Source organism: Ixodes scapularis, unplaced genomic scaffold, assembly GCF_016920785.2.
Source record: "Ixodes scapularis isolate PalLabHiFi unplaced genomic scaffold, ASM1692078v2 PGA_scaffold9__187_contigs__length_104089568, whole genome shotgun sequence".
NCBI lineage: Eukaryota > Metazoa > Arthropoda > Arachnida > Ixodida > Ixodidae > Ixodes > Ixodes scapularis.
In genome coordinates, this window is record NW_024609884.1 from 85933243 (window position 1) to 86059301 (window position 126059).

Genomic DNA, 126059 nt, shown 5'->3' on the forward strand with positions numbered 1-126059 from the left:
ACATAGTCGACGTCGTTTCGTCTTTCTAGGACGGCAAAGGGACCTTTCCATGTCAAGATAAGTTTGTTAGCGTCAGAGGGAAGGAGTAGAAGAACCTTGTCTCCGACAGAGAGTTGGCGCACTCTTGCCTTTTTGTCATAGTATCTCTTCTGTACGGCCTTCGCTTTCGTGAGATGTTCTTGGGCCATCCGGCATGTTTCCTCTAACCGCTGGCGCAGGTCAATCATGTAGCCATATGAGGTCTTCGTCTCGTCGTCTATACGTTCCCCTGTCCAGAGCTCTTTCAAGATGGCCATGGGTCCTCTGACGTATCTGCCGTACAGTAAGCCGAAGGGCGCAAACCCGAGGCTAGTCTGTGGAAGTTCGCGATACGCGAATAACAAAGGCGCTAAGTACCTTTCCCAGCTTTTAGGGCACTCCTGACACATCCGGCGTACCATTTGCTTCAACGTACCATTAAAGCGTTCTACAAGGCCATTGGCCTTAGGATGGTACGGTGTGGTCGGCAGCTGTCTGAACGAGAGCAGACGACTGAACTCCTTCATGAGTCCAGACAGGAACGATCTGCCACGATCGCTAATGATTTCGCGTGGAAACCCCACGCGTGAGAACATTTCGAGGAGAGCTTCGGCTACATTCTCGGTCTCAATGCTTGGCAGAGCAATGGCGTCAGGGTAACGTGTCGCGAAGTCCACCATGGTGAGGACATAGCGGTTTCCCTTCTCTGAGATTGGTGCTAGTGGGCCCACGATATCGATGGCTACCCGCTGAAAAGGTGTAGCAATGACTAGCATGTTTTCGAGAGGCACACGGCCTACTAAGTGCTTTGGCACAGTTCGCTGGCAGATGTCACACGACTTTACGAACCGAGTGACATCTCCCTGCACACCCGGCCAGTAAAGCTCCTCGAGCACCCGATCTGTTGTGCGCTTAATTCCCTGGTGTCCAGAGAGAATCCCCTCGTGCGCCATTTTCAGCACGAAGCTTCGAAGGTTGCTTGGAACGACGAGCTGTTCCATTTGCTTGGCCGATGGTAACCTGTAGTGACGGAAAAGAATTCCATTTGTCAACACGAACTTAACATCAGCTGCCCGTGACACCACCTCGCGTCCAACAGCTTCAAAGCAGCCGTTTAGCGAAGGGTCTTCTCTTTGCTTGGTTCGCAGCTCCTCTGGATGAATGTCCACTGGATTGACCGTTGCCACAGGGAGCCGGCCAGCTGCACCCTCAAGCTGCTTGTCCTTCGGATCCATAGCAACCAAGAAAGAGGGCGTCTTTGTACCAGTTGGTTGACTCGTCAGACTACTGTGGCTTTCATTCGAGGTCTCTGGTGCAGGCTCTTCTTTATGGGTTGGAGCATACTGCTCTGCTTTCCAGTTGATAACAGGAGCCGAAACATCCCGTACGCCAACAACGTTTCCTAATACGACGTCGTACAGCGGATGTTCCATGCACGTTGCAGACACTCTGCCCCTGAAATAAGGAGAATCAATGTCCACCTCCGCTTCAGGTAGACACCTGACTGTCCGGTCCAGCAGGTAGATCATTCGGCTTTTTCCTGTCAGTTTGCCATCAGGAACTAATGACCGCTTTACTATTACGGAGTTACATCCGGAATCCCGGAGAACAGTGACAGGGTGTCCCTCAAGCAGTCCTGTAGCCGTCGGCATATCTTCTGCTTGAACCTCGGTCCCCTTTGTCCTTGCCGTTCCCACCGGATATTGCTTCGACAAACAGGCGTCGGAGCCCAAGTCCTCAGGACGATTGCAGTGCATCACTGAGCACGACGCTTTACCGCCAACGTCTGACTTTTTGTTAGGACAAGCCTCGGCTTTATGCCCATTATCGCGGCATTTCCAGCAGAAATTCGCATTTTGTTTAGGTCCTTTTGAGTTGGACCAGCAGTCTGTGGCCCGATGGCCCAGTATGTTACAGAGGAAGCACTGCGGCTTCCTCTTTTCATCTCGGTGGGCGGGAATTCTAGCTAACCCCGAAGGCTTGCTAGAATCTTTTTCTTCTTTATTTTTTCCAAGGTTGGTCAACCCTTGGGCCTCGAGGTAGTGGTCTGTAGCCTCCGCTAGCTTAGCGAGGCCCTGGCAGCCCCTTTCCTTTAAAAAGATCACGAGCTTCTCATGGCATTGTTTCAGGAACTGTTCGGACACTATTTTATCTCGAAGTGCGTCGTAAGTGTGTTCCGTTTTTGCCATCTTTTGCCAGTGGTCAAAATACCCTAAAAGGCGGCCGGAAAATTGCCTACCCGTCTCCGCGTCCTCCGGTCTCGCGCTCCGAAACTTAGTGTGGTACCCTTCCTTGGTGTACCGAAAACGTTGAAGGAGTGTCTGCTTCAACTTATAGTCCATGGCGTCGTCAGGAGCCATGCGTCCGACCACACTTAGCGCCTCTCCTGTCAGGCATAGGCTGAGGGACAAGGCCCATTTATCCGGGGGCCACTCTTGACTAGTTGCCACCCGCTCAAATCTTTGGATATACGCATCAAGTTCGTCGCGCCTCTCGTTAAATGCCGGTATTAGCTTGTGCGGGCTCCGATGTCCATGTACAGCGCCAGTTGACGTACCCTCGCCAGCCGCATCTGGAACTACCGCTCCTACGATCCCCTGTCGCTCCTGTAAGCGTAACTTCAGCTCTAGTACTGCGCGTTCTGCATCTAATCGAGCGCGAGCATTGGCTTCCGATTCTTTGACAGCCTCGCGCTCTGCCACACGCTGATCTCGATCGCGAGCACGTTCATCGTCCATCCACTGTTTTAGTTCTGGCCCCGAAAGCCCCAACTCTTTGCCAACCTTCATTAACTTCTCGAGATCCATTCTCGGTCGTCACACACACACCAGCGAGGTGAAGCTCTTTAGAGTGGAAAACAAGAGCAAAGTCCTGTCGCGGACGCCAGATATCTGGTGGACTAGTTCACGCTCGCAGGTGTGTGACACAGAGAGACGGAACACGAAGACAATGTGGTTGGATACGATAAATATGATTAAAGATTTAAGGCATTATATACAGATTATTACAAAAACCGCACAAACGAATGTCACTGACAGTATGGAATAAGACTGTTACAGGCCTTGCCGGGGAGCGATGCGACAGTGTTCGAAGCCTGGTGAGCGTTGCAGCGATGGCTTGGTTGGATGTCTCAACCCGTCTGTTGACGTGTGGCTAGGGGGCGGCGTCTTCGTAGTCGGGTCTTGCGTGTAGCTGCAAGACTCTGTCGACCTGTCGACGGACGACCTTGCGTAAAGTTGCAAGGCACAGCCCGCCGGCCTGATGCTGTCCCGTCGAGTTCCATACTTCTTCTTCTTCGACCTCCTTCTTTTTCTTCTCCCTCAGTGAAGGCTTTCTTTCTTGCCCGTGGAAATCACCACGCTCACCCCAAATCACCACACTGAGGAAGTCGTACTTTTGGATCATGACGATCGGAGTTGCGTTTGCTCTGAACAAGACCCAAAATGGCGGCGCCCAAAACAATTTTGGGGAACGGAGTGCCGATACTTTAAAGCTCATTTAGTGACTCTAGGCGTGAAGTGAACTCGGGAGCATAATTTTCCTCTTCGTCTTTATTGTTTATTGATTTCAATCATATCGAATACTTAGCACATTATATCACGCTACGCGTGTGTAATTATTTGTCTTAGATTTATTAACCTGACCCACTACTTAAACCATTCATTTATCGATAGTAAATCTTCCAAAATATTTTTTTTAAATGTGAAGGTAAAAAGACACGGAGATTGATGATGATACAGACGCCAACGCCGCCCTCGGAAATGTTTTGAACACTAGAAATCAGCAGTTTGTCTGCCATCCGCCAGGTAGCGCAACAAAACACCCAAACAGTTTTTAATTGTTTTTAAAATTAGCTAAGCTCTACACCTATTAAGAAACCAAAGCAAGATCACTGTGAAAATTTAATACATCACAATGTATATCTATTCCAAACAATAAATGTTATTAGATGCCAATAAATTTGTTTGATGCCCAAAAAAGATATGCGTCAAAAACAGGTAAGTTTGAAGGGCTCCTGGAGCGTTATGACTTTGAAAATGAAAAAAAAGCCATCGTACACCTCTTGGGCAACCATTGTAGCTCTAAATGTTATAAAAGATTTTATCATTGTTTAAATATTTCCTCAGCGGCATTTGAAGTACCATGACTCGAAGCACAAAAAAGTGCTACGTTTGATATAAAATATCTAAACAAAAAAATTTTATACAACATTAAATTTTTTTCTGCATATTACCAATTATAAGCACTACATCTGTAGCTAATTTCATTGCCCTAGCGCTTGTCATTAAAAACATATTTGTGCTGAAAAATGTCAATTTTAGGGCAATATTTGGAGGGATGAAAAAAACAAAGTAGTGCAAATACCAAAAAAGTGTATCGTTACATTCTGCTCCGATATCATCTTAACAAAACTGCTCTATTGGAGTTGTGCTATCTTTAATGGATCGTTCATAAAACATGAACTAGCGGAGCAAGTGAGTGTCCGCACCATCATATTCGCAACGCTACAAACGCGCATGAACAGTAAAAACCAACACATACATAACATCAAATGAAGGAGGATCGCATTGCCTTTCGAATGACATCAATCCCACAAAACAGTATTTAAAAGGAGATGAGTAATGACCTGCCAAAAAGTACCTAAACTGCCACATTCAGTTAACAGCCCCTCTTCCCTATTTTATACAATCTCTATGGTCCATGCGCTTTCACTGTTACCCCCAGAAACATACCATCTCCTTTCTCTAAATCCCAAATCCCATGGCACAAAGTGGAAACCAAAAGAGTGGCTTTTGTCGTGACACGAATGGTACGATGACCTGTTTCCCTGAACCAACCTTGACGAGACAAGCTGTAAGACGCCCTTTTGACAATGGTCCGAGGCTTGAAAGATAATGATGATGTCATTTTCCCAGGACCATTGATCCTGCGCTGCTCAAATTGAAAAAAAAAAAAAAAAAAAAAAACATTTCTTGTTGTTGGGGGGTGGGTGGCATGGACACATAGCAATTCGGAGTTTATCGGATAAATCCGAATTGTCAAAAATTTTACCGGCGGGTGTTTTCCGGGGTTTTTCGGATTTATCCGAAAACACGGAGCCCTAGCATAGCTTAGTGTTCGATCATAAAACAAACAACAGAAAAAAAAAAAAAAAAACTAGTGACAGCGGCTTGTTTGACGAATGAGCCGCTGTCCCTATAGGGGCAGGGGTTCGTTCGTAGAAACACTACTCGTACCGTGACAATTCGCCGCTAGGGCAGCTACAGCCTCGTGTTCGTTCATAAAACAAGCAAAAGAAAAAAAAAAAAAAAAAACTAGAGACAGCGGCTCGTTCGACGAACGAGCCGCTGTCCCGAGTCCAGTGTGCGTTCAAAAAAGAAGTAAAAGAAAAAGAAAAGCGCCTCTTTCATTTCAGAGGCAAAAACAGCGAAGCGAAACTCAACGAAGAATAGAAGACGTGGGCTGCTGACACGGGCAAATCGTTAACGTAGCAGCTTGGGCGAGTTGGTTGCTCGTTTTTACACACACTACAGCGAACTACCGAATTTCCCGAATCACGCGCACCGATCTCCTAGACGCCTAAATGTTTTTTCTCTTTTTCTGTCAGGTGTAAAGATGGTGTACTAATACAGTTTTTTATAATTCCTGGCGATATGTTCAGCTTCGATAATTTCTCTAGTTAATTGGTTACTATTACTACCTAAAATTGTACAGGATGGCAGGTGAACGTCGCACCCACAATCACGGCAGTGTATGCCTAGATGGCCAGAGTTAGCTCTGGTGCTGTTGTTTTTATGTTCACGGAGCCTATCATTAGGCATCGTCCGTAATGATATAGGTTAATGACCATCTTTACACCTGACAGAAAAAGAAAAAAAAAATTTAGGCGTCTAGGAGATCGGTGCGCGTGATTCGGGAAATTCGGCAGTGCAAGAGGTAGAAGAAGACAAAGTATATATAAAAACGAGTTGTTAGTCAGCGCGGTTTGTTTGAATTTTGCTTAATTTTTCGTGTGTAAGGAGTGAGTGTTATTTGCTATAGTGCGCTGTAGTGTGTGTAAAAATGGGCAAATCGTGTTAGTCTTTTAAAAATGGAAAATAAAAACTAAAGAAAAGAAAAAACGGGACGTGTGGTGCAAGGCATTTGACGCGGGGCTTTTGAGGTTGCGGGCTGTCGTGCACTGCCCGACGGCACCCGACGGTTAGAACAGAAAGCTGTGGCGGCAGGTTCGTTCTCCAGCCTTCTCGAGCAAATCAGATATTCATGGCGTCTGGTGGCCTAAAGACGAAGCCGTGAAAGTAGGTTCGGAAACACGAGGTGAAAACCGCCAATAGTAAAGTACGAATATTCAGTACCGCTTCATGGTCCTTTTTAAGCCCTCCGGGTAATTAAGGGCACAGTTGAGTATTCTAGAAATTAAATGCTTTAATTTTGAGCATTATATCCATAGAAGACCTGCATAGACACCAAGAAAACCCCTCTGAGTTGGTTGAAATTTTGCCTTTATTCCAATCTTCGGGAGCCTGTAAAAGGAGGAACAGTTACTTGCTACGCGACGCTCTCTTCAAAGCGGATTTTTTCACGCCAGACTCCCCAGCCCTGTTGCGCTTTCTGGACCTCCTTTTTGCAGCGAGTTTCTTGCTCGCCCTGACTTCCCTGTTCTTCGCTGGGGATGACCGACCAGTTGTGGACTTGTTGCGCCTAGACCTTCGCCTCTTGCTCTTCCCTGCCGTCGCCTTCCTTGACCTGGACCTCCTAGTCGTGGCGCTGGCACCTCTGGTCCTCGAGCGCGATGACAGGCGGCTCCTGGAGCGCCTCGTCGTTCTTCGCTTTGTCGGAGTCGCGGAAGCCCTGTTCCTCTTGCGCCCCCGGGCTCGGGACGGGGACGCCATGGAAGCGCCCTCGCTTACCCCGCTGGTGGATGCGGGTGCCATGAGAAAGGACTCAGTGTGCCCGTCCTAGACTTTCTGTCTGTCGCACGTCTCGGCCTAGTTACAGCGGTCTGGCTTATCAAACCGGGGACGGTCGAAGTCTCTCTGCAAGAATACATTGGAACCACGACAGTTGGTCTCAAGACATGCGAGATGACGTTTGAAACTGTTGGCAGGCTGATGTCCATTAAACCCTTTCAGGCACAAACAAAAATAAAATCCACTTACGTTATCCGGCGCAACATAGAAAATTACTCCTATCAGCTCCCTTCTAAAGTAATAATAGAAGAATTACAACCATAGTTCTAAATTGGTCGAATATTTTCCTTTTTAAGTACCTACGAGTATATTACATGATTGTCGCCGCTCTACATGATATAGGGAGTATTCAATGGCGGCCATAGCTGTGTGCGCGACTGCTCAGCGCGTGCCGATGGCGAGCTTCCAGTTATTTTGCAACGTGCATTCCACACCATCAGGATTGCCGGTCCTAGCAGCCTATAAGTGAGAGTTCAGTCTGAGCATGCGCTGTGAACAGCGGACTCAAATATGGCGTCCAGTGAACACTTCCTATAGATCGAATTCATTGGACGCCAGTTTCTTGTTCGTGGTTCAAGCAAACTATATTCACGAATGGAATGCTCCGCGGAGATAAACAGGGAGAGGAGCATCAGCGATGTCTGAGCGCCGAACTCTGATTGGGAGGATCAGTGGGTAGGTGCAAAGGCCTTTCTCTCTCCCTACTGTCTCCCTTCAATCAGAAAGAACAAGAGCGTCGTCTGCTCCTCGCGGAAGGCCTGGCGTTCGAACGCCGAACACCAGGCCCTGCGTGCTCTCGAACCGGAAATTCGGAAGATCCTCCATTGACACCGAGAAAACCGTCTGAATCGAACAAACCAGACTCGGGCCTGCCTATTATGCCAAGGCCTATGCAATCTTGGCATAAGACCTCGGTTAACTTACGGACAAGGTCCTGCTTGATAGCGGGCCGGAACCTCAAGGGGCAGGCGACGTCGGGCGCCGAATGGGAACGCGGACTCCCCCTGGATCTCGGCAAGGCGCGCCAAGGGCGTCGTAGCCTCCCCTTCGGGACTGCTGGCCGGTTCGTGAGCTGGGGCCCGAGCCTGCGTCCGACTCCTGTGGCTGCCCTCGTTCCGAATGAGACACTGGGCCCGCGGTACACGCGATCTCGCGCTCGCGCTTGTGGCGCCTTCGTCATCTTCGTCTCAGATTCTCGGCGTCTCGCACAGCTTTGATCTGCGCTGCTTTGATCGCTGCTCAAGGTGCGCTCGCGCTAGCGCTCCCGTATATTTTGACACATTTGACTGCATTTACCACAGAAGGATATTGACAATCGCCATCTGGTGATTTTTATGGAATTTCCAAGAGTCAGGATACATTGGGATCCCCGACTTCCCCCTATCCCTTAACCCCAAGATAAACAACAAACGTTTTTACTATAAAAGAACCAATTTCGAGAACCTGCACATTCACGCTCCTTAGCACTGGCAAAACCAAAACAATGACAAGACCAACGCAGGTGCGTCTGCCAAAGTGTGGATCACCGTCGAGACTTGAGCACCCTCATATCCGCCAATAGAAACATCGGTGATCGTCTCACTTTCTTGGCTTGCGATAATTCCTTGAGTAAACTCGTCATAACTGAGCTGCCGAAGACATGGTGATGGCCGGCGCTGTACGGAACGCGCTCTTTTTAGGAGACACAGATGAACGCCGCAATATTCCATCTTCCGAAATTTGGATTTCGCCAACTAAGGCCACAGAAGCGTTGAACGGGAAGCTACGTACTGCAAAACCTCACTCATACGTCAATATCTCAAACGGATGGCCGTATTTTTCGAAAAGGAAGGCGCTATCAAGCGAGGACTCTGACATCACGATCCTCCTGGAAAAGTTGAGAATGAGGGGAAGCGGCGTCACTTCTCTCATCCTCGCTTCGGTTCACCAGCCCCCAACACCCACCAGCTCGACGGGACGAAGGGAGGAGGTGAGAAAATGAGAATCGTGACGTCACACGTCTCGTCGGCCGTGTTCAATCATGCATTTCCTTTCCAAAAATACGGCCATCCGTTAGAGATATCGCTGTATGAGTGGCGTTTTTGTTTTCTGCAGCGTCCCGCCTATCGCCACAGCCCCGTTTTGTGCATTCAAAAAAATAAATGCTTTTTTAAACAGTCTCGTTGGGACACGTATGCAAAAACAAAATTAATTTTATGCGAAAAAAGAGAAAACTTAGAACAATATTGACGGGGCGAGGAGCGATTTAGTCGGTAGTCACCTCCTTTCCACTTGATTTCTCTCTCGGCATTTAGGACGCGTGGAGGAGAGGCGGATCGGCTTGGCCATCACGTTGAGGTGGAGAGAGTGTATGACCATTCCGTGACGTCATGGACTTTGCGCGCAGAATTTCAAATAAATTTCGCGCTGCCAATATTGTTTTAAAAATATTTTTCGCGTGAAAAGTGGCCTATAAGGGCAGAATGACAGTTAAAGGGGCACTGACACCCCAAAGGTCGTATTTATTTTTATTGTCTAAAACGATGCAAGTTGCAGTCATAGACACGCAAAAAAACCGCATCGCGGAAAAAAAATATTTGCCGCGCGCGCGCGCGCCTTTTTATTTTTGGCGTTTGATTTTCCCGCCTCTCGCCTCCTCGCTTCTTTTGATCGGTGACGTCAAGAATCATGAAATTTAAAAGCTTTGTAGGCGACATCTCTATAACATTTAATTACGGCAATCCTAAAACATGTTTTTTAACGCAATTGCGAACGCACTACGGCCCTTCTTTTTGAAATACCAAAAATCGGGAGTTCGTTGTGGTGCCGTCTCCTGGATTTGTATCCTCCAACGGAAAACAGGCGACACCGCTCAAAACCGGTCCGCCGGAACGCCGCCGCTCGCTCCTTTCCCCCTCGCTTTGGGTCGCCGTGGCAACAGCAGGGAGTGGTGAAATAAAGGGGACTCTCTAGAGTGCCTTCATGTGCGCTTCGCATAGAGTGATGCCAACTGCCTGTTTCCCTTTCCCACACCCTCTTCCACCGCCATTTTGTTTCTCTCATTGTTTCCCCGTGCGCCGGAAAGTGGCCTTTGTGTCCATCCGTAATCCCATCCGAGGGGGAAAATGCTAATCCTCCCTCCGTGGGCTCCGAACTTCTGAGATAAGGTGCTTGTTTCCGGGAGGGTTATAAGCCCCACGGATTATCGCCGAGAATCAAAATGGCTGCTGGTTTGTCGGCGAGTGGTATTACAAAGGGTGGCATCACCCTAGCAAAGCGCACATGAAGGCTCCCTAGGGGACTCTCTAGAGTGCCTTCATGTGAAAGCGCACATGAAGGCTCCCTAGGACTCTCAGGTCTCCGCAATTTTTGACGTCAAGGCACCGGCGCCGATCGCGCGGGAACTTCGAATTCGGCATTTGGAAATTGTTTTTTTACTTCACGAATACTGAATTCCCAAATTTCAAATTTTGAGGGTAATGTCCCGGCATCGTTTTCAATCGTTTCGGATAATAAAAAAAAATATGATTTTGATGTAAAGGGCCTCTGACACGGCAAAAATTTTTTTTTCATGCTAGGCGTTGAAATGGCATATCAGGACATTACAAAAAAATTGTTTCCCTATAGAGTTGCGTAGTTTTTTTTTATAAAAAATTGAAATACGAGGCCCAATTCAGAGTTCCCGCCGTGCACTGTGACGTAACAGTGTACCGCAAGGTGTTGGGGCGGTCAGAAGGGAGGCATCAACTACATCACTAAAAGTGGGTTCACCGGAAGTCGCATGAGCTTCACTCCTCGTGCTCTCCGCAACCGTGCGTAAGATTTTTTATATATATATATATATATATATATATATATATATATATATATATATATATATATATATATATATACTGCTCTTTGTACGAGCGATCGTAGAAAACGAAGTTTCAGTTCCACTAGCTCTTTATCGCTGCACCGTTGGTTAGTTTGCGTGCTGTAAAAGTTGAGAACGAAGAGTCAGTGGATCGACGTGATGGAGGTCAATGATGAAAGCGTTGCGAGTACGAGCCAGTGTACGAGTGCATGCCGTCAGCCCGATGATACAGGGCTATACTGGGCAAAAAACAAACTATCAAGTTTTGAAAAAAAAAAAAAAAAAGAGAGCGCTAGCAGAAATTAGGATTGCTAGCGTACGACATGCCCGATCGCATTGCTGAAGGTTCAGACACCGAGGTCGTTGAATCATCGGACACTTTCCAGGCTAAAGATTCTTGCCGTCTAAAGAATACGAACTGGTTTGTGTACCAAGTACAAGTAAACGTCGAGCACAAAGTACGTATTTTGACTGGAACATGAATAGAACTTTTTTACTAGGTGCACATGCGGCCGATGTATGTCTCTCGGAAATACATGCAGTGTGATCTCTTCTTCAGCTGCTGAAATACCGGGACAGTCCCTCACACAGCACCTTCTATGCATTGTAGTTGATCACGTCAGTTCACTGACTTCGCTTCTTCTACCTTTACAGCAACATTAAGCGATGAAAAGCAAATAAAAGAAACCTTGTCTGCTTGGATCGCTCATGGAGGTGCGGAGAATAACAAAAAGATTAAAAAATATATATATATATATATATTACACGCGCTCGCGGTAAGCACGAGGAGGGATACAACTCACGTGACTTCCGGCGATGCCTCCCTTCTGACCGCCCCGACACCTTGCGGTACACTGTTACGTCACAGTGCACGGCGGGAACTTTGAATTAAGCCTCGTATTTCTATTTTTTATAAAAAAAAAAAAAAAAAAAAAAAAAAAAAAAAAAAACAACTACGCAACTCTATAGTGAAACAATTTTTTTGTAATGTCCTAATATGCCATTTCAATGCCTAGCATGAAAAAAAAATTTTTTTTGGCGTGTCAGGGGCTCTTTAAGAGTGCTAGTGTAACTAGGGTATTACATGGTTTGCACGTGACGACGTCGTACTGTATACTGGTGGTCATTACGATTTGTTCTTGGTGAGAAAATCAAATCAGGTTCTGTTGCAACTGAAGAAAGGAGGAGGTTTTCCCCTCTCCAGCGTTCCGTCTGCGTCCCCGGCCTTCCTTTCCCTCGCCCTACCTTCTTGAGTTGGAACGGACTATTGGGGAGGAGATCGAGGAGTGGCGCCCCATAGCGGCTGTGATGTACCGGGTAATTTGGGATAATGCAGAGATATATTTATTTCACTGTTTAGGTTACAATCGGTTGGTGTCATGAGAAGCGTCTTATTTGGTCTGTGACCGCTTCCAGCCTGTGGCTTGCAGGAGTCCCGTGCTTCTCCATGGCTCGCTACCCTCCGTCGGCGTCTCCGACGTTGCATCCGCCGTCGTTGCCTGGGCTCAATGGGTCGTGTTCGCTATACGTGGCGAACACGCACATAATACACGGCAGCGGCCACCTCGGGAACTAACGATGTGTGGCAAACAAACTCTTTGACTGCAGTCATTAGTGCATTCGCTTCCATAGAAGACGACGACGCTAGGCTGGGCAAGATATATGTAAGAATAGACAATTTGGAGCAGCTGTGCATGGGCGCCGCAATAAGGCCCATAACCGACCTTCAGTTTTTGTTTCCTCTGTAATGGTTAGAAGTAATTTTTATTACTTCACAAAGTAATAAGATTACTCTTGTGATTACTGCCTAATAAAAATAATCAACTGATTACAAAATTACTCCAAAAAGTAATCGATTACAATAGTAATTTGATTACTTGTAATGCGTACGGTACAAGTCTGCTCTTATTACATTTACTCCACTTCATCGTTACCACAACATGGCAGGTTATTGCCATTTTAGTTTCAACTGTGTCCTTCTCCACAGCATTGGTCTTTGTGCGGGTTCGTCAACGCCCGCTTTAGTGGCTTGGCATCTGGGAAAGGCAAGAGGAGGACAGCAATGGCGGCTGCAATTTGGCGCGTGTGTAAAGCGGCTATTCTTTTCTCCTAAACGCATCTAGATAAAAGTAATCTATTCCCCTCTTGGGCGTTCAATGTCATTGAAGTCCTATTGGAAGGCAAAACAAGCGCATGTGTGGCTGATTCAAAGTGCGGGGGGGGGGGGGGGGGGGGGGGGGGGGGGGAGGTTGTACTCGCGCACCGCGTGAATACAATGTGGGATTCGACTTGCCTTACTGCACCACGAGGTCGATCCCACTCCGTAGCTCGATGTTGAGGACTGCTACGGCCGGGTCCGTCCGGAGGCTGCCGTGGACTCCGAGGAGAGGATTCACTCCAAAACACAAAGATACTGAAGAAGCAGGTTTATTTGGCTGTTGTGCCACCACGCTGTGCCCGTCGGCCAAACTAATAAAAGAAAAGAACGGAAAAGGGTCGGCGCTGTCGCATTAGACAGATTCACCTGGAGGGGGCCCACGCTGCCGCATTAGGCAGATTCGTGGAATGGGGAAAGCTCCAAAAAGAACGAGGCTCCGTGGCCCAGAGCCTTCCCCGGCGAGAGCCCGGGCCGCCGTTCGCGGCCGCTTATCTAGCCAGCGGAAAGTGGACGCGCCCGGGGTAGGTATAGTGTGGCTTATCCCGCAGATGGGCCGCGTCCACAATCATTTCCGAAGGGTGCGCCGGAGGCACTTTCACCCAAAAGGGCGAGGGAAGACACGCCCTCTTCGAGGAATGCGGCCTTACCCCCGTATCCGGGATGACGTCGCCATAACGCTCCCACGGCCTGCTTGTGCTAGGCCTAGATAGGGAGACGGGAAACTCGTGGTTCCCACAACAACTACAAAACAAAACAAAAACAAAAACTGTCGTGCGTACATTAGGAAAAGGCGCGCAAGAGAAAAGTGGAAAGGAGAACTGACTCTTCAATTATCATTTTTAAGTAATTGTGTTGTTTGTTTGTTTAGACAGCGGGAAGTGAACCAGCCTCGATGGGCGTTTCGTGCCTCGCTGTGGATGAGAGCAAGTGCAGTACGACTGCTAGTATCGTCATGGCGCTCGTTGTCTTTGTTCTATGACCGGCTGAACCAATCACGCACACTGAATGCGCCGCCATCTTTTCTCTGTGCGTGATCGGTTGAACCGGTCATAGCAGAAAGAAGACCGCGGAGATACACTTTGGGCACTTCTTGATTGGCTCAAACAGGTTGTAGCGCAATCTGCGGCCGCACTTGGTCTGAAACAGTCTCGTAGCTAGCGTCACACCTTCCGCGCGCCTGAACAGTGTTGAGCATACGTGGTTGGGAATTTCTGGTCTGTTGGTGTGTAGTGATCAACTGCATAGGAGCATGTGATCCACAAAGTGTGTTCGCGTGTCTGTACGCGTACCGGTGCGGCGGTGTATGGTATTTTGGTGCATACTTGCTCTTTACTGCTTTACGTTTTCCCCTGTCTCACTTTCTTCGTTCGCAAGTTTATATATTTTCTCACATCAAATTAAAAAGAATTTCACTCTAAATCCAGAATGATTTTTTTTTCTTTTGAAACAAATCAAAATATAAATTATAAGCATATGCCATATGATATGTGTAATTAATAAGAAATACCCAAACAAACGTTTGTTTAGAACTTTTCGTGAATGTGGTGCCAGATATTGTATTTCATATTGTCGTCTTCTTTGTTACGCCGGAAGACAAGGTGCGACTACAATTTAGTTACATTGATTGGCCATTTTTTATTTTCTCAGATAACCTGTTATGATAAGTGTTCGCGTCGCAAAAAGAAAGCTTTTACTTTCGATGACGATTCATCGAAACAGTGGAAACTTTTCTGTGATGGCAGATTCTTCTTCAGTCGAATATATATTCGTTATTAAAATTCATTGCGGTATCACAGTATTGATACCGTGACTAACATTTTCTGATGTTGCTTTTTGCTTTATTTTATTTTAGAGTGCAGCTCTTAGGCGCCCGTTTCCGGCTTGAGCGGCGTCGGCGTCGCCGTCACCGCGAGGTCACGTGACCCCCCAAGGTCACGTGACCCCTAAGGTTTTGATTTTGAGCTCTGGAAATTGTTCTAGCCGAGTTGGAACTCGCTAGTTTGGCAGTATACGTCGGCCACAGCGATCTCAGGCTGGCTACAGCTTAATGCTAGCGTCCGGAAAGGGTGCAACTAAGGTGCCTTGGTCAGATGTAATTACCCTAAGCTTTGCTTAGGCTAATGACATCTGACCATTTTGTTTCTTTTTTTTTCCGGAGCGCGTGAAGGCGGGTCTCCCAGCGCAAGCTTTTGACATTGATGGTGCTACCACGTCATTTTTTCCGAGCGCGCGCGCTGTCGGCATTGGGTAATCAAAAGAATGGCATCATCTTAAACAGAGGGACATTGAGGCACCCTAGTGGATCTGCTGGTGGGTTGTGTTCCAACGATGATTTGTAGTGACATAGAAGCTTAATTTAGTAAGACAATGAAGGAACTTATTTTTACCCTGTTCCAGGTTAAGAAAAACAGCACAAGCTTCTCCCCTCAAAACCCTCCACTCTTTTCACTTTAGCGGGCGAACGCTGGAGAAGAGGCGAGTGGACTTGCCTCCTTTTCGTCTCTTCGCTAGCGTTCGCTCATTTTGACGGAACGAGTGATGGGTTTAGCAGGGAGGAGGTTTTGTGCTGCTTTTCTTAGCCTGCAACATGATAAGTAGTCGGTAAGAGCGGATCATCAATTTCATGATCGAGTAATTATAATTCTTTAGTTTTTGAAGCAACAGGCACATGCCTGCTTCCTAGTTGCATCAGTAATAAACAAAACTTACTTCAGGGCATGTTTCCGATTCGACAGTTCATGAACAAGAACACCATTTCTCCGAAGAAAACATTTATTAAATAAGTCACGGTTAAAAATCAGTCTCTAACTTCAAGCACGCAACTAAGTCACCGGAATAAAAAAAAAATGTTTCGCTGTTACTGAGCAGTTGCTGTACACGCTCCAGAACATTGTCGTAATACTTTACATTACTCGCCAGCTTAAAAGTACATTCACCAGTCTGCAACTACTTTGCTTGTTGCCAACAACCCTAAGACACATTGTGAAAAAAAAAAAAAAACACCTTCTGGCGTGATTCTAGTTTAAAAACAACAATGGATGACGCTTGTATGAAGAGTTTTTGTGCGAATATGAACAAGTTTGTTACAGACTTCTCATCCTGAATCAACTACAGCGTGTCTCCCCCCAAAATTTACAGTGTTTTTTCCACCGCCAAAATAAACCATGCATCGCCGACTGCTCATTCTCTACCCAAATGTAGTGCTAGTGGTCCAAACCAGATGCCAAAGTCTCAGCACTAACCGTAATCTTATTAAAAAGTTACGTGATTTTTTTGAAAATTCAACGGGAAAATGGGCCCCATTTTTACCCGTTTTCGGTAACATAGAGCTCCATGTATCAAAGAGCTCTGTCGGTCGCCATTTTCCTATTAAAAATTTAAGAAAATCACTAATAACTTTTGAATAAAATAACACTAGTGCTGAAACTTTGGTGTCTGGTTCGGAACGCTAGCGTTACATTTGGGCAGAGAATGAGCGTTCGGCGAAGCATGTTTTATTTTTGTGGTGAGAAAAACCCTGGGAATTTTTTGGGGGAACACCCTGTAGAATGGGAACAGAGAGGGAAAGAAAGAGATGAGTTTAGTACAAAATAAACAGCAGCACCGATGAGAAAGGAGCAATGAGCCAGACATGCAATGAACTGGTGCTGCGACTAGAAAATGAGATTACACACACGAGCACATTGTAAAATGTGCTGTCTAGGACAAAGGAGATCTCCCAAGGGTTTAGAAATGGCCAAATCCTTTCTTTGCCAGGGGAAACGCTCGAGCCGCGCTGACAGAACTTGATGCCGAGGAAGTGCTCGAACTGCGAGAACGGGCCGAGGTGGGCGAGATACGCTGGATGCCTTCGTCCCCGGTACGGCTGACGGCGCCCTGAGGAGACTCTGAAAGGAAGCCAGGTGCCACCTTTACAGAGAAAGGGGAAATGGTACTTCTAGATCGGCACAAAGCTTAAAGTCGTGCACAACCTTACTTGACACGCATCAGATCGAGCTCGGGGGAAAACGAGCATAACCGGACATTCTTCCTATTTTTTCCATTTAATCCGAGATTTGAAGAAAAAAGGAGACCAAGACCGCATCTATATACTTGGCATACTGAGCTACGCCCGACCTACGTTAAGTTGTGGGTTTAAGCGCTCCCCTCAATTACATTTTCAGGGGAGCCCTCCGAGCACTTTGCCCCATCGATGAGATGAAACTCTCAAGTCCTACCAGTGCTAAAGCCCCACTACACAGCAAAGTAACCCAATTTATATTGTTAAAAATTTTCAACCTAGCCCACTCTTCTAGAGTACAATCCCGATAATTCAGACTCTTGGAACTTGCGGATAATTACAACTAACTCGTGGGTTCTGTCAAAGTCCTATGTATTAGAATGGGAGAAATCTCCTGATAATTTAAACGCATGAAACTGTGCGACGGCTCATCCGAATTTCGCGCCGCCGTTCTTGCGCCATGAGTGCAAGCGAGCTACATGCTGGGGTACCAGAACACCGTGCATATATTTTTGATAAATTTGCTGAATATAAAGTGAACACTGCTTCGAAGCACCTGCTTTTCAAAACTGAGAGTGCCAGCACATTTATGTGCTATGCCAGTGGTTCTCAACTACCCATGTTATGGGGACTCCTTCCGGATCAGCAGAATTGATGGCGGACCCCATCCACTGGGTGGGAGAGGGAGTGTTGGACGATGACAATGACAAAGAGGTAAATGAAGAAAACTACCTAGGTGCATGCAAATGAACTTTGAAGCTCTCAAATAGAGAATAGTTGGCCATGGTTTGGCCAACTATTCTGCCATGGTTTGGTCTATTTAGCTTTGTGTGACAGCCAGCATCAACAAAAGGAAAGTGTTAGTGCTTGGCTTGACTGACGGGCAAAAATGAATATAAAAAAAAGCTCCTCCAAATCACTACATGCACTTGCTGACTGGCTGTTGTCAGCCAGACCATGCTATTTAAACCATATAAGCCAGACTGATTTAGAATGTGTATATGCTTCACAACTGCAGTAACGCTGATTTTGGTCTACAATGTTCTCAAGTGTGATTCACTCGCATACACATACGTAAGAGCCCGAGGAATGCAAATAATGACTGCCATTAACCCATAAATTCCCAACTAGATGCACTAGTAAGCTTGTGCAAAGGTACTGTGCCCCTCAAACTTAATGCTGCCACAAGATGGCATGTTTCAAGAAATTCCAGCACTCATCCAAACAGTACCAATCGAACCACCCGGTGATACTTCAAATCCTCGGTCACCACACAGCCTCAGGAAGGCATCCCAGCCGGTTCAGTGTCCAAATCCTTTCTGAACAACCTGCAACAGTTAAACTTTTGGGAAACCAAGTGGCAGTGTTAAGTTTGGGAGCACAGTACATGAACTGGAAGTAGCAATTATCAGAAGAAAAAAAACATAGCCAATTTAGTTTGCAAACAGGCAACTAAGAACCACATCATGCTATGCCAAGCGTAAGCAGATAACACAACAATGGTGGAACCGAGAAGAGAAGATGACCCTGCCACAATGGAGAGGAGGGATGATATTGCTATGGTGCCTGCAATGTATCTTCGACTGGCATATTATTACAAAATCCCGAGGCACTCTTTAATATGCGATGGTATTCTTTTGCTACTTCACCCGGTTTTCACAATATGGTATCTGGCCTCAAATGTGTTGTGCATAAACTTTTGGGAAACCAAGTGGCAGTGCTAAGTTTGGGAGCACAGTACATGAACTGGAAGTAGCAATTATCAGAAGAAAACAAAACATAGCCAATTTAGTTTGCAAACAGGCAACTAAGAACCACATCATGCTATGCCAAGCGTAAGCAGATAACACAACAATGGTGGAACCGAGAAGAGAAGATGACCCTGCCACAATGGAGAGGAGGGATGATATTGCTATGGTGCCTGCAATGTATCTTCGACTGGCATATTATTACAAAATCCCGAGGCACTCTTTAATATGCGATGGTATTCTTTTGCTACTTCACCCGGTTTTCACAATATGGTATCTGGCCTCAAATGTGTTGTGCATATGCGCCGCACGGTGGAGCGGTGCCTCTGCATATGCAGGACGTCATCTCTGACATTGTCTTCTAGGACATCGTCCTAGACGTAATTCTTGAGGTCATCCTAGAGGTTGTCCTTGAGATCGCCCTAGAGGTCGTTCTAGATGTCGTCTTTCGATGTCATCCTCTAGGACGTCATTCTAGACATCGCCCTTCAAATCGCCCCAGAGGTCTTTCTAGTTGTCATCTTTGACGTCGTCCTTAAGGTCTTCCTAGAGGTAATCCTAGACGTCCTCTAGGATGTCGTCCTAGCAAGCAGATAAACTTACGTTGCACATACATGGAGCGGCAGTAGGCACACATTCACATTTGCACCCAAGCAATGAAGCAATCACTCATGGCTGCGGCACAAGCATATAAACCCGTGTCGTGCATACACGGTGCGCCAGTACGAACGCATTCACATTTGAGCCCAAGCTACGAAGCAATTATCAGTTTGATTTGAGCTAGTTCGTATATGGTCAATGATGGTGATGAAACAGCTTGAACATTTGAACAATTATACAAAGACAGAAGATTAAACGATTACACAGAGATGAAGCAATCATTCAATTTTGAAGTGGCGCACTGCAGTCACGCTGATGTCCATGATTGCATCACCGCAAACCATTAATAAAATAAGGTGTTTACTCAACACCTGCGTCGTCGCATTCAAAGTGAGGTGCGTTGTGAGTATCGTGACAAATGCCATCGCACTTCAAAGCCAACCAACAATAGTGGTTTCTGCAGCCAATTTTTTGTTGCAAGAATGAACACACGCCACGAAAAACCTATTTCCATTCCTGGCTTTATGAATGTGATGGGTTTATCCAGAGCAATAGCAAACACCAAGGGAAATAAGGAAAAAGCAAGAAGCAAACTTTGTGAGCTCCCAAAGCATTGCAAGAGTCTCACCTCTGAGGGACGTCTCGTCATACAGCGAGGTCTGCCGCCCGAAGGTGGGGGCCCGCCGCGGCCCAGGGGACGGGATTTCCATCCGCTTGGACGCCAGGTCCCCCCAGAGCTCTGTGACACGTGGGGAAAAGAGCACGTAGGAGGGGTCACGTGAAGCGGGCACACACCCTCCTAGGTTTTTAGTTGTCGACATTAGGTGCCAAACAAACGGCGGTAAGCGTGAGGAGAAGATGGTTTTGGCGAATTGGCAGAAAAAGGTGGGCACAGAGACTTCCGTCGACTAAGGTATTCGGTGTTTCCTTCTATTTTATTCGCGAAGCAGCTCCTTCGCAAATACGGTGCCGACCGATTTCTTGAACTCGACAGGGATCGCGCAGAAGTTTGGATACTTGATGAGTCCGAAGGAATGATTTGAACCGAAATTTTAAATTTTCATCCAACTTCCGCCTGATACGGTCGAGCCCGGTTATATCAAACTCGGGTACTTCGAAATATTTTTTATATTAAATAGTCCAAACATCCCCTTGAAAATCACATGTGATGCTATAGGAGTGTTGTCTTTCTGTATTGAACTCCCATGGTGGGGGACACTCGATCTAGCGAATGAAGCCTGGCCGCCCATTGCTCTTCCCGCGATCCAATAGCGCTGGTGGAGAGCACATCACTTGCATTGCAGGGCTGGCAGAACGCCAAGCCAGCATGCACTCGGTAAGATACGCAGCGAAAGAGCAGCAGTGGAAAAAAAGAAACAAAGAACCGTAAAAAAAAGAAAAAAGTGGACGATGGCAAAAGCAAGGGCACGTAGGGAGAGCAGGGAGTGCCCGCTGTTGGAATGGTGGCCTGCGCCCTTTCCCTGAACACTGCTGATGCTGTGCAACTCCCTAACCCCAAAATAAAATGAGCAAAAAAAAAAAAAAGTTCTCTGCAAGTCAAGTGTGTCAACAATAACGGGTGCAATCACACTTTAAACGCCTTATTTTGTTTACCTTTTTCTTCTGCCGTTATTGCTTTGCCCGTTTTTTTCTTCTTTTCTTTTTTTCTTGCCTTTCTTTTTTTGCTGCCTGAATTTAGTGAGCTTTTGTTCTTTACTGTTTGCTTAACTTTTTATGATTTTTTTATGCGTCATGCTTTTCCGTTTGTTTTTTCATTTTTTTTATTATTTGCGTGTTTTGTCACTTATGCTGTGTGGAGGTTTCGGCCAGACGCACGTGTAAGCGCGCGGGTGTTTGCAGTCAAAAGTCAAAAGTTCGACGAACTTCGAACTTTTAGGGTAAAAGTTCGACGTTCGTCAAACTTCGAAAGACCGGCGGACGGTTTCATTTGAACTCAAGTAGTGAGGTACGTTTGTAATTTTTTTTCTCAAATTTTTACATGCGGTGCCGCGTTCCTTGCGAAAGACAATGCTGTTTATTTCAATCATCTGGCATGCTTGGTTTTAGAAAAATAGATTCCCGAAGGAGCGAGGAAGGACGACGGGTTTTTGACAATTGTCGTTTGTGCCATATTTGAAGCGCGCTATAGCCGAAGCTATTATGGGAGATGATAAACTTTTTAAGAATGATCTATGTATAGCCTAGGCTAGTGTCGTCTTAAGATGTGATTATTGTTATTCAAGATGAGTTTCGAAGAAATGTCCAAACATGTATCTACGGGCAATTATGCCTTAAACTTGGTATTTTTTTTTTTTCCGTCCAAGTTGTTTGAGGTATTGCATTGAGATTAACACTACAGGCAGTACATATCATTGCCATCGGCAGAATACAAAATAATGTATTGATTGTTTTTTCACATTAAGGAATAAATTAACTCATGGGAGAAGATTTCTAATATTGTTCAAGTTCAGCACGTCATTAAAAAAGAAACTTTTTTTTTTCTTCGCTTTTTTAGGACGTATTTTTTTTAGCCTGTACACATTTTGGTAGGAGAAACTTGTTTTGAAGTTTTAAGCCTCTGAATATGCTAGAATACAACACTTCCAGCGAATTCTTGATAGTTTTTTTTTTTCTCCAGCTTTTTATCCTTTCATTTATTGTTATGTTTTTTTGTTGTGTTTTGATCAATGGCACAGTTATTTAGGTCGAAAAGACATAGCTTCGAACTTCGGAACCACTAAGCATGTGACAAGTAGTGCCTTCTAACGAGTTTCCGACAATGACCATCTACGCAATCTTTTATGCAGTGAAGAGCGACAGTAGCAATACAGTATAGACCACTTACAACGTAACCACTTATAGTGCAGGACCAGGTATAACGCGGCTTTTTTAAACCACCGGTTCGCCTCCCATAGAACTTCATGTAATTACATACCGCTTAAAATGCAGGCGCGCGAAGGGAAATACTGGTTATAGTGCAGTTTCTGGAACAGCCCGCCGACCGCGCCAACCAACCGGCGCAGCGAGCACGCTTCCCTGTGCGACACTAGATAACGGCGCTAGCCGCAAGCGGCACTCGCAGGGCAAGGAGGTAGCTCGAAAAAGCGGGGAGAAGCGATGAGAGAGGCTTCAATTGCCATAGCGACGGAGGGACGCACGCACGTGTCGTTCACGTGCGTGCGTCCCTCCGCTGCGTTGGAAACAACCGCAACGACAAACCAATCGCAAGTCGAGGAGAAGTGTTCGCGCGCGTTGCATGCCGGTCGCGTGCCAGCTTCTTTTATCCGCAAACATGGCGTCGGTTGTGATCGTCGTCGTAGACGGGTGGTGGAAGCTCATTGTTCCGCGTAAAAGCGCTATCCTTGACTGTGAATTTTCGCTGTGTGTCGCTATGATAACCCAGCACGTACTAGAAGGGAAGATCCACCTATTCATGAGGCGATGTCGTGGCGGCACTCTCAAGACGGCAGAAACGCCCGTGCCGTTGTGTATGTTTACTTTTACTACAGTGGTGCTTTCTAAGCATTTGTGAACAAAAGGTAAGGGCGCAAACGAGCTGGTGGTGGTTAAACATTTCGACAAAAACCCCGAGACTGGGACAAAAAGGGGACGGACAAACACTTTGTGTTTGTCCGTCCCTTTTTGTCCCAGTCTCGGGATTTTTGTCGAAATGTTTAAGCATTTGTGTTTTCGAACATTGCCCGAATTTCTTATTTGGAGCATTTCATGCCTGTGCTCAAGTTGAAAGTATTACTGGCGCGTACTGTATAAAGGAAGCAAATTTTCACGCGTTTTCATCACCGGAGAAAAGTGATTAGGGTTAGCAATCCTGAACGCTCGCAACGTCCGTCCGCAACCTGCGACGCCGTTAAAAGGCTGCGCCAGGCAAAAGTCGCTCATTTCTTTCAAAATGTGTGACACACTTGAGAGAGAAGTGTACTAGTCTGGTGAAACAAAGGCTTTCCTCAAACTAAGCTTTATTTTTCATCTAACATAAAATAAATTGTTTTACAAAGGTAAGTTGTCTCATGGCATGTATTTTGGCCTGAAAAATTGATGTTTTCGTTATAGCGCGGTACTGCTTATAGTGCGGATTTTCGCGACTCCCGCGACATACGTTATATGCCGTCTACACTGTATATGCATAAATAATTTCAGATTAAAACAAGTTCGACCACGCCCTCTTTCCCAGTATTGTTTTTTTTAACAGTCCGAATTATCTGGAAGGGGAAAAGGGGGGTGCTCTCCCATTGCGAAATTTCAAAGACTGCCCGCTGCTTACTAGTCACCGCTTTCTATGTTTCATTTGTAAGCTCTCTTTTTCATTTGACTTTCGCGTGCTAATCCGGTTCGTGCAGGAAACGACAACCGCAGCCCAGACGAAAAGGCTGCGCGGTCAGCTAAAATGGTAAAAGATTTTTCTTTTTGTGCGCGCCTGGGTGCTCCGATTCCGTAAACGTCCTCGCAGAATAAACAGTTTGAAAGCTCCTTTTTGTTCCAGCTGTTAGCCCGCCTAAAACGTTGTTGGTTACATTTCCACGGGTCATAAACATTTTTCGCGGCCCGCTGAAGAATGCATTAACGTGCGTTTACCGTGGTGTAAAAAGAAATATTTGTTAATTACGAAGCCTTGGCCTCAAAATTTGCGGTAGACCCGGTTTTCATATAGCAAATTACGGGATATGTCGAGCTAAAATGCGTGTCTGACGGAGTTTGTTATGAACGGGTTCGACTGTATATGACCAACCACCACAATTCAGACATCCGACAGCATGACGCTCCGGGTTTTGCGACGTCATTTGTTGTCACTTGGGGACCGGAAACGGCTTCTATGCAGCATAGCAAAAATGAGTCTGGTCCAAAGTTGAGAGGATGCTCCGCCCTTACCGTGGTCCTTGACGTGCTGCCAGAGGTGGGCCAGCCACTTGGTGTGCTCCGGCTCGGAGTCGGCCATCAGAAGGTGCCCCTTCTCCGACGCGTTCGTAAGTATCCGCAGTGCCTGCTTGGACGCACCTTCCTCTGGCCGTAGCCGCGTGTCCTGGCCGGGCACAAGACAGAGCAGGCGGATTCAGACAAGTGCGCCTGTTCCCCCATGCTCCACACGGGGCGTAGACAAGTGGAGTCATGTACGATCAAGTGAAGGCCACGCACGGAGAAACTTAAAATGCCAAAGAGCGCATTGACTATACCTTCTTTCCCGGAGAGTCACGAATTTCAAAGCTGTGAAATGAGAAAACAACTGCCCTCGGTTTTTTTTTTTTTATTTGAATGACACTATAAAAAGTGACGTCTTGCTGGGGAGAAACTACGGAAGTTGCGGCCCTTTGTTGTTGAATGACAGCCTTCCAACAAAATTTAACTATGGCCCATCTCCTTTTTTTCATAAAAAAAAAGCAGAAATTTCTTACAGAAAATGTAATGGACTCCTTTGGGCACTGGTATATAAGTTTACCCTTTGAGCGATACTGGATATAATCCATAAACCAACATAAACCCCTAGTAGAACACTTAGTTCTGTGGTGTCTTTAGGATGTCCTCATGTTCTGGGAATGTCCTGTGGACATTCAGAGGACATCCCAGAACTTTAGGACATTCTAAGGACATCCTAAGGATACTCCCAGAACTCAGTGTACTACTCCTAAAGAACTTACTAGAAAACGTCCAGTAAAATTTTGTGCTTCATTCGCAAAACATTCCAGTGACAGCATTCCGTTTCCGAATTGTGTACTAGTTTTGTCATTAGCTTACTAAAGCAAAAGCACACGTTCCAAAAATAAAATTCTTATATGACTTATTAAAGGGAAGCTGAAACACTTCTTTTAAAAAATGAAATAGAGGTTGATTCTAGTGTAGTTTTATCCCCTGATACCGAATAGGACAACAATTTGGCTCAAAAGTGTCCCTAAATGCATAAAAACAAAAAATAAAAAACAAGCGCGAATCGCCATTCCATTTTGCAATTGGCGGAATCGGTCATGACGTCACACTAGGAGCTCTCTGCGGTCATCTCGTATCGCTGGGCACACGCATGCTCGGCTTAGGTGGCTGGTTCAGGCCTTTTTGTCCGCCAGAATGACAAGCTCCGAGGGCCAACAGACAAAAAAAGACTCCTTTCGTGACCCCATACGTGTTTCAGCCCCTTGCCGAGCCTCACAAACACGTCCATGGGGCGACTGGGAGTCCAGGGGAACAGCAAGGCTCCGAGCCCCAGGCAAACGGCGCTGCATTTTTGGCCCATGTCGGAACACGGACTGCGTATCCCTGTCTTTCTATGTTGAGTTAGAACTTGTGAGAGCGAGAATTGAGAATGTGAGGCTCCGTTTAATGAAATGGGAGTGGTACTGTGATTTCATTCAGCAACATATGGCACTCGCACGGCAGCACCGTGCGAGCACCACTTTTTACTCCCTGGTGATGGGTAGGTGAGTCTGAAATGTTTTACAATTGTGTGCTCATTGTACTTTTTTTGTTGGGAAAAATATTGGCTATGAAGCCATTGCATGCATTCACTTCTATGGGTCGTGAAAAATTTATCGCACGAATAAATCCGCGTACAATTCACGGCCAATTAATTCGCGTGACCCATTTTATGCGGGCGTCATCGCGGCTGATTTATTCGCGTCATTAACCTTTCTTGAGCGCTTCTGATTTGCATCAGGTTTATGAAGAGCACTCCCAGACTTGGCAGAGCTTTCTTTCACCCAGTCTCAGCTCAGACGCTGGTTTGTGCAAGTCGCCATTCTTCTACGACTGGACTGGAAGGCTATGTTGGGCTTTCCGTTGATTGACTAGAGCCGCCGATGATAACAAATTTAGTTCAAATAAACTAATCTCACATTAGATTCACAATCAGTGGAGAAGGGCAAGCCAGTGCAGCTGGCACGGCGATGGGTGCTCCCAGTGCGACGTCACATTCTCCTCTCACAACTGCTTCCCCTCTCCCTCTTCGCCGAGAGGGTGGGGCTTCCGCGCTATTTTCAAAGCACTGTTACAACAGTGTTACAAATTTAAAAATCAATTCGATACCGTATTTACTCGAGTAATAGTCACACTCTTTATAAAAAAAAACCTGAGGGTTTGCTTTTCCGCGAAGCACACAGATTGCCAATCACCGCAATCGACAGCATGATTCCAGCTTTGTACAGGACAGAGATAACGTCTTTGCTCGAAGATACCATTTGTGAAGATTGCATTTGTATGCAGAATCGCAATCTCGATTTGGTTATTCGCTATCTTATTTATGCGCAACGCGATGATTGGCTGTTTATGTGTTCTGTGGGAAAGTAGACGCAAGGGCCTTGTTCATAAATAGTGTGGCTATTACTCGAGTAAATACGGTATTCATGGTCCCGGGAGTCATAATGAAACAATTCAAGTTTTAGTTGTTTTTTTTTTTTTTCATTACAGAATTACTTTAGTTTTTCTTTAAACAACTGCACTGATATATTGACAGCTCTGAATATATTTTACCTCAACTTCAAAATATCCTACACGAAATCTTCATTGCGAGTAACTAAAAGAATTAAACAGCTGGGTATATTTTTTTATTTCTCGAGGACTGTTCAAGAGGGGAGTGCCCTTATCGAGTTATATAGGAAACGCTCAATCCGAGTCATCCATCACAACTCATCTTTGCAGTTTTTGTGATTCCTGCAAGTGCTGTATTTTTATATTTATCTCAGCTTCGAATAACATTGTGTTTGATATTGTCGAGCGACAGAGTGATAACACCGGCCGAGTTCAGGCGAGAAATTATCCCTTGGGGTTTAATTGTTAATTGACTTATCACAAAGGTGCCACCTCAAAGTATGAAGGTACACCCATATCCTCCCTTCCGCAAAAAGAAAAAAAAAAAGAAGAAGCTCCATTTTTTTTTTATAAATTTTCACAGGTTGAGCTTTCTCGGTTTTTGTACAAAACTTGTACAAAAATACAAATACAGTAGGAGGCTTTTGAACAAAAGCCTCCTACTGCCTTTCAAACAATACTCAATCGACGTGGCACTCCCAGTTGTTAAGCCAAAACGTGCTACTTTTAGGTCCTTTCATCGTATGGCAAGGAAACTATTTGACCAAAGTAAGACGTATTGCCACCCTCCCTCCATGTCTCGTTACGTTTTGTTCCCGAATCCTCCGACAGTTGCACGAGCATTTCAGACTCTCCGAGATTCATCGGTAATTTGGAGCCTCCGCCATGTTTTCCCCGTCGGTCGGCAGCCTGCCCAACTAAGTGTAACGAGCAAGAGCTAAGCAAGGAGGAGTGGCAGTTGCACAGTTCTATTCCAGTTCACCCCTAAGCTCACGGCACAGCGGGAGCTACGTGCTCAATGGACCGATCGACCGCCTCCCTTTCATCACCTGACCCCGTTCTATGTGCTTGGGGGCGGACGGAAGCGCGATCACGTGGTGAAAGGTCAATGTACGGCTGGTCTGACAAGCACGAAGCTCGCCCCGCATTAACAGTTTAGGAGTGAACAAAGTATGGGGTGACTTCACGACTCTCGAAGCAGTAGACGAGGACCAACCGGGCAAGTGAGGGGACGGAGAAAGAAACATCGGCCACTACCTTAGTGATGGGTATGCTCAGCATGGGAGGTAGATGCCTTGAATCCTCTTCACTTCTCCAGAGGCAGAGCTGGAAGTTCTTGAGGATGCACCAGAGTCGCCCGCAACTGCCCGCACCGCTCGGAGTCTGCGAGACAAACGAGCGGGCATGGCTGAGCAAACACGGACGGGGATGTGCAATGGTCCCCCGCCCGTAATTCACTCGCGTACCAGCTGTTTCCACGTCAGATGATGATCCAGTCATATTTTCATATTTATGTAAAAAAGTATATGTGATAGCCACGTTCTTGGGAAGAGCATTCAGCTATATATGAATGCTTTAGCTAATTTTCTCCTAGAGATATGCAATTTCAAAGCTCCAAGCATCGAGATTGCCAAAGTTTCATTATGGCACTTTGCTCAGTTGTTAATTTCACACCAAAGCACGCATGTAGCAATAATTTTTCCTACTTATTTCATTTTATTATTTTATGAAAGGCTTATAACATGTACGCAGAATATGAAAAATTACAAACAAAGGTCTCTCTGCAAAGAAAGCTATGAAACACGTCAAGTAAATACGTTTCAGAGACACATTCACAAATTATTTACCAACAAGCTGCTTCATAACAAATGGCGCAAAATGTATACACCTTTTCCACAAGGGTGCAGCCATCTTGAATGTCGTCACTTCTCGTATGCGGTAAAACATTGTTTTGATCTCTCCACACCACTGGAAAGTGTTTACGAAAAATGTGATTGCAACTAATTCTTGTTTTCCCTCATCTATATTATCTCGCATATTTCAGGTTGAACTGTTTCATCATTTTTTCGTCTCGCATACCAGATACAATATCCACATGACTGAGAACGACTGGAAACAGAAAACGTCTCTAGAACTGTGCATATTTAAATACATTTTACGAATTTATAAAAAGAAAGGTATGCTTTGCCATCATTGTAGTTGTATTATTAATGCAGAAACGCAGTTGATTTCTCTAGATGTGGCAAAATTGCACGTACTATGTTTTTTAAAAACTCCATCTTTTATTTCTTTTCTTAATTCTTCTTAATTTTAACAGTGTCTCAAACTAGCTTGTGATGGCAAAACATTGAGTAATGTACGACCTCCCAAAAAGAAAACCAACGAAAACCTTTACTCAAACAGAGCTGGCTTGTCTTCATTATAGGGTCTTTGCCACACGATGTCGGCTCCAAAGAGACATTTTCTAGAACTGACAAGAGCTGTGCAGAGGTGCTGCTCTATCATAGGGTGTAGAAAGTCGGACATTCCCTAGCTTTATATTTGTGCTTCACTGCGTTGCCAAATGGTACCTGCACGACGCTGAGGTAGCCCGAGAGTCGCTCCTCGTGTACGCAGTCCGGCACGACTGCCAGTTTGCAGCCCAGGTGACCGAAAAGGGGCAGCTGCTGCTGGGGGTTCTCGACGTTCTCCACCACCAGGTCGTGGGTGCGCACCCGATCGTCTGCATCCGCCAACCCCAGGGTGGCGTGCGCTTCCAGCACAAACTTGGGGCCACTGTGCGAGACCACACCACAGTCACTGACCAAAGTGCCCCCCCTTTCGCAGTCGGGCTCCACCCAACCGAGCCATTAAACCCCTACGTGCCCACAACTGCCGCGCATTCAATCCGGAGCTCACGTAAGTATGAAAAAAACGACCCGAACTTATGTAAGTGCGCTTCGATAGGCCCGGATAGCACTCGCTTTAAATATAAATGCTTGCACTTGCGAAACTGCAGTTTTTCACATTAATGTGAGTGTGAAAGCTTACTGTTGCAGAGGGCACCTTCATTCTCAACTTCTCACCACTCATGCCCCAGCCTGAAACCAGGTACCTGATTTGCACAAGAGCACTTCTTTTTTTTTTTTTTTTTCTTTTTCTAAATGACGCGCTTGTAATTACGTGCACATTACAATCGGATCCAAAAATCAAAATTGAAAGAAAGCCTAGAAAACTTGGTGTAAGGAGGACAGCCCCATTGCACACAGACACAATACGCTTTGGAGTTGTGTCTATGTGCTAGGTGGCACAATTGCTACTGCCCAATGCTAGGGCTTCAGCTACAGCGTACTAGAACAAGAAGTAGTGTTGGGAACGGAGCAGCTGGCGTGAGGCTCATGGTGTAAATGGCAAGAGGAATCGCACTGTCACTTTACCGGTAAGGTGTGCACGTGCACGGAGACCACTTGTTTATTCGAGAGAGTTGCCCAAAGATTGAAAATTCTTTTCCCTACCTCTCTCGTGGCACTATCGTTTGGAACGCCGAAAAGAGACGCTGCCTTCTCGCTCTTCATCTGTCTGTAGTTCATTTGGCAGCCAGGCACACAGCACCAAGTCTGTCGGCATTTTACCGGTGCCATTTCGACGCTACACTTCTGCATTGACCATCTGCAGAACTTGCACAACACAACACAATCAAAATATATTCTGAGGGAACATACAGCCCCATAAAACTGAGGGCAGTTCGCCACGAGCGATACAGCGACGTCCGTTCTGCATTGTCAGAACACAGAACAGCAACAACAGCGTTGAGAACTCACAACAAACTTTCTGCAAAACTTGCCGGGCTACTCACAATACATCGATCACATCTCCGCGTGTGTTGTCTATGTGCACCGCCAATCACAAGCTCCCACTGCCAAGCCGCACTGGTCCCAACACTAGTCCATATTTCTAGTACGCCATAGTTCAGCTAGAGTTCCTGTGTAGGTTCCCTACGGGAGCCAGAGTTGCGCGTTCATCCCCATACCACCGTCTTTTCTGCACGGCATGTAGAGCCTGCTCCTCACGTGACTGAATTCGGCGAGTAGCGGCGCCGTACGTTCGAGGCACGCGACGCGCTCAAAAGCAGGGGAACGTAAACCGGGGCACGCGCAACGTCTACTTTCCTGCACGGCATTTGAGTCTGCTCCTCACGTGATCAGATCTCGACGAATAACTGCGCGGCGGCAAGTGGAAAACAGATGCGCAACTCTGGCTTCCGTAGGGAGCCTATACAAGAACTGTAAGTTTAGCTACTGCCATCCATTCGTCGCATGTTTTTCTGTTAACCTTTACTGTTTTCACATCGACTGCCCGTCGCTCAACCCGATCAGCATGTTCTTTGTGTTGGTCTTGAAAACTTGTGGTATTCTTTCGAATGGCTGACATCCGGTATATGCTCTTTGCCTTCCATTGTGCTTTGTTCACATGTGTATGCTCATACAGTGAAACCCATCTAGAACGAACCCACGTACAGCGAATTATTTTCGATATTGAACTCACGGAAAATTTAAGTAAAAATGGATGTAAAAAGTATGTTTTATGACGAACAACATATTGGCTATATCAAACTCTTTCCCCCGGGAAGGCTTCCAAAAATGCACAAGAAATCGCCTTGTAGCCTGTCCCTTCCCCAAGAAAAGAAGTAGAAAAGAAAGAAAATTCAAAAAGCTCAAGTTGCGAACAAAGTTGAGCGAAGAGAAATGGTTCAGAAAAGGGGGGGGAAAGCTAAAAACTACACTCTGCACACAGGCAAAAAAAAATCTTTTTCACCTCAAAGCGTTTTCCCACAAGGAGAAGCGATTCAGAAGGAGAGATAAGCTAAGAAAAAATAAACTGCACAAAAAAAACAACTTTTTAGCGTGCTGTTACAAGGCGGAAGTGAAGAGATGAGAAAGAAAGAGAAGCTCTCTCCTTACAACGAACTCATCGTGGAAGTTCGTTGTAAATGTTTTTTTGCTATATCGAACTGCTTGCTATATCGAACTGATCATAGCGTTTCCTGCTGTTCGTTATAAACGGGTTTAATTGTAGCTCTTTAGATACCCATCTGTTTGCGAAAGTAAGAAGCTCACGATAGAGGTAAGACAACTCAAAGACCTTCCCCTGCCATTCTTTGCTCGCAAGTTGGAAAAAGAAGTTATTTTATTACAGTCAAATCTCGTTAATTCAAACTCAAGGGGGACTGAAAATTTCTTTGAATAAAGCAAACTTTGAATTACCAGGAGTTTCCTCCCATAGAGACGCATAGGATGGGCCCTGCATGTTAGTTTGAATTATCCACAAGTTTGAATTAAGAGAGTTAATGAGAGTCGACTTAAGACTTTCCGACCAAATAAAAAGTAAACTGTATTGTGTCACATGCTTCGGACATTCTAGTCTATGGATGGTGACAAGCTTTTGGGAGACTCCCACGACTTTGTGAATATGCACGCTCAGTGAGCAGAGTCCTACGAACTATGTGGTGGTCAGCTATCATTATTTTACCTGCACGGTAGGACTGCCAGCAAGTCAGTCGTCAGATATTCGCGAGTCAAACGCACCAGAACGTCAGAATTGTGCAAGTACAGCATGTGCTCAGACTTTAAAGCCCGCAATTATTCTGGGTGCTAAAATGGGCACTCAAGAGTGCATATTTGTAGGCATTCCAGGCACACTCGGGTTTTATACTCTGTCTCACTGTAACTTGGCAGACGACAAAGGCTACGGTCCCAGTGAACCAATCAGCGCGTCGGAGGGAGACTTGCAACTATATAACCTATCTTGGGACTTAAAGGGACACTGACAGTGTATTTATGGTGGCCAAGGTTTTTATTTGTACATGACAAATGAAAACCCAACTACCCAAAAAAAAATTTGCGGCTTAAAATTCATTTTTTTTCCACCCGAAGACCGCCAATCAAGAACTGGCCGGTTTGAATCGTGCTCACTCTCTTCTCCGTGGTCACGTGCCATTTTCTATGGTTTAGACACAACCACGAAATATAATCAAAGTCATGAACCATCAAAGGCACACACTCAATACTAAAAATACGTAGACAAAAAAATACTAATCTTTTGTGGCTTCAAATAAGCTGCAAATACGTTGATTGAAAAAAAGAAAAAGTTGCACAGCCACGTGACTTCTGGTAACTCTCTCCACCTCTATATTTCTTCTTCCTACCCAGTCCTCTTTCGGTACCGGTTTCGAGCAGTTGCATATTTTGATTTTATTAAAAATATATGTCACATTGTAGCAAAATACTGATTCGGTAGTCTTTGGACACCATAATAAATTGCCTGGCAAAAAAATTTAAAATAATTTGGAGGATCTCGAGGAGTTCCCATTTGCCAAGACTGAGAGCCGAAGAACCCCTCCTCGTCTTGGCACTGATTCAATAAAGCAGTGCTGAAGCCTACAGACCTTGTCAGTAATGCACATACAAGAAACTATTTGGCTGATAATTAGACACCAGAGTGGCTCAGATCTGCTAAAATACTGACTGGGAAAACGGTTTAATTATGGGCAAAGACAGTTGAGGAAATTTGCGGGCTCGGAGAATCCATGACGGGGAACGTGGGCAACTCACATCCCTAGGAACCCAGTTTGAGAACCTGTGCCCTAGCTCACTAGTTGTGCGCAGTGCTGTTGAAGCCACAGACGCGAGAGAGAGGAAGGTCATTTGTGTGAATTTTGAGTGACAGCTATCTCCAAGACAAGAGCAACGCCTGGAACACACAGAAAAGGGTTTGGGTAAGAGTAAAGTTCCTCCTTCCCCTCTTCTCTAACCGCTTGGGTTACGCCCCTGGACCTTTGGTAAGGGCTGTCACGTGGCTTTGTCTCCGTCGCTCCGATTGGCCCAAGGGGCCGTAGCATTCGCTCTTTGCCAAGTTATAGTGAAACGAAGTATAGGCCGTCTCAAGTTTCAGCCATTTGAAGCAAGTGGAGAAAATACTCACATTTCCCAGGAGTTGAGTTCTTCCCTCTGCCAGCATTCCCGAAGAAGGAAAAGAAAAAAGGGAACTCTGGTAAGTAAATGCAAATCAATCCAGCTCCTCACAACAGTACGAGGGAAGGCAGGGGAACGCACCAATGACGAAGCCAACTTCTTCCCGATGGCCTTGCTGACCGAGTTGGTGATCTTGGTCTTGATCTTCCTCGGGGTGCTGGCCATGCTCAGGTCGTCTTGCAGGACATGACTGTACACTTCCATGCGGAACTCAAAGCCTGCCGGAATGTTGTTGCTGGAACCGGAGAGGCGGGCCAAACACACACTTTCAAAATAAGACTGGACTTCTCACGCCCTCCTTTCGATAAATTAATAAAATGGTACGCAGGTGAGCCAACGAAGATGTAACAACACACATTTTGCATTTGTCCACCGTTTGCGCGACAGTCCCAGGTTCGAGATGTTAGACAACTACGTAACTATATGATTTGCTGGCATATAAGCAGGGTTCTGTGTTTTCTGTAAATACCGTTAAACCTAGAGAATGTATCCCCGAGCCCATTTGATCAAAATCAGGGAAAACCGAAAATGCCCGAGTTGCCTCTGTCGTTGAAGAAGAAATGTTTGAAGAAAAGAAATCTTCAGCCACAGCTTTCTTTTGTGCTGGTCAGGAACATGGCCCCCACCGAATTGTCCATGAGGATGCTCCTTTCTTCAGGAACAACGCCCATTGTCCCAATTCATTCTCTTACCTGTACTGGAACATTTTCCAAGTGGCTATGCACGTGTTCCCCAGAGGTTGGGGAATCATATGCCCGTGTCCTTTATTTTTCAACATAAATCCAGATAAACACCAACCTTTGCCCAGCATCCAAAATCAACACCGGAAAACAGAATCTGAGGCAAAAAATAAACTCGGAGAGAAAAGCCTCTGAAAATGAAGAAAAAAGAAACCCCGAAAACATGTAACCCTACACACAGGCTAGAGACTATATGTTGAAAATGATGTTTACATGGAATACATTTTAGCGCTCAAAAACAAGGACAGAAAGACGAGAATCAGACACCACAGTGCGCTACAAACAACTGATTTTATTACATGAAACGTCACTTATATACCATCCGTGTTTCTCATATCGCCCCATCACTAGCCAACCCGATGCCAGGCTGCGTCATTGAGGAAGGCACAGTCCTTGTCAAGTAGTAGCGCACTGTGGTGTCTGATTCTCGTCTTTGTGTCCTTGCTTTTAAACGCTAAAATGCATTCCAAGTTCCAAAACCAACTAGCCCAACAATCTACTGATGATTACAGTTGACTTTGCATGCTGCATGACAAAGCATTTTGGCCAGCCGTACTAGGTAGGGTAATTCTTTTTTGGTGAAATTCAGAGGGTGTTCTCGAGAGTTTATTTTGGCATTCATCAGACTTTGATTTTGTTAAATTTTCAGTTCTCCAGAATTCGGCAATTATTAAAGTTTAATTAGAATTTAATTTTGTTAAATTTCCAGTTCTCCAGAATTCGGATATTATTAAAGTTAATTATAATTCTCCAAGTTCCAGAATTCTGAATAATAATAAAAAAAATATATATACAGCTTCAGATTTGCTCCCATTTTTGACACACGCCGTGAGATGGCGCAGCATGACAGCAAAGGCCGCAAAGTGCCGTGCCAATGTGTTCACTTTTTCGGGCAAGCAGCCACCGACCCTAGATAGCTTTGTCGGCAAAGTATTCAGCTCACAATCTCAAGGTGGGGTGTTCAATCCTGCAGGGGACTGAAGTCTTTTTATATGGTTCCCAACGGACGTAACGCTTTTCAGTGTCAGTTTCTCGTTACAGCCGCCTGTTAGAGCCTGCCGCTACAGCCAGGAGTTAGAGCCAAACGTTACACAACTCCATGAAAATCGGCTGATAAAACACATCCCGTGTTAAAATATTATCCGCTAACATACGTGTCAAAAAGATCAGAAAGCAACCTCATAATTTTTTGGCAATATTTAAAACGAACACGGCGCTATACACGTCAAAGGCATTAACGCTATTGAAAGCTTGGTGTCGTAAAATCTAGCATACCTGACACGGTTTTAGAAACCGATAAAACTCTCAATGTCTGTGCTAAACACAAGAAGAGATATTAACCTCAGTGTCCAGTGTGAGAGCAAAGGTCACTGGACAGCATGCAGTCTTCCTTCATCCCATTTAACCATTATAAAAACAGCCTCCTTATGTGTTTAAGAAGCTGGAAACTTGAACAGTGGCTTGTAAAAATAGCAAGCCAATGTTGGCAATAAGCCCCTTTTTTAATCATCTGATCTTTAAAATGAGGCTGGAATGGTCTCTTCTCGATACTGCTTGCATGATGCTCAAAGGAAACTAGAAATATGGAGTACTATCCCACCCAGAGGCAAACCTAGCATTTTTCTGACCTGATAAGTCCTCAAAAGTTGCATTGTTTTACATGGAACTATCCGCAAGAAAACATGTGGCAATTTATAACAAGGTCTCTTCACAGCATCTGGGCAGACACTCAGCTTGCTGGCACAGAAAAAACTTGTACAAGGATGTGCCACAAACCTCTAGCCCTTGGCTGCACTTGGATAAACCGAAGCAAAGCAAACATAACTACTCTGCTCAACAACTCCTGAAAGAAAAGTTGTTTTGTAATTAAGAGGGAAGACTCACAAGACAATTACGTCTTCGAAGGACACATCCGTCATGCTCCGGTCAATGTTGCTGACCATGGTTGTGTCGTAGATCTCGGTTCCGATCTTGAGCAAGCAGAAAACAGCAAACCTGCGGTAGTCGCCCTTGTTCTTGAAATGGTCCGTGTCCTTCCAGATCAAGGGCATCCGGATGTCTGAAACGCCCAGTAAGTCAACACCATGAGAGCCTGTCCAAGAGACCACACTCCGAAAAGCCGGGAGTACCTGACACTGCCACACGCGCATTGGATGGCTCCACCGACGGGCTGCCAGTGCTGCAAGACAAACAGGTCCTGGATCAGGTATCGAGAGCACTACCCCCTACTGAAATTAACCCGATTCCCTTTTCACATCTTGTACCCCCATCCCCCACTCCTCTCGCTCTGATGCAGGTGTACGCTTCTTTACTTCACAAGCTTTGCTGTTCTTCTTTTCTCTCTGTTACACAATATTCTCACCTATCCTGCCTTTGCAACCACTTCGTGTCTCTTCTTGCCGCTTTTGGGCTCATTCAATAACAACACCCGAGACTCCAAATTAAAGCAACTTTGGTCCCGAGCTCTGGCAGCGTCTCCTGAACAGCAAACAACTGCAGTTCTCTAGCAGTCGCTCTTTGGAGAAAATTGGAGCAGATGTTGCTAGGTATGATGGCTTTTATTGCACGTCTGTTTCAAACAACTTGCGAGAGGACAGTATTAAAACAGGTATATGTGACTCTATGCACCTGTGTCGTGGCTCAAACTGATCGCACTAGGATTGTGCGAATATTCAAATTTTCAAATAGCAGTTTCGAATAATACACTCTTTAATATTCGCTTCGAGATGAACTGCGATATTTGTACTTTTATAAATGTTGATCACGGCAGGTTTGCCACCTTTGGGCGCGCATCTTGCGGAGCACCAGTGCATTACGGAGAAACAACGCCCGCGGAAGCGAGCTTTGCGGGTGTTGCTTTTCCGGAGTGCACTGGTGCTCGGAAAGAAGCGCGCTCAACGGGGTTAACCCGCCATGAGTGATCAACAATTCGAAAAACACGATTGTTGCAGTTGCGTGCTTAGGAGGAAAGCACACTTGCAAAGCAGGATGGTGCCTGCATGCGCCGGATGTATTTAAAAAGAAACGAAAACTTTGTGAATGTATATATCTACAGTAAACTAAAACTTGCAAAATTAAACTGTGGCTATTATGCAAGAGTAGTGTAGACCGCATATAACGTATGTCGCGGGAGTCGCGAAAATCCGCACTATAAGCGGTACCGCACTATAACCAAAACATCAATTTTTCAGGCCAAAATACATGCCATGAGCCAACTTACACTTGTGCAAAGAATTTATTTTATGTTAGATGAAAAATAAAGCTTAGTTTGAGGAAAGTCTTTATTTCACCTGACTAGTACAGTTCTGTCTCAAGTGTGTTACACATTTTGAAAGAAATGAGCAGCTTTTGCCTGGCGCAGCCTTTTAACGGCGTCGCGGGTTGCGGACGGACGTTGAGAGCGTTCAGGATTGCTAACCCTAATCACTTTTCTCCGGAGATGAAAACGCGTGAAAATTCGCATCCTTCACACGGTACGCGCCAGTAATACCTTGAACTTGAGCGCACGCATGAAATGCGCCAAATAAGAAATCCGGGCGATGTTCGAGGACACAAATGCTTAGAAATCACCACTGTAGTCGAAGTAAGCAAACACGACGACACGGGCGTTTCTGCCGTCTTGAGAGCGCCGCCTTGACATCGCCGCACGAGTAGGTGGATCTTCCCTTCTAGTACGTGCTGGGTTATCATAGCGACACACAACGAAAATTCACAGTCAAGGATAGCGCTTTTACGCGGAACGATGAGATGAACGCCGTCTACGACGACGATCACACACGACGCCGTTGACGCCGTGTTTGCGGATAGAAGCAGCCGGCCCGCGACCGGCATGTAACGCGCGCAACACTTCTCCTCGACCTGCGATTGGTCTGTCGCTGCGGTTGTTTGCTTCCAACGCAGCGGAGGGACGCACGCACGTGAACGACACGTGCGTGCGTCTCTCCGTCGCTAGGGCAACTGAAGCCTCTCTCTTCGCTTCTCCCGCTTCTTCGAGCACCCTCCTTGCCCCGCGAGTGCCGCTTGCGCAACGCTTGCGGCTCGCGCCGTCAGCGCCCTTATCTAGTGTCGCACAGGGAAGCGCGCTCGCTGCTCCGGTCGTCGGCGTGGCCGGCGGGCTGTGCCAGAAACCGCACTATAACCGGTATTTCCCTTCGCGCACCTGCATTTTAAGCGGTATGTAATTACATGGAGTTCTATGGGAGACGAACCGGTGGTTTAAAAAAACCGCGTTATACCCGGTCCTGCACTATAAGCGGTTACGTTGTAAGTGGTCTATACTGTATATGTTAGGCAGAGATGTCCTGACAACCTGTGTTCATCATTCATGATTCTTTTTTTTTGTTTTTTTCTTTTCTCAAATTCCATATTTAATAAAGGATATTTGCATATAACAAGAAGGCTTTTAAATCCATGCATCTACTTGCCATCCCAGTATGTATTGAACTTTCTGAGGCCACATTCTATAATTATGCTGTAAACAACTTATTTTAACGGGCTTAATAATTTGCGACTTAGATCAAAGCTGAAGTTTTGGAATAATTCGCAGGTTTTAATTTTCGCGACGCGGTGTCAACGTGTTTACATTTTACCGGAATTGTTTGCGGGACCTACTTTTCGCGAATTGTAGGCAATTCGCGAAAATTAGGTTCTCATGAAATTTAAGTGGTTTACAGTAGTTAAATTAGAATGGGCTTAGAAATGGACCAGTGGAAGACTGGGAACAACCTTTATGAGTTCAGCTGGGTTTTTGTTTAAATTAAGTATGATGCAGTGGTGAAAGGATTGGAGAAACTATTCAATATTTGATTCGAAAATATTCGGCCAAACCACTATTCACTCTAGAATTTGCTTCGAACATAAAATGTACAATTCACACATGTCTGATTGCACCCTTTGCAAGTTGATCGCTGCAAACAATAAAAACAACCAATAAGGTGTCCAACATCGGCAAAGTGTGGAAATGTGTGTGTGCACGTGCATGTGTGCGTATGTGCACACCGTGCTGCCAAACATGATAGTTTTATATGCATAAGGCCGTATTTTTCTTCTGCTCTTACAAAGCGAGCCACAACTGGCAGTTGACAATTTGTTCAGTTGCAATAGCACCCTCACGAGCATTCTGCCCACTTAGCAAACTCTAAAGAGAAATTTGTTGTTATCAGGGTTTGTGTGTGTGTCCAACCGCTGGCATAAGTTATGTTCAGTCATCGCCACTGTATATGGTATTGTTTGTTGTGATCACCACAAACACAATGATCGTTGGTAGTCATTTAGGTTCCTTGTAATGCCAGTCAAACATAAGAACTTTACATAGCAATTAGTGCAAAACAGGCATCAAAAAGCACCCGTTTGAAATTTAAAACAAACAAAAAAGGTGTGTAACATTGTTGGCAAAATGCTTTATTTTCGAAAAATCCTGCATCTACGACTTAATGTAATCCCCTTCAATGTTACAGCATTTTTTACATCATGGCACATGTTTTGGTACACTACTCATGGAACTGTGGCACCTGAGTCTCTATAGACGTGTCCATCGCAAAACCATTTGGGCTACTGAAGTGTTTTGTAATTATTTTGTAATGTAATGCTTACAAGCCTTCAGGGAGATGTATTGCGAGATCAGGAATTGGAAAGTGTCAGTTCTTTATATATATATATATATATTTGTTTTCATTTACTTCCTCCACAAAATCGTCTATGACCCGAGATGGTCCACTGCTCCGCACTGCACCATGAGTGCTTTGTCTCCCTTCATCAAACACCCAAACCCGCTTCCGCACCCTTCCTTTGCTCATTGCATTGATTCTGCAAGTTTCACAAACTTGTCAATGAGTCTTTCACAGTCTGCATGGTTTCACATTTGTTGCGTCAAAACTCTTACCACAGGCTGGACTTCGGAGTTGCTGGACAGACCTCAACGGGATTATTGCAAAGCATGAACCGCAAAAAAAATCACAGTGGCATTGGGTGTGAACATTGGATGAGGAAACAAAACTGCGCATGTGCGACCCAGACCAGAAGTGAATACTCCCGGGGTACTTATGCACGAAACGGTCGTTACTTTCTGAGAATGAAAGAGCGAACAAATGAGCTCACCTTTCGTTGAAAGTAGGACAGTCAGATGTCTTCCTGCGCTGCAGTTCGGTCATATATGCGGACATCCGTTCGTTCGAAGTGAGCAGGGATTTCGCCGCTTCAAGGCTCTGAGGACGGTGCTGACATACCGCTAGCAGTTTGGTTGTTCCCTCGCGCATCTTTATCTCCAAATCGATTTTTTGTTCAAGGTTGTATTCCTGGAACAGAAAGAAAAGGATGCCACGGGTGAGCCGTCTCGACCAATTCGACTGGTCCAAGTCACTGTGGGCCCCGTTTTTGAGACAACCAGAAGTAAAAACTTTTGGAGATTATGGTCCATTCTCATTTGCTCCACTAGCCTAATAGTGAGATAACGTTAGAATAAAGCAGTGTAGAGCACCTAACAGAAGGTACTGTCAAGTTCTTAAAATGCTGCAATAAAACTTAATTTCTTAATTCAGCTAAAGAAGCTTTTAACTCCCCATATACCCGTAAAGCTCCGAAAAAACGCCCACCCATAATGAAGAGATGAATGGTGAAAAACATGGGGTGGGATATCTTTGGGGATGCCACAGCAAAACTTTATCAAAAAGTCATGATAAACACCCAGGCACCAGCTACAAATCACGTGACGAACTCTTGTGTCACGGGAAAGGATACCGCAGGTTGCAGACGCGGCAGATTCGCGTTTCATGGTGCGTGAAGGACCCGCGAAAAACCGCCGAGAACTCGCATCTCACGGAATACCGCAAAATCGCGGACGCAGGAGATTCAAGCTAGTGCAATAAACACGCGAGAACCCGCTACAAACTTTCCTGTCACGGGAACCGATATCGCACGCGCAGTTCGCGGACAAACACGCGGGAATCCGCTACAAACTCTTGTGTTACGGGAATAAATACCGCAGACTGCGGACGCAGCAGATTCGCATTTCACGGTGCAACATACACGCAGGAACAAATCGCGTGTTACGGGATCCGATATCGCATGCGCAGGTCGCGGACAAAAACGCGGGAACCCGCGACGAACTTGCTTGACAGGCGCGGTTGTTGCGATTCCCGTCGCGTGACGTCCGACGGGAATCGGGGGGTGGGCGATGTTTCGGAATTTTTATCTTATAGGTGCCAGGAAAACGGGATGGGCGATCTCTCGGGGGTGGGCATTCATCGGAATGTTACGGTATGCATAAATGATATTTTAGATGCAGACGATGCTTTATTATACAATAACAGCATGTGGGCAGTGGCGGATTCAGAGGAGGGGTCCGAATGTCCCGACCTGACTCCCCCGCCCCCCTTCCCCTGAATTCCGCATGTATAACATTTTAGGGTAGAGAAAAAGGGAGGAGGGGGTATTTTCTCAAATATCTGATATGCACCACGTTTTTTTTTTTTTTTCTTTGGGTGATAACAAAGCTACTTAAATTAAAGTTTAAACTCATTGATATATTTTCAGACTTCCATTCTCCTGCAGCTAAAGCTAATTTTCGTTAAAATGTTTATTGATTGCACCTTCAAAGAGTTGAAGGTCTACAATGTGATTGGACAGAGTGATTTTGGAGCACCTTTTGAAGCAGCCAAAAGTCAATTTTGCAGCAGCAAAAATTACTGTAAGACGTGTTACCCATTGCACAATTATACGATCCCTTCACACACTATACTCCGTTTCACCTTCCGTCCGAGCACAGCGGACGCTAGGAGCCATCCCAGCCAATGCGGCGTTGAGGGAGTGTCATGCGACCTTGAGCTCCCTGTGTCGCCCCGCCCCACCGGCAGGTCACGCGACTTTCTCCCGGCTCTGGATCGGCTGGGATGGCTCGTGGCGTCCACTGCGCTCGGACTGAAGGTGAAACGGAGTATAAGCTAACTGTCTGCAGCTGGGCTTAGATGCAGAAAGAAAAATAGTATGACCAATGCCATTATTTTTCTCACTGCAGCAGGTGCTTTTCAGTCATATGCTGAGGGATGAAGGATGATCATCTGTGGATGGTTATTGAGGTATAAAGTGAAAGATAAAGTACTGCGGCGAAAAAGAAAACCATCAGTAAATAATAGATTGAAGTACCTATTAAAGTCGATACTTTTTTTTTTTACAAGTAACGACAACCGATACAAAAAGAACATTCCGCTGGAACAGAATAGCGTCATTCAGTTCAGTCTTCTGCCGTGCGCCGCCATTCGCTTCCTAAAACCATCACCGTCACGCAATCGGCGCTTTGAAGAAAGTCACTACTTGTAGAAAGCTCTTACCTAGGAACTCTTATCTAGGAACCTATGAGGTGGGCAATCTTTGAGTATGCTGACAGCAAAATCTTATGCAAAGCTGAGTGGAACGCGATAGCTAAAGCGAATCCTTCCCAAGACGTGTGTCTGCGTGGCCCAGTCGGACGCATGTTTGACTCGCTACTGAAGGGTCCTGGGTTTAAAGACGAAATTCTTCAAATTGTCTTTAAGCCAAATGAATTACTTTATAAAGTGACACCATTTGCGCCATGCGCGACTACCTTGAGTTCCCATTACATGTCACGTCACAGCCGCATGACCGCGTGAGGTCATGTGGCTGTGACGTCATTACCCAACCGACCAATCAGGATTTTCCCGCCCCACCGACACAGACTTTTCAGCGACACAGCGGTGAAACAGCGACTTTTCTGCAAAACCACTGTCTATCACTCGTTAAAAATGAGCGATAAACAGGGGGCACCGCTACAAACCGCACGAGCGCGTGCGTGCGTGACCGAATGAAGCGTGTTTGGCTTCCGCGCGGAGGTCCCAGGTTCGATTCCTGGAAGCGGACACACCTTTTATGTGTTCTTTCAATTTAGCGTTCTCGTAAGTTGGAGAACCTTGTCGTCTGATCGAGGTACGAATGTCCTAAGCCCCAAACGTTCTACGCCGAATGTTCCCGAAACCCACGCGGGTACAAGAGGTGCACCGCGTGGCGGTCCGAGGACAGCCTCGCCCTTGCGCTCGATACTCCGCCGAACTTGGACGCCTGCGACGCTACCTCTTTTTGTTCTGGGTACAAGTTGGCCTCTATTAAACGTTTAGTTTCCTACTGCGCTAACCGTCTTTCTGCCTGTCATTCGTGACAATATCAGGGAAAATTCACGTTCCACGGTGCGATAAACACGCGGGAGTTCGCTACGAACTCCCACGCCATGGGAACGCAGATCGCGGACGCAGCAGGTTCGCGCGTCACGGTGCGATAAACACGCGGGAACAAGGGCTACGGCGAGAACCCGCCACAAACTCGGGTGTCACGGGAACAGCTGTCGCGCACGCAGATCGCGGACAAAAAACGCGGGAAACCGCTACGAGCTTGAATGTCACGGGAACGGACATCGTTCCCGATTCCCGTGTCACGGCGCGATAAACACGCGAGAAACCACCACAAACTCAGGTGTCACGGGAACCGCTTGCACGGATCGGGGACAAAAAACGCGAGTACCCGCTACGAACTCGCGGGAACGGATACCGCATATTGCGGACACAGCAAATTCGCCTGTCACGGTGCGATAAACATCCAAGAACCTGGTATGAGTATGAACTCGCTTGTCACACGTACCGGCGCAGATCGCACGGTGGATGCGAACCCCGTCAGACATCGCGTGAGACGGGAATTGGGGAGATGTTTCGGAAGTTGTTATTCACCCGAAGGGATGGGCGATCTCTCAGGGGAGGGCATTCATACGGGATCTCACGGTATGCAGTTCTAAAGAAATGGAGATGAATTCTTTATAAGACTATTGCTAAAGCTAAGTGATCGAGTTTTAACTTACACTTGAATGGCCGTGCGCTCGAATACTTGGAGGCCAATATAAAGGCGGCAACAAAACGAGGGATTTGACATAAAAATTAAACCTGTAGTTCAGTCCAGTTATATCAAGGTTATTCAGAAATAATCTCACAATGCCGCAAATATTAATCCCCATAAATATAAAAAAAATGCGACCAATGACGCATGCCCCTTGAGTCTACGTAACTTGCATATTTATTAGCCGCGGTTCTGTTATAAAATAATTAATAGTGGAACAAAGTAATCGCTATTTTTTTTCCAACTATTTGACTGCACTCTCCGCTCAGAAGGGCTGCTTATCCCTAACCATCCGGATGTTCTGCGTGGAAGCAAGGCACGTTAAATGGCGAAGCCCACTTCGCGGGGGTCGCTTCTCGGCAGTGCACAAAGGTGCGGCAAGAAGCAGACTCCACGGAGCTACGCCGACCCTGAGCGAAGAAAACAGGCTACAAATAACAAATACTGCGAAGCTACCCAGTATTTTCGCAGTTCGATAAAAACATGGAATCAAGTAAGAGACGTAATGCTTAACGATAATGAAGTTTCGAAGCTTGGTTCAAGCTCGGTTCAAGAGAAGATTTGAAGCTAAAATATAGTTCTGCAACAGTCTACGAACGCAAACTTGTTTCACCGAATGCGAGGTAAAGGAGATCTTTTCACGCGGCAGAAAACAATAAGCACGCAGGCATGGCTTACAACGGCAAGGAGTTCGTGTTTGGGAATGGGTTAGTTGGCTTTTCACGCTTTGATTAAACTGCGCTGCGAAGCATTGCAACTAACTACACCGAGACGAAAAAGACGACAAAGAAAAAGAGGCGCCTCTTTCTGTATGTTGCCTCGTGTAATTCTCGTCTCAGTGTCGTTATTTGGAATCCTTCGCAGCGCAGTTTAATCAAAGCATGGCCTAGCTGTAAAAGAACTTGTTGTTGGGCTAGTTGGTGTTGACTGTATTGAACCATGCTTAAAAGCGCTAAAAACACACAAGATAGAAGACAAACACGGGCGCCCGTGTTTGTCTTCTATCTTGTGTACGTCTTTTTAGCGCTTTTAACCATGGTTCGATACATGGCCTAGCTGAGCTGTTCATTTCGGTATTCAGAAGGGGGGGGGGAATTAACTTGGGGCGCGAATTTCTTCCATTTTTGGTTAAATATATCGGGAAGCAGAAGGGAAAGTACTTTGGCGCAGTCTGGCGCAAATGGTAGCAAGCCCCAACACAGCACTCTGGGCTGAAGGATCCGGCGGCCGAAGCGCACTGCAGCTCGGAGTACATGGAGCGAATGCTCGCGCTGCAGAACCCAGGAATCCTCAATCAGCGCCCCCGCCGGCTGCCATCTGGATGAGCACCGGAGGAGTGCGTTCGTGTACCGCTACTGCGTGATGCACGCTCAAGACCCCGGGGTTAGTATGGCCAGGGATTTATGCAATTCGAACCGAACCCCCCGGAGTACTGCACAGCGGAGACATAAGGCTCTGGGGGGCAGACTCATGTCCCGCCTCGAAACTTGCATCTAATAAATCTACTTACCCTACCTCGCTGCATGCTCACGTGGTAATTATGAAAATCTAGTCACAACCGGGAAGCGCAGACCTAGAAACAAGACTGCTGGCCAAGTCCCAGTTCACGCTGCAGCTCGAAGCAGAAGGAGCGCGATGCATGAGCTCGAGGTGTTCGGTCGATGCAGCCCACGTACCACTTCCCGCTTCTACTTTCTCCTCGAGTACAAAGAAAGTAGATGAAAAAGCTCGCACTGGGCAGAACCCAGGCATCCTGGGTACAATTCCACACCCCTGCCCGTTTCGAGCTGGACGAGTGTCGTACCGGCGTGCGGTCGTGTATCCCTACCGCGTGGTGCACGTTAAAGACCCTAGGCTAGCAGTCGTACTGCACCGACTCAATTGCTCATCTAGTGGCTGCATTTACATGGATGCGACCGTAGCGCATCGAGTCGAGATTTCACGATTTTGATTGGTAGCAGTTGGGTAGAAGAGGAAGAAGTAGGAATACAGGCTGCGTGTGATTGGTCCCTGCTCGATTCGATGCGCTACGATCGCATTCATGTAAACGTAGCCATAAGCTGCATTTACATGGATGCGACCGTAGCGCATCGAGTCGAGATTTCACGATTTTGATTGGTAGCAGTTGGGTAGAAGAGGAAGAAGTAAGAAGACAGGCTGCGTGTGAATGGTTCCTGCTCGATTCGATGCGCTACGATCGCGTCCATGTAAACGTAGCCATAAGCTGCAGTTACATGGATGCGACCGTAGCGCATCGAGTCGAGATTTCACGATTTTGATTGGTAGCAGTTGTGTAGAAGAGGAAGAAGTAGGAATACAGGCTGCGTGTGATTGGTCCCTGCTCGATTCGATGCGCTACGATCGCATTCATGTAAACGTAGCCATAGGCTGCATTTACATGGATGCGACCGTAGCGCATCGAGTCGAGATTTCACGATTTTGATTGGTAGCAGTTGAGTAGAAAAGGAAGAAGTAAGAAGACAGGCTGCGTGCGATTGGTTCCTGCTCGATTCGATGCGCTACGATCGCATTCATGTAAACTTAGCCATAAGCTGCATTTACATGGATGCGACCGTAGCGCATCGAGTCGAGATTTCCCGATTTTGATTGGTAGCAGTTGGGTAGAAGAGGACGAAGTAAGAAGACAGGCTGCATGCGATTGGTTCCTGCTCGATTCGATGCGCTACGATCGCGTCCATGTAAACGTAGCCATAAGCTGCATTTACATGGATGCGACCGTAGCACATCGAGTCGAGATTTCACGATTTTGATTGGTAGCAGTTGGGTAGAAGAGGACGAAGTAAGAAGACAGGCTGCGTGCGATTGGTTCCTGCTCGAGTCGATGCGCTACGATCGCATCCATGTAAACGTAGCCATAAGCTGCATTTACATGGATGCGACCGTAGCACATCGAGTCGAGATTTCCCGATTTTGATTGGTAGCAGTTGGGTAGAAGAGGACGAAGTAAGAAGACAGGCTGCATGCGATTGGTTCCTGCTCGATTCGATGCGCTACGATCGCGTCCATGTAAACGTAGCCATAAGCTGCATTTACATGGATGCGACCGTAGCACATCGAGTCGAGATTTCACGATTTTGATTGGTAGCAGTTGGGTAGAAGAGGACGAAGTAAGAAGACAGGCTGCGTGCAATTGGTTCCTGCTCGATTCGATGCGCTACGATCGCATTCATGTAAACGTAGCCAGTGGGCAACAATGTCGCATGTTCTGGCAGACGAAACTACTGCTGTATAAACAACTAACGACTAATGTGTTGTTCTTTTAAAAAAAAAACATTTTTTTTAATGTTGCGCCCAATTTATTATACTATTTACACGCAAGGAGAAATTAGGAGTTAGAAGTGGTACGAGGGCTGCGTAGCCGATGGACCGAAATCATCGAGCTCGTGCAGTGGCACATCACAATTTCTTTTTCGGGCTGAGGCTTGTATGTGCAGGGTGCCCCCCCCCCCCCCCCCATTTCTTTTTTTAACCGTTAAAATAAACCATGCATTACTGAACGCACATTCTCCGGCTATTCTCCATCCAGAGCATTGGAGAGTCCCACATTCGAGAACTAATTATGCTTAGCACCATCGGCTCAATAAGAACTTCCCCACGCCCCTCTTTAAGATCCAGAGTGCCTGCTTGTGATTATTCATCTTAAAACCATATGCTCAATAAATTTAAAAAAAAAGATAAACAGGACAAATTTCGCCTATTCGTGTGACGAATTGTCATCGGAACAAATTACCCTATGCAAATGGCCCTATGTGACCAACTGCCCTGTTACCAATTCACCTGCTACGAATTGTCTTTCGACGAATGGTCCTACAGCCGGATCTGACGGCGCTCGTCCGGAGGTCCTCAAGCCGTTGAAGACGCTCATTTCCCAATGGTGCGAAGATTCTGAGGGGTCAGTGGAAGTGGGAGACTTTGGATGAGAAACGTAGCTAGTTTAATTGGAGTCAGAGAGAGCACTATCAAAGTCAGAGAGAGCACTATCCCAGAACCGCTTGTGGCCCCCTTTAAAGGGGTCCAATTTTCCTTTTTCCTTAGGGAGGGGCGTGGGGGAAGTTCTTATTGAGCCAGTGGTGACCCATTTGTAGATGTCCACGCTGTGGTAGCTATGGCTGTACCCTCAGTACCTGTCCCAGGCACACTGGCAACTTGTGGCAAGCACGATGCCGCTCAAAGGACGCATCGTTGAACCGACTGTCAGCCGGTAATAGTCGGCCGATGATCCCTTGGACCCGGCGGCGACCGCAGACGGTGCTAACTAGGGTGCCTACATGTTTCCGCCGCTCCGGAAACATGTAGGCACCCTAGTGCTAACGATCCGTCGTGTCTTGTGACAACAGGGAGTCCTGGGGCTTTCGCCGATAATCCCCGTGGCGACGTTCCGCCGGGTTTTCTACCAGTCGAGGGAGTGGGGAAAGAGCGACGCCCTCTCCGAGGTCATTCCCAACAACTGCCTTTGAAGAAAAGGGCTGTCGTTGATGCCTGACGACTTGGGATGTCTTTGTCCGGCCAACACGAGCTGGGGCGAGATAAGTCGAGAGAGCGCCGGTGCAGCTGGCCCCGACTAATCCCTGGAGCCCAATGGCTCGTGATGCTCAATGCTTCATCCCCGACGTGGCAACGGCAGGCAGACCCTGCAACGCCGATCCTAACAACGCCCATTGAGGCAGACAAACTTCCGACTGTCTAAACATATCCCCCCCCCCCCTCCCCCGAAAAAAAAAAGAAAGAAAAAAAAATCACAGTGTTTTATTCACCTCAAATACATAAACTATGCATCGTCAAACGCTCATTCTCCGCCTAAATGTAGCCCTAGAGGTCCGAACCATATGCCAAAGCTTCAACACCAACCGTTATTAACAAGTTATAAGCGATTTTATGAAATTTTCAGTGGGAAAATGGCGGCCGATGGACCTCTATGGCGCCGGTTACCGAAAACGGGCGAAAATGGGCCCCATTTTCCTACTGAAAATTTCAGAAAACCACTTATAGCTTTTGAATAAGATAACGGTAAGTTCTGAAACTTTGGCATCTGGTTCGCACCGCTAGTTCTACATTTCAATTCAGTTCAATTTTGTTCACTCCATTTTACGGAGAGGGAGACAGGACAAAAAGCTACTCAATGTAGCTTGACATTTTCCTGCTTCCCTTACCGACTTTGACAGCATGGTCAGCGCATACACAAGTCAAAAATATATAACAAGGCGAGAATTACAAATGGAACGCAACATATGTATATAATAAAATAAACGTAAGTTCTAAAATCAAGGGGTTTCGCAATAGTTCGTTGAGTACATTTGTCTTATTTGATGTTTTGACACATTTTCTATGTGTATATCTCGTGGATGCCACAACGTGCTGAAGCATAATTAGTTCTCGAATGTGAGGCTCTCCAACGCTCTGGATGGAGAATGGCCGGAGAATGAGCGTTCAGTAATGCATGGTTTATTTTAACGGTTAAAAAAAGAAATGGGGGGGGGGGGGGGGGGGGGCACCCTGCACATACAAGCCTCAGCCCGAAAAAGAAATTGTGATGTGCCACTGCACGAGCTCGATGGTTTCGGTCCATCGGCTACGCAACCCTTGTACCACTTCTAACTCCTTAATTTCTCCTTGCGTGTAAATAGTATAATAAATTGGGTGCAACATTAAAAAAAATGTTTTTTTTTTTTAAATAACACATTAGTCGTTCGTTGTTTATACAGCAGTAGTTTAGTCTGCCAGAACATGCGACATTGTTGCCCACTGGATACGTTTACATGAATGCGATCGTAGCGCATCGAATCGAGCAGGGACCAATCACACGCAGCCTGTCTTCTTACTTCTTCCTCTTCTACCCAACTGCTACCAATCAAAATCGTGAAATCTCGACTCGATGCGCTACGGTCGCATCCATGTAAATGCAGACTATGGCTACGTTTACATGAATGCGATCGTAGCGCATCGAATCGAGCAGGGACCAATCACACGCAGCCTGTCTTCTTACTTCTTCCTCTTCTACCCAACTGCTACCAATCAAAATCGTGAAATCTCGACTCGATGCGCTACGGTCGCATCCATGTAAATGCAGCCTATGGCTACGTTTACATGAATGCGATCGTAGCGCATCGAATCGAGCAGGGACCAATCACACGCAGCCTGCCTTCTTACTTCGTCCTCTTCTACCCAACTGCTACCAATCAAAATCGTGAAATCTCGACTCGATGCGCTACGGTCGCATCCATGTAAATGCAGACTATGGCTACGTTTACATGAATGCGATCGTAGCGCATCGAATCGAGCAGGGACCAATCACACGCAGCCTGTCTTCTTACGTCTTCCTCTTCTACCCAACTGCTACCAATCAAAATCGTGAAATCTCGACTCGATGCGCTACGGTCGCATCCATGTAAATGCAGCCTATGGCTACGTTTACATGAATGCGATCGTAGCGCATCGAATCGAGCAGGGACCAATCACACGCAGCCTGCCTTCTTACTTCGTCCTCTTCTACCCAACTGCCACCAATCAAAATCGTGAAATCTCGACTCGATGCGCTACGGTCGCATCCATGTAAATGCAGCCTATGGCTACGTTTACATGGATGCGATCGTAGCGCATCGAATCGAGCAGGGACCAATCACACGCAGCCTGTCTTCTTACTTCGTCCTCTTCTACCCAACTGCTACCAATCAAAATCGTGAAATCTCGACTCGATGCGCTACGGTCGCATCCATGTAAATGCAGCTTATGGCTACGTTTACATGGATGCGATCGTAGCACATCGAATCGAGCAGGGACCAATCACACGCAGCCTGTCTTCTTACTTCTTCCTCTTCTACCCAACTGCTACCAATCAAAATCGTGAAATCTCGACTCGATGCGCTACGGTCGCATCCATGTAAATGCAGCCTATGGCTACGTTTACATGAATACGATCGTAGCGCATCGAATCGAGCAGGGACCAATTACACGCAGCCTATCTTCTTACTTCTTCCTCCTCTACCCAACTGCTACCAATCAAAATCGTGAAATCTCGACTCGATGCGCTACGGTCGCATCTATGTAAATGCAGCCTATGGCTACGTTTACATGAATGCGATCGTAGCGCATCAAATCGAACAGGGACCAATCACACGCAGCCTGTCTTCTTACCTCTTCCTCTTCTACCCAACTGCTACCAATCAAAATCGTGAAATCTCGACTCGATGCGCTACGGTCGCATCCATGTAAATGCAGCTTATGGCTACGTTTACATGGATGCGATCGTAGCGCATCGAATCGAGCAGGGACCAATCACACGCAGCCTGTCTTCTTACTTCTTCCTCTTCTACCCAACTGCTACCAATCAAAATCGTGAAATCTCGACTCGACGCGGTACGGTCGCATCCATGTAAATGCAGCCTATGGCTACGTTTACATGAATGCGATCGTAGCGCATCGAATCGAGCAGGGACCAATCACACGCAGCCTGTCTTCCTACTTCTTCCTCTTCTACCCAACTGCTACCAATCAAAATCGTGAAATCTCGAATCGATGCGCTACGGTCGCATCTTTCTAAATGCAGCCTATGGCTACGTTTACATGAATGCGATCGTAGCGCATCGAATCGAGCAGGGACCAATCACACGAAGCCTGTCTTCTTGCTTCTTCCACTTCTACCCAACTGCTACCAATCAAAATCGTGAAATCTCGACTCGATGCGCTACGGTCGCATCCATGTAAATGCAGCCTATGGCTACGTTTACATGAATGCGATCGTAGCGCATCGAATCGAGCAGGGACCAATCACACGCAGCCTGTCTTCCTACTTCTTCCTCTTCTACCCAACTGCTACCAACCAAAATCGTGAAATCTCGACTCGATGCGCTACGGTCGCATCCATGTAAATGCAGCCTATGGCTACGTTGACATGAATGCGATCGTAGCGCATCGAATCGAGCAGGGACCAATCACACGCAGCCTGTCTTCATACTTCTTCCTCTTCTACCCAACTGCTACCAATCAAAATCGTGAAATCTCGAATCGATGCGCTACGGTCGCATCTTTCTAAATGCAGCCTATGGCTACGTTTACATGAATGCGATCGTAGCGCATCGAATCGAGCAGGGACCAATCACACGCAGCCTGTATTCCTACTTCTTCCTCTTCTACCCAACTGCTACCAATCAAAATCGTGAAATCTCGACTCGATGCGCTACGGTCGCATCTAGAGCCACTAAATAAGCTGCGCTTAGAGTATCGGCACTCCGTTCCCCGACATTGTTGTGGGCGCCGCCATTTTGGCTCGAATGCAGAACAGATCGACGCTACGGCCGATCCTCATGATTCAAAAGTGCGACTTCCTCAGCATTAGATTCGGTGATAGGAAGGTCATGTATTATTGCTTTGCTCTGTCGCGGAAGGTTTAAACATTTGTGGAGGGCGGAAAAGCATTTCCTGTGATTTCAGATAAAGCTTCAGATAACTGGCAACCATGATTTTACGACACAATATGGCCAAGTGTCGTTACTCTGAAGCGTAGCTTATTTAGTGGCACTAGTCGCATCCATGTAAATGCAGCCACTAGATGAGCAATTGAGTCGGTGCAGTACGACTGCTAGCCTAGGGTCTTTAACGTGCACCACGCGGTAGGGATACACGACCGCACGCCGGTACGACACTCGTCCAGCTCGAAACGGGCAGGGGTGTGGAATTGTACCCAGGATGCCTGGGTTCTGCCCAGTGCGAGCTTTTTCATCTACTTTCTTTGTACTCGAGGAGAAAGTAGAAGCGGGAAGTGGTACGTGGGCTGCATCGACCGAACACCTCGAGCTCATGCATCGCGCTCCTTCTGCTTCGAGCTGCAGCGTGAACTGGGACTTGGCCAGCAGTCTTGTTTCTAGGTCTGCGCTTCCCGGTTGTGACTAGATTTTCATAATTACCACGTGAGCATGCAGCGAGGTAGGGTAAGTAGATTTATTAGATGCAAGTTTCGAGGCGGGACATGAGTCTGCCCCCCAGAGCCTTATGTCTCCGCTGTGCAGTACTCCGGGGGGTTCGGTTCGAATTGCATAAATCCCTGGCCATACTAACCCCGGGGTCTTGAGCGTGCATCACGCAGTAGCGGTACACGAACGCACTCCTCCGGTGCTCATCCAGATGGCAGCCGGCAGGGGCGCTGATTGAGGATTCCTGGGTTCTGCAGCGCGAGCATTCGCTCCATGTACTCCGAGCTGCAGTGCGCTTCGGCCGCCGGATCCTTCAGCCCAGAGTGCTGTGTTGGGGCTTGCTACCATTTGCGCCAGACTGCGCCAAAGTACTTTCCCTTCTGCTTCCCGATATATTTAACCAAAAATGGAAGAAATTCGCGCCCCAAGTTAATTCCCCCCCCTTCTGAATACCGAAATGAACAGCTCAGCTAGGCCATGTATCGAACCATGGTTAAAAGCGCTAAAAAGACGTACACAAGATAGAAGACAAACACGGGCGCCCGTGTTTGTCTTCTATCTTGTGTGTTTTTAGCGCTTTTAAGCATGGTTCAATACAGTCAACACCAACTAGCCCAACAACAAGTTCTTTTACAGCTAGGCCATGCTTTCATTAAACTGCGCTGCGAAGGATTCCAAATAACGACACTGAGACGAGAATTACACGAGGCAACATACAGAAAGAGGCGCCTCTTTTTCTATGTCGTCTTTTTCGTCTCGGTGTAGTTAGTTGCAATGCTTCGCAGCGCAGTTTAATCAAAGCGTGAAAAGCCAACTAACCCATTCCCAAACACGAACTCCTTGCCGTTGTAAGCCATGCCTGCGTGCTTATTGTTTTCTGCCGCGTGAAAAGATCTCCTTTACCTCGCATTCGGTGAAACAAGTTTGCGTTCGTAGACTGTTGCAGAACTATATTTTAGCTTCAAATCTTCTCTTGAACCGAGCTTGAACCAAGCTTCGAAAATTCATTATCGTTAAGCATTACGTATCTTATTTGATTCCATGTTTTTATCGAACCGCGAAAATACTGGGTAGCTTCGCAGTATTTGTTATTTGTAGCCTGTTTTCTTCGCTCAGGGTCGGCGGAGCTCAGGGACTAACCGCCATCCTCCTCGTACCAGTGCAATGGCCATGCCACCGAAGCGTGTCACCTGGGCAGTTCCGCCAGTTTCCGATGATACTAGCGCGTTCATCCGTGTACTGCAAGACTACAGTGATCTAGTGGAAGAGGTGGTTGCCACAGAGCGGGAGGCGGCCAACCAGCAGTTTGACCGCCTCCTAGAGGAGAACAAACGACTTGCTGCATCCATGGCAGCCGCCGCCGGACAAGCCCTTGCTCACAACATCCCACCAGGAGGGGTTCCGCCCCAGTCCACCCCCCAGTTTCAACCCGTCGCCGCCTTTGGGGGACTCCGACTAGAGCCTAGAGCTGACACCCAGTCAGCCGTCCCCATCGCCGACCCCTGGGCGATGGGATCGCAGTTCGAGTTTCAGCACTCCGCGGCTACCCAGACGGCCGCAACAGCTGCCGTCGAGCCCCGGGTCTTGGCCCCTTACGCTCCTGCCGCCGACCCCGGGCGCTTTTTTACGGGACCGGACGTTGTATTTAACCCGTACACCCTGTACAACCCCCAAGTCGCCGGAAGACGCGTCTTCACTGTCAGTGATCCGCCTGCTAGGCGAGACATCGCGGAGGCTTTTATCCAGTTGCAGCAAGTGTCAAGGCATTCGCAGCATATTGGACACCGAGAGATTGCGGAGCTCCAACTTTTGGAGTGCTTTGTGCAACTGTGGGACTGTCAGTGCATCGGGCTCCCCGCCCGCGACAAACTTCGGATCTTCGAGCGTGTCCGACTTTTGTACCACGTCGCTCAGTCCGGGTGGGGAGCCGCACTTCAGGGGTACGCGGATCCGTCAGCTTCCGTCTTTCTCGGACCGCCGGTCCCCCAGCGGCGGCCAGCAGCTTCCAGAGCGACATCCCCCGACCGCACCCCCAGCCCCCCCCCGCCGAGGCCGTCGCCCAACCCTCGACCGCACCCCCAGACCCCCCCCGCCGAGGCCGTCGCCCAACCCTCGACCGCACCCCCCCCCCCCCCCCCCCCCCGCCGAAGCCGTCGCCCAAACACCCGCAGCGGACGCCTCCCCCCCAGGTCTGCGAAGAAGCCAAACAAGTAGTGTAGTATGATTAGGGTTCCGCGTTTTCGGTTTTTATTTTTCTCAAATTCGGCGTACTTTTTTCGGTGTTTATATTAAAATTAAACTTTCTTTTTTTTTCGGTGTATATTTATGCCTACAAAAGCTACTGTCTTTTTTTCGGTGAAAATGAAAGAAACATTATCGGACACCGGATCAGATGATCGTTGTAACTCTGATATTAGTGATCCCTCAAGGAATAACGGCACAAATACATTGAAAAAAAAAAAAAATCATCGACACTTCATTTGGGAATTGTGTGCAATTGTAAAAAAGCAAAAAAAAAAAAAAAAAAAACAGAAATACAAACAAGTCGGTGACCAAAAAACGTGAAACTTAACCTTCTGTACATCAGGATTACGTGATCTCATTATAGTAAACACATGTCTACTTTCCCAGGTTCTCCTCGTTGATCCACGCTCATTCTTTCCTGTTAATGAGTCTGGGCTTCGAGAATGCCCTCTCAACGTAAACAATGGATATTGGCAGGCTGAGGAGATGAAGCGCTGCCTGATCCAAAATCGGCCAATCAAGCAAATGTACCAAAAGAGACACGGTGCGACGTTTTGAAGCACAACATATCTCATGCGCTCACGAAACTCTGGCTGCAGATCTTGCATGGCTAAAAACCTTATACTGGCCCATACACGATTTTTTTTTTAAAGATTAGGAATTTGACACATCCAGGACACAGATGTCCCGCGAAAGACCACCCAAGACCTCTTTTGTTGCACGTTTAACCTTGGAAGAGGGCAACCAATCATGAAGAGGTCACACAATGCCGAACATTGCAACGCCCTCTCTCCCCTCCCCCTTTCTCACCCTCTCCCCGCCCATCTCGACGCGACCAAAACAGAATTTTAGAGAATGGATTCGGCTTACTTTTATCGGTTTAAACCGAAAACGCCAAACCTAAAAACTGACCTTTTTCGGTTAGAACCGAATTTCCGAAGATGGACTCGGCGTACTCTTATCGGTTTCAACCGAAAACTCCGAACCGTAAATATGATACACGATTGAGTAAACACGTACTCGGCACACGTCTCATCCTGTATCATCCTCCCACGTGACCATGACGTCACGTTCTCACGCCTCGTTCCCACGCCCCCTCCCCCGGTCTTCGGACCCCTAATTTCGGGACCTGTCCATCATTCGGCAGAGTCACATGGTGATGACATCAGAGGTAGGGACGACACTCGGGACGCGCCTCGGTTCCATCATCCTCCCACGTGACCGTGACGTCACATTCCCTACCATAGCCGGGTCTTCGGCCCCAAGTTTCGGGACCTGTCAATCATGAGTGTACTCAGAGGGCGCGAACTAACTTGAGTCATTCACCGGGGGTGACGTCACATGATGATGACGTCATCGCGCGGGACGGTCACTTGACGACGACGAAGGACATGTGACATTTGAATCGCTGCGCGGTAAACGACTTTTATTCGCTAAAGAAGGCTCTGCGGCGGCTGGGAATCCACCTTGTGCACAGCAGCCCGACACCCTACCCCCTGCGCTAGAAGCACTTTTTTTTTTTCTTCTTCATTGCATGGAAGCACAGACGGTGGGCACATGGGTCATAGTTGCAGTTTCGAAACGAGAATGCACTGAGATTATACAAGCTTATTCAGATACATCTTCACCAACACTTTTACAATACAGACAAATTTTCATAGCTCTTCGGGTGCGCAGGGCTGACTCGGCTGTATCGGAAATCAGGAAACAAAAGGCACTTTTCAAGTCGCCAGTACCATTTTGGCTTTTCCCCTAGTTCATCAAGGACACTTACTACGTGATTGCATGTTTCAATAAAATTTGATTTGGTAGTCCTTGGTGGTTCAGCGTTTCTGTCTATCATGCGAGTCTTCCAGAGACTAAGCGTACCAAGCAAAATAAAAAAAAAATCAGAGGGAAATGTGTGTGGATCTTCCACAGGGAAGAAAACGAATAGAGTATGCGTTGATATACAAGTCCTTTTTTATAGTCCTTGACTCCTTGGAAGCACATCCCAGGAAAGGTATGCATCTGTGCAAAAAATAAAGGAATGCTCAATAGTCTCTGGCGTGTTGCATAAACGACAGTTTACCGACCACGGTACAAAAATTAATTTGTCACGTAGCCATGGTTTAAGGGTAGTGTGTTAGTATGAAGCTTAAAGAAAAATGTTTTTGCAGTCGGGGGAACGCGCATCCTGCGAACTCGTTTTAAAACATCTTGATCTGTACTGTGGATAATGGCTGCGATATAAAGGGTCTGGAAATAGCGAATAATTAGGTAATGGTACAGCTCTTTTATGGAAAGAGTAAATAAATAATCCAAAGAAAATCGCACTTTCAAAAACTCAAAAGCTTCCACGACTTGTTTGAGAAAGCCAAAAGGTCGAAGCATTGCCACATGGTCGGATGAAACAACGAGGTCATTGAGGAGATCCATGTTGGAGCCAAAAGTTCGCAGAGCGCGCCGACCGGACAGCGGCGACAAAAGTGCGGCGTCACCGCCGCAAGAGTCCAGTAGGCACGCTCCGTAAACTTGGGTCACGACTTCCTGTTTGACGAGTCTAAGACCCCTGGCGAGCACTTGGAGAGCCCCGATGTTGCCTGTTGCTCAGATTCCAGTGGAAGTCCTCATTGGACCAGACATCTCTTTCGCCATGTGATTACGCTCCCGCCCATACGTACGCGCAGAGAGCCGGATCGGGCGATGAACGGCAGAACTCAGGGTCAGTTACGATATCCCTCCGCCACCTCCGCATCCAATAGCGTCCCACCGTTTCCGTGACGTCGCGGCCAACGCGCGAGGAAGGGCTTGCCTTTCTGTACATATTTGCTTTATCTTTCGACTTTGACGATTATAGTACGGGTCGTTTTCGAGGTCATAGTTGAGGTCGTCGTTGATGCCACAGTTGGAGTCATCCTCGTATGCTTTTTTCGGGGACGTTGCCTTTACGGTCGTCGTCCTCGGGGTTATCGTGTTCACAGGTGGTACGCATCGTGGCCATAGATTGCCTTACTCCGCACCTCCACCAAAATGGCACTAACAAAAAAAAAAAAAAAAAAAAAAAAAACTTCATTAATAAAACTTAAGACGTACGTTAAATGCGGCAAACTTGTGCCGAGAAACATAAATTGACAATGACCTTTGACGGCGACGGAAGGACGACTGCCTCCAGCAGGCCATGCGAAGCTCCTTTTGTAAGCGCATGAGTATCGGGAAGTTTTTGAGCTCGAACAAGATTCACGAGTCATCTGGGATAATCCAGTTATGCAAAAAAAAAAAAAAAGAAAGATAAAAAGGACAAGCGCCGGCGTGGATCAAACCCCAGTCAGCGGCGTGCGAGTCGAGCACGCTCCCGACTCAGCTATTCGCACGCGGCGATATAAATAATTATGCGTCGCTGCGCCATTTGGCGGGTGCTGTGAATCCTAACCGCCGGGCCGCGATGGGGCTTTAGTGTACGGATCACTACATTACTCTCTGGACGAACCCAAAAGACTTGGACGGAACCGCAGTGGCGTCGGCGAATCGTTCATGGACGAACCGTTCGAAATGATGAATTAAAAAGAGCCTCGTCGCGAGGGAAGCAATCACACGATGCAAAGACTCAAACTCCGCCCCACTTCACGTCTGACCGAAGGCGATGCTACAATCCGACGGAGGCCTCCTGCGTTGCCCAGAGAATAGGGACTCGTCTTGGGTAAACCATAAGAGTTATTATTACGATGTACGCTAGAGGTTCAACTGGCGCTAGTGCGACTTCCGGGATGCAGATCAAAGCAGACGGCAACCAGTTGAATTTGGCGGTGCTCCTGTGCATTCCTACGGGAAAACGCGCCTGCGTTTGGTCTCTTCGCCGGAAAATAACGTGAATCAATTTTGCTCTTTGGGTCGTACCGAATAGCATGCACCTTTATTAACATTGTAAAAGTGTAATTACTTTAGTTAGCGAAGTTTTCTTCGTCAGTGAACGATGTTAGACTTGGCTATATTTCACGCCCAAACCTGCGTTCCACAGAAGGTATGTAAACACGAGCGACGAATCAAAGCAAAATAACAATCGAAAGGAATGTGGGAGTGTGTTCGAGGTTCGCCAGGATTCCGGTGACACTTATATCTTGCTAATATGCCAGTCCTGTCACATGTATGAAAATGACCCCGTCGGGCATCCTTACGAGCGGTTAAAAGCATTCAAAATGTAAAAATAAAGTATGTGGGCTATGAAAGATCCATCTTTTTATTATCTCCAATGACAGGCAGCCTTTAGTGAGCAGCTGTTTTCTGACTTGTCCTTATTTTCAAAGATTTCGAGCGTGCACGATGATGTTTTCAACGCAGAACGAGCATCTACGCACATAGGCACGAGCAGAGAAAACCATTCACAGGGTCTCAGTTGTTATCCCTGAGACGACTGAAAGGCGAAAGCCCAAGCGCCGATGCATTAAAGACAGACACTCCTCTCCTTAATGTGCTGACTCATCCTTAATTCTCACTGTGCTGAGTCGTCATCTTAATTCGCTTAGTCATTCACTTAATTCGCTTTGTCGTTCACTTAATTCGCTTTGATTCATTTTAATTCCTCTTAATTAGCTTTGTCGTCCTTAATTAGCTTTGATTACTTTTACTTCCCTTTAATTCCGCTTAATTCACTTTGATTTTTCTTAATTCGTCTTAATTTTATTGCCTCCAATTCGTCTGAGTGTTCATGGAAACGTTTTGGTACCTTTGGTGTCGCCGACGCCTCTTCGCTCAAGGACTTTGAAGGTCGACTGAAATATGAGACATATAAGAGTTTCGCCTTAATACAGCGATACTTGTTTATTGTAAATCGGACTGGGTGAACTGGGCCTTCGCTTTATTTTGATCATCTTCGTGCACAGGAGTTCCTGATTCAGTGTTACTGAGTAGTTCTCGCCGTCTCTCTTGGCTTTACAGATGGCGTTCGTTCGTTTTGCACGTAAATCCCCCATGCAGAAAAGCGCCGACGCTATGTTCGTGCTAACAGTGTCCAAGTGTTCAGCATAAATGGACGCGTCAAGCTCCTTCAGCACTGTGTTTCATATGCAATGAATTTGAAAGAAAAATACTGAAACGGACCAATATGTTCATTTGCGCGGCTGAGAAATGTTTCAAGCTATTTACTACGTTGTAATAATTCGTAATACCTGCTCTTATAATCGAGCGAAGCGAAAAAAATGCACCCGCTTTTCCCCGTGGAAACGCTTACCGGAAGTCAATTTTCGACTGGTTGCTGTCTGCTTCAATTTGCAACTAAAGCCCCTTCATGTTTTAAAAGTAGCGCAAGGTGCGTCGGTGCAAGAGGCACGTGCAACGAGCAGCCCCTCGGAAGATCATGGCGGCACAACGCAGCACTGAGCAACGTTAGCATTGAGTGTGATGCACGTTAAAGACCCCAGGCTAGCGGCTGTACCGCACTGGCTAAATTTCTCATCTACAGCTGGGAGACTCGTCGCCCCTGTGAGGCAGACCAAGTTCTAGACTGTATAAACACACACACAACCCAATTTTTTAGAGTGTTCATACTCCATCATCTTCCCAGAAGTGCCGCGCGGCAGGTGCCCCGAGCATTACCACAACAATGAATGGTGCCACTTTTCCCAGGATAGAGGGGCTTTATTTGCAACGCCAGCTGAACCTCTGGCGTGCACTATAACAAACCTGAGCGTCTTAAAGGGGAACTCCGCCGATTTCTTCATAGTCCCCGATTTACTTGAAATTTTGCTAAACTCGCCAAACAACATCGCCAAAATAGTATCCCAAATATTAGGTCAAAATAATTTTTTTTCACGAAGTTATTGAATTTACAATTTTGGTCCTCACCGTGTTTTTCAAACTGAAAGTCTCTACTGGCAACAATAAAAAAGTGACGTCAGTGGAAGTGCAGGGGTTCACTCTTTGGACTGTAGAATTTGTTCCCAATTTATTCGAAGCAGTTTCATGGTGTCAAATGAATGCTTTGGAAGCTCGCTCCAGTCCCCGCGCTCCATCACGGAACAAATGATTGGCATATTCTATTTTTTAGACTGCTCGCCCGACTGGCAAGCTGACCTTCCAATGACGTCACGGCCCTGAAAAGGGCGGGTATATTTGAATGTTTGTTTTTGCATGATTTTCATTTGCCGATTTCGCAATAACTATTATGAATTTCACGATACTATATAGCGTACCAGAAAGGGTAAAGGCCGGGGAGTCAGAAAATATAGTTAGTTGAGGTAGCTCAAAAATCGGCGGAGTACCCCTTTAAAGGGGTACTCCACCGATTTTTTGAGCTACCTCAACTAACTATATTTTCTGACTCCCCGGCCTTTACTCTCTCTGGTATGCTATTTAGAATCGCGAAATTCATAATAGTTATTGAGAAATCGGCAAATGAAAATGATGCAAAAACCAACATTCAAATATACGCGCGCTTTTCAGGGCCGTGACGTCAGTGGCAGGCAGGCTTGCCAGTCGAGCAAGCAGCCAAAAAATAGAATATGCCAATCATTTGTTCCGTGCTGGAGCGCGGGTACTGCAGCGAGCTTCCCAAGCATTCATTTGACACCATGAAACTGCTTCGAATCAGTTTAAAACGAAATCTACAGCCCAAAGAGTGAACCCCTGCCTTCCACTGACGTCACTTTTTCATTGTTGCCAGTAGAGACTTCGGGCTTGAAAAACACGGTGAGGACCAAAACTGTAAATTCAATAACTTCGCGAAAAAACAATATTTTGACCTAATATTTGGGATACTATTTTCGCGATGTTTGTTGGTTAGTTTAGCAAAATTTCAAGCAAATCGGAGACAATGAAAAAATCGGTGGAGTAGCCCTTTAAGGCCGGTTCAGACACTTGCGTTTGAGTGCATTTGACTGCATTGCGTCGAGAACCGAAAGCGAGTCACCGGCACGTTTGTGCTTCGTATGAAGCGTGGAATCTGATCCAAGGAATCATCTTGTTACGCGATATAAGCAGCAGGGATATCCTGGTTTCTCGCAGCCGCAACGCAGTCAAACGCAACTGTCCGAACCAGGCTTTAGAGTAGACAGGTGACATTACTGCTTTTCTGCAGCGTGGAACAATGTCTCGCGACCATGCTGCAGGTGACGACTGAGAGCGAGTGATATACGGAGGGGGCCATCTTCGAAACAAGTTTTCTCCAAGGTGCTTCAGAGCGTCGAATGCGCACCCTTCGTTGCGCGAGCTCGAAGGTCAAAGGTGTACGGGAAAGAGCGGCAAATTAAGCAAGCTCCCATCCCAGCCGACATGACGGCACCGCGAAATCAACCCTATACACAGACGGGCGCTGACAGATGGCCCGACGCGTGAGGCCCCCTCAAAGCGCGCAGCGAGGCGACGCTGCGAGTTCAACGAACGCGACTGCGACGAGTGCCTGCTGGAATGACGACACCTCGGAGAGCGCCTCCCAGAGCCCCCGTCGGCCTCGTCGTGCGCCCTGGATGCGTCGAGAAGCGCCCCAGCGAAGCCCCGAGCGCGTACCAGCACACGAACGACGAAGCTGCACGCGCGGACGCCGAAGCGGAGACGAAGGGGCCAACGCACGGGCCACCGTGTTCCTCGGTCTCGGCTCTCCTCTAGTGCCGAGGAAACAGCTGTGGGTGCGTGTGGCATCACGTGGGACAACCGCCCAAGGGGTTCCATGGAGAAGCACAAACAAGGCGCCAAGTGCAACCGTTGGACGACAAAACGAACACGCACTCCACCAGCGGCTATCTCGCAAGTGGAGGTTGGTTTATTTCGCGCTATCAGACTTTTTTTTTCTTTTTTTTTTTTTTTTTTTTGGGGGGGGGGGGGGGGGGGGGCGGGGATTTTGTTTGCAGGAAACGCGTCGCAGTCGTCGAGATTTGTGCACAGGATCGGATCCGTTGCCCCTGCCACCGTCGAGATATCGACGAGGTGCCTTTCACAAGTGCGGGAGGGCCTGTGGCGTTCCATCGGCATGCAGTTTAAAGAGGCGAAAAATGACCGATGAATACCTCGAAGCACGTCGCCTTTTCGCAAATTGAGGTACATTGTTTCGTTCTCCAATGATGACTGACCTAAAAAATCTGCGATGGAAGGTTATCAAACGCAGTTGTGAAGGCTACCCCCCCTGCTGACCGCGAAGCCCAATAATTACGCAATGAACACTCACGGAACGGTCATCCCATTCAGCGGTAATACAATTTAAAGAGCGCAAAAAATAAGCATTCGTCTGTTGTAGCCTGTAAAGCCCCCTGGTGCGTTTTGGTCTGTAGATATGGTCGGGAGGAGGCGTGACGATCCCGCGAACGAGACAGGTTCGCGATGCAAGCATATATAGATCAAATCACCATTTGTACGCGGGAATACTAAAAGAAGAGATGATAAGTAAAATTGGCGAGGTTGAGCATTTTCGTACAATCCGTAGAGGTGTATAGCTCAGGCGTGAGTGGGCAAGGTGTACGCCATCATTTTATGACACGTGAAGTTGTGCAAACACCTGCTCGATAATAGGTTATTTTTCTATAAATCTTGTCTTTCCAACATTAATATAAATGCGTCAAAGACCAGGTATCATCGACAAAACTTATTATACGGAGTTTCAGTGGCGCCATCTATCCGAGGTCAAGAAAACTGTCAGCACTAAAGGTCCTGTCACACTGAGGCAACACGACGGCAACAGCAACACAACACGTTGTCCAACAGTCGGGCAACTTGTTGCTCGCTCCCCATGTTGTCCGACAAACCCGTCACATCGCGGCAATAGCACGACAACACGACAACCGCGAAGAGCCACCAGAAGCTGGAGGGGGACGGGGGGCAGAGCCGGACGGGGATGGCCGGACTGGCCGGACGAGACTTTCCTCCTTTCGCCACGTTGATCGCGCTGCCCAAGCACGTGGTCACGTGGTCACGAGCGGGTGAGTTCTCGTTGCTCACTGATGGCTCTAGAGAGCTTCACCGGAATTTCGCGCGTCCCCCATTCACGTCACAGCGCACGCGCCTCGAAAGATGGTGAAAGAGTTGAGAGGTGTCTAAAACCCCGATCTTTGTCAATTTTTAAAATAAAAACAAGGACATGCAGGCAAATGTGTTTCTTTTTTTTTTTTTTGTTCCTTGTTTCAGAAAGGTCGAGGCACCAACTCACAAATTATTTAAGCAAAGCACTAAAATTGTTGCACAGCTCCTTTAGCTCGGGGACAGCTGGTAAAGCGGGGAGTGACGACAAAAAGTGAACAGCCGCTGAAGTCTCGAAGCCTCGATAATGGTTGAACTTTCTTCTGATCGCGGCAGGCCTTGCAAGCCAGGCGCTCGGAGTTTTTCAAATCGTCAGCGACTGTGCCTTATCTGGAGAGCTTAAGTGCAAAGCTACATGAAACTGCTCAAATGTAAACCGAATCATAGCACCCCGCCGCCTTAGCCCCCTTTTTTTTTTTTTTTTTTTTTTTTTTTTTTTTTTTTCTTCGCTGTGGAGGCAGGGTGATAACTTGTCATAAGACGAGGCTTGGCCGGCCGAACCGAGCTGGCTAGACTTGGCTGGGCACTTAGGCGCTCGCGCCTTTTCGTGGCACGTCCGCTCGGTGGCGCAGCAAGACAGAAGCGACCAGAGCCGTGTATTGGGAGAGTTTGGCCAACAGGCGGAGCAAAGGCCGCCGCCAGCGCCGAATATTCCCCCTGCGCTTAGAGCGTGAACTAAATTTGTGACACAGCGTCGACCAATCAGGAGACCGTGACGTCAGAATATTGCAAACGACATTCAAAGCGTGAAATAGAAGCGTTCGATCTCGGCCTCTCTGCTCCATCTCACAAATGTCGGCAGTGAAGACAAAGGTACAGGCGCGTGAACCTAGCTCAGCAAAACGCTTTTGATTGTACGTGAACTCGTGCGTAGGAGCCACTTTCCAAAGCTACGCGCTCGTGTCCATGCCTTTCTCTGCACTGCTGATGTTGGCTTGTTAGAACAGCGTCCTGTGACTGGCAGAAAGAAAACAGTGCAAAGGGTGGGGCGCGCGAGCGTCTGGAGACGCGGTGTCCCGCTCAGCTCGTGCGCTGGCTTTGGCAGTGCTTTCTTTGCCCGTCTCAGCTGAGACGCTGTTTCTAGCAAGTTGTCCCTGGTTTGGAGCGCACTTTCGTTCATTCTACACTTGAATATTGGCGTGACGAAAACATCGCACGCACAAAGTTTTTAGTCACTGAGAGTTACACCTTTTAACTCTAGCGACGCTAAAACGGCTTGAATTAGTGGTGTCACAAATTTAGAGCTCACGACCACCGCTAGGGGCTGTTTCGCGGCCTGTGGTTGGCCCCGAGATGCTCGCCTATTCAAACCAATGTATGGCCAAACTCTCTCGATAAACGGCTCTGGAAGCGACGGAACCAGTGGAACGTTGGATGCATATTGTCTGCGCCGCAAAGTGATTCTATTGTGATTTTATGAACATAAGGTTTGCGCAAAAAGCGCGTCGTTCGAAAACGCTCCTTCTCCATATCTCCGATGCCCCTGGAAGCGGCGCCGCTGATGACGCTAGGATCGCTATCCGCCTGAGCGCCTCAAATGTTTCTGAGGCACACTAGATCCGCCCGGTCCGCCCGTACCGTGCTCGCGTGCGGGCACCGACCGTTTTCGGACGATGCTCTTCCGTGGAGCTTGTTAACTGGAAGGCTAAAGAACATTTGCGAAAAAGGTCTATAGCATAATTTTGTTTTCTCTCTAAGACCCAACAACTGTTTTGATGACGGGGTACAAATCTCCGATCTCTGGGAACTGATGAATCGAAATATATTTGTGCGAGTAAATTTTTAACATTCCAGTCCTGACGTCGGCTGCGGTCTTCAACGTCATCGCGCAGGTATCAATGCAAAATCTGAAATGCCCAACCTAAAAAAAAAAATTATTTGGCACGTTTTAATCGAATAGGGCATCAGTGGAGCGGCCATAGAAAGATCGAAAGGTCGGAAGCGCTTTATTTCGGTCGGACTGTCCATTTTGACAGACCGACTCGGAATACATTTTTTTTTGTTTTTTAATATCTGTACACGGCGTTGAATAAAAAGAGGGATTGCAATACTGCCATTTGTTTGACCACGAAAGAAGGCGGTCGAGCACATCACTCGCTGCCTGCCAGTGCGAGGAAGCGCCCGAAAGCCCGCACCATACTGGCAGGTGGACGCGACCGACGACCTTCTTTCTTTTCCTCCGGCAGATCGGGCAGGCCGCCTCCCGCCCCATGTCGCCCTCCGGCAGTGGACGCGGTGGCAACGAACGACGGGCCGACAGGACCCCCTGGACAGAAAGTTCGACACCGAACCAGGAGCGTTCGTTTCCTCGGTTAGGTGTTCCAGCCAGCGGGGCACCGGTCCGAGGTCTTCCAGCAGCCGAGACGCGGTGCGCGTTCGACATCCGCGAGCCACGCCGGCGTCGATCGGGAGAGTCCCCGCGGAGGCGTGCGGTCCGGAGAGCCGGGCCGTTCACTCCGACGTGTCCGATGCGGTCGAGTCGTCTCCCTCCGAGGAGTCCATCTCGCTCTCGTCCTCGTCGTCCTCCTCCTTCTTCTTCTTCTTTTTCTTCTTCTTGACGAGGCCCAGACGCTCCTTCTCTTCGCGTCGCTTCACCTTCTTGTCGTCGAAGCCACGGTACATGTAGTTCTCCATGACCAGGAAGTGGTTGGCCAGGCCAAGGCAGAGCGGCGCGAACAGTGCCAGCAGCAGGAACAGCAGCACCTGGGCCAGCCAGAAGCCCTCGCAGCCGCTCAGGAAGGTATCGCAGAGGAGCTCCAGACTCGCCTGTAGCACTCGGAACACGGGCTCGCAGCTGCCGCCACTGGACCCCTGGCGAGATAGCTCAGCGCTGGCCCAGCGCAGCCGGCTTTCCACGTCGCCCATGTACTCCAGGTAGCAGCGCTCCAGGAACGAAACGTCGGACGCGCTCGCGTTGCCGTCAGGCCTTGCCAGCGGCTTCCATTTGCGAGAGAGCCGAGTGAGGTTGGCGCGAAGCGAGGGGCTCGCCACCCGAGGCCCGAGACGGACCAGGGCAACGACGAGGCCGCGCAGGGCGCGTCGGGCGTCCCGGGATGTCGTGGCGTTGGCCAGCGGCTCGTCGCGCAGCTGCAGGATCGCCGGCGGGGAGCTGGGCTCCTTGGGCTCTTTGGCGGTCTCGTTGCCCTTGGCGTCACCCTCGGCCGAGAAGCCCGCCGGCACGGCGAGCTCGGAGAGCGCCGCGCCGTTGGGGCACTTGGTGAGCACCTCGCTGGGGACCAGAGCCGCGAACGCCTGGCCTCGCTCGCTGAGGGGCCAGAGCATGTAGGCGAGTTCGTCGAGCGGCTTGAAGCTACGGCTGCGGAAGGGCTCGCACACGTAGATCTCGCCAGCGGCCGACACGGCGTACATCAGGCCGTAGATGTACACGGACACCATGGCACACACCAGTCCCGCGGCGGCGCTGTACACCAGCAAGAGGCCGCCGACGTTGGACTGCGGCGAGCGCACGGTGGGCCGGAGGTCGTGGTCCCGAGAGGCGACGCCCATGCCCACCATCGCCATCACAGGTGCCGCTAGGGTGACGAGCACCACGAAAAGCATGGGCAGACCGCTGAGGAAGTTGAGCCAGCTGACCGTGCCGCCATCAGCCTCGTACTTGGAGAGCCGCTGGAGCACGGCGTCAAAGCCGCCCATCGTCTGGCTCATCATGATGCCGGCGTCGGTCGTTTCGTCTTCGGTCCGCTTCAGGAGCCATAGGACCCGGCGCAGCAGCTGCTTGCGGCCCACCACCGAGGCGTCTTCCACGGCGCGAGCCAGCTGGCCGTAGGCGGCCTCTCGCGAGCGGTCCAGACGCTCGCAGCGCCGCCCCACGCGGGCCAGCAGGGCCGCCTGAGCGGACAAACCCTGGGCGGACAGCGCGCGGGACACGGACTGCGCGTCGCTGCGGCACTCGGACAGCACGTCCCGCGATGGCAGGCCAGCGTCCATGGCGGCGCGACGCTTCAGCAGCTCCAGAAAGTCGTCGCGGAAACGCGCGTTGAGCGTGTCCGCCAAGCGACGGAGCTGCCCGGTACTGCCCGGCGCGGGGTTGGAACCGATGCCCGTCGTGGCGTCGCCGGTCGGCTTGGAGACGTCGCCCGCGCCGCCCGAGATGAATGTCTTGACCACGTTCACACCAGCGTCGTAGTGCGCCTGCGCGTCGTTCAGAGCCGATCCCAGGTCGGCCTTGTTGAGGAACAGGCAGACGGCGGTAATCATGAGCGCCCCGCCGGTCAGGCCTACGGCGATCAGGTAGTATTGGTAGTAGTCGTCGTACTCGGGCGTGATCACTTGCATGCGCTGGCCGCCGCACCTCTTGGCGAAGCGCGCTCCGACGATGCCCAGGCCACCCAGGACCACGACGGCCATCAGGACGTAGTTGAGGATCGTGAAGATGCCCACGATCCCTTGGTGACTGGCCAGCGCCGACCGGATGCCACCCGTGCCGGGGGAGGCGAGCACGTCCTTGCCGAATTCGTCCGCTTTCGTCGGTGCACCGGCGAACAGCAAGATCATGGCGCGGCCGATGTCGCTCCAAATGGGCACCGTGGCTCCCGACGGCTTGTAGTCGAACTTGGAGTCGCCTTCCCCGGCGGCACCGGACCCCGTCACGCTCACGGTGCCGCCGGAGGTCGTCTCCTGGGCGCGAACCCAAAGTCCCAGCAGAAGAGCGGCCAGCACAGGCCGCCCAATCATGGTTCAACCGGGCCGCCGACCATCATTTACCATGCAGCTGTCCGAATGAAGGGGCGCGTGCCGGGCCCAAGTGACCGCCCCCAACGACGACGACGACGACGACCCACGGCCCAGCTCGGGAAGTATAGCGTTGTTGGTCCCCAAAGTTTTCGGCATGCCCCGTTTGGACAATAACAACTTGCCTCAATGCCCACCTGATGTCACATTGAGAAGTGGCTGTCGTTGTTGACCGGGCTGTTGCTCGCTGCAGCTCCAGACGCTCGAAATTGTGTTCAAGGAGTGGTTTGAGTTACGCACTTGTGCACGACAATTCTGGACTTTTCTAAAGAACCGCACCGTTTAGAAGCGGCAAGAGGCAGGGAACATAGGCCGTTCCAAATCTCGTCCACTGAGCGCGTGTCCCGTGCTCTGCAGGCCGGTGGTTAGACGCAATTTTAACGGGCTGGGGGTGCACGCGCCCACGCGGGTTTTCCGTCTCACCCGCGCTTTCGCCTGCTTTGAGCAGGTTGCACGAGAGGTAGACACGGCTCCTTGATCAGGAGAGGATCGAGCGGCCGTGCTTTATCAGCGCTTCCCACGCGCCCAGTCCTACGAAAATATACTGATTTTCAACGACGCGCAGCGCGTGTTTGGAACCATATTATTAATCTGTCTAAGATAGTTAATTCACAAAGTATTGTTCAGTATCCGACGTATCGTGACGATTAGCCCCCTTGGATTATGTCCCCATGGCGGTATATATATTTATATATATATAAAAATATATATATATAAAAAGAGGACATTTCACAACCATTCACCCTGAAGAAAAGCGGTCCCCGCTTGAAACGTCGGTGCAGTAAAGAAAGGCCTTTCCTGGAACCCCTCCACTTTCGTTTTACGTCCAACCGGCCCGTTGAACCTTCTTACCGTATATATATATATATATATATATATATATATATATATATATATATATATATATATATATATATATATTTAGATTTAGGCAACGACGTGCAGTCGTATTTTTTTATTTTTCTTCAAATTTTTATATCTTGTGAAGCATGTTCCAAGAAGAACAATCCTTTTTATTTTAATGTGCTGACGTGTTTAGTTTCTGTGGAAAAAAAATTTTTTCAAAGAAGCGGGAAAGAACGACGAGGTTTTGACGATTGTCCGTGCGTGGCGTTTTTTAGTCACTCTCAACCTCGAAGTATTCAAAAGAGAGCGTCTATATTTTTTAGTGTGATATATATGCAAGTAAGTAAAGTGACATTATGACTACTATTTATTATTCGTCGCTCCAATCTTCGCAAAAATCTCCAAACATGCCTCCGCGAACAAATGTGACCTAAACTGCGGAATTTCTTTTCGTTTTGAGTCGACTATGTTCAGTATCGCTTTTAAAATAACACCACGTATGGAACCTTTCATTGCCTTCCAAAGTAAGCACATTTTGTGTCTTTATCATGTACGAGTACTGAGAAATAAATTATGAAACAGAGAAGGTTTTCACTTTCCGAACGTCCGAAAACAGCTGGCACGGCGTGGAAGCTGCAAAGTGGCCACCGGCCCCCTTCGGGACGCCCCCCTCACGACGGACCGCGTCTTGCCTCGCAAAGAGGGCAAATCGTGTGGCGCGCCTAATGTCCCAAACAGGCACCGCGCCACAGACGTCCCGGCAAAACGTGGACGACGCCGACACCGTCGAGTCCGTCCCCGATGACGGAGAAAGCGAGCACGAGCGACGTGCTCCGAAGCGTCGCGCTCGAGCGAACGCGGTCGAAGCGGGATACGAGGGGCACGGAGGTCAACGAAGGGCCATCCACCACAGCGACCCGACGCACCGCCCCATGACATCGGTACGAAGCTCCGATAGTCGCCTGCGTGCCATTCCGAGGTCATTATCAAATAACACAAATCCCGGAATTCTTTTTTTTTTTCGACGTTTATCGGATAAATCCCAATTGACCAAAATTTTACCGGCTGGTGTTTTTCGGAGTTTTTCGGGTTTATCCGAAAAACACGGAACCTATACTTATACCCCCTGAATGATGAATCTCCTCGAGGTAATACCATGGCACAAAAATCGCAAGGTATGAGCAGTTCCTTGTTTACTCATGTGATTATCATTAAAGCAATCATCTGCTAAATGCTTCAGTAAGGGATTTAAGGCCCGTTCAGTTCACACACTTGCGACCTCTTAGAACCGAGGGCCTTGGAACCTCTTAATATCTCTTACGACGGATGGATGGATGGATGGATGAATACGGCTGAGCCCTTTGGATCGGGCGGTAGCTTACGCCACCTAGCCATTTTGTTTTACCATTTAAGCTTAGAATATTTAAATGTGAAATCTATATTCACTCCGCAGTGCAAAGAAAGTGAGGCTATGAAACCCCCTTGCCATCGAACGACGAAAGGGCACACTGGCGCCATCTATTGGGTAGCAGTGTAAACTTGGTAGTCCGGCATGTTTTCTATTTCTCTCGCGCATTATCCTTCCTTTCTTGGCTCGAAAAACTTTTGTCAACGTCATAAACGAGCCTTTCTTATAGACGCTTTGCAGCAGCTGTGCATGGGCGCCGCCATAAGCGACCTTCAGTTTTTGTTTCCTCTTATTCCGTTCGCTTCACGTCATCATTGCCACAGCAGAACAGGTTATTGCGACTTTAGGTGCTACTGCGTCCTTTTCACCATCATAGACCTCTTTGGAGGCTCGTAAACGCCCGCTTCGGTGGCTCGGCATCTCGGTAAAACAGGAGAAGGTCAGCTATGGCGGCTCAATCTGGCGCGTGTGCAAAGCGTCTATAGGTATTACGCACATTTGACCTCGGAAATCCCGCGAAACCTTCGCTCTTGTGAAATGCAGTTCCAGGGTCACCGCATATATGACGCCAGCCTGCCAGTGTGTTCTCTCGTCCTAAGAAATTTTAAAAGGTTTCAACAGGCCTCGTCTCTCTCGGTCGTCGGTTGCAAAGGTGTGAACGAGCCTTTACTCGGTTCTCGTGGAATGTTTTCACTAACCCGACTGAGGATACTTCCTCTGCTGGTGCAAACACGTGGAATGCCAAGCTTCTCAATTCAAACCGCCTGGGTAGCACGTGCATTGCCCCTAGTGAGAAAAGCAGAAGCGCCCCTAGCGAGCTTCTCACCGCCAATAGTCACAAATCCTTATGGCGGGGTAAATCGACGGACTATAGTAACTTATATGTTGCTAAACATTAAACTCGTTGGCAGTTATAATTCTCTTAGCTAAGCTAGATGAGCGTCTCAAAGATTACCACATTTCAATGTTCTCGAATAATTTCGAATTTCACGGCTCGGTTTGCGCTGAAATTGTAGCGCGCTTGTGGGGCAGTTTATTTTTCGGGATTTAATTTGAATAAATATGAGTTTACTGGACAGGGTTGGAAAAAGAAGTGACGTTGGTCCTAGTCTGGCCCAAGCATACTCGCACGGACCGATTCAGAAGCATCTTTGTGACGGTGAAATTGCGAGAATAAAAGGGGACTATTTCTTTCAGTCTTGTCTTCGCAAAGCTTGATGGCTTAATTGTGGGATCAAAACCACACTCCTGACGACAGTCGAGCGCGGCTCATGGACTGGACACGAGAGCTGCGTCAACACTCGACTTCAGCTCGTAACAATCAATGCCTCGGCGGACACTCGGGTAGTGGCTCGTGTCCAACCACTCCGTGATGAGAATAGCCGCCCTCTAACAACGCCTGGAGCTCAGCGCGCGTTTTCTACTTTGCCAACCCCCGCGCGTGGCTATGATTAACGTTGGCAGCATAGGGTAGGCACCACGACACGCGGCCACTTGTTCTGGCTCCGAGGTGAGGGAACAAACAATGATCATATCTCTCAATTTTTTTTTTTTTTTTTTGCAACTGTTATTTATTAGAAAGGAAAATTAAGGCAAGTTTATTCGGTTATTAACGTTAGGGAGTGATTCTAAGTAGCATGTAGCGAAAGTAGAAAAATCGTTTCATGGCTCCTTTAAAGTGGAACGAACAATAGAAACAAACCCCGCAGTCTCTGCACTGGTGAGTATACATATGTACTATTCAAGAGAGGATTAGTTAAGTGCAGGACCAGAGTTGGCAAGTTTTCACCACCAAAAAGTAAGTTTAAAATAATGTCATTACCTTTCTGAGTAACTTGTAATTGTGGTGAATTACTTTTACACTATGGTAATTTGTAATGTAATTCAATTACAAAATTAATCTAATTCGGCCAACTTTCCTACAGACTCAGGGTCTAGAGGCAGACATTTAAAACGCTCTAAGATGGGATGATGAGAGCTTTCCTTAAAGTCTTCGATGACGAAAGTGCGTAAAATACGCAAGCAAAATAGCACTTCGCAGCGCTTTCTTTAAGCAAGGGGCTCTGATGAGCTGAATGCTCTTAAAAAGGTGTCGGAATTAATTAGTTTATATACAAAGACGCGCCAAGTCATCTTATTATACGTAGAAAAAGCTACTCGCAAGAGATGCAAACAAGGATTTGCGTATACAAGAATCAATAAGGTCTTACGTCCATACTGTGACCGTAAAATATTGCATAAAATATTCCGCAGTGACGATCGAGTGACTGGATATGCTTTGGTGAATGCCTTTAATAATTGCCTAGTCAATCAATCAAGCAGCGTAGATTCGTTGTAACATGTACCTCACCCGTGCAGTTTCATTTCATTTCATTTCATTTATTGGTACCCTCAGGGCCCGAAGGCATTACAGAGGGGGTGGGATTATTACGTACAAGTTAATGGAACACTGAAATCACAATCAACTTCTAGTAGTATTGATACAGCTTTTTTTTAAATCAAACAGGATTAACAACAGTTACATCGAATGTAATTTCGAAAACCTTTTCGTGCGTCCAACTACAAAAAAAGTGTCACGGTGTTTTCAAAAAAAAAAAAAAAAATGGCAACACTACGGACGTCTCCGACTTTAACATCGAACCAATTGAAACCAATTAAAGGCCACCGAAAACCCCAGCATTCATTTTTTTTTTTTTGGTCGCAAACGGTTGGAAATTATTTCTAGGCATCGTCCTAAAAAAGATTAAGCTTGGAAGCGACGTATTTGCAGAGAAAAATAAAATATTTTCAATAAGGTCAGATTTGAAATTCCCGCCCGAATCAATGACGCCGATGGTGAAATGGTGCACCTTGCCTTTTTCAATGACTTCAAACCGGAAGTGACGTTTAACTTTCTCTCTTTCCTTGTAATCGATCACGGCGATCCTAGGCGCTCGTTGCACGTGTCCTTTCTTAGCGCGCAGACGACGCGTCACTTTTGCGTTCGATGTATACTTTTTTTTTCTTTTTTTTTAGCAGTCAAACATTCTTGAAATAGGTGAAGAGGAAAATTATCTGTTTCAGACTTTGGTGAGCAACGCGTGCCATTAAGGCAGTGTAAGATGAGAAACATTACAACCCCCTCCGGTGTTCTTCCTTCTCCAGTGCAATGTGCTCAAGTGCTTTCTTTTGTTCAATTATGTTGACAAAAACGCGTTTTAAAAATATTAACTTTTTTTTTTTTTCTCCGAGGGTCTCGAGAAGATAATTCATCGGAGACTATCTCACCTAGAAAAGCACTCGGTGGTTAAGGATATCTCATGCGGCTTCCGAAAACAGCGGGAAACGGAATCGTCGCCGTTAGAGCAATATCGAATTCGAGAACGTTTTGAGACCAAACAGCTCATTCTAAATAAATTGTTTAAAACGTTATCGCGCTATGGCATTCGTGGAACTGCTCTAGGCCTATTTAACCATACCTACAATTCCTTACCCAGTTTGTCAGTATATTGCAACCATTCGAAAAATCGATACCGGATCCCCTACGAAAACATGGCTGAAATCAGTGTTTCTTTCTTCTTTTTTTCGTATATAAACGACATCAAACAAAGCGCACTAGATGTCATCCTTGTTTCTATGAAAATGAGTCCACTCTTTTTTTTTAATTTTTTTTTTATTAAAGGCAAACATTTATTTATGGACGAAAGTAAAGAGTTTAAAAAGAAATGCAGATAGAACTAGCCGTGCTATTTAGACCGCCAGATAGATTACTATCCGAAGTCTGTAAGAATCTTGGGCTTTAGCACACTTCCGATGGTGATATCTGTCAACAGTGCTAGGTTTCACGGAGATCTTCTCCTGAAGCGTGCAGTCCAATATTAATCGCTTTCTGTGCGCTGCCATCTTTGTCCACAGGGCTGTGGCAGGCGTTCGGAGCGTGTACAACAGTCCACGAAATATGAGCACACGTGTCCACAGCAGTGGCGTCACGAGGGTCAGCGGCACCAGGGGCGGTAGCCCGCCGCGACACGACACCCCTCCCCTCCCCCGCTCTCGTGGCCCGCCGCGACACCCCCCTGAGCGCTGCACCCAGGGCGGTCCGCCCCACCGCACACCCCTTGTGACGTCACTGGCCCACAGCCCAGTGACCAGGCATTTCTTGGCCCGAGTCGTGAGCGTTGGAAAGGTCTGTATACAACACAGAACAATCTGCAAATCCTTGGTCAAGATCGTTACGTGCTTTCCACTAAATTTTCTATACTTCGTTTCAGCTTCGGTCCGAGCGCGGCCAATGTTATGAGCCGAAAGGCCAATCAAACAGCGAAAGAGGCACAACTCTCTGCCGTTGATAGGACCAGCCGGTATTCGCCGTCTCTCTGTGCGTACTCCTCCGCCGGCTAGTCCTATCAAGCGCAGAGAGTACGCCATGACACTGCGCTTTTGCGCTGTTTGATTGGCCCTTTGGCTCATAACATCGGCCGCGCTCGGACCGAAGCTGAAACAAAGTATAGATAAGAGCTGCCTACAAGTAGCGACATTCTTTGAAGCGCCCACTGCGTGACGGTGCAGGTTTTAGGAAGCGAACGGCAGCGCACAGCAGAATACTCAGCTGAATGACGCCATTTTGTTCCAGCGGAATGTGCTTCGTCACTGGTTATCGTTACTTGGTAAATAGTAGGGGGGCTTCACTTTCGACGAGTGTAAAGTTGCTTTCATCCCATTCGTTAAAAGGATGCTGAACCAAACATTTCACAGTGTCTATAATAAGTGGCGCACTATCTTTACATGAGTCAGCGGCCGCCGGTGTGCACGAGCACACGAAACGAAAGTGACGTCATCATATCCCCCCTTCGAGCTTATTAAGCGTGAATGGGGGATATATGATGACGTCAATTTCGTTGAGTGTGCTCGCGCACACCGGCGGCTCGATCATGACTCATGGAAACATAGTGCGCCACTTATTATAGACCCTGAAATATTTGGTTCAGCATGCGCCCCAAACTTAACGCCGCCACTCGAACGCCCGACTTTCGCGGCACCGCGCTATCCTAGCGGCAGCCGTTTCAACTCGTCGGTCACGTGAAGGCCATTCCCGATCTTCCGGACCGGGGGAATGGGAGGTGGGCCGCCGCTAAAAGCGCCTGACTCTGCGAATCACACACTCATATCGTCAGACTCGCGTTTTGTTTTTGCATTTTGTTTGCACCTTTAAGATTGATAAAGAAATCTTGATAATGCACCGTAGAGGAGAAAGCTTGAAGGCGCTGCTAAAATGCAGACAAAGCGCACAAAAAAAAAAAGAAGAGAAACGCGATTTCGAATACTTTTTTGTAGTGTTCTGGTATGTTGCAAATACATTTGGTCGAGGGTCTCTGCCATTCTACCTCAATTGCTTTTCCTACTATACTCGTTATCTCGAATAAATTCATCAATATTTGAAGAAAAAAATTGTCACCGGAATAATTACACCCCAGAGCAGGGGCGGACATACCAATAGGCAGTGTAGGCAGCTGCCTATGGCGGCAGAATCTTGGGGGCGGTCAAATTGTAACCGACCCTTAAATTGTCCCCCCCCCCCCCTTTTTTTTTTAAAATTAAGCTAGCTTCGTATTTGGCCACTTTTGAAATTGCAGCTTCAAATCTAGCTACTTTTGAAAATCTGAACTCCAAACTGAGCTACTTCCCCTCGTCCCCACTCCCCATGGTCACTGACCATGACGAGCGGGGGGTGGGGGGCGGCACTGTTCAAGGTCCCTAGATAAGAGCTTCGTACAAGCAGCGACGTTTTTTTGAAGCACTGACTGTGTGACGGTGCAGAAGACTGAACAGAATGACGCCATTTTGTTCCAACGAAATGTGCTTTGCCATTTGTATTGGTTGTCGTTACTTTTCGAAAGAAGTATCAAAGGACTTGAGTTCAAGGCTGCCTAGGGCGACAAAATGCGAAGTCCGCTTCTGAGCATCGGTCGTACTATCGGTAGTTTTGAACCCCTAGTAGACAGCTGAACACGACGGTGGTGGTTCTTGCAGAGCCCCTTCGACTCGGAGAGCACGTGGACTGCCAGGAGCATCGGGAGACGAACGAGCAGAGTGGTCTCAACAGCCACGAGAGCGGCTGCTGGGGGGGGGGGGGGGGGGGGAAGGGGGGGGGGGGGGGGAATACGAACCTCACAATCAACGATACCCGTTTGATATGCGATCACATTTATTCGTAGGGATTGGACACTAGCCACAACCCGAATGCTTGCCGAGCTATCGCTTAACGCGAGCCCGAAGCAAGTGCTCACGCAATGCTCGGGCGCAGTCAAATATCGTCACTCGGGGGACTTATATTTATGCCTACACTGTGACCTCCAAGCTACGTCGTCAAATTTTGCGGAGGAGAGGTTGAAAGAAAACGCTCGCTTTTTCTCCCATGTGCGAGCATTAAAAGCACAGAGAATCCGTGTTATGCAAATCGGCGATGCCAAATTCGACTTATCCTGGTATAATGCAGCGTCCTCGCCCAAGTGTATTCTCCGCGCCGCGTGTTCCGTTCAATTCAGTGTCGATTGGACCACACAGTCGGTGACCGGTTAAAGTGGGAGTGCAACGATTTCCGGACTTCGGTCAAACATTTGTGGAAGTTGCTTTCGGACACTTCTAAAGTAAAGAACTGAAAACCGATTTCGCCTGCGTGGCCTACTTGTGTAAAGAAAAAAAATAATAATATTGGCATTTCTGGCACCCCTCAACTCCCTCCCAGGTCTTCAGGGGTCACATTTGGTCCGCCTCCTAGTGACGTAATTCGGGGTGCCGTGTAGGTTCCCGTGTGCTCCCTTGGAGGACGCTTCCTCTCCCTTAGGGAGGCTCTAGTGAGGGTGGGCGCAACTCAAAACCTGGAGAGCGTTTGCAATTTAATGGCGGCGCCTGAGGGAGAGCATTCGAGAAAGGATATGCGCCAGTGTTGCCTGCACGAGAGCAAGCGCCCGCTCTGTTGCAACTCTGTTACTCCATGCGCCTTTCCTCCTCTCGCCTCCCATTGCAAGCAACGAGCGCCTTGGCGCAGCCTCTCTCGCTTCCTTCTCGCTCCGAGAATTGCAAACGTCGAGCGGAGAAAGCAGGGTTGCCAGACAAGCAGCAACGTCCAAGATGGCGGAATTTACCATTTTTCGCGTTAAAAAAATACTTAACCTATCGCAACAAAACTGGTGGCTATGGAAAGATAATCATTTATACCTTGCGTAAATTATTCAAGCACCTTAATGGGCTTTTACGACCCGAGTTAGGAAAGAAAACGACCCTTTGCCCCATAGACTCCCAGCAAAATTTAGCAATTAAATGGCGTCCATGTCGCGTGATCGCCGATCTAGCAGTTGCACCCACCCTCACTTGAGCCTCCCTACTCTCTGCGTACATTAGCGGGCGTTATGCCGCAGCTCAGAGCCGAGCGAGGTCACGTAAGCTTTTCGCCGTAGTTCCTTCGGCTGCCACTCGCGGCTGCAGGTGGGGAAAGAAGCTAGACTTTTGCTTTGCGATTATGGAGCGGAATCGCGGCATTTTTTAATGAAGGGTATGTTTTCTGTATCCTCCGGCACACGATAAACAACGTAAAAATGACGAGCTGCAAACTCTTTTATTCTTAAACTCGTTGCACCCTCCCCCGCTTTAAGAGCAGAGGGGAAGCCCCTCCCACCGCTTTCCACCCCTTTAGCAGAGCAAACCTTTCCAGCATTCGCCCCTCTCCATGCCTTCGCTCTGCTAAAGAGGGGTGGGAGGAGCTTCTCCTCAACTCGTAACCTGTCATCAACAATAGTGTCACCCAACCTGAGCTAGGACTAAGCGCAGGTTCTATTTCCAGCGCTGGTTTCGTGGTCAATTACTTGAGATCTATGGGGGACCTTGGAAGTTCTTACCGTAGAAACGAACAATCGCTTAAATATTAGGGAATTTTCGTCGATCGCCTCCGCTGTCCCTCAACGCTATCCGCAACCCGCTACGAGATCCGGAACTCTGCAGACAACGGCGCACAAGGGCACTATACTCGACGACAACTTTTCTTGGCAATGCAGTGGAAGGTACGTCCCGCGTCCCCTCTCCCATTTGGAGTGTACGCAGGCTCTCCTCCTCTCCCCAGATATGGGAGAGGAGGTGAGCCTGCGTACACTCCAAATGGAAGGTACGTCCCGCGTCCCCTCTCCCATTTGGAGTGTACGCAGGCTCTCCTCCTCTCCCCAGATATGGGAGAGGAGGTGAGCCTGCGTACACTCCGAATGGGAGAGGGGACGCGGAACGTACCTTCCACTGCATTGCCAAGAAAAGTTGTCGCCGAGTATAGTGGGGGCGTCTCCGTTGCGAAGAGCGGAGACGGGGAATGGTCTACAGAAAGTCCCTATTGATAGTGCATTGAATTTGCGTTCTAGTTTTAACGCGGCACTCAATTCCACCCGCGGCCACAGACATGCATGTGTCTACTGTAGCGACTGTTTCGAGTAGCGTAGACTGAATAAAGCAGCGAAGTGATACAGGGAATACGTTTTTTGACCAAGAGTAATTTCGTGCCGGTAATCCGTTACTTCTAAGTGCAAATCCTTAGTTTGTCGCGGCACCGGCCGCGTGCCCGTATACTGATGCGCCATTGAGCATCCATACAGCCAGAGCCCGAGAATGCCCGTTAATGAGATGCGAAGGAATTTTTCCACCCTTTCAAGACCCGAGTGACTCGGTATCAGGCGTGAAAAGAAGGCCTTTCTTCCCTCTCTCGACGCTGGGAAGCAAGCAGCGGCAAAGGTGCGTCGTCACGGCGCTTGGCTCGGCGTCTTTTACCGGCCTCGCAGACAAAAAGCCCCATCGGTGACCGCAACGACACACTTTGGGCCCATTCGATATACACCACGACACAAACAAGCCCGCCTTTGCCCAAACCAAGTGTGGGCACTGCGTGTGCGCAGAAACCAGCTAGCATCTGCGCATGCGCGGTACCGACAGCAGCGCCACCGCAGCGGCCTGACGTCACAGAGTAATATGGGGAGCAAGTGTTCCAAAATGCGTCTTGGGCGCATCGTAGGGAGCGCACGATGACGAGACGGCACATCGCGTCAAGTCATTGGTTGGGGTCAAGGGGAGGAGTCAACAAACGCATGAGGTCCGCAAGGAGCAGAATAGGCCAACCGCTAAAGAAGAAACCTTTTCTTCTCATCCCTGGCTCAGACGGCCAACTGTGCTCATCTGCTTTAGGTGAGGCTTGGGCCGTTATTATCCAACAAACACCGTAACACCCGAGTAATCAACTTGGCGATCCGATTGAACGAGTCGTCTTTTAATATCAAATATCAGCGTTAGGTCAACAACACTCGATCGGTCAAGCGGGGGGACGAAAATCAGAAATCCCGTTCGCGTGCACGCGCAGCCCAAGCACCCCGAAGGGCAGCGAGCTCGAGGCCGGTCTTCAGAAAGAGACGTCGATCCTGCCAGTCGAGCCACGCATGCTCTGGTGCGGTCGGACGGGCGTCGGCCAAGGCCGAACGAGGCCAGCGGAGTGGGGCCCCGCAAGCGGCCATCGTGGGCCGCAGGACCTCCGACCTCTGCGGACTGGCCCAGTTGCGGTCCTCCGGCGCGCACGCCGCAATTACCGGGCCGAGATGGGCCGAAGACACGCCAGCCACACGCTAAAAATAATCATCGGCGGGCCCCCGAAATAACGAAGACACCGTGTCGGTTCGGACCCGCGGGCCCCGTTGGGAGGGCTTGGAAGCGTTCACGACGCAGCTCCCGTGCGAGCTCACCTGTCAGCTTCCTGCGGGCAGTTTCGTCACTCGCGAAGGCGTCTATCTGCGAATGTTGGAAGCGCCCAAAACACTCGGGGCAGGCGCTCGGAAGCCTCCGGGGAAGGCGCACGGATTGGTCCGCGTGGTGGGGATGATTTCGGCGGGGTGGCCGGAGGGATCCCGACGGCAGTGCTCGTTGTACTACGATCCTCGTTACAGCGGACAGTTCTCGCGAGGGGATCGAAACGGGAGCGTTGGCCCGCGTCTCGAGCGTCGCCCGGACCCTTCCCCCAAGCCGGGGGGAAAGCTCCGTTCGCATGCGAGAAAAGGCGGCCAAGAAAACGGACCGACGAGACGGCGGCGGCCTGAGCGACTCACCCCGAGGCCGCGGGCAATCTGGCGGATGAAGTAGAGGTCCAAGTCTTGGATGACCTCCAGCTGGCGGCTGCCGAACGCGGCGTCCGAACTCGAAGAGTGTCCGAAAAGGCCGCGGGCGCCGAGGCACGAATCCATTGGGTCCTCGCTCGGCGAAGCTTTAGGCGCGCGCCAGTCGCGTCGCGGCGACTCGCACGCAGGCTTCGTCGACGGAGCCGCGGCCGTCGACTCGCGAGAGCATCGGGACCCCGCACAGTCGGACTTTCTGGGCCGGCAAAAGTTTGGCGTCCTGCCACTACCGACCACCGCGGCGTCCGTCGGCGAGCCGGCTTTGGCAGCGCGACGCGCGACACGCTTTCCCCGAGTCTTCCCCAAGTCGGCTCGTTTCTCCCTAGGGGCCCCACCAGGCTGCCAAAGCGCCAGATGAACGTCGCTTTCTCTCAGTGCGCTCTCTCGCTGTGTTTCTATGGTGGTTATGCTGTGGTGTCTCGTCTTCTCGGTCTCCTGGGGGTTTCTTCTGAAAGTTTACAAACCTCGCTGAAGAGAGGGGACGCTCGCCCGCGTCTCGTTCGCACGCGAGAAGAGCGCGGAAACGGTGCCTCGTTCCTGCCGAAAGCTACACTAGTCTCTTAATAATAATAATAAAAGAGTATTATGCCAAGTAGGCTGTGCGTTTCGTTTTCTCCCAAATTTCTGGATTTGTCGACTAAAGTCGCGCCTACTTGCCCGGACGAAAATGATCTCTAAAGCGAATCTCGTGCTTTGTAACGCGCGTCCTTTTATTCTTGAGAAAAAAAAAAAAAAAAGAAGTACGAAATGCTAACCTTCGGAGCAGCGACGCGGCAAAGACCCAACCCATTCCAAGGAACCGAATGGCCTCGCGCCGAACCCAGTTCGCGGCGGCCGCAAATAATCACCACAATATAACGGTTTAATTTCTGGCGCGGCGACCGACCAAGCTATCAACGAGAGTTCCCAAGTTTCCCTAGCACCTAGGGAAATTCGAGACCCAAGCAGTGCCGGCATGAATGACGCACCCCGTTGACTGAGAAACACGTTTTCCGCGTCACGACGAAGAAAGTTTTTTTTTTTTTTTTTTTTTTTTTTTCGAAGAAAACGTCCCAGTGCGAAGGTCTCGGGCTCGCAATGGGCTATAAATATCCCTCGTAGCATCCGGCACAGTCAGACGCAGAAACTTCTCCCGCCGTTCACCAGCGCGACCGATTGCGACCCGACGGTCCCCGTCGGCCTTCATCGGCGCTCCTTTCCAGGGAACCGCGTGAGCGAGTTCCGTACAAGCCGGAACCGGGCGTTCAAGCCGTGGGTTCCCGTCACTCCCGCGATCAACGCAGTGTCAGGGACGCTCCCAATGGAACCCGAGGGCCAGACCAAGACGCCTTCTCCTGTTCTTACTAAAGATCGGGTTTTGGCTGCGAGGGTCAAAAGGAAACTCGCGCTGGAGAAGGGTCAACTGAAAGCCTTCCTGCCGTTCTCGCTCTGTCGGCGGCTATTCATATCCACCTTTCGGAGTCCTGACCCCTAAAGCGAGACGAGGTCGCCGTTGTTGCCGCTCAACGGTGCCCAATGAGACCTCGTTGAAATATGATCGGTCGAGGACACGGAACACCTCCCGGCCGCAGGCGCCTCAGTTCCACTGAACTTCGCAGATCTAGGCTGAGCTCATCCAAACCATACGCGGCGAGTAATCCAATTACACTCATTTAATTACTTTCTGAGTAATTTGTAATCGCAACTAACTACCTTTCGCTGAAAGTAGTCGTCATTTTAATTATTTTTACTTCGAGTTATGGCAAAACTTGCACTACAATTACAACTACATTCTACAAGTGTATGTTGCAATCCTGAAACTCAGTTTAGAAATAAAAAGTCCGAGTGCATTTACGCTATCGCGTAACGTTTGTCACGGCAACAGGGCCAGCAGGGCCACGATAAAGTCTTACGCCCCCCCCCCCCCCCCCCAAAAAAAAAAAAAAAAAACCCGCGTACGATTACATTCCCAAGAACAAATCCGCGTATTCAGGAAACGAAATTAGCCTAAGCTTGGTCGAAGTTACGATGGGATCATAGGACAGCCCCAGAGGTAATCGTACCCACTTCTTGCGATAAAATCAACACGGCCGACACGCGTCGCGACAAATAACGAGCATTTCTTGTTCTACGTGCTTTCCACGCGCGTCCCGACACCGACAGCAAGAGAAAAGAAAGACGTGTTCGAAACTGAACGCCGCGGGGACGAACGCCGAATCCACGGATTTTAGGAAAAAGCTACAACTTCAGCGATCCAGAGCTGGACTCGGCAAAGGTAGTTAAGATAAGTTACGAAATACCCGCTTCGAAGTAATTAACGCACTACTTAAAGGGCCCCTAAAAAAAATGTTTCTTTCTTTTTTTTAACAGTGTGGGTGGGACACGCGTGTCAAAAAATTAATTTTACGCGAAAAAAAATAATTTTAAAGCAATAATGACGCCGCCAGACGCGATTTAGTCGGTAGTCACCTCCTTTCCACTTGTTTTCTCTCTCGGCATTTCGGTCACGTGGAGGAGAGGTGGATCGGCTTGGCCAATACATTGAGATGGAAAGAGCGAATGACCATCTCGTTGAGCGAATGACCATTCCGTAACGTCATGGACTTTGCGCGCAGATTTTCAAATAAATATCGCGCCGTCAATATTGCTCTAAAAATTCTTTTTTCGCGTAAAATTAATTTTTTGACACGCTTGTCTATACCAGACTGTTTTTTAAAAAAAAAACTTTTTTTTTTTTTCATGAGCTTTTAAGTTACTTTCCGTGCAGAGTATCCTGAACAGAGTGAATACTTAAAAATGTAATTCAATTACTTTCGAAGATACTTGTGTATCGCGTAATTTGTATCGAGTTAAGTGACACCGGAATGATTCATTTGTAATCGAAAGAAGCAGACAAAACAAAGTCGCAGTGTTATTCTATGCAGTCCCACTACAGCGAGTAGCATGTCTCGTGCGCGTTACCTGATATTTTAAGGCGCTACGAATCTCATATATTATGCCTATGCTTCTGCTGGTTTTCTCATGCGCACCTGAACGCATCGTTTCACTTAGCGCCATAGTCACTAAGTCCGGAGTTGACGTTACACAACAATTAGTCACTATGTCCGGAGTCCGGACATAGCGCCAAAGTCACTATGTCTGGAGTTGACGTTACACAACAAAGTCACTATGTCCGGAGTCCGGACATAGCGCCAAAGTCACTATGTCTGGAGTTGACGTTACACAACAATTAGTCACTATGTCCGGAGTCCGGACATAGCGCCAAAGTCACTATGTCTGGAGTTGACGTTACACAACAATTAGTCACTATGTCCGGAGTCCGGACATAGCGCCAAAGTCACTATGTCTGGAGTCGACGTTACACAACAATTAGTCACTATGTCCGGAGTCCGGACATAGCGCCAAAGTCACTATGTCTGGAGTTGACGTTACGCAACAATTAGTCACTATGTCCGGAGTCCGAACATAGCGCCAAAGTCACTATGTCTGGAGTTGACGTTACACAACAATTAGTCACTATGTCCGGAGTCCGGACATAGCGCCAAAGTCACTATGTCTGGAGTTGACGTTACACAACAATTAGTCACTATGTCCGGAGTCCGGACATAGCGCCATAGTCACTATGTCTGGAGTCGACGTTACACAACAATTAGTCACTATGTCCGGAGTCCGGACATAGCGCCAAAGTGTCTGGAGTTGACGTTACACAACAATTAGTCACTATGTCCGGAGTCCGGACATAGCGCCAAAGTCACTATGTCTGGAGTTGACGTTACACAACAATTAGTCACTATGTCCGGAGTCCGGACATAGCGCCATAGTCACTAAGTCCGGAGTTGACGTTACACAACAATTAGTCACTATGTCCGGAGTCCGGACATAGCGCCAAAGTCACTATGTCTGGAGTTGACGTTACACAACAATTAGTCACTATGTCCCGAGTCCGGACATAGCGCCATAGTCACTAAGTCCGGAGTTGACGTTACACAACAATTAGTCACTATGTCCGGAGTCCGGACATAGCGCCAAAGTCACTATGTCTGGAGTCGACGTTATACAACAATTAGTCACTATGTCCGGAGTCCGGACATAGCGCCATAGTCACTAAGTCCGGAGTTGACGTTACACAACAATTAGTCACTATGTCCGGAGTCCGGACATAGCGCCAAAGTCACTATGTCTGGAGTTGACGTTACACAACAATTAGTCACTATGTCCGGAGTAATACATAGCGCCAAAGTCACTATGTCTGGAGTCGACGTTACACAACAATTAGTCACTATGTCCGGAGTCCGGACATAGCGCCAAAGTCACTATGTCTGGAGTTGACGTTACACAACAATTAGTCACTATGTCCGGAGTCCGGACATAGCGCCATAGTCACTAAGTCCGGAGTTGACGTTACACAACAATTAGTCACTATGTCCGGAGTCCGGACATAGCGCCAAAGTCACTATGTCTGGAGTCGACGTTACACAACAATTAGTCACTATGTCCGGAGTCCGGACATAGCGCCAAACTGTCTGGAGTTGACGTTACACAACAATTAGTCACTATGTCCGGAGTCCGGACATAGCGCCAAAGTCACTATGTCTGGAGTTGACGTTACACAACAATTAGTCACTATGTCCGGAGTCCGGACATAGCGCCATAGTCACTGTCCGGAGTTGACGTTACACAACAATTAGTCACTATGTCCGGAGTCCGGACATAGCGCCAAAGTCACTATGTCTGGAGTTGACGTTACACAATTAGTCACTATGTCCGGAGTCCGGACATAGCGCCATAGTCACTAAGTCCGGAGTTGACGTTACACAACAATTAGTCACTATGTCCGGAGTCCGGACATAGCGCCAAAGTCACTATGTCTGGAGTCGACGTTACACAACAATTAGTCACTATGTCCGGAGTCCGGACATAGCGCCATAGTCACTAAGTCCGGAGTTGACGTTACACAACAATTAGTCACTATGTCCGGAGTCCGGACATAGCGCCAAAGTCACTATGTCTGGAGTTGACGTTACACAACAATTAGTCACTATGTCCGGAGTCCGGACATAGCGCCAAAGTCACTATGTCTGGAGTCGACGTTACACAACAATTAGTCACTATGTCCGGAGTCCGGACATAGCGCCAAAGTCACTATGTCTGGAGTTGACGTTACACAACAATTAGTCACTATGTCCGGAGTCCGGACATAGCGCCATAGTCACTAAGTCCGGAGTTGACGTTACACAACAATTAGTCACTATGTCCGGAGTCCGGACATAGCGCCAAAGTCACTATGTCTGGAGTCGACGTTACACAACAATTAGTCACTATGTCCGGAGTCCGGACATAGCGCCATAGTCACTAAGTCCGGAGTTGACGTTACACAACAATTAGTCACTATGTCCGGAGTCCGGACATAGCGCCAAAGTCACTATGTCTGGAGTCGACGTTACACAACAATTAGTCACTATGTCCGGAGTCCGGACATAGCGCCATAGTCACTAAGTCCGGAGTTGACGTTACACAACAATTAGTCACTATGTCCGGAGTCCGGACATAGCGCCAAAGTCACTATGTCTGGAGTCGACGTTACACAACAATTAGTCACTATGTCCGGAGTCCGGACATAGCGCCAAAGTCATTATGTCTGGAGTTGACGTTACACAACAATTAGTCACTATGTCCGGAGTCCGGACATAGCGCCATAGTCACTAAGTCCGGAGTTGACGTTACACAACAATTAGTCACTATGTCCGGAGTCCGGACATAGCGCCAAAGTCACTATGTCTGGAGTCGACGTTACACAACAATTAGTCACTATGTCCGGAGTCCGGACATAGCGCCAAAGTGTCTGGAGTTGACGTTACACAACAATTAGTCACTATGTCCGGAGTCCGGACATAGCGCCAAAGTCACTATGTCTGGAGTTGAGGTTACACAACAACACGTCACAATGCTTTGCAAGACGAAGGAGCGGTCTGAAGAGAATGACCATCTTTACTGAATGCTCCACATCTGGTGCTTAATTTCTCACCCTAGAGTTCGTCGCAATTTAATCGGTGGAATATAGCCTTTATAGGAGACAAGCAATTGTGCCCGCTTCGACGTAGTCGTCACCGAAACACCGCGGAACACATGCCCGTTTCTAGCCTCGTGAAAACCAGGGGAAACAAATGCTAGTAGGTTGTTTTAGCGCACGCTAAAGCTTTGCGCACGCAAAGTATTGCGTCATCCCCACTGCGCATGCGCCGAACGCTAACCACGTTTTGTGCTACGCTTCGGAAATTGCGTGCGTACGCAAAGAGTATTTGCGCTTCCTCCAAAGAGGACTTGTGATAAGAAATTGGCTAAAACCAAAACAAACAGTTTTAAAAAAATGCCGGCTCCTAGGATTATGGTTGCGGCCTCTATGGCGGCGTCTTGAGCGCGACGTCGGCGGCATCCTCGCGACTGCGATTTTCAATACGGGACGACATTGCACTCGGTTTGGAAAACCCTGTAAGGTGGGCAACGATCACCGGGAACTTGATGCTTGCGACGAGCGAACTTTTGTCGGCACGAGACACCTCTCGCTGAGGCAACGCAAGCGGACACGACCGGTCAACCGCTCGCGTCGCATTCTCCCGTTTAAACAAATGTAAAATGTTACTCTCGACCAAAGCACTTGTTTTTTCTCAAGTTACAGCATTTCATGCGTGAAATAAAAATTATGACTATCTTGGTGGCGCTGCAAGGGCGAGATGCTTGGGCTTTTGCGTCGCGGCGGAGATACGCTATTCTAAAACTCTCTTGTGGAGCGTGCACTAACGCAAGCGCTCAATTTAGCGTTACCGTGCTCTAATATTAGAGAGTTTTAGTAATACGTATAGGAGCAAACGCAGATCCCATACGTTAACGTTAACGTTGCGTCCTCCACACTGCGCATGCGCCATACGTACGTACTGCGGCGAGCCTTGCGTACGTACGCTCGCTATCGATTCTTGCGAACGTACGTATCGGTTCCCTGCACTGGTTCCCTACGTGCCATCTGGTTGCTCTCGTCGCGCACGGGAGAGCGCGAGACTAGTCCAGTTTGAAAAATGGCGGCGGTGAGGCAAACCAGCGGAAGTGCTACGCGCATTGTACGGGTTCGCCTTACCATTGAAGATGACATAAACCTCCCCAAAGAAGTCAACGCGACGAACCCTTTCGAGCACCCACAAAGATAGGTGTCGATAGCAAAGAACGTTGGCGACGCCGTCGAACCCAAAAAGGTGTTCACCGTGCGGTCGGTACAAAAAAAAGAGGACAAAACACGTACGTTGTGTACGTGTTTTGTCCTTTTGTTTCCGTAACAAAGCGAGGAGAATCGGTGCTTTGGATTGGCTTGACCGAATACCCGCCTTGGATTGTTTGAAGCAGTTTACTGGAGCACATCTAGATGGCGCTACAAGTCTTTACGTATGCGTTCTTCTTCCGCTGTACTAAAAGTGCGTATTCGACGCGCTCCGTAACGTTCCGTCGACGCAACGTTAACGCTAACGTAGAAGGTTTGCGTTTGCCCCTATACGTATTACTAAAACTCTCTATTGCGTACGTTATTCAAAAACTCCCTAGTATTCGTATTTGATTCGACGTTCGAGTTTTTGGCTGCTATTCGACATTATTCGATTCGAATTCGATTTGAGTTGAAATGTCACTATTGATTTTGTCCAATCGCAGTGCGATTTACGTCGTTCTGCCGTGAAAACGACGCTGGCGCGACGGGGGAATTGGTGGCCGAGCGTGTTGGCGCGCCGCAGCTGTGAGCACGTGCAGCGGGAGCTTGCGCTGCACAACCCTGCAGGGTCCTTGGTTCAGAGATCAATACTATGCGGAGGGCAAGTTCGTCTGCTTCTTGCACAGGGGGTAGCGGTGACGTCAGAACGCCGAGCCCTGATTGGCTGACCCCCTATCTGAGCGTCGTCTGCTCCTTCGCAACGTCGTCTGCTCGGTACGTCGTCTGCGTCTCTCTTGAATTTCCTGCGACTTTCGGAAGTGCAGAGGCCACGGAACGATCTTACGACAAAAATGTCCGTAAGACAAAACTTAAGAACAAATTCGTATTCACGAAACGAAATTTTCGTAAGTTTTGCGCAGGTTACGACGAAATCCTACGACAGCTCCGAAGCTGTCTTACGCACTTCTTACGATCAAATCAGCATGGCCGACAGCGTCGCGGTCGCGACGGCCCACGGACGTTTATTTTTCTACGTGCGCTTCTCACGTGTACCGACTTCAAGCAGCAAGAAAAAAGTAAAAAGTACTTGAAACAGACCACGACGAACAAGAACGCTGGATCCAGAAACACCCAGGAAAAGCTCCAACGGCCACGATTCCACCGAACGCGACCAAGGGAGTACGGCAGTTAGGCCTAGCAGGCACTCCGCGACTCGGCGACCCACGACCGGCCCACGACCGGCATACGTGCTGAATGGAATATGCCAAGGCGACCCTTGTGAACCCTTCCCGTCCCTTGATCACTGACCTCAATTTTATATTAAGAGGTCAATTTCTTCCTCTTGTTATCTCTTTGTTTCCCGAGGCAACGGTGACTCTCGCCGGTGAAAAAGCGGTGAATCTCCGACAGACGCAGGAAAGGTAAAGCAGCCATGGCTACGTAAAGCAGACGACGTTAACTGCGCCAACCCGCCGACGCCGTTAAAGAATGAGGTGTCTCGCCGCACACGAAAGGAGGGAAAAAGTATTTGGGAGGGAACTTGCGGACACTAACACGCTCACCTCTCGGTTCTTAGCAAACAAACCTCGGCGCCTCGGGACCTCGCCAGTGAGTCCTTTGACTTCCCTCCTTGATGCGCGTCTGCTAGTAGTTAGACAAAAACAACGTATACCGCTCGAGTTATTTCGTCTGCCCTCTCTGAAAGGCGAAGTCGAGCTCGCTCGACTTCCGAAAGTCGCAGGAAAGGTAAGACAGACACAGACGACGTTGCGAGCAGACGACGTTGCAAAGGAGCAGACGACGCTGAGATAGGGGGTCGCGATCAGCCAATCAGGGCTCGGCATTCTGACGTCACCGCTACTTCCTTTCTCATGCGCAGAAGACGAAAATGAGCCCACTTGCGAGGCGAAGTTGCCCATGTATCAAGGAGAATGCAGGGATGGGTGTTCCACGCGCCGCACGTGCTGGCCTCAGCGGTAGTAACTTTCTAAAGCAAAAGCCTAAAACAAATGGCATCTTGGACGCGCGTTCGACAACGCTTTCTTTGGGTTATTCGAATCTTTTAGACGGGGAAGGCGTGCGCGTGTGGCGCGTGGAACACCAATCCCTGCATTCTCCTTGATGTTTGGGTAATTTAGGTCTATCCCCACCCCTGCCTGTTTCGATCCGATTGGTTGAACATTGTAGCGGCGTGCGGCCGTGTGAGCTAGAATCACGTCACGCGGCGCCACCATAACAACCGCCCATGCCGTGCCGTCCCGTCAGCGACGGTTGCTATGGTTACGCTGCTTGGCGGCGCGATGCGACGCGGTTTTCGCTCGCATGCGTTTCAGGCGCACGTTGGAGACCCTACAGGTTAGCGGTTGCGCAGTGATGTGATTGGCCTAAGCGATTTTGGAGCACCTTTCGAAGCAGCCAAAACAGTGTTTTGGAGCAGCAAATGTGGCCTTTGGAGAAACCAAAACAGTGTTTCGGAGCAGCAAAAGTGGCTTTTGAAGCAGCCAAAACAATGCTTCGGAGTAGCAAAAGCGGCTTTTGGAGCAAGTATTCTTAGAAAAAAAAAAAAAGCGTTTTAAGTGCTGCACGAACGAAGGACACTTTATGCTGTGTTCTGTTCTGATGTGACTTGTTGTGACGAAACTCGCTGCTTATGGTTTTACTGCTGAGACATCCCACAAGTGTACAGTGCTGTAGGCATCGCCGAGTAATTCCGGAAAACCACTTCGTTTTTCTGTTTCCCGACGTGCCAGATCTTTGTCAAAAGTAAGCAAACGTGGAACAATGGATTGCAAGCGTCCCGGCTGGTGCCTCTGTCGTGCAACCATGTTCGCATGCACGTGATGGGCACTTCGGCAGGCTTGCAGTTTCGCGTGCTTCGTCGCGCGAGCGGAGACAACGGCTGTTCGATCGAAACCGAAACAACGCCACACCGCTCCGTCGCCAGCTGATTCCCAAAATTGTATGGGAAATGTAACAGTCGAGTAAAGGGGTATTCACACGAGGGAGAAATCCCGGGGATTTCTCCCCGGCACGCGCGCATCACGAGATGAAAACGCGAGGCTTTTGCACATCGCAAAGCCTAACGTTTTCGTCGTGGGGTGCGCGTGCCGGGGAGAAATCCCCGGGATTTCTCCCCCGTGTGAATACCCCTTAAACGACATAAACAGTCCAGCGGCTCGTGCTTGCCAGGCCGGCAAACAAGGTACAAGCTAAACCCATACAGAAAAAAAAAAAAAGAAAAAAAAGAAGAGCCTGAGCGGATCGATGCAAGACATCGCTAGTCAGGGTCAGAAAGTTATTGGTGCACTTTGTGCAGTGACTGAACTCGAGAAAAACAAACGCGCTGTGCTGGTTCAGTGTGCATACATTGCCTTCTTTGTTTTGGCTCACTTCTCTTCACCAAATTCCTTTAGCGGCAGAGTTTTGCACGTACCGGGGTCCCACTCGAAAGAAAGCCCACCGAGAGAAACCTAGGTAATCAATACTTCCACACAGCAGTCTTTGATTTAAAGAGGGAATTTTACAGTAACGTATGATTTAAACAAGAACACGGAATGTTGATGAACATGCGGCGGTATTTAGTTTCATTTTAGTGGGGACGGCAACACCCGACGTCGCGCGACCACGGTGACCGGAAGGCAGGGATCAAATGTAGTTTCCCTGCGGCCATTGCTTTCAGGAGCGAGTGCTGTAGCTCCCAAAGTAAGTCCCGCCGCGCAAAAACGTGGTTTCGTCCACAACATGACGGCATGGCTGGTACCCGCCACGCTAGCGTCGAAGCGTCCGCACACAGCCGCGTCTATCGTTGAAAATATTTTCTACGAGGCGACGAGAGCACCAAATGTGAGACGGCGGGAAAACCATGCAAGACCAGATGGAAAATTGATGCAGGGTACTTTGTGCAGGGGACTCAGTTTAGTTTCGGCTTGGAAAGGCGACCGAAGTTGGTTTTTGGCGCAGGTTTGGCGCAGATTACCCATATTTTGGTAAAATGTAGCAGGATGCAGCAGGGCTAGCCCCTTGGCGCAGTTTGGCGCCGCAATCACATCACTGAGTTGCGTTTCACTCGCCTCATATACAGCGGAGACTCCAGATGCCCAATGGGGCTCACTGACTTCCCGATGTCCACACAAAGGAATCACCACAATTAAGTGCTGGTGCGGCATAAACAAAAACGAAAGAAAAGTGGACGCCAGCTAAAGTGCGTCTTGGGCCCACGTTTTTTGTTTTTTTTTCGCCATAACAAAAGTGGAAATCACGCAATCTTTTTTTTTTTTTTTTTTTTTTTTCGCATTGTCGTTTTATGCGAAACGCCCTTTGGGATTGCGAGCCGACTTTTTACGTTCGCATCACGACCGCCCTAGCCAGTCATGTCACGGTGGTAAAAGAAACGCTAGCTGATTAGTGGAAATCTTCGACAAAGCACGTTTCTAAAAAAAAATTTTTATTTATTTTTTTTATTTTTTTACAGCGGAGCAATTAAGGGCTAGGTTCCCCAGGATCGTGTCCGGTATGTCGACGCAGACCTACCTGGAAAGCTACCGCCATCTATAAGCGACGGCGGCAAGCACACAACCAGTATAATTTCCGCCGTCGCTCGTAGATGGCGCTAACCTTTCCAGCTCTATGAACTCTACAGCTATAATAGAAGAATAGATAGATGGAAGCGTTGGTGGGAATCCATCGTAAGAAACAGCGCGAAAAACAGACGACGACGAAGAAGAAGCACACAGTGTATCGAGTACAGATCCGCTGGTCTTCCTTCTTCACGAGAGTGGAAAGGCTGTCTTTTTTTTTTTTTTTTCTTGATATTAAATGAGAATTATACATTTTTATTACTTCAAGTTGTTCTCTTAAAAATGCCGAGGGTCCCGGCTAACTATTGCGAACGGAGAATACGCCACTCTTGAGTTCTGGGATTTAATTAACCGCTACATTTAACGGTCACTTTTCCCCGCTACATTATACACTTCGTCCGTGACGTCACATTTCTTTGCATTTGTTGAGGGGCGAGAGAGAGGACGGGGGCGTCTGAATTTGCCCCCCCCCCCTCCCCCCCCCCCCCCTCCCCAAATTCCGGAGCCTTCATTGGATATGACTAGAGTTCCGTGTATACGGATAAGTCCGATAAATTCCCCACAAAAACACTCGCCGGGAAATTTTCGTCAATTCAGATTTATCCGAAAAACTCTCAATTTCGAGGTCACAATTGCAAAATAAAAATGCCCCAAGAAAACAACGAATAAATTTCGCCATTGCACAAAATTAACAATCCTGCAAAAAAAAAAAAAAAAAATATATATTTATATATATATATATATATATATATATATATATATATATATATATATATATATATATATATATATATATATATATATATATATATATATATGGGTGGTTTCATCTCAAATCATGCAGGCAAAAAGGGTCGAATTTTTAATTTCGATGAAAAAAATATATGTTATGCCGCCGTTTCTAAAACCGCAGTCGACACAAACCGCAAGTTCGTCGGATTTTTTCTTCTCGACTTATGAATTTTTAAAGAGGCCGCGGCGAAAAGCAGTGTTTTTCACACTCGTCGTGGGTCGGATGTTTCGCTTGATCTCCCGCCATGGATTTTCAGTCCACATTATATTATCTTTTTTGAAGCACTCTGTGGACACATTTAAAAGGCTCCAATACCATGAAATAATTTTAGGCCTTTTGCTTTTTTTCTGTAAAAATGTCAAAAACGCCTCCTCGGTCAATTGTTGACGAACTTTGACAATTAATTACTGGCGATCTACTTGGGTTACACCGATATTTTTTATGTCCACGGAGAGCCCAAAACACGCTCTTTCTATTTATTATAAAATGCCTTGGCTGTGTAAAATATCCTTTGCGGTACGTTTACGTTAATATTATGCAAAAACCAAAAAGTACCATTTTTGAAATTGATTTTCTCAAAAAACCCTTTTTTATTTTTTTTTATTTTTTGTTCAAATGTAGATATGATAGCTCTCTACACAAAAATCAAGCCTAGAAAGTGTATATTTTGTTTGCATGTTTTATATTTAGGCCTCAATATCGGAAAAAGACGTCTTTGTTTTGCAAGACCTAAGTCAGACATAGCGACCCATGCGTCTCTATGAATTGTGAAAAAGTTTTCTTGAATTTTCTTCTGCATTTTGTAATCAATTATAAACGGATTTTGTGATATTGAATATTTAAGTATGTTTTGATAAGATCGGGAACCATGAGATACATATCTAACCAAATCAGCAGGCCTAGTAGACTTTCAATAACCAAAAGGCACAGACGTTGTATTGTTTCGATTTATAAACCTTTCAAAGTAAACTAGCACGACTAGCTATTAGCTGTCATATTACTAAGACAAAGAAAGTCACCACATCGTCGATATATTATAATTTATATACAATTCTTTACGAAACCAAACACTGGGGCTTGTTCACCGCACATCGCACAGGTCACCAGGGAATGTCCTTTCACTTCCGTAATACACAAAAGTGGTGACACAGAAACGGTCCGAAACACACAGTGTGTCATGGAGAGGGGTAGGAAATAAAAATAAATAAATAGGAATTAAATTGCCCAACTCCGATCTTAACGAAAATTGCGTTAAAAAAAAAAAATAAAGTATTTAGGTTCGAGCGGTGGCAAGGCGATAGGTCCACGCCTGGTGGAGAGTCAGACAAAGAAGTCGACGGCACGTAAAGGTAAAGCAAAACAAAAAATCAATAATTTAATAAAGACGGGAAAACTCAGCCGCACATAGCAAGAACAAAAACCAACTCCCCCGGCATTCCCTAAACGGGACGCAACCAAATGCGTGCGAACACGCTCTCTACATCACCGCCAGGCCGCTCCGCCATGATGAAATAAACCCAACAACTGAACAGTGCTAACAAACAGTTAGTAAGAAAACATTGAAAAAAAAAAAAAAAAAACGTTCAGAAAAAATCGCACCCGAGAAACAAAGTTCAGCGGGGCGAAGAAACACACACGAGTCGGTCCCACGACATTGAAGTCTGGCAGGATGACGGCGTCCACATGATGCTCGAATCTGTTCCTCCCTCTATTACGCACATCCACGACGGCTGTGCGGAACAGTGGCTGTACGAAAGAAAGTGAAGAATAGATTCCAGCAGGCGATGCGCGAGAAGGTAACCGAGACTATGCTTCAAGCTTCACATCGGGAGAGGAGCTTTCGAGGTAGTTTCTGCAGTTACTCAAACTTTCTCTTTCCCCTTCCCTTTTTCAAAAGAACACGTCAGCCGGCGCTAACGTTTCATCTCGGGAGAAGCCCACTCTTCACAAACGGTTATAGTTGACAAGGAGGCTGACTTCGACCCAACTAGTCTCCGGGCAGAATACAAACACAAGCATATTTACCAACACGCTCGTTTTAATATCAGTCTCCGGGCTTTGCTTTTTCCAAAAGAGATAACCCTTTATAAGGACAGAACGAGCGGGTTGGTGGGGATAATTAAACTTAAACACTCCCTCCTCGTTTTCTTCCTCAAGTTTAATAGATAACCCTTCGGTGCTATCGGATCTCCCCGGAGAGAGAGAAAGAGAGCATGGCCGTTTTAAGGTAAGGATAGGGCGCTCGAAGCTAGGGCAAACAGGCGGTATCGTTTCACGCATGCACGGATGGCTGGTTTCAAATTTCCCCACATCCCTAACGAAACCGGCCCATCTTCGTGTGTGCGTCTGCGGGATTTCTGTCCCGCGCCGCCGGTTTTAGCGCGCACGCGGCGTTGTTTTGGCTGGCAGAACAGTTGTTGACCGTCGACATTGTAAGGCCGTGGTGTCCTCATCCTTTCAGGCAACGATTCCTTTGCTTTCCCTTGTGCAATACTCTGACTGACTCCTCCTGGGTGGCTGTCACTGTTCGCCGCGTCAACGACAAAATCGTACCATTTCACTCCTCGTGACGCAGGGTGCGCTGCTCGCTTTACTGTCACGGGCCGTCCCATCTAACACAACCAGCGCGAAAGGTCGTGGTCATCTGCTGGCTCCGAAAGGGCGGGACGTTCATGCAGGCCAATGAGGGCCCCGAATCAATAAGACGTCTGCCGACTCCTACACGTTAAAAATTTACGACACCTGCTGGTCTGTTAAGAAGTGTTGCTTTCTCTTTTTGGAACTCCTCCGATGTAGCTTGCCGCCTATAATAAAATTTAAATAATCAATAAATATATCAGGGTGGAAATACTGTATTTTATTTTTATGTGGGAACGTTGAAAAAAAGAAAAAACTATTTCCAAGCTTGTGAAGACGCGCAATTCGCAAGTCCATTTCGAGCCGTAAAAACACGTTTTTGTACGATATTGATGCTTAAATTTAGAACATACAAACAAAATATACACTTTCTAGGCTTGATTTTCGTGTAGACAACTATGATATCTACATGTTAACAAAAAATAAAAAAAATAAAAAATGGGTTTTTTGAGAAAATCAATTTCAAAAATGGTACTTTTTGGTTTTTTCATAATATTAACGTAAACGTACCGCAAAGGATATTTTATAGAGCCAAGGCATTTTATAATAAATAGAAAGAGCGTGTTTTGGGCTCTCCGTGGACATAAAAAATATCGGTGTAACCCAAGTAGATCGCGAGTAATTAATTGTCAAAGTTCGTCAACAATTGACCGAGGAGGCGTTTTTGACATTTTTACAGAAAAAAAGCAAAAGGCCTAAAATTATTTCATGGTATTGGAGCCTTTTAAATGTGTCCACGGAGTGCTTCAAAAAAGATAATATAATGTGGACTGAAAATCCATGGCGGGAGATCAAGCGAAACATCCGACCCACGACGGGTGTGAAAAACACTGCTTTTCGCCGCGGCCTCTTTAAAAATTCATAAGTCGAGAACAAAAAATCCGACGAACTTGCGGTTTGTGTCGACTGCGGTTTTAGAAACGGCGCCATAACATATATTTTTTTCATCGAAATTAAAAATTCGACCCTTTTTGCCTGCACGATTTGAGATGAAACCACCCATATATATATATATATTACAAACAATCTATGATCTGTGTTTTGTGTATTTGTTGTGAGGCCTTCACTGTTGCAAAAATAACCGTATACGCACAAAGAAATGCTGTGTCAGGTTGTTTAATTCGTCTGCCCATTCCCCCGACAGAGATGAATAAAAGATGTAGTTTCCATATTGAAGAATTAAAAATAGTGCGAACAAGACGAAGGACCAAAGTAGACGTAAACAGACAGAGCGCTGTCTGTCTACGTCTCCCCTTGTCCTTCGTCTTCGCGCTGCCCGCAAGCTGGTTAAGAAGTGCTCACAAAATGATGTGAATGTTTGTCAATCAACCTAATTAATTTTTCACGTGATATTACAACTTGCCAGATATTGACTGGGACAACATGATCCCTACAGGAAGCTGTGCACACTCAAGCCTACTTGTAGATATTGCTTTTACCAATACTTTAAGCCAGGCAGTGAGATGCCCCACGCGCGTGTCTAGTGTGTGTGATTCACTGCTAGACCTTGTGTTCTTATCGGAGGTCGTTGCCAGAAATATTAATATGTCAAACGTTGAGGGCATATCTGACTATGCAATAGTTGTCTGTGATTTATCTTTCTGGCGAAATACGAGCGGTACTAAAGAGTTGAAACGGTTCCGGGATTTCACTAGGGCGGATGATGTTGGCATCCTTGGTATATTGGAAGCATACCTCGGCAAACCTCACTCATGAGGGCCCTCACTCACCCTCACTCACCCTCATCTTCACAGGTGAGGTGAGGGTGAGTGAGTTTCTGAAACAGGAAAATTCATGAGTGTGAGGGTGAGTGAGGGCCGTGAGGGCTGTGAGGGCGGTGAGGGCCGTGAGGGCGGTGAGGGCGGTGAGGGCGGTGAGGGCCATGAGGGCCGTGAGGGCTGTGAGGGCCGTGAGGGCCGTGAGGGCGGTGAGGGCTGTGAGGGCCGTGAGGGCGGTGAGGGCAGTGAGGGCGGTGAGGGCCGTGAGGGCCGTGAGTGCGTGGGTGGTGTGAGGGCGGTGAGTGCGTGAGGGGTGTGAGGGCCATGAGTGCGTGAGGGCAGTGAGTGGCATGAGAGGCGTGAGAGCCGTGAGGGTGGTGAGCGCATGAGGTGTGTGAAGGCCATGAGTGCGTGAGTGCGGTGAGTGCGCGAGGCCCCTTCAGATCGAGCCTCTTTCTCAGCAATTTTGGTGTTAATGGCGGGCTGTTCTCTAGTTTTCCTTAGATCGGCATGAATTGCTGAGATCGGGTCCGGCTCGAAATAAGCAAGCAACTCGGAACAATTCGAATGCGTTTGAAGCGGCTGCATCCAATCAGGGACGCAAACTTTTCACGTGATACCTGGTGCCGGTGATGATGACACCGAAAGACTTGGTTCCGGTTTGAAATCGATCGTTCTTTTTAGAAATAAACTGTTTCAGAAAGGTGCATTAGTATTCTTAACGAGATTTAAATGCATAAAAACAGGTCTATAACGCGTAATTGTGTCTAGATAGTGCAAGAAAAATAAAATTTTATGATGACGATGGCATATTGCAGCAATTGGTTGCTGCGTGTGATCGCGGGCGGCCCGTGTTGCTGGTGTTGCGACGTAAAGTTTCTGGGCGAATTTGCCCCATCTGAAGCTGGCCTGAGTGGCGCGAGGGCCATCAGTGCGTGAGGGGCGTGAGGGGTGTGAGGGCCGCAAGGGCGGTGAGGCGCGTGAGGGCGGTGAGTGGCGTGAGGGCCGTGAGGGCGGTGAGGGCCGTGAGGGCGGTGAGGGCCGTGAGGGCCGTGAGTGCGGTGAGGGTGGTGAGTGGCGTGAGGGCTATGAGTGTGTGAGGGCCGTGAGGGCCGTGAGGGCGGTGAGGGCCATGAGGGCCGTGAGGGCGGTGAGGGCGGTGAGGGCGGTGAGGGCCGTGAGGGCGGTGAGGGCCGTGAGGGCGGTGAGGGCCGTGAGGGCGGTGAGGGCCGTGAGGGCGGTGAGTGGCGTGAGGGCGGTGAGTGCTGTGAGGGCCATGAGGGCCATGAGTGAGTGAGGGGCGTGAGGGCCGTGAGGGCGGTGAGTGCGTGAGGGCCGTGAGGTTCAGTGAGGGTGAGTGAAGGGCTGAAGGTGAGTGTGACTGTGAGGGTGAGGGTGAGTGAGGGGCTGAAGGTGAGTGTAGCTGTGAGGGTGAGGGTGAGTGAGGGGATTAGGTGAGTGTGGCTGTGAGGGTGAGGGTGAGTGAGGGCGACCTAAAATGCCGACCTCTGATTGGAAGTGACATTTTGAAGAATTTTCTGAGATAAGCAATCAGAATGGTGTACGTGTCGATAAGTTATGGATTTTTTTAAAGAATCTTGTGTTATCGTGTATTAACAGATTTGCTCCGGAACGTTCAAGAAATAAGAAGCAGAGTACTTGGATTACACGAGATATTTTACACCTGAAACCTAGGATACACCGTATTGAAAGGTACCAACCAAATTTTAAAAAAGTACGCTTCCTTCCCTTCGCAAACAACTACGAGTACTCGTGTGCACATCTAGGTATTATTTTTACAACGTCAAAATGGCAAACTTCCCCAAGGAAAACCCCAGAAAATTTTACGCACATTTAACTAAAACAAATTTAGCTATCAAGGAACTTGACCACAACGGGAACACGCTGACCGATGAACCGAGTATAGCAAGCGAGATGAATAGTTTTGTCTCTAGTGTTTATACCATAGATAATAATAATAATAATAATAATAATAATAATAATAAAATTTATTCAGTAGTGCAGGTATAGCCAGTAGAGTATCGGGTCCGATCAAAGCCATCAGGGAGTTGTGGGACCAGAGCCTTCACTGGAAAATACAAAAAAGGAAGTTTGCACGGAATAACATCACGTGCAGGAAAAAAAAAAAGCAAATAACATACAGATGATTCACTTCACAGGATGTAGTCGGAATGCTTGTGTCAGTGACTTGGGTGAAGCTGTGAAGATGAAACTATAGCAAACGTTGTCTTGATCACTGTGTCAATTACAATCATTAAAGTCATAAAAGTAAAAAAAAAACACTCAGGCATGAGTATTTTTAAACACTGTAAGAGTACATTCGAAGACACAGTCCTTGAATTCATGAGTCTTTCTCTCAAATATTTCATATGTTCATTAAGAGAAAAAAAAAAATCCATGACTATCGTAACACTGGCGACTTACTAGTGTCAGCAAGGGATATTTTTGACAGCTTTCTCCGACTGGACGTTAAATAGTCATGCGGCCCGGACGGGATTCCTAACGCATTCCTCCACAGGTATGGTGAATAAAGTGCAAAGTTCCTTTATGAAATACACTTTTGCAGCTTACAAACTGGCGAAGTGCCAATAGACTGGAAAGTAGCGAAAGCTGTGCCAATTCATAAAAGTGGAGATAAAAAGTGCGTTTTGAATTACAGGCCTGTCTCGCTGCTGAGCATATGCAGCAAAGTTCTCGAACATTTTCTCTTTAAAGACATTGTAACTTTTTTAGATTCCGCAGAATTTTTGCTAAAAGATATGGGTTCCGATTTGGTTGCTCAACAATTACTCAGCTTCTCCACACATTCCATGGATTCGCTGCTATAGTGGATAACGATGGCCAAGTGGATTCTATCTTCTTAGATTTCGCGAAAGCCTTCGACAGGGTATCGCATCGCAAACTACTGTTCAAACGTAAGCAGATACTCGACAACGATTACTTTTTACGTTGGGTAGATTCCTCGACCGTACGTGACTATTGGGAAAGCAGAGTCCCTGGACTTGCCAGTTCTGTCAAGAGTACCCCAGTGCTCGGTACCCTGTCTTTTTTTTTTTTTTTTTTTTTGAGTGTGTGTGTTAGTAAATGATATATGTGTAGATAAGCCCTGGATTCAGTGCCGTCTGTTCGCCGACGACTGTGTTCTGTTTGCCAAAAGTCTTGCACTTTCGATCAATCATGTTTAAACAGTAGCCTACAATCTGTGTTTTCCTGGTGTCAAGCATGGCAGATGGATTTGAACGTTAAAAGATGCGTGCAAATGACAGTAACACTAAAAAAGTTTCCAATTTCGTTTTGCTATTCTATTAACTCAGTAACGTTAGAAAGTGTCACTTGTTATAAATATTTGGGTGTAACCATCACATTTACTTCAAACTGGTCTGTTCACTTACAGAACAATGATAGCAAAAGTGTCTCGTAAACTGTGGAGTCTTCGAAGGACTATGCGACATTGTACCCCGGAAACCAAGCTTGTGGCCTACACTACTTTGATTCGTCCATCATTGGAATACGCGGACATTTTATGGGACCCGTATTCACAGTCAATGATTGACAAACTTGGGGGAGTACAATAAAATAAAAAAGAAAGGCACTCCGATTTATATATAATGCATACGGCATGCATACGTCTGTGCCATCCCTTTATGCGTTATCCGAATTAACCCAGTTGTTGATCCCCAGAAAAGTGAAGCGTCTAAATTTTTTGTATAAATGAATACACGATAAGGCTGGAATGAAGTTCGAAGACTATTTGGTGTACAATCTCAGTCGAGTCACACGGCCGAAGCATGGAACTCTTCTTCGAGGGTTTCAATGTAGAAAATACATTTTTAACTACTCTTTTTTTCCTAGAACTGTCCGAGACTGGAATGGCCTGCCTCACAAAAATACAGGCAGTGCCACCTTCGACTCGTTTGTCAGCGCCTTAGATGGAGTTTTGAATCCACTTGACTAATCATTGCCAAGGGTTACCTCTGCTTACTGGGAAGCGTCTGCTCTATATGCCTTCCCTTTTTTCTCAACTATGTTTTTTTGAAGCCATGTATAATTAGGGTGACCAGACGTCCCGTTTTGGCCGGGACAGTCCCGTTTTTGAGGTCCGTTTCTGGCGTCCCGTCTTTTTGTACCAATAAAGAGTCATGTCCCGTTTTCGCAGGAGTGCATATTTTCGAAATTGCCATCAAGCGAGTTGAAGCCCCCCAAACCGAACCTACACTCTAAAAAAAAGCATGTGTGTCTGCTTTCCCGCACAACACTCGGAGAGCCAATCACTGCAACTTACGGAGGCAGCTCAGCGAATGACGATGCCGAAACATACGCTTAAACCAAAAAAACACAGTCTGAGTTGTGAGATTAAGCAATGCAAGTGTGGCGTTTTGCATTGCTTAATGTCACAACTCACAGTTCGTTTTCTGGTCTAAGCATATGTTTCGGCATCGTCATTCGCTGAGCTGCCTCCGTAATTGCGTGATTGGCTCTCCGAGTGTTGTGCGGGAAAGCAGACGCACGGGCTTTTTTTATAGTGTACGCCTACTCGTTAACAACCGTAAAGTATATTAAAATATGAGTTAAGCTAGCACGTGCACCTCGAACGGAAATGGCTACACGCACGACGCGAAACTTGGTGGGTCTCGTATAGAACAAATAATTAAAAACAATTTGCAAAAAAAAGAAAAAAAAGAAGGTAGCGTAGCTTAGTGGAGAGGTGCCTTCTTCATACGCAGCGGACCCAGGCTCGATACATTACTTTTTTCTTTTTTCAAACATTTTTTTTTTTTTGAGCATTTGGCGATATTTATATTTCTTTTATTTACAATTAACAATGAAAAAAAAAATGAAATAACAAAAGTTGTTGACAAAACTTTGCTGAACTAAATTGTATGGGACTCCCTTTCTGGCGGCTTGGGTTAGCTTGGGTTGCTGGCTGTACGGTGGGGCCAAGTGAGTTAATAGTTTTTTATTGAGCAGCCGCATCTGTCGCCAAGAAGCGGTGTGGACGGAGGCAAGGGAGATTTACACAGAGAGTTCTCTGTAATGCTTAGTGCAATTTGATGACGTTTTGTAAGAACAGCAGGTATTTCATTAAATTTTTTCCCCCAATCTACCCCCCCCCCCCCCCCCCCCCCCCGGTTGGGATGTCCCGTTTTCTACCCTTACGAATATGGTCACTCTGTGTATAATTAGAGCTCTGCTGTTGTATATGTCGCGCATGTATCCAGATGCCTTGGCCCAGAAACGCAGGCCGGCATTATTATTCAAATAAATAAAATAATAAAATGAATAAAACTATTAGACAGACTTGGAGCACGTGGGACGCAGAGTGGAGCTCTAAAGTTCCCACTGGTGCAGCAGGAGCAAGGCTACCGGTGCGATAACGCACCTGCGCGGTTATTCCGTCTCTCATCCAGGTTTTCTCAACCCAGCCTTTGTGCCCGTCGCACGAGTGGTAACTTTAGCGCACATACTGCGCTTCTCACGCGCTCCAGGTCTTGCGAAAAATTATGGCTTTGAATGACGCTCAGCAAGTTTCTAAGTAGAACCGTACGCTTTTATTTTCAATAATTAAAAGGTAAGTAACGTATTTTAGTTAGTTATTTCCCTTATCGTTATCCACTCGGGCGTATAACTCACCCGCACAAACCGCATTAGCGCAGCTTTCACGGCTTTTAAAGCATGAAATGCTTTTTAACTCGACCCCCAATCCCAAAATTTTGTCCGTCCGTCCGTCCTTGCCTTTCCCGCTAAATTTATCGGGGAAATTGATAACACGAGACCCATTCACGAATTCAGTTCCTCAGCTAAATTAAGCGGGAAAAATTGATGTCACGTGACCTGACCAGTTCCCCCGCTAGATTTAGCGGGAAAGTGGCATCACACGACGTCACGTGAACGATACACCTTGGAGAAATTGAGGGCACGTGACCTATACGTCAACTCAGTTTACCCGCTAACTTTCGCGGGAAAATTGACATCTTCCGGCCAAAACATCAATTCAGTTTCCCCGCTAAATTTGGCGGGAAAATATACCTCAGGTGACGCACCAATTCCGTATAATGCAGTTCATGCATTAAAGGACTTTAAAAATTAAGGTCGCTGCAAATTTTCTTGTTATTATTATTATTATTTTTTTTTTTTCACAAATTTGCTAAGTTTGAAAGGGAACACTGTATATGCAGAGCGATCCCCGCTGCGCGAACAACTGCGATGGTCGGTTTTTCCCGCTTCGTTTTCTCCTTCACTGACGGGATAAGAACGGCAGGGAGGACGCCGCCAGCGCGAGGTACTTCGATAACGCTTCGTTGTCTCGGGAGCGTCGAGCGTGCAACGCAGCACGATGGAACATAGAAGTCGGGCAATGGAAAAAGACGCTTGTCTCATTCCGCCAGGGGCTACTCAACTGAAAGGCACTCATCCAAACTGTACTCTGTTCGTGTAGCAGAAGCCGCAAGTGCGAGCTCCGGGAGTTCCTACTGTGGTGTTCTAGCGGTGCGACCCAGGAGGTCTGGCAACCAACAAACATAGGAGATTGCCCTCAACGTACAACAAACGAGTGTTTTGTTTGCTCTCGAAGAATCCGAGGAATCCGTGCCTTATAAACAGGAACACCACTACAAATGGCGATGGGAATGTCTACGGAAACCACGAGTATCATCCTGCAACGATTTTGAACGAAAACGAACTCCGGGGCATTCAAGAAAGGACCACCACCGCGAGATATGAACCAAGGCGTGCTTCGCCCGTTTCCCTCCTTTGACGCTCGTGCCACGGACGCCAATAGGGAGTTTTAGTAGGCCATGTTTTTTCCCCCCGCTGCGCCTGCCACTGCGCCGCCACTGCACCTGCGTGCCGATGGCCTTGGCTGTAGAGTTCCGGGTAGCGGAGGGGCTTAGCGTAGGGGAAAACACAGTCTACTAAAACTCCCTAATAACGTCGGCACTGAGTGGTCAAAGTGGGTGAAACGCTTTGAGAACTTTCTGGTTGCATGCGGCATCAAAAACGACGCCAGGAAAACTACGCTCTACCAGAGCCTACGGCGACGACGCCCGCGTCGCCGACCGCAGCAACGGTCTTCACTGCCGGCGACACGACTCTTCTGTACACGTCTGCTCGCCGAAAACTCGACGCTTACTTCGCGCACAGGATAAATACAATCTTCGAGATTTACCGCTTTCGGCAGGCCAAGCAGTTGGAAAGCGAGTCACTTGACGTGTTTTACGTGCACACTGTGCGTTCGCTGATCTGGACACCGAGATCAAAAACCAAATCCACCTCTCGACAACGTCCTCACGGCTGCGACGGTATGCTATGCAACACGACCTCGACCTGCAAGGAATACTCAAACAAAACCGGCTTTTCGAAGAGGCCCAGCACAACGTCGACGTTATGAAACAAGGACTCCTGTGGTCCAACGAGAACACAACGGCGGCGTTAGCAGTGACCACCAAGCCTTCGCGACCCCGTCTACCAAAGCACCACGGGAAAGCCCTATCGCAGGCTCATGATGATTCACGCCCTCAGCGATGCCACAACTGCGGAGGTTCGTGGCCCCACGAACCTCCGCCCAGCGAAAGGCAAACGATGCAACTCTCGTAAACAAAACGGGACATTTTTCGAAGGTATACCGTTCTGCCTCAAAAACCGTACCTGCAGTAGGCCCGAACACAAACTCTGACAACGACGAGCCTTCGCAACGGAGACAGCAGGCGAGCACGGGCAGTCACCTAAAGTGTCCGTGGAAGTTAATGGCTAACCCATAACATTCACCCTCGACACTGGAGCTTCAGTATCCACTTTCGGATCGCGTGACCTGAAGAAACTCTGTCCATGCATAGTGCCCCAGAGGAGACGAATGTAATGCTTTTCGCATATATGGTGCAAGTTCCTCCCTGCCACTACTTGGCAAACTGTCTGTAGCCATGCAGTACAAAAGTCAAAAGAGCAAAGAAGACCTATTCGAGGCCTCACGCCTCGGACTAGTCCATGTCATCTACCACATCAAAGACGCGTTGACGGAAAGCAACATCCGGCAGCGGTAACCCAAGCTCTTTCAGGGAGTAGAATGCCTTCGTGATCTACAACAGCGTTTGCATGTAGACGACAGTGTGCCACCGGTTGCACAGCCCCACCGCCGCATCTCCTTTGCCATGCGGAAATCATTAGAAGCGGAGCTGACACGACAGCGAGAGCTCGACATCATCGAAAAAACGGATGGCACAAACCCTTGGGTGTCCCCAGTGGTGGTTGTGCCCTAGCTACACGACCCTGAAGGTCTACGAATCTGTGTGGACATGCGATGCGCCAACAAGGCGATTTGCAGCGAACGTCATGTCACCCCAACAGTCGACGACATTTGTACAGCGCTCAATGGAGCCAACTGTCTTTTCCAAACTTAATCTCAAAGAAGGGTATCATCAGCTCGAGTTGCATGAAGACTCCCGGTCGATCACGACCTTTTCCAACTTACGCTCGACTCTTCAGGTACAAGCGCCTGAATTTCGGCATTAACTCAGCTGCAGACGTGTTTCAACACACCATACGACAGGTCATCGGCAGCATTCCCAAGGTAATTAACGTAAGCGATGACATCCTAGTTTACGGCATAACGAAGGAAGATCATGACAAGGCACTGGAAGCAACGTTTGAACGCCTAAGCAAGTGCGGACTAACGCTCAATCCTAAGAAGTGCAGCTTCTTCCATAAGGAGCTTACTTTCTTCGGACATGTCTCTTCTGGTGCTGGGGTACGACCAGACCCGATGAAGGTGTCAGCACTCGGGAACGCTGCCCCGCCAACGAACACCAGCGAGGTACGAAGTGTCCTGGGCTTGTTGAACTATTGCGGACGTTTCCTTCGCCCAACCTTGTAAACCTAACACAACACCTACGACAGCTGACCGTCAAAGGAAACGAGTGGTTTTGGACCAGTGTCGAGCAGCGAGCTTTCAAAGAAATCAAGAACAAAATCTCAGATGCCAACGCCCTGGCGTACTTCGACCCTCAGAAAAGCACAGAGCTCATTGTTGACGCTGTACCACATGGTCTGGGTGCTGTCCTTGCCCAGTCATCGGAAGATTGAGTCAAAGTCGTTGCGTATGGAAGCCGTGCTTTGACGGCTGTGGAAGCTCGATACTCGCAAATAGAACAAAAGATGTTGGCTGTGGTATGGGGCGTCGAACACTTCCACATCTACCTGTATGGCACCGACTTTCAAGTGCTCCTTGACCACAAACCGCTCGTGAGAATCCTGTCAAGCCCACGTTCGTCCCCATCAGCAAGAATTGGTCGCATGGCTCTTCGACTTCAGCCTTACAGCTGCAGCATCAAACAAACCAAAGGGTCCACTAATTCCAATGACTACTTGTCCCGACACCCATCTTAGAGTCACCTACGAAAGAGGACAAGCTCCGCAACCTCACAAGAGTGTCCGAAGAGTATGTGAACTACTTGGTGTAACAAAGTCTCCCCTGTGCTATGAACTTGGAGCAGGTTGCTAAAGAAACTGCAGCAGATCCACAGCTAACCAAGTTGACAACACCAGCCCGACAAACGTGTGTGGAAGGATGAACTCCTTTGTCCCTTCTCACGTGTGTCAAGCGAACTCACTGTGTCCAAGGAAGGACTAATTCTGCGAGCGACACGCATCGTCCTACCAACTACACTCTTAGAAAAAAGGGTCAGTATAGTCCTCCCTAAAGGGAGGAACGCTCTTGACACATATGTTCCTTCAGAAAGGGAGAAACTTTCGTCCCTTAAGCAGGGGAGGAAAAGTTCCTCCGTCGACTGCATCTCATTATGGCGGCCACGACTCGAGCGAATCGGGCTCGGTAAGGCTTAACGAGAACACTAAGTCTATTGCACGAAGCGAGAGGAGCAGGAAATAAAAACGTAACACGAGCTTTCCGCGAACTGTATTTATTTCCGAAGTTTCTTTACCCCTGCAGGTAAAGAAACTTACGTTTCGAAAGCATGCAGTCACTCAGTCTTCTCATCGTCAGCACTGCGATGTTCAACGGAGACAACCGGCACTCAGTTCGCGCACTTTATGTCCTACCTTTGCTATTCCTCGAGCCACAATTCCTTCGTCAACCGTTGCGTCAACCGCACATCACGGAGGAGTGAAAATCATTCGCCCGCAAAACCAAAAGCCGCTCTCAAAAAAAAAGCAAATCCGAAGCAACCTCTTTGCTTATCTCAGCACGGTAACACGAAATTATGGCGTAGCCGCGTAGCGTAAAAGGATGTTAAATCGCTTGCCACCAGATGGCAGGGTCAAGCAAAGTAATCGCACGTAGCTAGGCTAGGTGGCGCTAGGTACCGCCCAATTCATGTTTTACAAAAAAATATTTTGATTTCCTTACGCCACAATTGCGTTTCCTTTTCATCGGAATCTCTAACACATGTAGACACGTTGCGCACACTACAAACATCAGGTCAACATATATTGAACGCATACACAGGCATCGCACATACAAACATCAATACACAGCACACTATCCCGATCACTACTACCGAGCCCTGCGTTTCCGTCTTTTATAGTGGTCGTTTTGAACGTACGGAATTTTTCGGTGACTCCCTAAGCAAAAAAAAATATTCCGAACATGTTCATTTTTTTCCAGCAATGCCATACATCTGAGGCTATTTTTAATGGCTCAGGGGATGAATCTCTTATTAAAAAGAAGACGCTCGATCATGCCATAATTATTTGAAAGCCAATAAATCGAGCCGCTCCAATGTGGTTCCAAGCCATGAGTTTGTTTTCCCGCATGGCCCTTCGTAGCCAGTATTTATATTGTAGTGTTCGTTTTTCTATTTGTGCTGTTCGCGCAAAGCTGCAATTGCCGTCTTGAATTAATCTCTGTAGAGCGGATATCCACTCAGCTGGAAGTGATGCTTCACGGGCACAGAAATCGCTTTTCGATCAACTTGAATGCAGTCAAAGCCGCGACTTGCGACAACTGTTAAGTGTACGGAGCTGCGCCGTTGCGAGCTCGAAAACTTCTAGCGCTCATCCCAGCGCGCCACTTAGAGGGCAGTTTCTACAGGAACCGTAACATATTTAAACAGTAAAATAAAGGATAGCGTTTTTTGCTTTTTTCTAATTTTGCCTGTCTTTTTTTTTTTTTTTATGCTAAACTTCCATTATAAATATACCTACTTTTCGTCATACTTTCGTAGTGTTGTCTTTTCCCCAGAGCGCAATCGCTCTCGGGGACCGACAGTCACATTGGCCACTGTACGATAGGAGCTTACCGTTCAGACCAGCGTTCCAACATGACTATCCACACGTCGATCGACTGCAGCTAATCCCTCAAGTGGTTTTAAACTCTTTAATGTAAAGCGGAATGTCATCCTGCGACACCCCGGCCCCTCCGATAACGGCCCGACCAGCGGCATCAATGCCCGACAGTTTACGTCATCTCATCTTGTTGTTACACCACTGATACGCGAACACACGGTCACATCGGCGATAATTCCAGTCTTCTGTTCACAACCCACAACACTGCCATCACGATGTCGCTGACACGAAGAAATACAGAACCACGTTGACGATGTTGCTGACACGCAGAAGAATCACGTTGAACGCCGGTTGGCACTCGGCACGGGACAACGGAACCGAACTCAGCATGGAAGGCACCCAGGCAGCCGGCAGGAAAACCTGCCTTCCTTGGACGCAGTTCCCGCGATTTCCATAACGTCGAAAACGTCGACACAGTTCCTCGTGGTTTCGCTGCTGTAGTTCCGCGTGTGTCCCGCAAATTGGAGACGTGGTGGTAAAAACGTCAATGCAACCGAAATGTTCTGCACGTTTGGACTAGAAGACGGAATTACAGGCGGCCTTCGCTGCCGCTGAAGCTCAATCAACTCAACATTAATTTATTAAACAACGTGCGCGATGTGCTCGAAAAACGAAACCGAAAGAAGATGAGTCGGGAGGGCGAAAGCTTTCTCCGGTCTGCCTGGAGGAGGAAAACGTCTCGGAGAATAATAAGGACTTTAATTTTCCTTTCATCGGTCTGGGTTTGTTTATGTGTGTTTTGGTAAACAAAAAAAAAAAAAAAAAAACTTTACAAAAAAAAAAAATCCCACTTTTCTTGGGATCGAACCGTTGACCACTTGGTCAGTAGCGCGATGTTCTACCCCTGCGCCAACAGAACAAGGAGGAACTCGCCCTCCTCCTTTCATCTGAACTGCCGTTCCTCCCTTCTCTGGGCAACTTGTCCGCAACAAGGAGGAAGTGTCGCTTTTGCTACCTTTCTCCTCCCTTTTTTCTTAGAGTGTAGCCTACAACGCACGGCGTCCACCTTACGCACAAAGGACATCAGGGGATAGTCAAAACAAAAAATTGCTGCGAAGCAAGGTCTGACTTCCTGGGGTCGATGTGCTTGTGGACTAAATTATCAAGAAATTCATAGCCTGCCAGGCCGCAACACCTCAGCACCACCGTGATCCCCAGCCTGTGCTGGAACTGCCTGAATCTCCCTGGACCGAGGTGTCAATGGACTTCGCCAGTTCCCCGATGGCAAGTATGCCATGGTCGTCATGAACGACTATTCGAAGTACCCGGCGGTAAACATCCTTCGAACTCACACTCACAACTACAAAACTCACAGCTACGGAAGTCATCCGCAAGCTGCATGCAATCTTCGCCCAGTTCGGCATCCCTGCTATCCTAAAAACCGACCATTTCACTCCTCCATTTCCTCCATTTCAGAGCCGAGACTTTTCAAAGTTTGCAGAAGAACTCGGGTCTGGGCACCACCGCATTATACCAAGATGGCCTGAAGCGAACAGATAGGTCGAGAGATTCATGAGGACACTCAAGAAACTCATCGTCGCAAGCAAAATAAACAGCAAAGACTGGACAAAGGATCTCCACGCCTTCCTCCTGGCGTATCGTTCGACCCCACATAGAGCCACAAACGCATCACCGTTCGAGCTCCTGTTCAAACGGAAAGTGCGCGCAACTTGCTACCTGCGCTTCCCAACTCGGGCGACAAAGACCGCACCCACATCGAGGCGCGACAAACCGATGCGGCGAGGAAGAGATACAACGAGGCATATGTTGGCAAACGACGCCGCACAAAAAGTCACAACTTCGTGCCGGCTACACTTGTGCCCTGCAAGTAACAACAGCAAAACAAGTTTATCCCATTCTACAACCCGAGGCCCTTCACGGTCATCTCAATTCATTGATCCTGTAATAAAGCCACTCCAAACGGAAAAGGTCGTTCACTGAAATGCCAGTTTTTTTTTTAAAAAAGGCATCACGAGTGGTCGTTACGCCCGGATTAGACAAACCGGATGTCGAAGACGTGGAATCTCTTCAATCGAACCTTGGCGGCCAGTGCCCAACTTCATCTCGTGTTCACGCTGTCCTATCAAAAACTCAACCACCAAGTACAGCGCGCCGGTGCCCGTCACGTGTTCGCCGAGCACCTCATTGTCTCTCGGACTTTTCAGCATAGACAGCTCTCTGGGCTTGTTCTTCATTTTCTCGAGGGGATAATAAATGTAGTATTCTAGCGGTTCTATCCAGGAGGTCTGGCAACCAACAAACATTGGGGATGGCTCTCAACGTACAATAAACGCGTGTTTGGTTTGTCCTCGAAGAATAGGAGGAACCCGTGCCTTATAGATAGATAGATGGGGTTTATTTGCGTGCCTAGAAACAGACAAGTGGCTTGAGCAGCAGGGCACTGTCCTGTACACAGATACATAAAAGTATGGGATAAAAACACAATCAAGCGAAAACGTCTGTTTCACCAAAAAAGGCATCGTGAGTCTGTTGCAGACGTGTCATTGGGTAAGTGGCCCGCACATCAGGATAAACCGTGTCTCTGCATTTTGATGTCCTCCCTGACGGTACTCGGAACCTTAGCGACATCAGCAGCTGGGCACAAGCAAGAGAACCATGCACAATTTGACGCAGGAAATGCATGTCTCTTGCAATTCGTCTATCGTGCAGAGGCATAGACCGAGGTCAGTGAGCAGGGAATGGTAATTGTAGAAACGGCGGCGGCCAATATATCGGTCGTATAAGATTCTTATAAACTTACGCTGAACGTTTTCAATAAGATTACTATGTAACATCGTTACAGAGTTCCAAACCACAGACGCGAAATTGAGGCGTGATCTAATCCAATGCACAATACAGACATAAAAAACACTCAGAGTGACGATTTTTTTTTTTTTTTTTTTTTGTCCGCGAAATTACACACAGTTGGCGAAGTCCTTGACTAACAATGCGAGAGACGTGGAGGCGAAAATCCAATCTCGAGTCCACAAAGACACCAAGATCCCGTACATAGACAACCCGCAGCACTTGCTCTTCAAATATAGTGTAGTTGAAGACTATGCTCCTCTTCTTCCCGCTAAGCGGACATTACTATACAGTATTTTTTTTTTTTTTTTGGATTCAGTTGAGGCTTATTTTGTAAGCGCCAATGTTCAATGGAGCGGATGTCATTTTGTATCTGAATACAGTCATTTACACTGTCAACAACACGGAAAAGTTTAAAGTTATAAACAGGTACACCGCTGCACCTACAAAGCACATGTGCGATGCAAACAAGGTTCAGGGCAACGCGTGCTCGTTTAGCATGGCTCGCGCATCGAGTGAAACAAACTGCACCGAGGCCAGTTCAAGCAGCCGGCGTCTCGAGCAGGAAGTCGGGCGCGAACTGGTGCAAGCACTCGATCGCGGGCCACTCGCATTTGACTCGCAAATGAGCTGGGCATACCAACGTCGCGCAGGGGAGCCCAGTCGCACGCCTTTGCACAATTTTCCGACAACCAGTCTCGGCAGAAAAAAACGGGCGCGATAATGAAATCAAACAGTAATCTAATTCTCGCAGCAATGCGAAGTCCATAGCGGTAATGTCAATCGAAAGATTTCCTCCTTGTTGAACCCAAAACGGGGCAACAAACGACCGACGAAGCGAGTAAAGCTTCCGAAAACAATATATTGAAGGCAGGATACGGGCTGAGGAGTCGTCTTTCGAATTCCTGCAAGTGTCTGCGAGACTAAAATCGCGGTCGATCGCACAAGCTATAGCACCAATTTTATTATGCAAATTTTCCAGCAAGGTTGCGTTTTCATATCAGCATTCACCAAATTTGTTTTCTTTTTTTCTTTTATACGCAGTGTTCAACGAGCGTACCATCCCCCTCTGGAGAAGGCCTTGTCCCCTCAGCAAGAAGCTGTGCTGCGGCGAAGCGAGAAACACAAAGATGTCAACTCAGCGGATGTCGCTTCTCTGCAGTACAACAGTCCACATTGAGAAGTATACGCTCAACGGTGTTCACTAACCCGTGTGAACAGATCACGAACTATTAGGACTATTACGAAAGTTCCGAGCAAAGTTCGTGTGCGATACGAAAACTAGATCGAATAGCACGTTATTCGAGGCAACCATTGAAAGTCTTGAAAATTTGCAAAGGTCCAGAGTAACGATGCATCAGCATAGCGATGCCTAAGCTATTACATTCCGTACCAATAAAAGGAAATCAACTTTTCGCGCAAGGTTGGCGCGAATTCCTCACATTTTGGTTCAATGTAGCAGGATGTACCAGAACAATTCACGACCAATCATGCACAGAATTATTCATAATATCGCAGTTTATAATATACAGGGTCGTCTTCTTTTTTTTAATTCAAAGAGGGAAAATAATTAGAGGCGTACGAATAGTAAATAAACGAATAGTTTTAGCTCGAATAATGAAAATGGAATCCAATAGTGCCGAATACGTGCCAAAAAGTTATATTTTGATCGAATATCGAATACCAAATATTTTATGTGCATCGCATTGTTCCAGGAATAAAATAAACAAACCTATTTTTTTATTAAAACGGTTAGCCAGTCAAGACTTCTCAATGCGGGCTTAAATTATACCTTCTTTTTTTTTTTTTTTTTTTTTTTTTTTTGTCCAGAAGCATTTTATGCATCGAAATATTCAAAAACTAGGAATCCGAAAATCGAATCGGAATTATTCGGGCAATCACTAATCAATTCCAATTCGAAACTCGAATATTCGCACATCCCTAACAATTAAAAAAATGATACAAATAAAAAAATTCTTGGAGAATAACGTTATTGACCGCGGCGTACCTCGGGTTACGAGTGTAAAGCGGTGTTGCATACGTGAAACGTTCTAGCATCACAAGTATTTAGCGATAGTCTGAGCTCCAGACGCTAGATGCCCCCGTTCGCGGCGCTCTTCATTAAACGGTTTAACGCCTACCATGTGTACCCGCGATAGTTGTTCCTAGACTGAAGCGATACTACCGCTATTCGGGCTGATAAACCTGGAAATCTTCCAGAGCCTTCTATATTCAAGCTCCTCTCCCTCAGTGCGCACAGGTGGCCGGGCTCCTCCTCGCCTACCCCTATGGTCACATGACTAGAGGGTAGGCGAAATATTGATGGTCATTGTTTTTTTATAACATTTTCACCACGTACTAAATATTCACCCGTGAGGATGCCTACGACATATTTAACAAAAATATTCATTTTCTTTCGAGGAAATGAATTTTGAAGTTTACGCGTACACTTCCGAATCACTTGCTGCCACTCTATACTGGCAACAACGAGCAGGGCCGCTCGTGACGTCAAATGTTGCATCCGAGAGCAGATGACGCTCACTACTCCACGGCGTTGTGCGTTGTAGCGATAGTGAGCGTCTGTGGTTTTGCCAATTGCGTCTGGTTTAGGCTGTTTGCGGCATGCGATGAGGGTGAGGGGAATTGGTGATGGGCTGTGGGGCGAAGCGACGCAGCAGAGTGACATCGGTTTCCGACCGAGAAGTCTCCGCGACGGAACTGGGTCCCAGCAGTGCGACGCGAACGCTGGCTCCTAGCGTTCGCGTCGTGCTGGAAAACAGTTGACACCTTGCTAGCAAATAAAAGCTTCCATGCCATTCTGCTTCAAAGCGGCGTCTGGGTTCACGTGTCGGCGTTTCGCGAATGCAGTCGCCACGGGCAATCTCCTCGGAGCCGATGCCGGCGGATCGAATGCGAACGGCGAAACGTCCCAAGTCTCGTGCTGAAAATTTTAAAATATTTGCCGGTCATTGTTCGGTAAGGCGAGCTCGATGAATCCTAGTCCATTATTTCCCAGGGACGATCGCGAGGGCCTTCTGACTGCTTCTGACGCTGGGCAAAACAGGCTCAGGCTGCCCGTGTGTTGATGTTTATACAACATCTGACGTCACAACAAGATGGCGGACAAGTATGGTTACAGGTTAGTTTCAATTGTATCGTAGTTAAATGAATAAAAATTATTTAAACATTTTTGGAGAAACTTATTTGCTGTTTTAGGCTGAGTTTCACTTGTGTTCTTTCAGCAAATATCTTTAGTTCAAACGTTCTAATTGACGCCGGAAGTCTCTTTTAACCAATCAGCATCGAGCACTTCACTGCCCCTCTCCCACTCGTTAACCAATCAGTGTCGAGACTCGCGGCCACGCTTTTATCTGGGCTTCACGAAATGTCGAACACCTAGCCAAAGAACGTTTCACGTTAATAATATCAGTTGGCACATTTCATTTGAAGATGTGTTGCCCGTCCTTAAAATATGCCATGGAAGATAATTCAGGCAACTAAATTCCGCTCCGCAATATTCTCTGGCAAACCCTCGAGCAGACGAAGTACCCAAACTAGACGCAAAAAGAACGGCAGAATTCCCACTCGGAAGCGACGTGAGCCTCCGGAGTGAGTCACCGCGATTCAGCTAGCCGTAGAAACGACGCGCCGCACGTCTCCTGTCCCTTGGGACATGCAGCTGTCGGCGCTCTTTCTCTCTTAGTTTCGGTGCGGCGGACGCATGGGTCGGTTTCACGAGGCGTCTTTTCACCTCTGCGTTCCACCATGTCGATGAACAGCGTCTCCAACTTTCCCCATTAGATGACATGCAGAGGAATACTTGTTGGCGTCAGTTTTGGCGTTGGTGAAACGCACGGCGAGATTTCCCGCTCTCCGCTCTTCTTAGTGATCTGAAAACGTTTACTGGAAGGGAGAGCCGGTTACGTAAACAATCACTCAAATGCACTTTTTCGTTTCGACAGCCGATGCTTTTCCGTGTGCAGCAGCCCATTTTGGGAGTGCGCTTTTTCCCTCGGCACGCGGCTGCGCTGCGGCAAAGCGAGTAAAGCGCGAAATGACGGCGTCTACTCCGAGGGTGTCGCTTTCCCGCAATGCAATAAGCGAGAAGCGCACTTAACGGAGGAGACCAGCTCGCCCGAGAGCAGGAACAAAGAGAAATATCGCTTCCGAGTACAGTCACTGCTCGATACCATGTAAAGTGAGTAGGGCAAATGCAACAGGATGTCGCTGAATAAGCCGTTCGACGTTGGAACCTACTACAGTGTAATCACACTGAACTGGAGGACATATGAAAGACAAAGTTCATCTCATTTATTTTCTCTCAGTGCCCGAAGGTCAGTACAGAAGGGAGTGGGTCACTGTTACGTACATATAAAAGTAAAAACAATAAAAATGCAATATACAAAATTAGTACGAAACATCAATTAATGAACCATTAAATGGAGTTATAAAATCGGCGATGTTAGTAATTGTGGCTATGACTGCGGGAAGGCGATTTAAATCAGGGGAGGGTATACTAGCGCAAAAGGGCGTACGAAAAAAAAAAAAAAAAGGCGTCAATAGTAAGCTTCGCATTTGCTCGAGTTAAGTACAATCGTAAATGTGCACGTGAAATAAACAGGGTTCTATTTTTTTTTTTTTTTTTTGAATTTCAAGTGCTCAGAGCGGCAGTTGATTCATCCACATTCACAAAGTTCTATTTTATAGATACCCGACGCGCGTGCGAGCACTACTCGCACCGAAAAAGTTTTCCCGTAAGCACTCGCCCTGCGCCGTGCCCAATATATATATATATATATATATTTCTCCAAACGGTCAGAGATGCGACTTTTCCAGGGGTGCAGCCTACGCGATTGTTCCGTTCCGACGATGCGAAGAGCGGGGACGACGGTTCTCGCCATTGGGCGCTCCCGGAGTAGCGCGCGTGACGAGCGAGGCATGCACGCGTGAAATGTAGTCATTACGGCACTCGCGGTGCACACGAAACGGACTAATCTCCGCACAAGTGGCGCGGGTCGCACCGATCGCGTTCCACGCGAGCGCTCGCCGCAAGTTTCGCTTCTCCGCAGTACGCCAGAGGCGGCCCAGAGGCGCCCCGGACGGAGCTCACTCACTCGCCCAGACAGAGCTCAAAAAACAAATGGACTTTTTTTTTTGGAGACGTGTGTCGGCCCCAATGCCACATAGAAGACAAGGCCCGAGCATGACGTCATCGTCGGTGGGCCCCAAAATGCAAACACGCTTGCGGCGCAAAGCGGCCGGGCAGACGCGTACGTCTTGGCGTGCTAACGTCGCGGTCGTTTTGAGACGTGGTTTAAGTTCGCTCTATTGCAGGCTCAAACCTCTGTTCCATAGCAGGTGTGTAAAAACGAGCGACGATTCTAAGCAAAATAACAATCGAAAGGAATGTAGAGTGTGTTCGAGGCTCGCCAGCATTCCGGTGACGCTTATATATTGCTAATATGCCAGTCTTGTCACTATATCAAAATGACCCCGTCTTGCATCTTAACGGGCCGTTAAAAACATAAACGCAAACAATAAAGTACGTGGGTTCTGAAAGGTGTTTCTTTGTATTATTTTCTCTGCCTGGCAGCCTTTAAGGGGCACTTGTGATCAGAGATTTCGAGCGTAGGGGTGATGTTCTGAACGTGAAATGAGCATCTTCCCACACAGCAGAAAGAATAAAGCGGTATGTACTTATTTAAAATCGGACTACCGTATATCAGGCGGCCTTCAATGTATTTTGATCGTACATGCACGGGTAGTTACTGATCCAGTGTTACTGCGTAGTTCTTGCCGTCTTTCTTGGTTTTCCAGATGCCCTTCGTTTCGCACGTATATCCCCCATCTGAAAAGCACCGACGTCGTGCTCGCGCTAACAGTGTTCGACAGTGCACAAAAATAGAGGCACGAGGCCGTTCATGTACCATTTTTAATGCGATGAATTTGAAAGAAAAACGCCGTAACTGACCCATTATTTCGTCTGTCTGACTGAGAAATATTCCAAGCTACCTAGTACGTGCGAATTATTCGGGATATTTGCTCTTGTAATCGAGCGCCAGGAGAACATGCACTCGCTTTTTTCCCATAGAAATGCATTACCGGATGTCAATGTCTGACTGCTTGCTGTCTGCTTCAAAATGCAACAGCACACTAGAGCCAGTTGAACCTCTAGCGTACATTAACATAAATCTATGCCCGATTACACGCGTCCGTAGAAAGTTACGAATGTCTCAGGGTTACCGCGCATCCGCCAGCGTCATCTATTCCGTTATTCGGGCCATTTTTCCCCATGGAACTTGGAGCGATGGAGGGGGGCCGCCTTGTCCGGCCTGCTTTCCGCCGAGCTCGATGCTCACTCAACGCAGGGCGTGCGGACCTTTACGTCATCTTCGTCGATCGAACGCCGGGCAGAGATTGGACACGAATGCTGCGCCACGTTCGGCGGGACTCTCGACGAGTGCTTCGCAGACTGAACCCCCTTCGCTGACGCGGGGTTCGGCTACGTCAGGCGATTGATGCGTCACAAACACGACCAAGTGATTGACGACGTTGTCCCCGTGGGTTTAGTAGTTCTCAATGTATACGCTAGGGGCGCAAAAATTGAATCTCCTTTTAAACTAAGAAAAAAAGTTGATCGAAACTTTTGGTTACCTAGCTAACTAATTAACCTAGTTCGTCTTTTTTCTAGTGACCTCCATGTCCACCAATTTAGCTTCAGAAATAAAGGAACCCTCACGCAATTTCTCTACTATTCACCGACTCATGTTTACAAACAAACCGGGGCGCCACCTAGCCGGCGCCACCGGCGCCGCGCATGCGCGATGGGGTGGCGCGACGGCAAGAAGCTCGCCGTCGCCCATAAACAAACCACTGAAATCCGATGTTGTCGGCGTCGGTGTGAGTCCCCCTGCTTTTTTTCGCGTTCGAATTGTTGATTCTACGTCTTCCTGACGACGTCTGACTATCTTGAGCGGCGTCAGCGAAATTACCGAGGCTCGTTACACCGCAAAACTTCGCGTGCATAATGTGACATGTGGCGATTCATTCCGCGTGGACGCCGCAGTATGTACGCTAAAGCCTGATTCGCATGATGAGATTCCGCTCGCAATTTTCAGTCGCGACGCCGCTCGAGCTGCAAAAGCGTGAACCGTATACCTGAAATGGTTGACGTCAATACTGAAAATCGCAAGCAGAATCGGACCAAGTGGATTAGGGATAACAAGTCGGTGATGGTCACTGGTAGCAATTATCAACATCTCCTTGTATCTAACGTTTACATCGAGCCTGCTTATCAACCTTCAAAGTTAAGTCTTTTGAGGCCTGCACTTACTTCTTATTGCAAGTACCGGGCCACCATTTGGTCTACGGGCCGGTGTCATCTAAGAGAGCAGACGACAAACAGAAACGTTTGAAAGAGCAGACGACAGTACGAACGATCAGGCGGCCGTTTGAACTTGAAGACGCACTGAACGTAGTCCGCAGGTGGTCCGCAGAACTTGACGGTTTTCAGGCGTTCATGTTGTAACAAAACAAATAAATCTGATGACCACAAGTATCCGTGAATTCAACCCAAAGTGCTTCCCGCCCAAGCGATCGTTGCCCGACGGCGTCTGCTTTTCCCTTTTCACGGCACATATCCAGATTCCCGGACGAACCGAGCACGTGAAAACTGACCTTCAAAGTTTTCTCGACACTTTTGGTACGGCCCCATTCGCGGCGCGTTATGACGAGAAGGCAGGTTTTTGTCTGGTTTCTTTCAAAACAACGCAGGAATACACGTCTGGCATGGGGACTTCTGCCCACAGCCCCAGACCGGAAGTGCGATCGACGCGCCACCAACGCGCCGTGACGTCACAGAGTTGAGTTCGTGTATAGACCTGATGAAGAGCGGTCCCCGCTCGAAACGTCATAATAACTTCGTATTAGTAACTCCGATAGTACGCATCTTTGACAGATTAAGTTTTCCCGGTCGATTGTTTTACATTTATCCTACTTCACCTATATATATATATACTGTATATATACATATATGGTTTTACTAAAAATGCAACCAAAAATTAAAACCATATATCCAGTTGAACACGCCGAGTCATCAGGCTTAATCTCAAGCTCCGGAATCGGCTCCTTAATTCGCGTGTCGACGCACAAATCTCTCAAAAAAGGCCAGAAGCGTCACCAAGCACCTTGGGAGTTTGTAACCCAACGAACCGATCCAAAGAGAGTGCCAGGTTTGTCTTGCGTCCGTATACGTCTCGGATCATAACACAGATGGCGAAATCCGAGTTGGTAACATTGAATAACACCATCACATAATTATTTTAGTCAAAACTTCGCGTATAGTAATGCGACGGTAGTCGCGGTAATACTGTGCCCTCTACGGAGCTGTTGCCTCCAAGTTATACTTATTTCGCCGAGAGGTGGCCCCTCTATGGTGCCCGTCCTAGAGTGCCTTCATACACACGCGCGCTTTTGCTTGAGTGGTGACATCTGAGGCATTTTTCCGCCCAATCGTTTTTTTATGCATTTTGAAGTGCACGCAATACGGTGTCACTCAGCTCGAGCGCGTAGCTTTGGCTAATGCATAGACGCCATTTTACAGCCCAAGTCTAGCACCGAGTGCGCGAGAGCGTCACGCGCTGTCACATTCAGGTCAACAATGGATGTCTTCACCCTGAGACAGACAGACATGCAGGCACCCTAGCCCGTCCGGATTTGTCTCGCCGTGACGCCGAGAGTTGTAACCCTGGCTACTTGTCATAAGTTACGAACTAGAAGTTCGATGGTGTGTTTAAAAAGCCCGATGAAAGCTTGCGCCGTCAAAGTTGGCAGTCTGAGATTACTCTTATTTCCGCCGATGAAAGCTACACGATTGGACGACTTTATCCATTGGAATGCTTTAACGAAAGATCGTGGTGTAGCCATTCCTTCAATCAACACGTTTTCTTATTGACTCACTCAAAATTACTCCAAATAAAGACGTGACAGTGAGCGCTTGACCCGTCGTGAATGCCAACCAGAGCGACGTTTTCGGTCGCGCACGTCGCCCACATTCGGCGTGAACTCTTTGGCGCTACGTTGTCGAGACTAGCCTATAGCTTCCGCGGTGCTCCAACGCGTCTTCTGCGCACGAGAGTGACGGCCAATGAGACGCAAGCCACGTGCTGCCGCAGCCGGGCGAGGCTGCAGCACTGTGGAAACTACGCTATACTCGGGGACAAGTTTTCTTCGCATTCCCCAACTTGAAAACTGCGCGAGCAGCCGTGATTTGCGCACGGAAACCATACCTTTGTAATCTGTGCTCAGAAAACTTGGCCCCAAGTATAGCCCTGACAACGCTGCACAAATGCGCGAAAAGACAACCGAAATGTCGCGCGAGATTGGGAACTATTAAAAATCGGTTCACACGACTTGCGAACGAGGGCACATTTACTGCAAGTAAATTTCAAGTATAGTCTTGTATAAAATACTCTCTCTCTCTCTCTCACGCACGCACGCACGCACGCACGCACACGCACACACGCACGCACAACACACACACACACACACACACACACACACACACACGCACGCACGCACGCACACACACACACACACACACTTTTCGATTTGCGCACGTTTCCTTTTCTATTTTTAATGGTACAAAGCCAATTTTTTTTTCTAGTTTTGCGTTATTTTCGGTTGCTATGTCCGCGCACACGTGTGCCAGCCTCAAATCGATCGCTCCTCCAACCGAACACGACACCGAAATCAACGACGACGGCGTAAAATGTCTACCATCGGAAAACCGCGCTGGAGCAATTGACTCCGTGACTACGTCACAGCATGGCGTCTGGGTCCAAACAAACCGTTGCTAGGGTCGCTGTCTCGAACAAATGCATGGGGGCTCGACGCGAGGTTAAAATTGGTCCGATGAAGCGAGAAAAAAAAAAAAAAAAACATATTTTTGTAAGCCTTATGCGTCCTCAATACCTAATCATGAATACTTTCTTTCTATCGTCTCACTGCCACAAAGCGATTATATACGCTCGTAATTCAGTGTCACGAACCGATAATTTCTTGCTAGCAGACGACACGATGGCTCCGCGGGTTCAGGGGTCCTTTCTGGGGAAGTATGCGACTCCGTGGAATGAAGTCGGTGACGAGCGACGAAACTTCTAGTCTCTGCCCAACCCGCATTCCTAATTATGCATACTCGTAAAATGGAACGGTCGTAGCCTCTCTACAAATCATACGCAGTTACGTCAATGACTCCTAACACAAGATACACTTTCTTAAAGAATGACGAAAATAATCCCCGGAGAAGGGGAACAAGAGGGACAAAGGTCCCTCTTGTTCCCCTTCTCCAGGGATTATTTTCGTCATTCTTGTCCAGCTCGCTCGCACCTTTGCATTTAATTGCATTATAATCATAACCTTAAAAATGGAAGCTTCACCCTTGTTGGTGTTAGACTGTTGGCGGCTGATAAAACCCGTTTGCTCTACTGACGTCTAACCCCTGGTTAGCTCAGTTCGTAGAGCGCTCCACCCGTAATGGAGAGGTCCCGGGCTCGATACCCGGACCAGGCAGATTTTTTCGGCCGCGCACCAGTCACCCAGCTGTGTTTGGAGATTTGTGTTTGTCCTTTGTCCCTCTTGTTCCCATTCTCCAGGGATTATTTTCGTCATTCTTGTTCAGCTAGTTTGCACCTTTGCATTTATTTGCATTATAAACACAATTTCTTCTTCTCCAAGAAACAGGACATGCCAAAAACATACCGGAATACCGCGGTCTACATGCCGTCCCGGTCACGGCGCGCTCTCTGTCCACGTTCGCAGAGACATTGCATTTGTCACTGCAACGTTCGAGACCCAGACACTCTGGTCCCCTCTGCCTTATCCTACTATCCAGACTCCTCCTCTTTGCCTCTCCCATTAGTTAATATCCATAACCCTCGTAAGTCCTCTTTTAATGCGCACTCTTTAGCTACTTCACCCGGTTTTCGCGATACGCTCGCTGGCTTCAAATGCGTATGCGCGGCGCCTCCGCATATACGCAGCACGTTCGCATGCGCAGGCGCTGCGCGTATGCGGACGTCGTCCGAGAGGTCGTCCTAAACGTCGTCTTTGACGCCGACCTCGACGTCGCTCTTGAGGTCGTTCTAGATGCGGTCTTCGACGTCGCTATTGGATAAGAGCCCACCTCGCTAGCACCGCGATCATCAACAATAAAGAGCCGGCGAATGTTTCTTCAAAGTTTTGTTAAAGAATATTCCGATCCACGTTTTGTTGAATAATTAGCGATGTGACGGAAACGGCCCAATTTTATAATGCTCGTGGCTACGAGCCATCTATCGTGCCGTAAACGAACTGCGCGCGGTTTCGCGATTCCTGCTCTCTGCTGAAACACATGGCGTCGGAGGTGAGGATCGACGTGGTCGGCGTGGTGGAAGCTCATCGTTCCGCGTAGAGCGCTATCCTTGACTGAATTCTCGTCGCGTGTCGCGATGATAACCCAGCACGTCCTCGAAGGGGAGATCCATTCACTCGTGCGCCGATGTTGTGGCGGCACCCTCGAGAGAGCAGAAACGTTCGTGCCGTCGTTGTTTACTTCGACTATAACGGTGCTTTCTTAGCATTTGTCTCCTCGAACATCACTCGGATTTCTTATTTTGAGCATTCGATGCGTGTGTTCAAGTTCAAGATATTACTGGTGCGTATACTGTATTTAAAGGCGTGTATGAAGGATGCGAACTTTGACGCGTTTTCATCACCCGAGAAAAGTGATTAGGGTTAGCAATCCTTAAACGATCGCAACGTCTATGTGATCACGAAATCATGTTTCTACGTTGTTATATTTCTGCTAAGATTACATTGTATTTTGCAATCGCAGAAAAGGTGTGTGACCAGATTTGCATTATCAGTAAAGTCATGTTTCAAAGTCGTGACCATCCAAGACGGCGTACTGCATCTTTTTATTTCATTTTTTCATCCACTCTGCCCTGCGAGCCTATCCTCTTCCCTTCTTTGTTTTGTTATTGTTGTTCTGTATTTTGTTGCTTTTTTTCTTCGAGCTATAGTTTTTCCACATCTCTGTGTGCATGGGCCCCAGATTGGGACCGCAAGCCTCCGTGGTATGGGCATCACTGCCTTTTGAGACTCTGTGCGCCCTGATGAACCCCTTCAAGTGCGAATAAAGTATTATTATTACTATTTAAAGTTAATAAAGCTTGAGCCCATAGAAAATTCTGTGCATTTTCTGCTACGCCAGTGAGTGACAGCGCGTCCCCTTCTTTTTAGAGGTACTGCGGAAACGGCTGACGGCGGCGGAGCCAGACTAGTGCTTGCTAAGCATAATGAGCTAGCGGCTGTTGTGCTGACGACCTGCTGCGCTTCGTACCGGCGTATGGGAACAGTCCCATGCTGCCGCTGTAGCGCAACATATCTCATTGAATTTCGCTCAGCTGCGATGTGTCCATAGCCATCACGGCGATGAGAGGCGCCGATTCAGAAAATATGTCGGTGGCATATAGGCGCCATCAGCACAGTAAAACCCTGTCGTAAAACCTACCGGCACACCGCCAGCTCGCCAGCGCGATAAAAACCAAGGCGTTTTTGTGCGCCACACATGTGTAAATTGCTTTCAAAATGTAATTTAATCACAATTACAATTATTTTGCTCCAAAAGTAGTTTAACTACAATTGCAATTACTACTACGCGAAAGTAATTCATTACAATTACAAATTACTTTTAAAAAGTAATGCAACTTTACAATCACTTATTTCTGTGAGCTACCCACCTTGGGCAATGTAACTATAAACGAGTTATATGGCCGCTGTATAAATGTCACCTATTGTACTTTTCTTTTATTAAATTTGTTAAATGAATTATAGAACTTAACAGTTTGGAGTAATAAACTCCTGCATTCTTATATTCGCAATAAATAAAAATCAATTTTTATTATATTTGTATTTTATTTCAGGACAAGCTCTTGACAGTCTAAAACTGCGGTTTGTAAAGTTTTGGAATCTCGTCCAACCAGGTTGAGGAACGGTTGAAAGGGTTAGGGGTTGGAGCAAACAGTAATTAATGAAAATTTATGCGGAAAGGTAGACGAAGGTTGGGAGAGGGAAGAGCAGTGTAGCAACAACGGTTGGAAGTAAGGCGAAACGTGAGTCGTGTTAACGAGACCTCCTGCTTCTTCGCCTCGATGTTAGAGTAGCACAACTTACTGTAAGTGGTACCAACAGACAAGCTAGAGTAGAAGGACGTGAAGACTTCCTAAAGAAAAGAGAATAATTTCATGGACAATACCGTATTTACTTGAGTATTAGCCGCACTGTTTGTGAAGAAAGCCTGAGGGCTCGCTTTTCCTCAGAACACGCGGATTGCCAATCACCGCGATCGACAGCATGATTCTAGCGGTTTACAGGACAGAGATAATGCCTTCGCCCGAAGATA

The 126059-nt window shown here is 47.7% G+C and overlaps 1 protein-coding gene, 1 non-coding gene and 2 pseudogenes across 4 annotated transcripts; 2 read left to right on the forward strand and 2 right to left on the reverse strand.

Annotated features, from left to right (window-relative positions):
• Positions 1–6081: 6081 nt before the first annotated feature.
• On the forward strand, positions 6082–8168 carry LOC115325461 (annotated as a pseudogene).
• A 7572-nt stretch (positions 8169–15740) lies between these two features.
• LOC8025907 (rhotekin) lies at positions 15741–81859 on the reverse strand. Of its 3 annotated transcripts, none has more exons than XM_040219183.3 (11): positions 81539–81859; positions 40485–40681; positions 36518–36567; positions 36384–36447; positions 33730–33883; positions 33599–33624; positions 29209–29413; positions 27896–28021; positions 24218–24368; positions 19959–20069; positions 15741–16869 (listed from the first exon to the last, which is right to left on the reverse strand). In XM_040219183.3, the coding sequence occupies exons 1-11, from the start codon at positions 81671–81673 to the stop codon at positions 16709–16711; spliced, it is 1380 nt and encodes a 459-aa protein (XP_040075117.1). In that variant the 5' UTR covers positions 81674–81859; the 3' UTR covers positions 15741–16708. The 3 variants fall into 3 exon arrangements, with proteins under 3 accessions (XP_040075117.1, XP_040075116.1, XP_042143265.1); XM_040219182.3 differs by having other exon boundaries at positions 36273–36447; XM_042287331.1 differs by lacking the exon at positions 15741–16869 and adding an exon at positions 17317–18310 and having other exon boundaries at positions 36273–36447.
• A 26098-nt stretch (positions 81860–107957) lies between these two features.
• On the reverse strand, positions 107958–112077 carry LOC120847428 (annotated as a pseudogene).
• Positions 112078–123114: 11037 nt separating this feature from the next.
• Positions 123115–123187, forward strand: Trnat-cgu. The gene has a single exon. It is a non-coding gene; the product is annotated as a tRNA-Thr (tRNA).
• The last annotated feature ends 2872 nt before the right edge of the window (positions 123188–126059 follow it).

Excerpts from the sequence above, each read along its gene's own strand:
- LOC8025907 (XM_040219182.3), bottom strand. The coding sequence starts at position 81,673 with ATGGATTCGTGCCTCGGCGCCCGCGGCCTTTTCGGACACTCTTCGAGT. Across the intron at positions 33,884-36,272 it reads TTCGAAGACGTAATTGTCTT|CAACAACATTCCGGCAGGCT; the intron begins GTGAGTCTTCCC and ends CTCCGGTTCCAG. Across the intron at positions 29,414-33,598 it reads GAACTCAACTCCTGGGAAAT|TGGCCCCAAGTTTGTGCTGG; the intron begins GTGAGTATTTTC and ends GGTCTCGCACAG.